Here is a 144,179-nt window from a genome sequence, read left to right as displayed (position 1 = left end):
TATGAAAATACGGTCCGTATATTACGGCCGTAATACGCTGAAAAGTCCCGAAAATAGTGGTCCGTAGCTCCTCCGTAGGCAGGGTGTGTCACCGTTTTTTGCGCATGGCATCCTCCGTATGTAATCCGTATGGCAGCAGTAATGCTGTTATGGCTGGCAATCAGGCAACACAGCGTGCAGTAATCAGCGCACATACAGAGATCTGGCAATAACCAAAAACAATAGGACAAGCTCTGAGACGTGGAATCTCTGTAGACTGCAGTACCTGATCTATCCTCACACAACTATAAGCAGCAGTGGATTGCGCCTATAACTACCTATGCAACTCGGCACTGCCTGAGGAGCTGACTAGCCTGAAGATAGAAATACAAGCCTGACTTACCTCAGAGAAATACCCCAAAGGAATAGGCAGCCCCCCACATATAATGACTGTTAGCAAGATGAAAAGACAAACGTAGGAATGAAATAGATTCAGCAAAGTGAGGCCCGATATTCTAGACAGAGCGAGGATAGCAAAGAGAACTATGCAGTCTACAAAAAACCCTAAAACGAAAACCACACAAAGGGGCAAAAAGACCCACCGTGCCGAACTAACAGCACGGCGGTGCACCCCTTTGCTTCTCAGAGCTTCCAGCAAAAGTTAATAGCAAGCTGGACAGAAAAAACAGAAAACAAACTAGAAGCACTTATCTAGCAGAGCAGCAGGCCCAAGGAAAGATGCAGTAGCTCAGATCCAACACTGGAACATTGACAAGGAGCAAGGAAGACAGACTCAGGTGGAGCTAAATAGCAAGGCAGCCAACGAGCTCACCAAAACACCTGAGGGAGGAAGCCCAGAGACTGCAATACCACTTGTGACCACAGAAGTGAACTCAGCCACAGAATTCACAACAGTACCCCCCCCTTGAGGAGGGGTCACCGAACCCTCACCAGAACCCCCAGGCCGACCAGGATGAGCCACATGAAAGGCACGAACAAGATCTGGGGCATGGACATCAGAGGCAAAAACCCAGGAATTATCTTCCTGAGCATAACCCTTCCATTTGACCAGATACTGGAGTTTCCGTCTAGAGACACGAGAATCCAAAATCTTCTCCACAATATACTCCAATTCCCCCTCCACCAAAACAGGGGCAGGAGGCTCCACAGATGGAACCATAGGTGCCACGTATCTCCTCAACAACGACCTATGGAATACATTATGTATGGAAAAGGAGTCTGGGAGGGTCAGACGAAAAGACACCGGATTGAGAATCTCAGAAATCCTATACGGACCAATAAAACGAGGTTTAAATTTAGGAGAGGAAACCTTCATAGGAATATGACGAGAAGATAACCAAACTAGATCCCCAACACGAAGTCGGGGTCCCACACGGCGTCTGCGATTAGCGAAAAGCTGAGCCTTCTCCTGGGACAAGGTCAAATTGTCCACCACCTGAGTCCAGATCTGCTGCAACCTGTCCACCACAGAATCCACACCAGGACAGTCCGAAGACTCAACCTGTCCTGAAGAGAAACGAGGATGGAACCCAGAATTGCAGAAAAATGGAGAGACCAAGGTAGCCGAGCTGGCCCGATTATTAAGGGCGAACTCAGCCAACGGCAAAAATGACACCCAATCATCCTGGTCAGCGGAAACAAAACATCTCAGATATGTTTCCAAGGTCTGATTGGTTCGTTCGGTCTGGCCATTAGTCTGAGGATGGAAGGCCGAGGAGAAAGATAGGTCAATGCCCATCCTACCACAAAAGGCTCGCCAGAACCTCGAGACAAACTGGGAACCTCTGTCAGAAACAATATTCTCAGGAATGCCATGTAAACGAACCACATGCTGGAAGAACAAAGGCACCAAATCAGAGGAGGAAGGCAATTTAACCAAGGGCACCAGATGGACCATTTTAGAAAAGCGATCACAGACCACCCAAATGACCGACATTTTTTGAGAAACGGGAAGGTCAGAAATGAAATCCATCGAAATATGTGTCCAAGGCCTCTTCGGGACCGGCAAGGGCAAAAGCAACCCACTGGCACGTGAACAGCAGGGCTTAGCCCTAGCACAAATTCCACAGGACTGCACAAAAGCACGCACATCCCGTGACAGAGATGGCCACCAGAAGGATCTAGCAACCAACTCCCTGGTACCAAAGATTCCTGGATGACCGGCCAGCACCGAACAATGAAGTTCAGAGATAACTTTACTAGTCCACCTATCAGGGACGAACAGTTTCTCGGCCGGACAACGATCAGGTTTATTAGCCTGAAATTTCTGCAACACTCTCCGCAAATCAGGGGAGATGGCAGACACAATGACTCCTTCCTTGAGGATACTCGCCGGCTCAGATAACCCCGGAGAGTCGGGCACAAAACTCCTAGACAGAGCATCCGCCTTCACATTATTAGAGCCCGGAAGGTATGAAACCACAAAATCAAAACGAGCAAAAAATAACGACCAACGGGCCTGTCTAGGATTCAAGCGCTTGGCAGACTCAAGATAAGTAAGGTTCTTATGATCAGTCAAAACCACCACGCGATGCTTAGCACCCTCAAGCCAATGACGCCACTCCTCGAATGCCCACTTCATGGCCAGCAACTCTCGGTTGCCCACATCATAATTACGCTCAGCAGCAGAAAATTTCCTGGAAAAGAAAGCACATGGTTTGAACACTGAGCAACCAGAACCTCTCTGTGACAAAACCGCCCCTGCACCAATCTCAGAAGCATCAACCTCGACCTGGAACGGAAGAGAAACATCAGGTTGACACAACACAGGGGCACAGCAAAAACGACGCTTCAACTCCTGAAAAGCTTCCACGGCAGCAGAAGACCAATTAACCAAATCAGCACCCTTCTTGGTCAAATCGGTCAATGGTCTGGCAATGCTAGAAAAATTACAGATGAAGCGACGATAAAAATTAGCAAAGCCCAGGAATTTCTGCAGACTTTTTAGAGATGTCGGCTGAGTCCAATCCTGGATGGCCTGAACCTTAACCGGATCCATCTCGATAGTAGAAGGGGAAAAGATGAACCCCAAAAATGAAACTTTCTGCACACCGAAGAGACACTTTGATCCCTTCACGAACAAGGAATTAGCACGCAGTACCTGGAAAACCATTCTGACTTGCTTCACATGAGACTCCCAATCATCAGAGAAGATCAAAATGTCATCCAAGTAAACAATCAAGAATTTATCCAGATACTCACGGAAAATGTCATGCATAAAAGACTGAAAAACAGATGGAGCATTGGCAAGTCCAAACGGCATCACCAGATACTCAAAATGACCCTCGGGTGTATTAAATGCCGTTTTCCATTCATCTCCTTGCCTGATTCTCACCAGATTATACGCACCACGAAGATCTATCTTGGTGAACCAACTAGCCCCCTTAATCCGAGCAAACAAGTCAGAAATCAATGGCAAGGGATACTGAAACTTAACAGTGATCTTATTAAGAAGGCGGTAATCAATACACGGTCTTAGCGAACCATCCTTCTTGGCTACAAAAAAGAACCCTGCTCCCAATGGTGACGACGATGGGCGAATATGTCCCTTCTCCAGGGACTCCTTCACATAACTGCGCATAGCGGTGTGTTCAGGTACGGACAAATTAAATAAACGACCCTTAGGGAATTTACTACCAGGAATCAAATCGATAGCACAATCACAATTCCTATGCGGAGGTAGGGCATCAGACTTGGACTCTTCAAATACATCCTGAAAGTCCGACAAGAACTCTGGGATGTCAGAAGGAATGGATGACGAAATAGACAAAAATGGAACATCACCATGTACTCCCTGACAACCCCAGCTGGTTACCGACATAGAGTTCCAATCCAATACTGGATTATGGGTTTGTAGCCATGGCAACCCCAACACGACCACATCATGCAAATTATGCAGTACCAGAAAGCGAATAACTTCCTGATGTGCAGGAGCCATGCACATGGTCAGCTGGGCCCAGTACTGAGGCTTATTCTTGGCCAAAGGTGTAGCATCAATTCCTCTCAACGGAATAGGACACCGCAAAGGCTCCAAGAAAAATCCACAACGTTTAGCATAATCCAAATCCATCAGATTCAGGGCAGCGCCTGAATCCACAAACGCCATGACAGAATACGATGACAAAGAGCACATTAAGGTAATGGACAAAAGGAATTTGGACTGTACAGTACCAATAACGGCAGAGCTATCGAACCGCCTAGTGCGTTTAGGACAATTAAAAATAGCATGAGTAGAATCACCACAATAGAAACACAGTCTGTTCAGACGTCTGTGTTCTTGCCGTTCTACTTTAGTCATAGTCCTGTCGCACTGCATAGGCTCAGGTTTACTCTCAGAAAATACCGCCAGATGGTGCACAGATTTACGCTCGCGCAAGCGACGACCGATCTGAATGGCCAAGGACATGGACTCATTCAAACCAGCAGGCATAGGAAATCCCACCATTACATCCTTAAGAGCTTCAGAGAGACCCTTTCTGAACAAAGCCGCTAGTGCAGATTCATTCCACAGAGTGAGTACTGACCACTTTCTAAATTTCTGACAATATACTTCTATATCATCCTGACCCTGGCATAAAGCCAGCAGATTTTTCTCAGCCTGATCCACTGAATTAGGCTCATCGTAAAGCAATCCGAGCGCCAGGAAAAACGCATCGACACTACTCAATGCAGGGTCTCCTGGCGCAAGAGAAAACGCCCAGTCCTGTGGGTCGCCGCGCAAAAAAGAAATAATAATCAAAACCTGTTGAATAGGATTACCAGAAGAATGAGGTTTCAAGGCCAAAAATAGCTTACAATTATTTCTGAAGCTCAGGAACTTAGTTCTGTCACCAAAAAACAAATCAGGAATCGGAATTCTTGGTTCTAGCATCGATTTCTGATCAATAGTATCTTGAATCTTTTGTACATTTACAACGAGATTATCCATTGAGGAGCACAGAGCCTGAATATCCATGTCCACAGCTGTGTCCTGAAGCACTCTAATGTCTAGGGGAAAAAAAAGACTGAAGACAGAGCTAAGAAAAAAAAATGATGTCAGGATTTCTTTTTTCCCTCTATTGGGAATCATTGGTTTGGCTCCTTGTACTGTTATGGCTGGCAATCAGGCAACACAGCGTGCAGTAATCAGCGCACATACAGAGATCTGGCAATAACCAAAAACAATAGGACAAGCTCTGAGACGTGGAATCTCTGTAGACTGCAGTACCTGATCTATCCTCACACAACTATAAGCAGCAGTGGATTGCGCCTATAACTACCTATGCAACTCGGCACTGCCTGAGGAGCTGACTAGCCTGAAGATAGAAATACAAGCCTGACTTACCTCAGAGAAATACCCCAAAGGAATAGGCAGCCCCCCACATATAATGACTGTTAGCAAGATGAAAAGACAAACGTAGGAATGAAATAGATTCAGCAAAGTGAGGCCCGATATTCTAGACAGAGCGAGGATAGCAAAGAGAACTATGCAGTCTACAAAAAACCCTAAAACGAAAACCACGCAAAGGGGCAAAAAGACCCACCGTGCCGAACTAACAGCACGGCGGTGCACCCCTTTGCTTCTCAGAGCTTCCAGCAAAAGTTAATAGCAAGCTGGACAGAAAAAACAGAAAACAAACTAGAAGCACTTATCTAGCAGAGCAGCAGGCCCAAGGAAAGATGCAGTAGCTCAGATCCAACACTGGAACATTGACAAGGAGCAAGGAAGACAGACTCAGGTGGAGCTAAATAGCAAGGCAGCCAACGAGCTCACCAAAACACCTGAGGGAGGAAGCCCAGAGACTGCAATACCACTTGTGACCACAGAAGTGAACTCAGCCACAGAATTCACAACAAATGCGTGTTTTTATCGCAGGCTTGCAAAACCGACATACGGCTATACAAGGGATCCATGTGTTAAAAAAACAACATATATACTGTCTATATATATATATATATATGTCAGTAGACACATATATGTATATATATTAATATTTCATCCAGCGCGATATAGCAGAAAGCCGGTAATTCAATTACCGGCTTTTGCTTTCTCCTTCCTAAAACCCGACATGATATGAGACCTGGTTTACATACAGTAAACCATCTCATATCCCCATTTTTTTGCATATTCCAAACTACTAATGTTAGTAGTGTGTATATGCAAAATTTGGCCGTTCTAGCTAGTAAATTAAGGGGTTAAATGGCGGAAAAAATTGGCGTGGGCTCCCGCATAATTTTCTCCGCCAGAGTGGTAAAGCCAGTGACTGAGGGCAGATATTAATAGCCTGGAGAGGGTCCATGGTTATTGGCCCCCCCCTGGCTAAAAACATCTGCCCCCAGCCACCCCAGAAAAGGCACATCTGGAAGATGCGCCTATTCTGGCACTTGGCCACTCTCTTCCCATTCCCGTGTAGCGGTGGGATATGGGGTAATGAAGGGTTAATGCCACCTTGCTATTGTAAGGTGACATTAAGCCAAATTAATAATGGAGAGGCGTCAATTATGACACCTATCCATTATTAATCCAATACTAGTAAAGGGTTAAAAAAACCACACACATTATTAAAAATGAATTTAAAGAAAAAAACACAAAGGTTGTTGTATTAATTTATTCTACTCTCAATCCACTCACTGAAGACCCTCGATCTGTAAATAAAAAAAAAATAATAAACCAAGAATATACATACCTTCCGAGACTCTGTAAGGTCCAACGATGTAAATTCATCTGAAGGGGTTAAAATATTTTGCAGGCAGGAGTTCTGCTAATGCAGCGCTACTCCTGCCTGCAAAACCCCAGCGAATGAAGGTAAAGTAGGTCAATGACCTATATTTAGCTTCATTTGCGGTGAGGCGCCCTCTGCTGGCTGCACAAAAAGTGACAAGTACGATCCACAATGCAGTCGAAGAAAAAGAATATATGCGGCACTCACCCAATTGTAGCTGTGTATTCGTGCACTTTATTGGAAAAATATATTGATACATCCATCAGGACATCAGGCATGCAGGAGGGTGCGGTAATGGAGTAAGGACGGCCGTTTCGCATGGTGAGTGCTTCGACGGGTCCTGGACCCGTCGAAGCACTCACCGTGCGAAACAGCCGTCGTCCTAACTCCATTGGGTGAGTGCTGCATATATTCTTTTTCTTCGACTGCATTGTGGATATTTAAAGGGACTCTGTAACCTCAATTTGGCAGGATATTAAAATGAGTTGTTACCGGTCAGATGGGCGGCGTATCCTCGTATTTCTCCACCCTGTCCGTCCCTTTTTTCCGCAATAGTTTAGTGCATAAGAGTATGCGAGCGCCATAGTTGGCGCGTGCGCCTGCAGTCTTCGGTGGCGCATGCGCAGTATGCTTTGCCCTACTGTGGGCAAAGCTGAAAACATTACTGCGCATGCGCCAGCATACTATGTCCTGGAACACAGCGAAATACTTCTGGAACATAGTGCGCGGGTGCAGTAATGCTTTTCGGCTTTGCCCGCAGTAGGGCAAAGCATACTGCGCGTGTACCACCGAAGACTGCAGGTGCACGCGCCAACTATGGCGTACGCATACTCTTATGCACTAAACTACTGCGGAAAAAGGGACGGACGGGGTGGAGAAATTACGAGGATACGCCGCCCATCTGACCGGTAACAACTTATTTTAATATCCCGCCAAATAGAGTTGACAGAGTCCCTTTAAAGGTGCAATTTTATCATTCAAGTAAATCAATCACATTTGTATTGCAAACAACAGTCACAATATGGGGGACCCATTTTCCGCTAACCCCCAACGTAGGCCTTAGGCCATGTTCACACAGTGCGTTTTTTACCGCGGAAATGCAGCGGTTTTGCCGCTGCGGTTCCGCAGCTGTTTTCCATGCAGGGTACAGTACAATGTACCCTATGGAAAACAGGACCCACTGTGCACATGATCCTGAATTTAAAAAAAAAAAACGCACTGATTAGCTGCGGTAAAAAAGAAGTACCATGTCACTTCTTTTTGTAAAACAGCAGCGGTTCTGCACCCATTGACCTCCATTGTGAGGTGAAAGCCGCAGTAAAACCCGCAGATGAAAAAAATATCTGCGGGTTTTACTGCGGTTTGTGGTGCAGAACCGCTGCAGTGTGGCTGCCCCCCCGTGCTCCGACGCCCCCCCGTGCCCCCATCCCCCCCCTTATACTTACCCGGTCCCGTTGTCCGTCCGGCCGTCTTCTCCCTGGGCGCCGCCATCTTGCAAAATGGCGGGCGCATGCGCAGTGCGCCCGCCGAATCTGCCGGCCGGCAGATTCGTTCCAAAGTGCATTTTGATCACTGAGATATAACCTATCTCAGTGATCAAAATAATAAATAAAAATAGTAAATGACCCCCCCCCCCTTTGTCACCCCCATAGGTAGGGACAATAAAAAAATAAAGAATTTTTTTTTTTTTTCCACTAAGGTTAGAATAGGGTTAGGGTTAGGGGTTGGGTTAGGGTTAGGGGTAGGGTTAGGGGTAGGGTTAGGGGTAGGGTTAGGGGTAGGGTTAGGGGTAGGGTTAGGGTATTTTCAGCCATTTTAACCCTAAAAAACTTCCTAGAAAACACACAGACTCTGGCTAGAAAACTGCATCAAAAAAACGCATAAAAAAACGCATCAAAAAAACGCATCAAAAAAAGGACCTGCGTTTTCTGCCAAGAGCTGCGGTTTCAGTCCTGAAAAAAAAAGGATGGAAATCAGGAACGTGTGAACATACCCTTAGGCAGGCTACAAGGCGTATCCTCAGACCCTTGTTCTTCTGCCACGCCAACCGAGTTTTTCTTCAGGTCTAAATGTAAACAGATTACCAATTAAGGCAACATTAGAACAGTTCCTTTAAGAGCTCTATGTAAAACCAGTAGAAAGCACCTTAAGAGGTGCAAAATATTTCCAATAAAGTTTTTGATCATGCACAGTTCATGATTCTGCAGTTCTTCTTAAAACAAATAACTGGAACCTTGTTTGGGTTAAAACGAACTTTCAAACTGGAACAACTAAGGAAAAATCCAACAGGGATAAATCAACTCTTTACAGTCATATTAAAATTTTGCAGATTTAATTCTTTTTCCACGGTAGCACCTGCGGATTTGGACGATTGCCAGGTACCACATAAAGTTCGTCAATACTTAAAATGGGAGTTTGGGTGCTCCTTGAACTTTGTTTAATTACAGTTTGGGTAGACTTTGAGCACATGGTGATGGGTGCTTTGTTAGAAGTAGGTGTAATTGTCACCTTGGCAGGTGGGGATGCTGGTGAGCAAAGCGGGGCTGCTTGTGGTGGCTCAGGGTCACGTGCTGGTGACCTGGTTGTTTTCAGAGCACATCTGTGCACATATAGGGCATACCACCCTTTGTCTCCCCAGTGTCTGGTGTAGGTGACTAGGTCACCGGGGAAGAGGTCCCTGTCTGGGTGTCCCTCTTGTAGGTGGGGTTCTGTTGTGAATTCTGTTTTCGAACTCCCTCCTGTGGTCATGAATGGTACTTCGGCGAGTTTTGTCCATGGACTCCCTCTGGTGGCTGTGAGTGGAGCTGCTGCTTCTGAGGTTCCTTCCACAGGTGACGTAGTTTATTCTTTGGCTGGCTGTTCTATTTAACTCCACTCAGATCGTTACTCCATGCCAGCTGTCAATGTTCTTGTACTGGTTCAGTTCGCTCTTGGATCTTTCTGGTGACCTGTCTACTCCAGCAGAAGCTAAGTCCCTGCTAGTTATTATTTGTTCATTGTTTCCTTGTCCAGTTGGCTATCATGATTTTGCCTTGTTAGCTGGAAGCTCTGGGATGCAGAGTGGCACCTCCGCACCGTGAGTCGGTGCGGAGGTCTTTTTGCACACTCTGCGTGGTCTTTTGTAGTTTTTTGTGCTGACCGCAAAGATACCTTTCCTATCCTCAGTCTGTTTAGTAAGTCTGGCCTCCCTTTGCTGAAACCTGTTTCATTTCTGTGTTTGTGACTTTCATCTTAACTTACAGTCAATATATGTGGGGGGCTGCCTTTTCCTTTGGGGAATTTCTCTGAGGCAAGGTAGGCTTTATTTTCTATCTTTAGGGCTAGTTAGCTCTTAGGCTGTGAAGAGGCGTCTGGGTCTTGTTGGGTATGCTCCACGGCTATTTCTAGTTGTGTGATAGGATTAGGGGTTGCGGTCGGCAGAGCTCCCACTTCCCAGAGCTTGTCCTGTGTGAGTTTAACCATCAGGTCGTTCCGGGTGCTCCTAACCACCAGGTCCATAACAGTACAGCTGGCCCAAAGTATTAATGCATCTCAATAGAGGGATAAGAGAAGTTCTCAGACCATTTTTTTTCTCTGCAGTGTTTTTTGTCTTTCTTTTCCCCTTAACATCTGGGTGGTTCAGGACACAGGTGTAGATATGGACATTCAAGGTCTGTCCTCTTGTGTGGATCATCTCACTGCAAGGGTACAAAACATTCAAGATTTTGTGGTTCAGAATCCGATGTTAGAGCCTAGAATTCCAATTCCTGATTTGTTTTCTGGGGATAGATCTAAATTCCTGAATTTCAAAAATAATTGTAAACTGTTTCTAGCTTTGAAACCCCGCTCCTCTGGTGACCCCGTTCAACAAGTAAAAATCATTATTTCTTTGTTGCGTGGTGACCCTCAAGACTGGGCATTTTCCCTTGCGCCAGGAGATCCTGCATTGCGTGATGTAGATGCGTTTTTTCTGGCGCTTGGATTGCTTTATGATGAACCAAATTCAGTGGATCAGGCAGAGAAAATCTTGCTGGCTTTGTGTCAGGGTCAAGATGAAGCGGAGGTGTACTGTCAGAAGTTTAGCAAGTGGTCTGTGCTTACTCAGTGGAATGAGTGTGCCCTGGCGGCAATTTTCAGAAAGGGTCTTTCTGAAGCCCTTAAGGATGTCATGGTGTGATTTCCCACGCCTGCTGGTATGAATGAGTCTATGTCCTTGGCCATTCAGATCGATCGGCGCTTGCGTGAGCGCAAAGCTGTGCACCATTTGGCGGTATTCTCTGAGCATAGGCCTCAGCCTATGCAATGTGATAGGACTTTGACCAGAGCTGAACAGCAAGAACACAGACGTCGGAATGGGCTGTGTTTTTACTGTGGTGATTCCACTCATGCTATCTCCGATTGTCCTAAGCGCACTAAGCGGTTCGCTAGGTCTGCCACCATTGGTACGGTACAGTCTAAATTTCTTTTGTCCGTTACTCTGATTTGCTCTCTGTCGTCCTATTCTGTTATGGCATTTGTGGATTCAGGCGCTGCCCTGAATTTGATGGACTTGGAGTTTGCCAGGCGCTGTGGTTTTTTCTTGGAGCCTTTGCAGTATCCTATTCCATTGAGAGGAATTGATGCTACGCCTTTGGCCAAGAATATGCCTCAGTACTGGACTCAATTGACCATGTGCATGGCTCCTGCACATCAGGAGGATATTCGCTTTTTGGTGTTGCATAATCTGCATGATGTGGTCGTTTTGGTGTTGCCATGGCTACAGGTCCATAATCCAGTATTGGATTGGAAATCTATGTCTGTGTCCGGCTGGGGTTGTCAAGGGGTACATGGTGATGTTCCATTGCTGTCAATTTCGCCTTCTACTCCTTCTGAAGTCCCTGAGTTTTTGTCAGATTACTGGGATGTATTTGAAGAGCCCAAATCCGGTGCCTTACCTCCTCATAGGGATTGCGATTGTGCTATTAATTTGATTCCTGGTAGTAAGTTTCCTAAGGGCCGACTGTTTAATTTATCTGTGCCAGAGCACGCCGCTATGCGGAGTTATATAAAGGAATCCTTGGAGAAAGGTCATATTCGCCCGTCGTCATCACCGTTGGGAGCAGGGTTCTTTTTTGTGGCCAAGAAGGATGGCTCTTTGAGACCTTGTATTGATTACCGCCTTCTTAATAAGATCACAGTCAAATTTCAGTACCCTTTGCCGCTGCTGTCTGATTTGTTTGCTCGGATTAAGGGGGCTAGTTGGTTCACTAAGATTGATCTTCGAGGGGCGTATAATCTTGTACGAATTAAACAGGGCGATGAATGGAAAACAGCATTTAATACGCCCGAGGGCCATTTTGAGTACCTGGTTATGCCATTCGGGCTTTCTAATGCTCCATCTCTGTTTCAGTCCTTTATGCATGACATCTTCCGAGAGTACCTGGATAGATTCATGATTGTATATTTGGATGATATTTTGGTCTTTTCGGATGATTGGGAGTCTCATGTGAAGCAGGTCAGAATGGTGTTCCAGGTCCTTCGTGCGAATTCCTTGTTTGTGAAGGGGTCGAAATGTCTCTTTGGGGTTCAGAAGGTTTCATTTTTGGGTTTCATTTTTTCCCCTTCTACTATCAAGATGGACCCTGTTAAAGTTCAGGCCATTTATGATTGGACTCAGCCAACATCTGTGAAGAGCCTGCAGAAGTTCCTGGGCTTTGCTAATTTTAACCGTCGCTTCATCGCTAATTTTTCTAGTGTTGCTAAACCGTTGACTGATTTGACCAAGAAAGGTGCTGATGTGGTCAATTGGTCCTCGGCGGCTGTAGAGGCTTTTCAGGAGTTGAAGCGTCGTTTTTCTTCTGCCCCTGTGTTGTGCCAGCCAGATGTTTCGCTCCCGTTTCAGGTTGAGGTTGATGCTTCTGAGATTGGAGCAGGGGCTGTTTTGTCGCAAAGAAGTTCTGATGGCTCGGTGATGAAACCATGTGCCTTCTTTTCTAGAAAATTCTTGCCTGCTGAGCGCAATTATGATGTTGGCAATCGAGAGTTGTTGGCCATGAAGTGGGCATTCGAGGAGTGGCGACATTGGCTTGAAGGAGCCAAGCATCGTGTGGTGGTCTTGACGGATTACAAGAATTTGACTTATCTCGAGTCTGCCAAACGGTTGAATCCTAGACAGGCTCGATGGTCGCTGTTTTTCTCCCGTTTTGATTTTGTGGTTTCGTACCTTCCGGGCTCTAAGAATGTGAAGGCTGATGCCCTGTCAAGGAGTTTTGTGCCTGACTCTCCGGGTGTTCCTGAGCCGGCGGGTATTCTCAAAGAGGGGGTAATTTTGTCTGCCATCTCCCCTGATTTGCGACGTGTGCTGCAGAAGTTTCAGGCTGATAGACCTGACCATTGTCCAGCGGAGAAACTGTTTGTCCCTGATAGATGGACTAGTAGAGTTATCTCTGAGGTTCATTGTTCGGTGTTGGCGGGTCATCCTGGAATCTTTGGTACCAGAGATTTGGTGGCTAGATCCTTTTGGTGGCCTTCTTTGTCACGGGATGTGCGTTCTTTTATGCAGTCCTGTGGGACTTGTGCTCGGGCTAAGCCCTGCTGTTCTCGTGCCAGTGGGTTGCTTTTGCCCTTGCCGGTCCCGAAGAGGCCCTGGACGCATATTTCCATGGATTTTATTTCAGATCTCTCTGTCTCTCAAAGGATGTCGGTCATTTGGGTGGTTTGTGATCGCTTCTCTAAGTTGGTTCATTTGGTACCCTTGTCTAAATTGCCTTCCTCCTCTGATTTGGTGCCATTGTTTTTCCAGCATGTGGTTCGTTTGCATGGCATTCCGGAGAACATCGTCTCGGACAGAGGTTCCCAGTTTGTTTCGAGGTTTTGGCGGTCATTTTGTGCTAAGATGGGCATTGATTTGTCTTTTTCTTCGTCTTTCCATCCTCAGACAAATGGCCAAACCGAACGAACTAATCAGACTTTGGAGACATATCTGAGATGCTTTGTTTCTGCTGATCAGGATGATTGGGTGTCCTTCTTGCCTTTGGCTGAGTTCGCCCTTAATAATCGGGCCAGCTCGGCTACTTTGGTTTCGCCTTTTTTCTGTAATTCTGGTTTCCATCCTTGTTTCTCTTCAGGGCAGGTTGAGCCTTCGGACTGTCCTGGTGTGGATACGGTGGTGGACAGGTTGCAGCAGATTTGGACTCATGTGGTGGACAATTTGACATTGTCCCAGGAGAAGGCTCAACGTTTTGCTAACCGCCGGCGCTGTGTTGGTCCCCGACTTCGTGTTGGGGATTTGGTTTGGTTGTCATCTTGTCATGTTCTATGAAGGTTTCCTCTCCTAAGTTTAAGTCTCGTTTCATTGGTCCGTATAAGCTTTCTGAGGTTCTCAATCCTGTGTCATTTCGTTTGGCCCTTCCAGCTTCTTTTGCCATCCATAATGTGTTCCATAGGTCGTTATTGCGGAGATACGTGGCGCCTATGGTTCCCTCCGTTGATCCTCCTGCCCTGGTGTTGGTCGAGGGGGAGTTGGAATATGTGGTGGAGAAGATTTTGGATTCTCGTATTTCGAGACGGAAACTCCAGTACCAGGTCAAGTGGAAGGGTTATGGTCAGGAAGATAATTCCTGGGTTTTTGCCTCTGATGTTCATGCTGCCGATCTAGTTCGTGCCTTTCATTTTGCTCATCCTGATCGGCCTGGGGGCTCTGGTGAGGGTTCGGTGACCCCTCCTCAAGGGGGGGTACTGTTGTGAATTCTGTTTTCAAACTCCCTCCTGTGGTCATGAATGGTACTTCGGCGAGTTCTGTCCATGGACTCCCTCTGGTGGCTGTGAGTGGAGCTGCTGCTTCTGAGGTTCCTTCCACAGGTGACGTAGTTTATTCTTTGGTTGGCTGTTCTATTTAACTCCACTCAGATCGTTACTCCATGCCAGCTGTCAATGTTCTTGTACTGGTTCAGTTCGCTCTTGGATCTTTCTGGTGACCTGTCTACTCCAGCAGAAGCTAAGTCCCTGCTAGTTATTATTTGTTCATTGTTTCCTTGTCCAGTTGGCTATCATGATTTTGCCTTGCTAGCTGGAAGCTCTGGGATGCAGAGTGGCACCTCCGCACCGTGAGTCGGTGCGGAGGTCTTTTTGCACACTCTGCGTGGTCTTTTGTAGTTTTTTGTGCTGACCGCAAAGATACCTTTCCTATCCTCAGTCTGTTTAGTAAGTCTGGCCTCCCTTTGCTGAAACCTGTTTCATTTCTGTGTTTGTGACTTTCATCTTAACTTACAGTCAATATATGTGGGGGGGCTGCCTTTTCCTTTGGGGAATTTCTCTGAGGCAAGGTAGGCTTTATTTTCTATCTTTAGGGCTAGTTAGCTCTCAGGCCAGGGGTCCCCAACTCCAGGCCTCGAGGGCCACCAACAGTGCAGGTTTTCAGGATTTCTTTAGTATTGCATCGGTGGTAATGTGATCATCTGGACAGGTGAAGATTCCAACCCTTGTTCAATACTAAGGAAATCCTGAAAACCTGCACTGTTGGCGGCCCTCGAGGCCTGGAGTTGGGGACCACTGTCTTAGGCTGTGAAGAGGCGTCTGAGTCTTGTTGGGTACGCTCCACGGCTATTTCTAGTTGTGTTATAGGATTAGGGGTTGCGGTCGGCAGAGCTCCCACTTCCCAGAACTTGTCCTGTGTGAGTTTAACCATCAGGTCGTTCCGGGTGCTCCTAACCACCAGGTCCATAACAGGGTTCCACATCACACCTGGTGACGAACACCTCTGGATATAGGTGGGGCTCTTTGAAGAATCCCCAGCCGGATTTAATGCGGAATGTCACTACAGTCCCATATCTCCGTGGGCCCATGTCCTCATAATTCATTCTCCTGGCCTGAGTTTTAGCCTGTAGAACATTCTCTTTTGCGGCCTTACGTCGGAGGTCCTGCTCCCTGTCCTGTTCTCGTTGGAGCGCCTGCTGCCGACAGTACGCGTCGTGGCTGCTTACTTCTAGCTGCTCTCCTTCAGCTTGGGCCTCCCCGGGGAACCCAATTAGGTCGGTGCTGGAGTGCTGTCGCCGTAAGGTCACCCGTTCCCCGTGTACGTCTGGGGCCTCCCTCGTCGGCTGTAGCGGGACGTCGGTGGATTGTAGTGTCTCCCAGGGCCGTTCCCACTCGAGAAGGCTACACACCCGGCCGGGTGGTAGTGGTGGCGGGGCATCTAGAGGCCCTAGCAGGGTGTCCTCGGCTACTGGGGCAGGGTTGTTGTTCCTACCTTCCACCGTGATGTCTCCGGTGCCGGCCTCCTCTGCTGCAGACCTGAGCTCCCGGACCTTTGCAGCTGCGCGGTACCCGGATTGCCGGAGCTGACGGTATAGCTCCTCCACTTCTGCGCTGAGAAAATCCGGGTTCATCAGTGACGGCGGAGCCTCCTCCTCGTCCAATTGGCTGGGATAGCTTCGGGCTTCTGCACCCTCCTCAGGGAGACCTCCACTCGCCATCTTGGTGTACCAGATCACAGGATAGGCAGAGTCTGGCCGGCTTGAAGGCAAGTTTGGAGTCCCCTTTTCCAGGTGGAGATTAAGAGCCTTCCTCTAGCGCGGTGGTGTTGTAGTCCCTTACTGCTTTTGGCTTCAGTGGTCCAGCTACCGGTCTCTGCGCTTTGCCAGGGAGACAGTCTGCTCGCTGCTGTCCTCCCCCTGATATCCTCGCCTGTGCTCCTCTCTCCTACACGCTCACTGCAATATATTCTGCTTTCAGTGTTGTCTCTGTCCAGGAGCTGCAGCACTCTGTCGTGGTTGCACGGCCCCTCCTGCGTTCTTCCTGCTGCTCCAGTCTGCTGTCTGGCACTAACTGACTAACTTTCCCTCCAAAACTACTATATATATGGGGAGTCACCTAGTAAATAGGATCAAAAGCTCCCCCTGCTGGCCTGGAGTGTGAACATGTTGCATGCTTGTGTTACCTATTGAAAGTTATCCTTCCTTGCCTTCAAGCTTAGCATCACTCTCCCCGTGAGGAAAGCAATGTTAGGGTATGTGCAAACGTTGCAGATTTCCTGCAGAACTGCAGCTTTTTTTGTCCGCGCAGAAATGCTGCGGATGCGCACTGTGATGTACAGTACAATGTAAATCAATGGGGTAAAAAAATAGCTGTGCAGATGGTGCGGAAAAATCAGTGCCGAATTGCTGCGGATTTCAAAAAAGTGCATGTCACTTCTTTTGTGCGGATCTGCAGCGTTTCTGCACCCCTCCATGTTAAAAATCCGCAGTGGCAAAAACCGCACAAAATCGGCACAAAATCCGCATAAAAACAGCACAAAATCCGCGACTGCGGATTCTGCCAGGAGATGCGGATTTTGTGCAGAAAATTCTGCACCTCTTTTCTTACGTGTGCACATAGCCTTACAGTACAATGTAAATCAATGGCGAAAAAAAAAATGCTGAAATCTGCTCGGAAAACGCAGCAGATTCAAAAAAGGACCATGTCAATTTTGTGCAGATCTGCTGCGTTTCTGCACCCATTCCATAATAGAAATCTGCAGGGGTAAAATAAAGAAGAAATCTGCACAAAAATCTGCAACGTGTGCACATACCAAAAAAGGCGCAGATTCTGACTTGGGTTTTCTGCCAAGAAATGCAGAATCTGCACAGAAAATTCCACAGTGAAATCTGCAATGTGTGCACATAGCCTCACTGTGTCGACCAGGACCCTGGGGCGCCACATTAGAACTTGCTCAGTGGCTCTGCACGGACACAGCAAGAGCACAGCTGCGCTCAGTGTCAGTGTGAGCGGTCATCAGAGGCTGCCGTCTGCGGACGCCGCTCATTACAGTGGTGTAGACAGGAGCCAGCGATGACAGCAAACAATGACACCCAGCTCAGCTGAGGTCAGTCACAGGTTCAAGAGCAATAGAAAAACCTCCTCCAGCTGAAAATCCAGTGCCATTAAAGGGACACTGTCACCTGAATTTGGAGGGAACAATCTTCAGCCATGGAGGCGGGGTTTTGGGGTTTTTGATTCACCCTTTCCTTACCCGCTGGCTGCATGCTGGCTGCAATATTGGATTGAAGTTCATTCTCAGTCCTCCGTAGAACACGCCTGCGCAAGGCAAGATTGCACTGTGCAGGCATGTACTACAGAGGACAGAGAATGAACTTCAATCCAATATTGCAGCCAGCATGCAGCCAGCGGGTAAGGAAAGGGTGGATCAAAAACCCAAAAACCCCGCCTCCATGGCTGAAGATTGTTCCCTCCAAATTCAGGTGACAGTGTCCCTTTAACTGCAATCCGTCACAATGCGTCGTTTTGCAGAAAAAACGCATCCTGCAAAAGTGCTTGCAAGATGCGTTTTTTCCCCATAGACTTGTATTGACGACGCATTGCGACGGATTGCCACACATTGCATCCGTTGTGCGACGGATGCGTCGTGCTTTGGCGGACCGTCGGGAGCAAAAAACGCTACATGTAACGTTTTTTGCTCCTGACGGACCGCTTTTTCCGACTGCGCATGCGTGGCTGGAACTCCACCCCCACCTCCCTGCACCTCACAATGGGGCAGCGGATGCGCCGGAGAAATGCATCCGCTGCCTCCGTTGTGCAGTGCGTTAAACGCTAGCGTCGGAATCTCTGCCCGACGCATTGGGACGGGGAGATTCCGACGCTAGTGGGAAAGTAGCCTTACAAGTAAAGTAAAAAAACATGTTTCTTTATCGCCTCTCATTGGGGGACACAGGAACCATGGGTGTATGCTGCTGCCACTAGGAGGCTGACACTATGCAAATAAAAAAGTTAGCTCCTCCTCTGCAGTGTACACCCCACCGACTGGCATTATACTCTTCAGTTTAGCTTAGTGTCAGTAGGAGGTGGACACGGGTCTTTCATTAGACCCTTATCTACCTCAATGTGCGTCGTTCCTTTTCAGGTTTCCGGAGGGATACAGGGTGAACAGTCACACCTGTACTCCCACATTATGGACTATGAGTACGGCGTGTACTGCCACCCCGTATCCTCATAGATCCCACAGCAGGACCAAGATCCTGGCACAGAAGCGTGCTCAGAAGTCCGGTCCTGGCTCCGTCCCCCACCCACTCGCCCACCAGAGCCTGTCGGTCGGAGGAGACGAGGACGTCCGTCACCACCTACACGGACGTCTAATACCTTCCACTTCTTAAGGTTAGTACCGACGGCGTGGGAAGTTAGGTGAGTATTTGTGCCCCTATCAGTTAGGGGGCCCTGTGGATCCCCTACGTTTCCTGCGCAGTTTTCCTTTTGAGCAGCGCGGTGCCTTACTGGCAGCCGCACTGCTATTTCTACGGCCGCACTTCTCCACCTGCGGCCGCACCTTTTTCCGAGACCCACCGATCTGGGTGACACTTAGGCCCCATTCCTTCCCGCAGTTTTCCACGGCGGCCGCGTTTTCACAGGCAGTCGCACTGCCTTACCTGCGGCCGCATCCTTTTAATCTTTGCGGCGCGGCCCCCTTCAGGCAGCCGCACCGTTTTCCGGTTTCTAATACAGGCCCCGGCTCTTCCCGGGCCTACTTCCGGCGCCGGCATCGGCGCTCCCCCCTTTCCTGCGGCGGCTGCCGCGCCTATCAGCCGGGCGGCGCCCGCACTGTTTTTTGCGCCGCACCGCCGATTACCATCTTTTCGGCGGTCACCGGCTTCTAATTTAGGCCCCGGCTTTCCCCGGGGCCTACTTCCGGTGACGCGCTCGCCCACTTCCGGTATCATCGGGCAGGCTTTCTCCCGCCCGACAAACTCCGCATTCTCCTCCCACCGGCGCCATCTCGTCTGGCTCCGCCCCTTCCTCCACGCCGCTGCTGGACGCTTAGGGCACGAGTCTCCTTCATTCTGCCACGCTCCTGCGCCGGGAAACTTCGCAGAGCGCTCGGTCCGGGGACGCAGCACGCCATCTGCGCCGGGGATCCACAGCATCTTCCTGCAGCTCCTGGTATCCGGGCTTTTCGTCTGCCGTGAGTAGCTCTGCACTGCAGACTGACACCCTCCTCTGCCCCACTGTCCCCTAACCTGCTGGCATTTTCTTCAGGGACCTCTTCAAAATGTCTAACTCTAAAGGGGGCCGCTCTCGTCCTCCGACTTCTTCATCTTCTGCCCTAGTCACCTACTTTGCATGTTCGTCCTGTAACAGCAAACTTCCCTCAGGTCAGTCCTCCCCGCTGTGTCAGTCCTGCAGCAACCCGATTGCTCCCACCGCCCAGGATCCCCCGGCTGTTCCGCCCGAGACTGACCCCCCCATCCCAGGCTGGGCTGCCTCTCTGTCACAATCGGTGGCGGATTTAACACGGGTATCTCAAACCCTGGTGTCCGCGCTGGATCGGTTACCCCTGCAGACCCCTGCCGTGGCCAGCGGTTCGCAGGAACCGCCGCCCGAGCCCTCCTTGATAAGCCACAAAAGGTCCAGACAGGAACGTCGGTCTGAGTCCTCTTCGCGCTCCATCTCGCCACTCGGCCCTCCCCTGCGGTCGGCATCTCCTCGACCCTCCTCCCCTGAGTCAGGCGAGGCACACTCTGATGCGCCCTCGGAGGATATTTCGGAGCTGGATTCTAACCAAATCGCCACCATGAGGGAGATGGTCCAGAATCTCATTGTGGCAGTAAACCAATCTTGTGGCATAAAGGATCCCTCTACGGAACCCGCAGATCAGGCGGTTTCGTTTAGACGGGCCAAACCACCTTCCAAGTTTTTTGCTCCTCATCCTGAATTCGAGGAAATCATGTCCAGAGAGAGAGAGAACCCCACTAGGCGTTTTCAGAGGGGAAAACGCCTGGGTGTGCTATATCCCTTTTCTCCAGAAGTTACCGCCAATTGGACGGTCTCTCCCTCGGTGGATCCACCTGTGTCCAGGCTGTCCACCAACACGGTGCTTCCTCTGTCAGGCGGAGCATCTCTGAAGGACTCTAACGATAGGGCTATAGAATCCTTTGCGAAGTCAGCTTTTGAAGCGGCTGCAGCGGCCATATGCCCAGCTTTTGCTTCCACTTGGGTTTCTAAATCCATCTCCAAATGGGCCAAAGAACTCCGTCGAGGTATCCTGGACGGGGCGCCTCCCATGCAACTAGCGGAGCTTGCCAACCAGATTTCCCACGCCGGTGAATACCTGGTCTCTGCCTCCCTGGATGTCGCGTCTTGTGCGGCTCAGGCTTCCAGCAATGCCGTTGCCATCCGCCGCACCGTTTGGCTCAAGGCCTGGCAGGCGGATTTATCTTCTAAAAAGTCCCTCACTAGTCTGCCCTTCCAGGGCTCTCGTCTCTTTGGTTCCCAGCTGGATCAAATCATTAAGGACGCCACCGGGGGTACAAGTTCTCTTCTCCCCCAGGCTAAGCCTCGTCGCCCTCCTCCTAGACGGCAGTTTCGCTCTTTTCGGCCCTTTCGTCGCTTCGCTGCGTCAAACTCCTTTTCCCAGCAGCAACAGAGGCCACAGGCACGTCAGGAGAAGAAGGCGGTGTCCTTTAGGCCCACTCCGTCCTGGCGTCCTCGCTATTCCCAGGGTAGATCCTCCAGGCCCAGGACTGGAAGATCCACCTCGGCATGACTCTCGGCAAGACCCCAGCCCACCTCCCAGGTTTGGCGGCCGTCTTCTCTTCTTCAGGGACGTCTGGATTTCCGCAGTGGAGGACGCATGGGTCAGGGAAGTTGTATCCTCGGGATACAAGATAGTGTTCGCCTCCCGACCCAGGGATCGTTTCTTCCAATCCCGTCCTCCAAGAGATCCCGCTCTAGTTCCGGGCTTCTTCGCAGCCATTGCTTCTCTGCTCAAATCCGGGGTAATCGTTCCCGTCCCAGAGAAAGAACGGTTCACGGGTTTCTACTCGAACCTTTTTGTGGTACCGAAAAAAGACGGCAAGGTTCGCCCCATTCTGGACCTCAAATTGCTGAACAGGAGAGTTCGCCTGAGACACTTCAGGATGGAATCCCTTCGTTCAGTAATTGCTTCCATGGAGGCCCAGGAATTTCTATGCTCAATAGATATCCAGGACGCCTACCTCCATGTCCCGGTATTTCCCGGACATCACCGTTTCCTGCGCTTCGCAGTACAACAGGAACACTTTCAATTCGTCGCCCTGCCGTTCGGTCTCGCAACCGCTCCAAGGGTGTTCACGAAGATCATGGCGGCGCTGATGGCAATATTGAGAGTCAGAGGCCTGGTCCTATTTCCATACCTCGACGACATTCTCATCAAGGCTCCGTCCTTTGCTCAGGCCCACGAAAGCCTGTCCATTGTTCTCGACACCTTAGCCCGTTTCGGGTGGCTGGTCAACCGGAAGAAGTCCTGCCTTATTCCTTCTCAGCGCATCATCTTTCTGGGCATGCTTTTCGACACTCGTCAGAGCAGAGTCTTCCTTCCCAAGGACAAGATCCACTCTTTGTCGGGACATACGCTTGCTCCAGGGTCCTCGGCCTCCCTCCCTCCGATCGGCCATGAAGGTTTTGGGGAGGATGGTGGCTACCTTGGAAGCGATTCCCTTCGCCCAATTTCATTCGCGACCCCTTCAGCAAGCCATTCTGTCTCAGTGGGACAGGTCTGTCTTCTCCCTGGATCGGCCGATCAGGCTCTCTTCTCGGGTCAAGCGGTCCCTCAACTGGTGGCTGATGTCACCTCTCATCTCCCAGGGCAGGTCCTTCCTTCCAGTTCACTGGCAGGTGGTGACAACGGACGCCAGCCTGATTGGCTGGGGTGCGGTTTTTCGCCACCTGACGGTTCAGGGCCGTTGGTCGTTGCAGGAGTCAACTCTGCCAATCAATGTCCTCGAGATTCGGGCCATCTTTCTGTCCCTCCGCCACTGGGAAAGGATCCTCAGGGGCCTTCCAGTCCGGATCCAGACGGACAACGCCACGGCTGTGGCGTATGTCAACCATCAGGGGGGGACCCGGAGCTCCTTGGCCCTTGCCGAGGTATCCAAGATCCTCCTTTGGGCAGAGGCAACGGTTCCGGTGATATCCGCGGTGCATATCCCCGGCGTGGACAACTGGGCCGCCGACTTCCTCAGCCGCGAGGGCCTCGCGGCAGGGGAATGGTCCTTGCATCCGGAGGTCTTCCATCAGATTTGCCTTCGATGGGGGACTCCGGATGTGGATCTCACGGCGTCTCGAATCAACAGGAAGGTTCCGCAGTTCGTCTCCAGGTCCCGCGATCCTCTCGCAGTGGACGTCGATGCTCTGGCCATTCCTTGGTCACAGTTCAAGCTGCCCTACCTGTTCCCACCCCTTCCATTACTTCCCAAGCTGTTGAAGAAAATCAAAGCGGAAGGGGTGCCGGTCATCCTGATCGCCCCGGATTGGCCCAGGAGAGCTTGGTTCGCGGAGCTCGTCAACCTTCTCGCGGACGCTCCCTGGCGCCTTCCAGACAGGCCCGATCTGCTGTCCCAGGGTCCGATCTGCCACCCGAATTCTCGGTCGCTCAGTTTAACGGCGTGGCTGTTGAGACCGCGGTTTTAAGAGCGTCCGGCCTCTCGGACCGGGTGATTCACACTATGATTCAGGCTCGGAAGCCTTCGTCTTCCAGGATCTACTACCGCACCTGGAAGGCTTACTTCCGTTGGTGCGAGTCCAACCGCGTTCCGCCTATGGTTTTTTCCCTGCCTTCTCTTTTGGCCTTCCTTCAGGCAGGACTGGATTCGGGCCTGGCGCTTAGCTCCCTGAAGGGTCAGGTCTCTGCGCTTTCCATCCTCTTTCAGAAGACCTTGGCCTCTCGGCCACAAGTTAAGACCTTCTTTCAAGGGGTAGCCCATGCTGTCCCGCCGTACAGGGCCCCTGTGGAGGCATGGGACTTAAACCTGGTACTGGACGTTCTGAGGGTTTCCCCCTTTGAACCTCTTAGGGAGATTCCTCTATCAGTTCTATCTTGGAAGGTGACCTTTCTTGTGGCCATCACGTCTATTCGCCGCGTTTTCGAGTTGGCGGCCCTGTCTTGCCGCCCTCCGTTTTTGGTCATTCACCAGGACAAGGTGGTCTTCCGGCTCCCACCTTCCTTTCTTCCTAAGGTGGCTTCCACCTTCCACCTCAACGAGGACATCGTTCTACCTTCCTTTTGTCCAGTTCTGACTCATCCTCTGGAGCGATCATTGAACAAGCTGGACCTCGTCAGGGCAGTGAGGATCTATCTGGACAGAACGTCCACTTTCCGGAAGACGGATTCCTTTTTCGTCATTCCTGATGGCACGCGCAGAGGCCAACCGGCTTCTAAAGCGACTATTGCTCGCTTGATCAGATTGGCAATTTTGGAGGCTTACCGGGTCAAGAACAGAGTGCCCCCTCCTGGGATTAAGGCTCACTCTACCCGGGCAGTCGGCGCCTCCTGGGCGGTGCACCACAGGGCTTCCGCCTTACAGCTTTGCAAAGCGGCAACTTGGTCTTCCATCCACACGTTCGCCAAATTTTACAAGGTCCATACCTACGCTTCGGCGGACGCCGGCCTAGGCAGAAGGATCTTGCAGGCGGCAGTGGTGAGTCCTCTGACCTGATGGAAGTCTGTCTTTCCCACCCGTGGGACTGCTTTGGGACGTCCCATGGTTCCTGTGTCCCCCAATGAGAGGCGATAAAGAAAACAGGATTTTTGGTTGCTTACCGTAAAATCTGTTTCTTGAAGCCTCCATTGGGGGACACAGCTCCCTCCCAATGTTTCTGTTATCTGTTTTATGACTGTTCTCACGTTTACAGTTCTCAAGTTTGTGGTTATGGTTTTTCAACCTTGTTCTTTTCTCCTACTGCTTTCTCACTAACTGAAGAGTATAATGCCAGTCGGTGGGGTGTACACTGCAGAGGAGGAGCTAACTTTTTTATTTGCATAGTGTCAGCCTCCTAGTGGCAGCAGCATACACCCATGGTTCCTGTGTCCCCCAATGGAGGCTTCAAGAAACAGATTTTACGGTAAGCAACCAAAAATCCTGTTTTTATGTTTTTAAAAATAGCAAAAAATAAAGAAAATATAAAGGTTGGAATCACCTTCCTCTCCCCCCTTTAAAATAAAGAAATAAACACACATACAGATTTCCGTAAACGCCCAATCTATCAACAGATACAATTTATTAACCCGATCTGTAAATGTAACCATGAGACAAAATCTAAAGGGCAGAGGTTATTTTTTTTTTTTAGAATTGTGGAATTCTTTCATACAAATCCCCCAAAACTGGAGGTTTGGTGTCGCTGTAATCGCAGAGACCTGGAGAATCGGTCACTGGTCAGTTTCACCAATGAACACTGTAAGGGCTTGTTTCCATTTGCGAGAAACACGTCCGAGTCTCGCATGTGAAAACCAAGCTGTGGCGCCGGCACTCCAGAGCGGAGCGTGCGGCCGCATAGCAACACATGGAGCCGCACGCTCCGCTCCCAAGTGCCGGCGCCAGAGCTTGGTTTTCACATTCGAGACACGGACGTGTTTCTCGCAAATGGAAACAAGCCCTTAGGCCATGCGCACACATCAGGATTATTTGCAGAAATTTCCCGAACAAAAAACGGACTTTTTCCACAGGAAATCTGCATGCGTTTTTTTGAGTGGTTTTTGTGCGGATTTTTGCGTTTTTTTCCGGAGCTTCAAAATGCAATAAATAGTGGGAAATCCGCAAAATTAATGAACATGCTGCGTTTTTTCCCGCGATGCGTTTTTATCGGGGAAAAAAACGCAACATGTGCACAAAAACTGCGGAATGCATTAAAAAGGATGGGATGCATAATGTATGCGTTTTTAAGCGTTTTTGCCATGTAAAACTGCCGAAAAAACGCGCAAAATCCAGAACGTGTGCACATAGCCTAAAATACTACATTGTGTTGTTCTTTTTTGTGCAATTTCACAGCACTTTGATATTTTTTTCCCTTATATTGTACAGTGAAATGACAGAGGTCACTGAAAACTACAGAAAGCAAGGCTCTCGTATGGCGAAGAGGATGGAAGAATAAATAAAGGCTATGTGCACACGTTGCGGATTTTGCTGTGGTTTTGACGTTGCGGATCTGCAGCAGATTTCCATTCATTTACAGTGCAATGTAAACCTATGGAAAACGCAATCCGCTGTGCACATGCTGCGGAAAAAAACGCATGAAAACGCTGCGGGTTACATTCCGCAGCATGTCACTTCTTTGTGCGGATTCCGCAGCGGTTTACACCTGCTCCACAAAACTGCAGGTGTAAAACCGCAGTGGAATCCGCACAAAATCCGCATACGGTAAATCTGCAGGTAAAACGCAGTGCCTTTTACCTGCGGATTTATGAAATCTGCTGCGGAAAAATCCACAGCCCTCAAAAATACGTGTGCACATAGCCTAATGTCCCAAAAGGGATCGCGTTTGCCGATCCCGCTAGCGCAGATCCCCGATCCCGCTAGCGCAGAACCCCGATCTGTGCTAGCGAAGAATGGACCGCGAATGCTACAAGCAGCATTCGCGGTCCGTCAAATGATGGCACATTGCTAGCGCACGCCCAATGTGGGCGTGCGCTAGCGATGCGTTCGCCATTACAATCAATGGCGGCGTTAACGGACTACGTTACACCGCATTATGCCGCGGTGTAATACAGTCCGTTAAACGTACCGCCACTAGGTTCAGATTACGTTAGTGCAATCCATTTAGCGCCTAGCGCTAGCGGAATGCGCTAACGCAATGTTTTGTAAAGGGGTCGCGTTAAACGTCCCCGCTCTCGCAGATCTCTGATCTGCGAGAGCGGGGAACGGACCTCGGGCGCACCTCGGACGCTGCAAGCAGCGTCCGCGGCGCGCCACAAAACACCGGCACATCGCTAGCGCGTGCCAAAAATGGCACGTGCTAGTGATGCGCATCCCCATTGCTGTTAATGGGCGCGCTAATGGACGCGTTGCACGGCGTTAATTTCGCCGTGCAACGCTGTCCGTTAGCGCGGTCCCATAAAGGCTATGTTCACACTTTGCGGATTTTGCTGCGGACCCGCAGCGGATCCGCTGCGGATCCGCAGCAGTTTCCCATGAGTTTACAGTACAATGTAAACTTATGGGAAACAAAAAACTCTGTGCACATGCTGCAGAAAAATCCGTGCGGAAACGCTGCGGATTACATTCCGCAGCATGTCACTTCTTTTCTGCGGATTTTCACCTGCTCCAATAGGAAACTGCAGATGAAAATCGGCAGAAGAAACCGCAGTAAAAACCGCGATAAATCCGCAGTAAAAACCGCAACGGGTTTTCACTGCGGATTTTGGAATTCTGCTGCGGAAAAATCCGCAGTGGAATCCGCAAAGTGTGAACATAGCCTAACGCAGTGTGACCCTGTTGGGTCTGTGTGCAGTGACCGGCGCTCCCTATAGTCCTCCTCACAGCCGCTGTGGCGGCCGTACTCCAGTAATTACTGTAGGCGCTCCTACACAGGTCACTACGGTGCATCCGAGGGATGGTGCGCAGCTGTGTTTTGTATTACGGCTACGGGCCTGCTCAGGTCACATGACTCGAGATGGCGGCTGAGATCCACTCCCGGTCTCCCCACGGCCCTGTTCTCCTCACCAAAATACCCGGGCACCGGGAACACGTGACCTCTGCTTGCCTCATCCCGCGAGAGGACGGTGTCATCACCGCTAGCGAAGATCGGTAATTATACTCGTCTCCTAGCTGAGGGGTCGGGATGGTAATAATGTAGGGTGACGGCTGTTGTCCTGCATCACCTGGTGACGTCACACTCGGAGTGCGCGGGGCTCGGCAGCTTTATGACTGTGCAGGAGGAACTAGTGCAAAGCAAACGTTGAGTTGCCCATGGCAACCAATCAGGTGCTTGCTTTCATTTTTCAATAGCATTGAGAAAAATAAGACGTGGACTGTGATAGGTCGCTGTGAGCAGCTCCACATTTCATTGATGGTTTGATAAATAATCAAGCGTACATGATACTGAAGTCACCTCTGAGCCCCCGGGGTCTGCAAGTGCCCCCCTTATACCAAGTATTTGGGGGGGGGGTATACATGATACTGAAGTAACTGACTGAGCCCCCGGGGTCCGCTAGTGCCCCCCTTATACCAAGTATTGGGGGGGGGGGTATTCAGGATACTGAAGTAACTGAGCCCTCGGGGTCCGCTAGTGCCCCCTTATACCAAGTATTGGGGGGGGGGGGTATACAGGATACTGAAGTAACTGACTGAGCCCCCGGGGTCCGCTAGTGCCCCCCTTATACCAAGTATTGGGGGGGGGGTATTCAGGATACTGAAGTAACTGACTGAGCCCTCGGGGTCCGCTAGTGCCCCCTTATACCAAGTATTGGGGGGGGGGGGGTATTCAGGATACTGAAGTAACTGACTGAGCCCTCGGGGTCCGCTAGTGCCCCCTTATACCAAGTATTGGGGGGGGGGGGGTATTCAGGATACTGAAGTAACTGACTGAGCCCTCGGGGTCCGCTAGTGCCCCCTTATACCAAGTATTGGGGGGGGGGGGTATACAGGATACTGAAGTAACTGACTGAGCCCTCGGGGTCCGCTAGTGCCCCTCTTATACCAAGTATTATAGGGGATATACAGGACACTGAAGTCACCTCTGAGCCCCCGGGGTCCGCAAGTGCCCCCCTTATACCAAGTATTAGGGAGATATGCATGATACTGAAGTCACCAGCTCAGCCCCCGGGGTCTGCAAGTGCCCCCCTTATACCAAGTATTAGGGGGGATATACAGGATACTGAAGTCACCAGTTGTGCCCCCGGGGTCCGCAAGTGCCCCCCTTATACCAAGTATTAAGGGGGATATACATGATACTGAAGTCACCAGCTGAGCCCCCGGGGTCCGTAAGTGCCCCCCTTATACCAAGTATTAGGGGGGATATACAGGATACTGAAGTCACCGGCTGAGCCCCCGGGGTCCGCAAGTGCCCCCCTTATACCAAGTATTAGGGGGGATATACATGATACTGAAGTCACCGACTGTGCCCCCCTTATACCAAGTATTAGGGGGGGGGGGGGGTATACAGGATACTGAAGTCACCAGCTCAGCCCCCGGGGTCCGCAAGTGCCCCCCTTATACCAAGTATTGGGGGGGGGGGTATACATGATACTGAAGTAACTGACTGAGCCCCCGGGGTCCGCTAGTGCCCCCCTTATACCAAGTATTGGGGGGGGGGGGTATACAGGATACTGAAGTAACTGACTGAGCCCTCGGGGTCCGCTAGTGCCCCTCTTATACCAAGTATTATGGGGGATATACAGGACACTGAAGTCACCTCTGAGCCCCCGGGGTCCGCAAGTGCTCCCCTTATACCAAGTATTAGGGGGGGGATATACAGGATACTGAAGTAACTGACTGAGCCCCCGGGGCCCGCAAGTGCCCCCCTTATACCAAGTATTAGGGGGGGGGGGGATATACAGGTTACTGAAGTCACCTCTGAGCCCCTGGGGTCTGCAAGTGCTCCCCTTATACCAAATATTGGGGGGGGGGGGGGGGATATATATGATACTGAAGTAACTGAGCCCCCGGGGTCTGCAAGTGCTCCCCTTATACCAAGTATTAGGTAAATATACATGATACTGAAGTCACCAGCTGAGCCCCCGGGGTCCGCAAGTGCCCCCCTTATACCAAGTATTAGGGGGGATATACAGGATACTGAAGTCACCTCTGAGCCCCCGGGGTCCGCAAGTGCTCCCCTTATACCAAGTATTAGGGGGGGGATATACAGGATACTGAAGTAACTGACTGAGCCCCCGGGGCCCGCAAGTGCCCCCCTTATACCAAGTATTAGGGGGGGGGGGGGATATACAGGATACTGAAGTCACCTCTGAGCCCCCGGGGTCTGCAAGTGCTCCCCTTATACCAAATATTGGGGGAGGGGGGATATATATGATACTGAAGTAACTGAGCCCCCGGGGTCTGCAAGTGCTCCCCTTATACCAAGTATTAGGGGGGATATACAGGATACTGAAGTCACCGGCTGAGCCCCCGGGGTCCGCAAGTGCCCCCCTTATACCAAGTATTAGGGGGGATATACATGATACTGAAGTCACCAGCTGAGCCCCCGGGGTCTGCAAGTGCCCCCCTTATACCAAGTATTAGGGGGGATATACAGGATACTGAAGTCACCGGCTGAGCCCCCGGGGTCCGCAAGTGCCCCCCTTATACCAAGTATTAGGGGGGATATACATGATACTGAAGTCACCAGCTGAGCCCCCGGGGTCCGTAAGTGCCCCCCTTATACCAAGTATTAGGGGGGATATACATGATACTGAAGTCACCAGCTGAGCCCCCGGGGTCCGTAAGTGCCCCCCTTATACCAAGTATTAGGGGGGATATACAGGATGCTGAAGTCACTGACTGAGCCCCCGGGGTCCGCAAGTGCCCCACTCATACCAAGTGTTAGGGGGGATGTACAGGACACTGAAGTCACTGGCTGACATCCCTGGGGTCCGCATCTGCCCCCTTTTTACAAAGTGTTAGGAGATAGTTGACAATAGAAGTACCATGTACCAACTCTGGTGCAGAAGACCTGCCAAACCACAGTTGGTGTGAACACTGACCTGCCACATGTGTCTTTTTTGTATCTTGTTTTTTGCCTTTTGAACAGAAGTTCATTTTTTAATCAACAGATCTTGGAATAATAATAATTTCCACAATTGGATGTGTTTAAATAAAATGTTCCTGTGCTGAGATAATCTTATAACTGTGCCCCTGCTGTGTGCTGTGTAATGGCCGTGTCTGACCGTGCAGGAACATGGTCTGATCATACCACAGCTCCTGGGCAGGGGGGGAGAAAAAACAGTTTTTTTTGCAGGAAGATAACGCTGGGCTGGGGGACGGAGCAGAGGAGGTGCCGGTGGTTCTCTCTGGTGTTGGGGGGCTTCATTCATTAGAATGCCCGCCACTCTTTTTTTTTTTTTTTTTGTGATTAGACACCAGAAAATCTGACCCTGATCATATTCTCCGGGGTCTCGGCTATCCCCGGTAGCCGAGACCCTGGAGATTTTGCGACTTTGGGGGGCGTTACAGTATGTGCACACGTCAGGATTTCTGGCAAAAACTGGACATTTCTGCCATGCGTTTTTTTTGCGTTTTTTCCAAATGCATAGAATAGCGGGAAAAACGCAGAAAATCCGCAAAATTAATGAACATGCCGCTTTTTTTTTACCGCGACGCGTTTTTTTTCATGTGCACAAAAGTTGCAGAATGCATTCTAAATGATAGGATGCATATGTCTGCGGTTTCTAATGTGGTTTTATCAGGTTTTTATCGCGAAAAGACCTGAACGTGTGCACATAGCCTCATAGTCTTGAATAGTCTAAGAAGGACGTAGATCTGGGGATTTATTATGATGGAATATAGGCTGAACTGGATGGACAAATGTCTTTTTTCGGCCTTACTAACTATGTTACTATGTTACTATGTAATTTACAGAAGTAATTGGTGATTTTACAGCATTTTTTTTCTCCCTGTGCAGAATACTGGGCTTTCTAAGATAAAAGGGAAGCAGTATATGTATACACAGTACTTATGGCTCCCGCTGAGCGAGCCCTGCAGATACACGTGCTGTATACTCCGGGAGCATTGTCCAGAGGATGTGCCAGATGTAGGCCTCAGACGCAGTGTGCACAGGGCTCAAATGGGATCTGTGACTTGTCATAAATAAGTAATGTTCTTCCATGGTGTAAATGTCGCCTTTCGGCTGAATCTGATGTTTTCCCCACTAATGAGATGTGGCTCCCTCCTTCCTGGGGTCCTAAAGAAGACTTCTACAGAGAAGAACTGAGCACCACGCCCACTTGGCTAAAAAATACTAGATTTACATACAAGGAAGAAGACACCATATCTGAGGAACAGATGTACAATCTGCATGGATAGGGGAGAGGACCTGCTGTGGTGTAGAATAACGCAGCCGCCATTCTCATTACTGCGTGATGGAACTGTGACCTGCAGGGGCCGCGCATGGCTCTGATGCTACTTCTACTCCTCAGATCTCCTATTTTGGGCATTTTTACCACCGGAGGCTTGTCACAATGTCTTCTCAGTGTGTTATTGATGAACTGTAGATGCCTGAGAATAAAGGGGGTGTTGTGCTACGTCCGTGGCGAACAAGGGGTTCTTGTATAATACATAACATGTGAAATGAGGAGTTCACCCCATTCATGTGATCTGTATGGCATGCTTTCTCTAATGCATGCGAAGGCTCCTGCTTCTGTTCTCGTATAACAACCATAGTGTAGTATTTACTGCAATGCTCCTTAATTCTGTCACAATTTTGGGAAAAATTATTTCGCTTTTTGTACTTTCATCAGCAGTGTGCATAGGTGTCTTAAAAAAAAAAAAGGAGATGTCTAAGAGGACTCGTGAAAGATGTAACATTTAGGCTGTGTGCACACGTTCAGGATTATTCGCGATTTCCCCCCCCCCCCCCGCTATAAAAACGCTTAACGCATACATTAGGCATCCCATCGTTTTTAATGCTTTCTGCAATTTTTGTGCACATGATGCGTTAAACGCATCGCGGTAAAAACACAGCATAATCATTAATTTTACGGATTTTTCGCCTTTAACCCTGCTATTTAATGCATTGGGAAGCGCCGGAAAATAATGCGTATAAAACGCAAAAAATAAAATGCATGCGGATTTCCTGCAGAAAAAGTCCGCTTTTGTTCAGGAAAATTCTGCAGAAAATCCTGAACGTGTGCACATAGCCTTTAAGGGGTTGTCCTACAAATAAATATTATTTACTGTTAGATCACACAATACATGAATTTTCAGTTGAATTGAAGGGGATGTCCACTACAGTTTTATTGATGGCACCAAAGAGTTGGGGTATGTGCACACGTTGCGGATTTTGCTGCGGATCCGCAGCAGTTTCCCATGAGTTTACAGTACAATGTAAACCTATGGGAAACTAAATGCGCAGTGCACATGCTGCAGAAAAAAATGCGCGGAAACACAGCGTTTTATTTTCCACAGCATGTCAATTCTTTGTGCGGAATCCTCAGCGTTTTTACACCTGCTCCAATAGAAAACTGCAGATGTAAAACCGCAGCGGAATCTGCAATAGAAAACGCGATAAATCCGCAGGAAAAACCGCAGCGGTTTTGCACTGCAGATTTATCAAATCCGCTGCGGAAAAATCCGCAGAGGAGCTTTCTACGTGTGCACATACCCTAAGAGGAAGTGTCACAAAAACCAACAAAAAATAACGTATAACCCTGGCTGGTCTGGCTGAAGAAAGGTCAGCCCCTTTCTGATTTCATGGTTCAGGCAGCAGGAATCTAATGACAGGTTCCCTATAACATAGAGAAATCATTTCTCCTGTAACTGTGTAACACTATTGGAACGTATTACTTTCCTGAAATATCTTCTGTTTTTGTACTGTAACAACGATATATAAAAGCTTCATTTGTTTCCACAGGACTCTGCGAATATGGCTGAAGAGAGACAGCGGGCAGTATTGGCCCAGCATCTATCACACCATGTCATGTAAGAGCTACATTAGTTTTTGCCCTACCTCATATCTCCCTGTGTATATAAAGAGAGTGGAGTCTGGTCTGCCATGTGGATACATTTTATCAGTATTGAAATCCCTTTAAAGGGAACCTGTCAGAAGAATTGTGCTCAGTAACCTACAGACAGTGTCAGATCGGTGCCGTTATACTGATTGCAATGAAACCTTGGTTGATGAAATCTGTCTTGTGGTTGTTGTTTAATCCTTATTTTCAGTTTAATGATATGCTCGTGCTTTGGGGCGGCCTGTGTGGGGTCTTCATGTGCTGCTCTCATTAGATATTCATAATGCAGACTGCTGACAGGTCACTGATCCCTCACTGACCTGCCCCCTATATTTCATACTGAATATAAATATATAAATAAATCACATTCAGCTGCCGGCGCCATCACTTTCTCTGCAGCATGATCACATCTATAATATGCATTACATTATTTTATTTAGTGTGTGAGGCAGCGACAGGTAGTTTATGCAAGGGTCACTATGTGTCCCCCAGGATGCGCATAGAAGCGTATTGAGGCCTCTGGAGTGTATTGTAGTCACAGGCATAGCTGTGGTTGCCATGCAGAATAAAAGTAAGTGTGGTCTTGGACAAGCTATTTGCCCAAGACCGATTTAAGAAAACCCGGCATGGGCATTTATTTTTTAAGTTAGCTACAGGAGATGGTAGTGGTGCGGTTCGCCTTCTCCAGCCTGGTCTTACAAGTGGCCCATGTTCACAGATTCCATTTAAAAACCCTGCAGTAAAGGGTTGGGAATGTCTGTGTTGGTTTGCAAACTGCAGAGGAGGTGGCTCTGCAAGGTTCAGCCTCTGTGAAGTAACACTGAGCCAAGCAAAGCCCCTCAACGTGAGACGATGGTGCAGTCGCCCACGGTAACAGATCTCAGATACGGATTGTTTTGATTCCCGAATACAATCCGGAGGATGCCATTTCTTTTCCGTTTGTGAGTATTTTGGACAGTATAGACACCTTGTTTTGGACTTTCCTGTGGTCACTGCCTGTCTGTCACACTGCACCAACCCTGCTGCACTAAGTGATATACTTTAATCTGACAAAAAAAAATTACTTCTCAAAATGGTGCCGGCCACGCCTGCGCAGTAGTATTTATTAGCAATCCTACTCCGCAGGCGCCGCCCACGCCATCTTGGAGACAAATTTTATTTTTCCTCGCAGTAGCATCTATGGGATGGTCAATATATGTCACTGAGCAGGCGCGGCCGGCGCCATTTTGAGAGAGAATTTTTTTGTCTTCTTCAGAATAAATGTATATCTTTAAACAAAATAATTTAACCCCTTAAGGACCAGGGGTATTTCCGTTTTTGCATTTCCATTTTTCGCTCCCCTCCTTCCTAGAGCCATAACTTTTTTATTTTCCTGTCAATATGGCCATGTGAGGGCTTGTTTTTGCCAGACGAGTTGTACTTTTGGAACGACACCATTTGTTTTTACCAAGTCGTGTACTAAAAAATGGGGAAAAAAATTCCAAGTGCGGAGAAATTGCAAAAAAAGTGCAATCCCACACTTGTTTTTGATTTTTTTTTTTTTTTTTTTTTTTTTTTACTAGGATCATAAAATGCTAAAACTGGCCTGCCATTATGATTCTCCAGGTCATTACGAGTTCATAGACATCAAAAATGTCTGGGTTCTTTTTTTTATCTAAGTAGTGAGAAAAAATGCAAAAAAAATTCTAAACTTTGTTAAAAAAAAACAAAAAAACAATTGCACCACTTTCCGATACCTGTAGCGTATCCATTTTTTGTGACCTCGGGTTAGGTGAGGGATTATTTTTTGCGTACCGAGCTGACGTTTTTATTGATACCTTTTTGATGTGCATATGATTTTTTGATTGCTCGTTATCGCATTTTATTGCAATGTTTCAGCAACCAAAAATATGTAATTCTGGCTGTTCGTTTTTTTTTTTTTTTTTCTCTCTACACCGTTTTACTGATTGGATTGATTCTTTTTATATATTGATCGGGCGATTATGAACACGACGATATTAAATATGTGCATGTTTGATTTTTATTTTTTACTTTAATTTTTTTAGTGGTTTTATTTTTACTTGGGTGTTAGGGGGAGATTTGAACTTTTTATGATTTTAAAAACATTTTTTTTTTTTTTTTTTACTTTTTGCATGCTTTAATAGTCTCCAAGAGAGACTAGGATCTTCCATAACCCGATCGGCTCTGCTACATAGAGGCGATGATCAGATCACCTGTATAAGCAGAATTACTCAGTTGCTGTGAGTGCCGTCTACTGGGCGGCTCTCATAGCAATCCGGCAGTGACAGCCATAGAGGTCTACAGGAGACCTCTGGTTGTCATGTCAACCCATCGGTGACCTGCGGTCATTTGACGGGGGTCACCGATGGGCAGATTTAAGTTTTGCTTAGGCCTGTCCCACACGTCCAGATAATTCCGGTACCGGAGTTATCCGTGTGCACATGTGTGGCAGCCGTGTGCCGACTGGGTACCACACGCACCGTGCAGGAGACAGCGCTACAGTTAAGCGTTGTCCCCTGCTTTGGGTGCTGAATCCAGAATTCATTCCTTCTTCCCAGTAGCGTTCGCTGGAGAGAACAGTCCCATAGGGGTGGAGCCGCATATTCATCACTGTAATAAGCGAACGCTGCTGGAGAGAAGAAATGAATGGGGCTTCAGCACCACAAGCTGGGGGGACAGCGCTTACTGTAGCGCTGTCTCCTGCACTGCACACGGACAGCATCCGTGTGCTTTACCTGTTTTACACGGACCCATTGACTTTAATGGGCCTGTGTGATCCGTGCGCTCCCACGAACACTGACATTTCTCCGTGTCTTTCAAACGGACACATGGTCCGTGAAAACACGCTGACATGTGCAGAGACACATTGATTTTAATGTGTCTACGTGAGTCAGTGTCTCCGGTATGTGAGGAAACTGTCACCTCACGTACCGGAGCCACTGACGTGTGAAACCGGCCTTACCGAAAGCACGCGTTAAACGCCTCTGTCAGTTTGACAGTGGCATTTAACATGTTAACAGCCGCGGTACATCGTGATTTCACCTGCAGCTGTCAGGTCAGATGTCATGTGCCGGAAAAGGTGTGGGCTCTGGCGATGAAACAGGGAGAGGCGTCCAATGACAGATATATCCGTCATTGGACGTTAAGGAGTTAATGCATATTATATATGCGCTGGCGCCCCTGTCTGCTAAATGTGTTTTTTTTTTTTTTTTTTTTTTTGTTTGCTTGTTTTCTCCCCAATACATATTACATTCATTATGTAAACTAGGGGACAGGCCAGTGAGGGATCAGTGACCTATGCCATACCGATGCATACGTAAGCAGAGCACCACATTAAAGCTATGTGCACACGTTCGGAATTGCCTTGGAAATTTCAGCGGCAATTCCGCAACTGTGCCGTGGGTAAAAAACATGCGGAATTGAAATGCGTTTTCCCTCTAAACACTAGCGTTTTACAAGCAATCTGTAGCATCGCTTGGAAAACTGACAAGTTGGTCACACTTGTCAAACATAGTGTTTGACAAGTGTGACCAACTTTTTACTATTGGTGCTGCCTATGCTGCATCAATAGTAAAAAGGTCTAATGTTAAAAATAATTAAAAAAAAATAAATTGTGATATTCTCACCTTCCGGCGTCCCCGGCAGTCTTCCCGTTCCCAGTAATGCATTGCGAGACTGACCTGTGATGACGTAGCATCATGCGAGACCCACGTCATCACAGGTCATTGCCGCAAAGCATCACTGGGAACGGAAGCATCGCGAGGAGCGGGGACGTGGTGGGGGACACCGGAAGGTGAGAATATCACAATTTATTATTTTAATTTTTTTTTTATTTATTTTTAACAATTTGTTTCCCAGGGCCTGGAGGAGAGTCTCCTCTCCTCCACCCTGGGTACCAACCGCACATGATCCGCTTACTTCCCGCATGGTGGGCATAGCCACAAGCGGGAAGTAAGAGGATCAATGCATTCCTATGTGTGCGGAATCCCCACGTTTCCGCACAAAGAAGGAACATGCTGTATTTTTTTCCGGAATGCGATTCTGCCACGGAAAAAAACACAACATGTGCACAAAAATTGCGGATTGCATTCTAATAATAGGATGCTTAATGTATGCGTTTTTTAAGCGGTTTTATCGCGTTTTTATAGTGAAAAACGCGAAAAAACCTGAACGTGTGCACAAAGCCTAAGACCCCCCCCACAGGCTGCCCCAAAGCACGAGCATGTCATTAGCACAAAACTGTAAATACAGATTAAAAAACCACAATATGGATTAATCACCCAGGTATCATTGTAATCAGTATAACGGCGCCGACCTAACGCTGTGTGTAGGTTACTGTGCACAATCCTGCTGACGGGTTCCCTTTTAAATGTTCACTTTTGAAGTTTTCTATTCCCTGATGGCTGAGGCCGGACGCAGTGTGGAGTCACGGTATATTTGTGCCAGTGCTGCTATCTTGCAGCTGTGTAAATACGGCTGGTTTTCCTGTGTATATTGTAGCATCCTGGAAACGCCGTGTATTAGTGTTGCTACCTGGCGATGAATGATAGCAGTATACGCTTTTTCTCCGGCGGAATATCCAAGTGTTTCCGGGGGAAATGGCAGTTATGGAATCAGGAAATGTCTGTTACAGAATATTCAAATTATAGAACATCATTTGCCCATGCTGTAAAGGGAACCTGTCACCTCCAAAATGGAAGGTGAGCTAAGCCCACCAGCATCAGGGGCTTATCTACAGCATTCTGGAATGCTGTAGATAAGCCCCCGATGTATCCTGAAAGATGAGAAAAAGAGGTTAGATTATACTCAGCCAGGGGTGGTCCAGTCCGTTGCGGTCTGGTCCGGGGGCCTCCCATCTTCTTACGATGACGTCCTCTTCTTGTAGTCACGCTCCAGCGCAGGTGTACTTTGTCTGTCCTGTTGAGGGCAGAGCAAAGTACTGCAGCGCGTAGGCATGGGCCTCTCTGACCTTTCCCGGCGCCTGCGCACTGCAGTACTTTGCTCTGCCCTCAACAGGACTGATAAAGTACGCCTGCGCTGAAGCCTCAGCGTGAAGACAAGAAGAGGACGTCATCGTGAGAAGATGGGAGAACCCGGACGGCGATGCCCATCGGGCCCGGACTGCAGCAGGACCGCCCCTAGATGAGTATAATCTAACCTCTTTTTCTCATCTTTCAGGATACATCGGGGGCTTATCTACAGCATTACAGAATGCTGTAGATAAGCCCCTGATGCTGGTGGGCTCAGCTCATCTTCGATTTTGGGGGTGACAGGTTCCCTTTAACCTGTTGAATGCTACTTTTAATCTCTGGTGGAAGGAAGGTGTATCATTCCACACCCCCATCGACTCTCCTACAATGTGATTGCGTGGCCTGATGGGTTGCCATGACAGCCCGGGGTCTGCTGAAGACCTAAGTGCTTGTCGTGACCATTTTCCTCTGAGAGCCAGCATTTAGCTGATGTTCATAGGAGACAGTGATTTTCACTATAATAAAATAAAAATACACACTTGTTATCACTGCGTTCCTAAAAGTCTGAGCTTTCAAAACCTAAAATAAATTAATCCGATTAGTAAACAGCATAACGAGAAGAAAAACTGAAATGCCAGAATTATGGTTTTTTTTTTTCAACTGCCGTAAAACAAATAAAATGCAATAAGAGGCGATCAAAACATCTTAGGCCCCTTTCACATCAGTTTTTTGCGGTCAGGCACAATCCGGCGAATTTTGAAACGGATCCTGCAAAAGTTGCCGCCGAATCCTTTTTTTTTTCTCAGACTTGTGTTGGCGCCGGATTGCTCCAGATGGCCTTATGTTTCATCCGTTTTTTTTTGCCGGATCTGTCTCAAATTAGTTTTCTGGCGGCCATAGAAAACATACACAGGAACGTTTTTTTTCTGTCCGGTGAAAAAACGCACAGCGACGGATCCGGCGAAAAACAAATGAAACGTGAGGTGAAATGATGGAATCCCGCAACCGATTCGATTCCGTTTTATTCGGACTCCCATGACAGCACTACGAGAGAGGGGATCCGCCCTTCAGGAACAGGAAACCTACAGATACAAAAGGGCGGTACCTCTCCCCATGCATCAGTTGGTTTCCTGTTCCTGGAGGGGCAGGATCCTACAGATGAATCTCGTAGAATGGATCCCAGGCCGGCCGGTCGAATCAGGTAGCGGGGGGGTCTCCTACCTCGACCGGTGCGGAAGCTCCTGGAAGACATCACGGTGGTCCTGGCTGGACTGCACGTCAGTGATGTAGACAGCAGGGAGCAGAGTCCAGAGGATTCCTGATCTACGTTAGCGCCGGCGCCGGTAAGTATATCGCTCCTTCGGTCCATGTGGTGGTGCAGCACGGTGGTGATGTAGCGGTGCCAGGAGGGGAACGCTATCCGGAACGCTGCTGCATGCTCTTCGGCGTCCTGCATCGCTCTCAGCGTTAGCTGGAGCGTTTCCGGTGCAGTGACGTCGAGGGGGCGGAGTCAGCAGGCGTTTCCGGTCTCTGGGTGACTGCGCATGCGCAGTTCATCCAAGATGGCGGCGCCCATCGATCCTGAACGCCGGTCTCCTCACACACTGCGCTGACCCCCCAGATGTAGTCTCATCAGCCAGAACCAATAGGAGTGGCGCCAGGCAGCCTGCTGACCGGTTCTGAGGGGGATTTAAGCAGGAGCTGGGAATAGAGCTCTGCCTTTGGTCACATCCACATCATGGAGAGTGATGGTGAGCGGCAGCTTCAGTTGCCGGAGGACGTGCGACAAAAGCCCACGGAGAAGGAGCATGCCAGAAGTGACCAGTCCAGCCGTAAAAGCTCGTCCAAGCAGGGATCCAGAGCATCGACTGGCAAAGAACCCCCTCGTGTTCCGGTACCTTTTTTGGCGTACACTGGTAAGAGATCTACGTGAATGCTCACTCAGTGACGCGGGCCCCTTATACTTTGTCATTTTAGGGAAAGAAAAGTGCAAAGTCGAAACATAAGGAGTGTGCCCTGTGTGAAGTCCCGTTACCAGATTCTTATATTAAAAAATTATGCGCCTCCTGTATACAACAGACGGTGAGGTCTACAGGAGTGGAGGGGTTGAGTGACATCAGGCTAGATAGATGGTATCACCCTTATTGTCCTCCCCTAGGTAGCGGAAGAATCTGCTTCTACGGCTAATCTGCGTGAGATGATCCGTACAGAAGTAAGGGAATCCCTGCGGTCTATGTCCCAGGCGGGGAGTTCAAAACAGAGAACCTCGGTGATCTCTGATTCATCAGAGGAAGATAAGGATGAAGGTTCCTATGGCTCAAATCTCTCTTCCTCGTCATCAGAAGAGGAATCTGGCCGATTCTGTCTGCCTCTGGACCGGGTAGATAAATTAGTTAAGTCGGTCAGAGGTACGATGGGCCTAGAAGAACCTAAGACTCCGCTTTCCCGTCAGCAACTAATGTTCAGTGGTTTGGAACACAAGAAGCGTAGGTCCTTCCCGGTGAATGATAAAATTCAAGACCTGATTCTCCGGGAATGGAAGAAACCGGAGAAGAAAGGCTCATTACCACCAGCCTTAAAACGCAGATATCCCTTTGAGGATACGACTGTGGATACCTGGGACAAGGCCCCTAAATTAAATGCTGCGGTAGCAAAGGCATCAAAAAAGGCCGCATTACCTTTCGAAGATATGGGATCCCTTAAAGACCCCCTTGACAGGAAGGCGGATACCTTCCTTAAAGGTACCTGGGAGATGGCAGCCGGATCGTTGAGGCCAGCGGTGGCTGCGACTTGTACAGCCAGATCCCTAATGGTCTGGCTGGAACAGTTGGAATCCCAGCTTAAGGAAGGTGCTTCCAGAAGTTCCATTCTAAGTGCGCTTCCGGTGATTCAAGATGCTGCGGCTTTCCTGTCGGACGCGTCGGTCGATTCGGTCAGGATGGCGGCCAGAGCAGCAGGACTCTCCAACGCGGCTCGTAGAGCCCTGTGGTTGAAATGTTGGTCGGGTGACATTCAATCAAGGTCCAAATTATGCGCTATCCCATGCAAAGGGGAATACCTCTTCGGACCAACCTTGGATGACCTGCTTGAAAAGGCTGGAGATGACAAGAAAAAATTCCCGAGTTTGTCATCATCTTCTTATCGGCGTCCATTCAACAGGAGGAGATTTGGTCGCGGAAGGAAGTGCGCATCCTCACCCGCTAGAGAGAATTTTAGATGGGAGGATAGACGCAGGAGAGGTACGGGTTACATGTTCCGCCGTTCCTCAAAAGAACGTAAGAAACCGGACCAATGACTAGCGATCCCTGTGGGAGGGAGATTGTCAGCCTTCTCTTCCGCATGGTCTAACATCTCAAATAGTGACTGGGTCCGAGGTATTATTTCAGAAGGTCTGAAATTAGAATTTATTCACTGGCCTCGGGATAAATTTATGTTAACCCCCTTACGTTCCTCCACTATTGAACAGACGGCTTTGGAGGCAGAAGTTGTGAGTTTATGCCTCAAAAACGTGCTGATTGAAGTTCCAGAGTCAGAAAGAGGGAGTGGATTCTACTCTCCCCTTTTTCTTATCCAGAAACCAGACAGATCATTTAGGACTATTATTAACCTTAAATCCCTGAATGAATACCTGGTTAAAGCCACATTTAAAATGGAGTCAATCAGCTCTGCAATTAAAATGTTGTTCAAACACTGCTTCATGGTAGTTGTGGACTTAAAAGATGCGTATTATCATGTTCCTATCCATGAAAACTTTCAGAGGTTTCTACGTGTGGCGGTGTCTATGGGGGGTATTGTTCGACATTTTCAATTTAGAGCCCTTCCCTTCGGCCTCTCAACGTCTCCCCGAGTATTCACTAAAGTAGTTGCGGAGGTCATGGCGCATTTACGTGAATCTGATATCCTCATAATTCCTTATCTGGATGATTTCCTGATAGTTGGGAACTCAGCAGACCATTGCCTTGCTCAGGTAAAAACAGCTATATCTAAGCTAGAGAATCTGGGCTGGATCGTGAATTATGAAAAATCCCGATTACAACCCCTAAAAAACCAGAGATTCCTAGGTCTGCTGTTAGATTCCGAGTCCCAACAATGCTGTCTTCCAACTGATAAACTGCGCCATATCCAACAACAGGTATTAAAAGCAATTAAAGAACCAACCATGACTCTTAGACAGGCTATGTCCTTGTTAGGTTTCCTAACTTCCTGTATTCCCGCCGTCCGTTGGGCCCAGTTCCACTCCAGACCTTTACAGTTTGACGTACTGAATTATGACAGAGTCTTACAGGGTTCCTTGCAGGGTCAGATGACATTGAGTCCAGAGGTTCTGACATCTCTTAGATGGTGGCTAAGGGAAGACAATCTGTCAGCAGGAGTTCCCTGGGTGACTCAAGTGACTCGGGTAGTTACGACGGACGCCAGCCCCACAGGGTGGGGGGCACACATGGGTGACGTGGTAGTCCAGGGTCTATGGGACCCCCAAACATCAGCCTCTTCTAATCAAAAGGAGTTGTTGGCGATTGAATTATCAATTAAGGAACTCCTCGTGTATCTACAGGGTCACCATGTCAAAATCCTCTCCGACAATCAGGTGGCAGTGGCCTACGTGAATCACCAAGGTGGAACACGCTCCGAGTCCCTGATGGAAATAGCGGACCGCCTGCTCCAGATAGCGGAAAACCATTTTCTATCTTTATCCGCAGTACATATAAAAGGGAAGGAAAATATAAAGGCGGACTTTCTAAGTCGAAACACCTTAAGACAAGGAGAGTGGTCTCTGAACACAAAAATCTTCAACCAGATTGTCCGCAGGTGGGGTCATCCAGAGGTGGACCTATTTGCCAACAAGGACAACAGAAAAACGAAAAAATTCTGTTCCTTGAATCCCAGGGAATATCCGCTGGTAGTGGATGCCTTCCTGATCAGATGGGATTTCCGGTTGGCTTATGCGTTTCCCCCGCTAAACCTGTTGCCTCTGGTGGTCAGAAAGATAAGGGAGGATCAAGCGAGAATCATACTGATCGCTCCGTTCTGGCCCCGAAGGGCTTGGTTCTCCTGGCTCAGGACCATGTCGGTGGAAGACCCCTGGGTACTGCCAGACATCCCGGACCTACTTCATCAAGGTCCGATCAACCATCCACAAGTGAAGGGTCTACATTTGACGGCTTGGTCTTTGAAAGGTCACTGTTAAAAAACAGAGGATTTTCTCCAAACCTCATTGATACCCTTATGAAGAGTAGAAAACTCATAACAACTAAGATCTACTCTAGAACTTGGAGGAAGTTTCTGGCCTCTTCAAATTTTAATATCGAAGAGGGTTTACCAATTAACCAGATTCTAGAATTCCTGCAGAGAGGGCTAGAGCTAAATCTATCCACGAGTACGCTAAAAGTACAAGTCTCAGCCCTAGGGGCCTTATTTTCTTGCAACATTGCTGGTAATTATTGGGTATCAAGGTTCATCAAAGCAGCTAGTAGATCCAGACCTATACACAGGAATAGGTCAATGCCCTGGGATCTTAACCTAGTCCTCTCAGCCTTGACTAAAGAACCGTTTGAGCCTTTACATTCAGCCTCACTTAAATTACTATCCCTCAAAACAGCATTTTTGGTGGCAATTACATCTGCTCGTAGGGTAGGAGACATACAGGCTCTTTCTAGGCTGTCCCCCTATACAGAGTTTCTACAGGACAGAGTAGTCCTCAGACCAGATCCAGCTTACTTACCAAAAGTGGCCTCAGAATTTCATAGATCTCAGGAGATAGTTCTACCATCATTTCTCCCTAATCCTTCTAATTCCAAAGAGGAGTTACTCCATACGTTAGATGTTAGGAGATGTCTCTTAGAATATATATCAGTCACTGATGCTTGGAAGAGAGAGGAGGCGTTGTTTCTATCTTTCCAAGGTCCCAGGAAAGGTCTTAGAGTGTCGAAGTACACGCTAGCGAAGTGGATTAGGGAGGCTATCTCTCTGGCTTATACTGCAGGTGGAGGTCCAGCTCCGCAGAATCTGAGGGCACATTCCACTCGGGCCATGGCTGCATCCTGGGCTGAGAGATCTGGAGTTTCCATCGACCAGATATGTAAGGCAGCTACGTGGTCATCCCCTTCCACCTTTTTCAAGCACTATAGGTTGGACTTGGGGTTCTCTTCTGATCTCACCTTCGGGTTAAGGGTGCTACAGGCTATAGTCCCTCCCTAAGGTAGTTTACATCTCTGTAATTCTCTCGTAGTGCTGTCATGGGAGTCCGAATAAAGCATTAAGCTACTTACTGGTAGCGGCATTTTTCGGAGGCCCATGACAGCACCCTTAGTTCCCTCCCTATTCACGTGGGGGTTGCACTTCCCATAATGTATATAATGAGATAGATAGATCTCACGTGTGGTATATAGTTCATTATGATTGATTATTTTTGGACATAAACTGTATATAATGTATGTTTGTGTGCTACTAACCGCGGTAGTCCTCTCAGGCTCTAATATACAACTGATGCATGGGGAGAGGTACCGCCCTTTTGTATCTGTAGGTTTCCTGTTCCTGAAGGGCGGATCCCCTCTCTCGTAGTGCTGTCATGGGCCTCCGAAAAATGCCGCTACCAGTAAGTAGCTTAATGCTTTTTTTTTTTTTAAAGAAATCATGCAATTTTCTCTCCCCCTCTCTCTCGCCGGAATTCCAAACTCCGTCCCCAGGTTAAAAAAAAAAAAAAAAAAAAGTCGGATCCAGCAGAAAAACAGATCCGTCGCATCAGTTTTTCTCAATTTGCCAAGGATCCGTTTTTTTCAAAGTTAGCTGGATTGTGCCTGACGGCTAAAAACTGATGCGTGAAAGAGGCCTTACCTACCCCAAAATAGTAACAGTAAAGACATCTGCTCAGGGAGCAAAAAGTAAGCCCCATATTCCAAAAATTGAAAATGCTACAGGAGTCTAAAAATGACAATGCAAATATTTATATACACATATACAGATTTCCAATTTTTTTTTTCACTGCTTGAATAAACACCCCTCCACCCTCCTCCCCAAACTACACATATTTGGTATCTGTGTAAGGCCGGCCTCACACTAGCGTGTTTTACGGACGTAAGAGAGGTGCTGAAAATACGGATTGCATACGGTACAATGCTTCTCTATGGCCAAGCTCCTATCAGCCGTATTTTACTGATCCGTATTATACGGTCTTCTACGGCCGTAGAAAATCGCAGCATGCTGTATTTGTCACCGTATTGTGCAAAAAATACGCCAATGAAAGTCTATGGGGGCCAGAAAAATACGGATTACACACGGACCAGCAGTGTGACTTGCGAGAAATACGCAGTGGTGTTCTATAGAAAAGCCGGCAATCCAGTGCGGTGTACAGTAAAATCACACTGACCGCTTACAATAGAATGGATAGAATAAATGTATACACATAGAATAGGGGTATATATATATATATATATATATATAATATAATTTTTATTTTTTTTTTTTTCATACAGCATGAGATAGCTTTAAAGCCGGTAATTCAATTGCCGGCTTTTGCTATCTCCTTCCTAAACCCAACATATGAGACATGGTTTACATACAGTAAACCATCTCATATCCCCATTTTTTTTTTTTTGCATATTCCATACTACTAATGTTAGTAGTGTGTGTGTGCAAAATTTGGGCGCTCTAGCTATTAAATTAAAGGGTTAAATGGCGGAAAAAATTGGCATGGGCTCCCGTGCAATTTTCTCCGCCAGAGTAGTAAAGCCAGTGACTGAGGGCAGATATTAATAGCCTGGAGAGGGTCCACGGTTATTGCCCCCCCCCCCTGGCTAAAAGCATCTGCCCCCAGGCACCCCAGAAAAGGCACATCTGGAAGATGCGCCTATTCTGGCACTTGGCCACTCTCTTCCACTCCCCTGTAGCGGTGGGATATGGGGTAATGAAGGGTTAATGTCACCTTGCTATTTTAAGGTGACATTAAGCCAGATTAATAATGGAGAGGCGTCCATTCTGACACCTATCCATTATTAATCCAATTATATGAAAGGGTTAAAAAACACACACACATTATTAAAAAGTATTTTAATGAAATAAACACACAGGTTGTTTTAATATTTTATTGCTCTCTTAATCCACCTGAAGACCCTCACTCTGTAACAAATTAAAAATAATAAACCAACAATATACATACCTTCCGTTGATCTGTAATGTCCCACGATGTAAATCCATCTGAAGGGATTAAAATATTTTACAGGCAGGAGCTCTGCTAATGCAGCGGTGCTCGTGGCTGCAAAACCTCGGGGAATGAAGGTAATGTAGGCCAATGACCTGTAGTTACCTTCAGTCGCGGTGATGCGCCCTCTGCTGGGTGTCCTCATATGAACTCGAGCCTGGTAACTTTTCTGAATATTTTCCCACGCTCGAGGGAGCGAGGGTCTTCAGCCAGTGGATTGAGAGAGCAATAAAATATTAAAACAACCTATGTGACATTAACCCTTCATTACCCCATATCCCACCGCTACAGGGGAGTGGGAAGAGAGTGGCCAAGTGCCAGAATGGGCGCATCTTCCAGATGTGCCTTTTCTGGGGTGGCTGGGGGCAGATGTTTTTAGCCGGGGGGGGGGGCAATAACCGTGGACCCTCTCCAGGCTATTAATATCTATCGGGAAGCTGACGGCGAGGGGACAGACACCGAAATGTAAGTATGTAATGTTTGTTTGTTTTTTACATTTACACTGGTAACCAGGGTAAACATCGGGTTACTAAGCGTGGCCCGGCGCTTAGTAACCCAATGTTTACCCTGGTTACCAGTGAAGACATCGCTGAATCTGTGTCACACACGCCGATTCAGCGATGTCTGCGGGAGATCCAGCAATGAAATAAAGTTCTGGCCTTTCTGCTCCGACCAACGATGTCACAGCAGGATCCAGATCGCTGCTGCGTGTCAAACACAACGATATCGCTATTCAGGACGCTGCAACGTCACGGATCGCTAGCGATATCGTTGTTAAGTCGCTCAGTGTGAAGATACCTTTAGGGTACCGTCACACAGTGCAATTTTGATCGCTACGACGGCACGATTCGTGACGTTCGAGCGATATAGTTACGAGATCGCAGTGTCTGACACGCTCCTGCGATCAGGGACCCCGCTGAGAATCGTACGTCGTAGCAGATCGTTTGAAACTTTCTTTCGTCGTCTAGTGTCCCGCTGTGGCGGCATGATTGCATGGTGTAACATATATCGTATACGATGTGCGCATAGTAACCAACGGCTTCTACATCGCACATACGTCATGAAATTATCGCTCCAGCGTCGTAGATTGCAAAGTGTGACAGCAGTCTACGACGCTGGAGCGATATTGTTACGACGCTGGAGCGTCACGGATCGTACCGTCGTAGCGATGAAAATTGCACTGTGTGACGGTACCCTTAGATTGCTGCTCACCAGAGGAAACCATCTATCTTCAAGTCTGACCACAGATTCTCAATTGGATTAAGGTCTGGCCTTGACGAGCCACTTCAAATATTTACATGTTTCCGCTTAAACCACTCTAGTGTTGCTTTAGCAGTATGCTTTGTGTCATTGTCTTGTTGGAAGGCGAACCTCTGTCCTAATCTCAAATCACTGACCGAGTGAAAAAATGTTTTTCTCTAGAATGTCCCTGTATTTCACACCATCTGTTTTCCCTGGGGATGGTGTTCTTGGGGGTGATGAGCCGTGTTTGGTGCCAGACATCGCGTTTACTTTGATGGCCAAAAAGTTAAATTTTGATCTCATCTGACCACAGCACCTTCCTCCATACATTTGGAGAGGCTACCACATGTCTATTGGCAAACTTACAAAAATTGCCATTTTAAGTAAAGGCTTTTTTCAGCCCACTCTTCCGTGGTCGTATGAACGGATACTCCAGTTTCTGCTTGGGAACTCTGCAGCTCCTTCAGGGTTACCTTTTGGTCTCAGTGCTGCCTCTCTGATTAATGTCCTCCATCCCGGGCTGAGAGTTTTGGTGGTGGCCCTCTCTTGGCAGGTTTGTTGTGGCACCATGTTATTTCCATTTGATGATCATGGCTTTAGTAGTGCTCCGGGGATGATCAAAGATTACGATGTTTGTTTGTTTGGTTTTTTTTTTATAACCCATCCCTCACTTGTCCTTCTTAACAACATTGTCCCTGACTTGTTTGGAGACCTCCTTGGTCTTCATGGTGGTGTTTGCTTAGTGTTGCCTCTTGCATAATGGTGTTGCAGCCTCTGTGACCTTTCAGAAAATGCATGTATATACTGTGAGGCTGTGGCCTCTGATACAGCTAGGGGGCGCTGTTTGTTCTCCCCAGAATGTGCATGCAGACGGATGAAGTCCATAGGTGTGCATGAGTCACGGATCTCCGGTCCGGGTTTTCCAGGTGGCTGAAGACCACAGGTTGGTGTGTTTAAAAACCCTGCAGTAAGGGGTATGGGTGTGTCAGGTGTGCGAGGTGCACGTCAGTGTCAGTCTGGTGTGTGCTGGTCTGCAGAGTGCATGGAGGCCAGCAGAGCCAGTACCCAGGGCAGCTGAATAGCCTGGCACCCGCAGCGTACACAGAGATGCAAGTCGTCCATGGACTGGTACTGGTCTCGGATGTGGACAGTCCTGTGCCCGGAGGTGGATGTCCTGTGCCCGTAGGAGTCGGATGTGGACAGTCCTGTGCCCGGAGGTGGATGTCCTGTACCTGAAAGAGGACTAGCATGTGCGACGATTGCAAACGGGTGGATATGGTGCCCAGCTGCTATCCGGAGGTTATCCTGAACTGTGTACAACTGTGTGAGTAAAGAGACTGTGATACAGCGATGCAGGACACCCATGAGAACTAGTCAGAGAAGGGCTGGCGTGTGTAGTGTCTGCAACATTTGAGGCTGTGTGTATGGAGACGTATAGAGACTGTGAGATGGTGTGCGGTCGCCCAGGGAAACTTGACAAGGGAAGTCTGGCCTGTTTAGGGACCGCAAATCTAAAGCCATGTGATATGTATTGCTTTGAACTGGTGTAAACTGATCACTGAAGTTATATGCATTTATGTGAATTGGACTTTAATGCTGTGAAGAAACACATTAAAAGAGACTTTTGTGTTTGAATTTGTGGGTCACTGCTTCTTCACTGCGTACGATGCTACTGCAGCTTTACAATACTGACAGACCATGTCACACATAAATTGTACACGGGTGGACATGTGACTTATGAAGGGAATTACTTGCACCAGAAAAACGGGTGAATTCATATGCACATGCCAATTTCTAGTTATTTGATCCCATAAATTTAGTTTATGCCTATGTTTTTCTCACTTCACCAACTTAGACTATTTAGTGCTGATGCATCACACACAAATCGGAATACAAAAATATTTAAACACAGGTTGTATCGTAATAAAATAGGTAAAAAACCAAGGGAGTGAACTTCTGCAAGCCTCTGTATTTCAAAACTTCTTTATACTTCTTGAAAGTAATAAAACCTTAGCTCTATAATTTCTGCATCTCTGTAATCATTAGGACGCCCAGAATAAAGTTAACATATAAATTTTACTGCTGAGAGAAAGAGAATGCTGTCAAAACTAAAACTGTGCCTCCTGGAAAGCAGAGATGACAAAAAACAAAGGGAAAAATGGCTGCAGCACCAAGAAGTTAATGAATAACTGAACTTTTTATTTTTTAAATTTTGTCCTGCATGGAACGTTATGAAACTGCAGTGGGTTTGTCTTAATTACTGTAAAAAAAAATGTAAATGGCTTCCAAACTCCCCGCTTTACCACAGTTAGTCTGGCCGCTTTCAGCTGCACCGATATTACAATGTACTCAGACAGCAGTGTTTTTTATCGTCCGGCAAGAAGGTCTGAGTTTCATCAGTTCTTTTGATCAGAGTTTGGTCATTTTTTACCTTTTGTTTTTATCAGTTTTTCTCTTATGGAAAAAAAAGTTTCTCCAGCTTCTGATATCAATCTGTGAAAAAGGGACAGCACATAGATGGCATCCGAGTGCAATATGATTTGTATTGACGAGATTTATCCGAGATTCTGTGACATCGGACATGTCTGTGATTTTGTGCGGACCAGCCAGTTGGCAAAAATACATGGACATGTGAACAGCTCCATAGACTATAATGGGTACGAGTTTTATCTGAAAAACAGTTTTTCGCATACGAGTTAAGACATCTGATTGAGCCCTAACTCTGTGGATAAGCATCTGCAGGAGATTGTTCTTTTCCATACTGAACAAAATTATAAGATATATACACTGCTCAAAAAAAAAAGGAACACTAAAATCCCACATCCTAGATATCACTGAATGAAATATTCCATTACATAGTGGAATGCGTTGAGAACAATAAAACATAAAAATGATCAATGTAAATCAAAATTAATATCACATGGAGGTCTGGATTTGGAATAATACTCAAAATCAAAGTGTAAAATTAAATTATAAGCTGATCCAACTTCAGTGGAAATGCCTCAAGACAAGGAAATGATGCTCAGTATTGTGTGTGGCCTCCACGTGCCTATATGAGCTCCCTACAACGCCTGGGCATGCTCCTGATGAGGCGGAGGATGTTCTCCAGAGGCATCTTCTCCCAGACCTGGATTACATAATCAGTCAACTTCTGGATAGTCTGTAGTTAAACGTGACATCGGTGGATGGAACGAGACATGATGTGCTCAATTGGATTCAGGTCTGGGGAACGGGCAGGCCAGTCCATAGCATCAATGTCTTCATCATGCAGGAACTGCTGACACACTCCAGCCACATGAGGCCTAGGACTGTCATGCATCAGAAGGAACCCAGGACCCACTGCACCTGAATATGGTCTCACAATGGGTCTGAGACTCTCATTCTGGTACCTAATGGCAGTCAGAATACCCCTGGCTAACACATCGAGCGCTGCGCGAACCCTCCAAAAAATTGCCTCCCCACAGCATTACTGACTCACTGCCAAACTGGTCATGCTGGAGGATTGAAAACACAAAAAAGCACAGTAAAACCAAAAACACACTGTTGCAAAAAAATCACAGTGGACAGCAAGTGCTAGTAAAAAGATGGAAAAAACAGGGTATTTGGTTGATACGTTTTTTGCAAAAAATGTATATTAAGCCGCTCTACCAAACGTCAAGGTATACCCATATCAGAGCAGTCCTAACTAATGTATGTAATCCCTATCTGATGTATATATTATATTATATGAAACCAGAACACATGAGCTGCACGCACAGTGAACAAGCCCGTAGAGACATGTTCACACCACCAAGAGACTTGAAAACACAAAAAAGCACAGTAAAACCAAAAACACACTGTTGCAAAAAAATTTTTTTGAGCTGTGCGCACAGGAGCCGTTCTGTCCAGCGTGTCCACATGGACATTCCTTTTCTGAATCCTGCTCATACAGGTATTGTACATATGACCAGGTTTTAAATACATCAGATAGGGATTACATACATTAGTTAGGACTGCTCTGATATGGGTATACCTTGACGTTTGGTAGAGCGGCTTAATATACATTTTTTGCAAAAAACGTATCAACCAAATACCCTGTTTTTTCCATCTTTTTACTAGCACTTGCTGTCCACTGTGATTTTTTTGCAACAGTGTGTTTTTGTATGGTTGTAGATGACGAGGAAAAAGCTTACATATTAAACACCTTCTTCTCCACGGTATTCACGGTGGAAAATGAAATGCTTGGTGAAATCCCAAGAAACAATGAAAACCCTATATTAAGGGTCACTAATCTAACCCAAGAAGAGGTGCGAAACCGGCTAAATAAGATTAAAATAGATCAATCTCCGGGTCCGGATGGCATACACCCACGAGTACTAAGAGAACTAAGTAATGTAATAGATAAACCATTATTTCTTATTTTTAGGGACTCTATAGCGACAGGGTCTGTTCCGCAGGACTGGCGCATAGCAAATGTGGTGCCAATATTCAAAAAGGGCTCTAAAAGTGAACCTGGAAATTATAGGCCAGTAAGTCTAACCTCTATTGTTGGTAAAATATTTGAAGGGTTTCTGAGGGATGTTATTCTGGATTATCTCAATGAGAATAACTGTTTAACTCCATATCAGCATGGGTTTATGAGAAATCGCTCCTGTCAAACCAATCTAATCAGTTTTTATGAAGAGGTAAGCTATAGGCTGGACCACGGTGAGTCATTGGACGTGGTATATCTCGATTTTTCCAAAGCGTTTGATACCGTGCCGCACAAGAGGTTGGTACACAAAATGAGAATGCTTGGTCTGGGGGAAAATGTGTGTAAATGGGTTAGTAACTGGCTTAGTGATAGAAAGCAGAGGGTGGTTATAAATGGTATAGTCTCTAACTGGGTCGCTGTGACCAGTGGGGTACCGCAGGGGTCAGTATTGGGACCTGTTCTCTTCAACATATTCATTAATGATCTGGTAGAAGGTTTACACAGTAAAATATCGATATTTGCAGATGATACAAAACTATGTAAAGCAGTTAATACAAGAGAAGATAGTATTCTGCTACAGATGGATCTGGATAAGTTGGAAACTTGGGCTGAAAGGTGGCAGATGAGGTTTAACAATGATAAATGTAAGGTTATACACATGGGAAGAAGGAATCAATATCACCATCACACACTGAATGGGAAACCACTGGGTAAATCTGACAGGGAGAAGGACTTGGGGATCCTAGTTAATGATAAACTTACCTGGAGCAGCCAGTGCCAGGCAGCAGCTGCCAAGGCAAACAGGATCATGGGGTGCATTAAAAGAGGTCTGGATACACATGATGAGAGCATTATACTGCCTCTGTACAAATCCCTAGTTAGACCGCACATGGAGTACTGTGTCCAGTTTTGGGCACCGGTGCTCAGGAAGGATATAATGCAACTAGAGAGAGTACAAAGGAGGGCAACAAAATTAATAAAGGGGATGGGAGAACTACAATACCCAGATAGATTAGCGAAATTGGGATTATTTAGTCTAGAAAAAAGACGACTGAGGGGCGATCTAATAACCATGTATAAGTATATAAGGGGACAATACAAATATCTCGCTGAGGATCTGTTTATACCAAGGAAGGTGACGGGCACAAGGGGGCATTCTTTGCGTCTGGAGGAGAGAAGGTTTTTCCACCAACATAGAAGAGGATTCTTTACTGTTAGGGCAGTGAGAATCTGGAATTGCTTGCCTGAGGAGGTGGTGATGGCGAACTCAGTCGAGGGGTTCAAGAGAGGCCTGGATGTCTTCCTGGAGCAGAACAATATTGTATCATACAATTATTAGGTTCTGTAGAAGGACGTAGATCTGGGGACTTATTATGATGGAATATAGGCTGAACTGGATGGACAAATGTCTTTTTTCGGCCTTACTAACTATGTTACTATGTTACTGTGCTTTTTGTGTTTTCAAGTCTCTTGGTGGTGTGAACCTGCTCTCATCCATGAAGAGCACAGGGCACCAATGTTGAATCTGCCAATTTTGGTGTTCTCTGGCAAATTCCAGTCACCATGCACGGTGTTGAGCTGTAAGCACAACACCCACTTGTGGACGTCAGACCTGCATGCCACCCTCATTGAGTCTTTCTGACAGTTTGAGCAGACACATGGCAGTTGGTGGCCTGCTAGAGGTCATTCTACAGGGCTGTTGCACTGCTCCTCCTGTTCCTCTTTGTACAAAGGAGGAGGTAGCGGTCCTGCTGCTGGGTTGTTGCCCTCCTACGGCCTTCTCCATGTCTCCTGGTGTACTGGCCTGTCTCATGGTATCTGCACCATGCTCTGTACTCTGCTGTAAAACACAGCTACCCTTCTTGATGTGCCATCCTGGATGAGCTGCACTACCTGAACAACTTCTGTGGGTTGCAAACAATAACCTCAGTGTGGGTTATAGACACTGCCTCATTCTACTGTACAGTACCTCTAGGGGTGAGACCAATGACAAAATGAAAAAGTGACTGAAACAGCAAAAACGGAAGAGAACAGAGAAATGGTCTGTGGTCACCACCTGCAGAACCATGCCTTTTATAGGACTTGTCTTGCTAATTGCCTAATATTTCTACTTGTCTGTTCCATTTGCACAACAGCAGGAGAAATTGATTCACAATCACTGTTGCTTCATAACTGGACAGGTTGATTTCACAGAATTGTTATGGACTTGAAGGGAGTTACACTGTGTTGCTTAAGTGTTCTTTATTTTTTTTGAGCGGTGTATATATAATGCACTGGAGATTATATATATATATATATATATATATATATATATATATATATACACACACACACACCGTATAATCTCTATCCAGTCCAGTCTATATATTATATTTAATCTGTCTATATAATTGTCTAAGGGGTACTTCCGTCTGTTTGTCTTTCTGTAACAGAAATCCTGCGTTGCTGATTGGTCGAGACCAATCGGCGATAGGCTTTGTCTGGCCGCGAATTGGCCCCTCCCTACTCTCCTCAAGTCAGTGTCTCCTCCCTACTACCCTCCAGTCCGTGCCAGTGTGTCGCCCCATCCTGGACCAACTTTTTACTATTGATGTCGCCTATGCAACATCAATAGTAAAAAGATATAATGTTACAAATAATTTAAAAAAAATAAAAATAAAAAGGTACTATTCTCGCCTTCCACCGTCCACCGATGCGCGCAATGCTGCCGCTAGCTTCCGTTCCCAGTGATGCATTGCGAAATTACCAGTCATCTGGGTAATTTCGCAATGCATCACTGGGAACGGAAGCTGGCGGCAGCATGGCGCGCATCGGGACAGCTTCTGTGGACGCCGGAGGGTGAGTATATAACTTTTTTATTTTAATTTTTTAATTAAGGGATATGGTGCCCACACTGCTATATACTGCGTGGGCTGTGCTATATATTGCGTGGGCTGTGCTATATACTGCATGGCTGTGCTAAGCGCGACGTACGTACGTACATACATACATACATATTCTAGAATACCCGATGAGCTTAGAATCGGGCCACCATGTAGTTTTTAATATTTGGTTTGTCCTTGTTTGTATCTAACTTTGTCATTTTTTATTTCAGCCCCTTGCTCAGCTCTGAGATACCACCATGAGAGTAGAATGATTTTTGTGGGACAAGATAGTGGAGCTATTGTTGTAAGTATCTGTGTAGGCCGGTTTCACTGTCCTGGTGTGAGATGTGATGCACGGACTGAGCACAGGTCTCCTGTCCTGACCCCATCTCAGCAGCCTCGTATGTGTATATATCCTATGAGGCTGTTGAGTTTGGGCCTGGAGACCAGCAGGAGGTCTGGACATTGTGTTCCATACTTGGTTATTGTGAACCATAAAATCTGAATTAGATTGCTGTTATTTTGACAAGCATGGAGACTATTCTACTTGTTTATGTATTGTTTTCATATGTAGTAAGACATTATCTAAAATCTTTCTTTACGTTTCTTGTTGGGCAGGAGTTTTTGGTCTCAGATGACTTTAACAAAATGAACTTTGTGAAGACGTACCCTGGTAGGTAGACGATTCTGCTTTACTAGATAATTCTAGTGAAGGGTATTTGGTCTAAAGCATGAGATCCCTCTATATTATTTATATTGTGTAGGTTAGGATGGAAGAGAGCAGAAGGTACTACTGGTTCTCTTCTGCAGTTTAGGTGAATGCCCCATGTACTGGTGTCTCATTGCCTTTCATAGGTCAGTTATAGCTAATTTCAGTCTCTCACGAGGTTCAGCTAATTATTGTACTTGTGATTAACCATTACAGCTCATCAGAACCGTGTGACAGAAGTCATTTTCGCTCCTGACGCTGAATGGGTTATTAGCACTGGGCAGGATAAATTCCTCACCTGGATGTGCACACAGAGCGGGTCGCTGGTGGGACGACATGCATTCACTTCCTGGGCCTCCTGCCTCCAGTATCCTTTGTACGGGTCTTTAGATTAAGCATGAATGTATAGATTGTGTCATTCTAGAGGTGACCTAACTTTAAAGTGTACCACCACTTTCAAAAGAAAACCTACCAAAATCCTGAACATTGCAGTACAATAGTTTTTTTTAGATCACTTTATTACGCAATTTTGCTATTCACCCACAGCACGGACCAGTCAAGGAGGATCAGTTTGGGTTGTAAATACTTTCAGAAGTATTTATGGCCTAGTTTATCTTGGATTTTGAGTTAATCTTTTCTATGTCTTGTAACATTTATTTTACAGTGGAGGCTCCTGTTTTTTTTTAATCTTCTACTTCCAGGATTGTATACCTCGCTGTGTCGGGGCTGGCTCTTGAGCTATATTTTCAGACTGCCAAAGCACGGTAGATGTTTTCTGCAGTTGTCGTTTATTACTAAAGTGAAATCCTTTGTGGGCAGTTTGCTACTGCCCTTGTACCACCCCGATCTCTTGTAATAAGTGAGGAGAGCAGCCTTAGGGAGCTGCTTGTTCACCCTCTTCTGTAACTCTCAATGCAAGCACGGTCACCTCACCCTTTGAGCTACTGGAGATTGTTTGCCCTTGCAACTATCAGGCATATATGACATATGCTGTAGAGACGTCCTAAATGCTTAAAGGAAAGGTACCGCGTTTGTAGATCATTAATAAATTAATGTAATGTAGCATAACATGCTGTTATAACCAAGTTTTGATTGCATTTGAAACATATTTCTTGTGTTATAGGAGTTTAAATAAGGCACTGGGAGCTGACATCTTGCTTTCACAGTAGCAGCACGACACTTTCAGTGTCATCATATGGCATCCCATGGTCATAGGAGATCGCAGACCCTATCTATTGCAATTGAACTGTCACTGCTGTGAACTGGGCATGCCTCTGTGGGCTGTACAATTCACAGTAGTGGGAGTGTTCTGCTGCCGTATTCATGGAGCCCTCGGCTGTCAACTGTGCTCAATTTTCCTCTCCTGACATTAGGATCTGCTAACATAAGCAGTACTTTTTCCAGCAGAACAGATCCTAGATTGACAGGAGTAAAATGGTAGAAAAGCTAAGGCAGAGTATCAGAGACTGCAAAGACTTCGAGGAGGAACAGTGTACAATCAGCATTTGAGATGCATGTAGTCTGGGTGAGAGAGATATATGAAGACTGATGGAAGAGAGACAGTAACTGCTGGTGATGGCAGATCACAGGGCAGTCACCTACAAAATGGCGCTGCCCGGTGATGCTACTCTTCATTCTGCCCCAGGAAAACTAGACCACCCAAAAAGGGAGGGAAATGGTGATGTCAACAGTTACTGCCCCATTTCTCCAGCTAACAGTAAAGCTGGTAAGTCTTGGGGTATGTGCACACGTTGCGGTTTTTGCTGCGGATCCGCAGCAGTTTTGACGCTGCGGATCCGCAGCAGTTTTCCATGTGGTGTACAGTACAATGTTAACCTATGGAAAACAAAAACCGCTGTGCACATGCTGCGGAAAAAAACGCGCGGAAACGCTGCAGTTTATTTTCCACAGCATGTCAATTCTTTGTGCGGAATCCGCAGCGGTTTGGCACCTGCTGCATATTAAAAATCCGCAGGTGTCTTAAAACCGCAGTAGAAACCGCACAAAAAACCGCGATAAATCCGCAGTACTTTTTGCACTGCGGACTTAATCAAATCCGCTGCGGAAAATTCCGCAACGGAATCCACAGCGTATGCACATGGCCTTACTTATAGCTGCTTGAGGTCTAAAACGGAAAATGCTCCCCCTAGTGGTAAATATATATTTGTACAAAAATATATAATATTTTTCAATAGAAATGTTTGCAAACATCGCATTAATACATTTTAATTACCATGTTCAGCTTAATTTCACAAAAAAACAAACTACAAGAAAACTGGTGGCACCTTCCCTTTAAGATGGCTATATCACTGTATTATGAATGGGCATTACCATACATATTGGCCCCCATTCATCACACTTCTGCTATATGTATGCTAGGGTGCTGAGCCCGCTTCATATAAGGTAGGAGCGGTCTTACCCCGCCATCACTTGCAATCGCCGCTCTTTAGGCATTATATACTGCCACTGTCAATCTCTGAAAGCAGCATTCAGATGGCGAGATCGTGTGCCGGGACCGTTCCAGAGCCCATTGGCCCCTCGCTTGTGATGGGTTACCATTGGCACCCAGGGGCTTACTAAAGCCCCCGGTCTCTGCCATTTTTGTGTAATTCTAAAGCCCAACCACACTCATAGGAAAAGGCATAATAGAAAAAAAGGTTTAAAGCTTAAGTAGATACCCTTCTTTAAAAAAAAAAAAAAAAAAAAAAGAACAAAACAAAAAATATACTATTGCCGCCACTGTAAAAGTCTGATTTGTCTGTAAATATAAACTTAATTAGCCCATAAGGTAATGTAATAAAGAGAAAACAGTCCAAGTGCCAGAATTGCTGTTTATTGATCTCGTTTTCTCCCCTTAAGAAAATACACTGAAAAATGATCAAAGCATTGTATGTATTTTAAAATATTTTACTGTATGTTACTCACTTATATAGCGCCATTAATTCCACAGCGCTTTACAGATATCATCAATATGAGCTCTGCAGCGAAGCACAACAAGCGCTCACCGCTCCATCAGCAGAAACGGAAAAACATGATGAATCTCACAAATGAACACAAACCAAATAAAATAAAAAATACAAAGCATGTGAACTTGGCTGGCATGGCCGGGTATGGTAGCAAAATTCATTTTTAACCCCTTTGCGCTTATGGGCGTTGCTTGCGTCCTGTGCTGGGTTGCCAGGTGTAGAGGAGGCTCAGGAGCTGAGCTCTGTCCACACATTAGATGCCGGCTGTATTAAATAGCTGGCACCTGTCTAACAACCATTCCATAGCTGAGATCTGGTTTCTGACCATTTAAATACCACTGTTAATCCATTTTTTTTTTTTTGCAGCACTTATGACGACACAGCCAATGTGCGCAGCGGCTCCCACGGGCGCCTCGTTACGTCATTGTAGGATACTGATAAGTTACAATGACAGGTGAGGGCCTCGTCACTTCCATCTTGGTCCTCCTCGGAAGCTCAGCTACGTGGTATTGCAGCAGCTTGTATAAGTGATCGAATGATCGCAGATTCAAGTCCCTCAAAGGGACTAACAAAGTATAGACAAAAAAAGTTTTTACAAATAAGAAATTAAATCATCCCTTCTCTTCCACCATTAAAAAGTTTTTTAAAAAACCGAACAAATAAATCAGATCAATTCCACAACAGTATGATCTATCGAAATCTGTAACTAATTAACCTAATTGCTAAATGCTGTGATCAGAAAAAAAAAATCTCCACACCCCTCTAAAAAGAAACAAAAAAACCAAAACAATAAAAAGCCATCAATACTCGCAATCCAAAAAACAAGCCTTCACCCAGGTCCATGTTATGGGTGTGGAAAATATGTACACAAACCAAATTAATTTTTCTTGTCACAGACTTCTCAATTTTTTTCTTTCAACGCTTACCAAAAGTGTTATAATTTTTTTTTTTTTTCTATTCTATGTATTCATCCTCACGTGGGAAATCATGCTATCAGGCCTTTTTTACTATATAATGAATGCAGCAAAACAAACCCCCCAATGGCTGAATTGCATGATTTTCACCATTTCATCGCACTTGTAATTTTTCCTTATTATTTAGTACATTACATGGTAAAATGAATGGTGCCATTCAAAATTGCAACTCGTCCCACAAAAAAGTCCTCGTACATCTGTGTGCACAGAAAAGAGTTCTGGCTCTTGGAAGAAGGGAAGGAAAACCGAAAGCGCAAAAGCGAAAAATGAAATGTTAATACCCAGATCCAATATCACCCATAGCTTTCCCCAGTGTTACACCTTCAGTGATGTGAAGGTAAGGGGAGCAAAGCGTAAGCTCGTGGGAAAGCGCAGCATAGAATCAATGTATGTAGAGTTATTTCTGTCTTCACATACATGTACAGAGGTAAGGTTTCATTTACTTTTTATGTGTTTTGTTTTTTTGGGGTTGGGGGGGATTCTTTTATCTGTGCAACCTCTGTAAGAAGCGACATGATCCCTAACAACCCCCGTACAGGTACGATGAGGAAACCAAATATGCTTTTGTGGGAGACTTCTCTGGTCAGGTCACGCTGTTGAAGCTGGACACCTGCTCCGTCATCTCCACCCTCAAAGGTCATGAAGGTAACTTCAGATGCAAATCTGTATTTTAGTAAGTGATATATATAGATTTTGCTGTAATATTCTTCTCACTATAAATGACATTAGATAATAAACTTTGTTGTATTGGAAGATGCTCAGAAAAGCATGTGGATAAAACGGCACCGCCGCGCATCATAGGAGCATTTTGCCACTCAAGTATTTCTAGTGAGTTTTGGAGTAAAATTCACTCAATAATCCAAGTAATCAATAAAACCTAGTTAGTCAGTGTGCCCATACATGTAACAGATTCAATAGAAGGCATACCCTTCCTAACCCGTGGTTTTTATTGACCCCGTTTTATGAGCGCTTTTGTCTCTTGAGCTGCACACTTCTTACAGGTCTGATGAGTGAGTGGTTGGGGTGTCAGGACCTGGACCGCGAGATATCTGAAAATAATTCTTCACATTTGACAGACACTTTAATTGCCTGTAGAGTTTTGTTAATCTTTTTATAAAGGGTTTTCCACTACTTAGACAACCCCCTCAGAATTCCTGTGGTTCCCCCAGTAAAGTAATACTGTTACTTAGCGCCATTCTAGCTGTGTCGGCACTGGCTCTGAGCTTGCGTGACATTATGTCATGCGATCCCTGCTCCCAATCAGCGCTGGCTTCACGCCTCTCCTATGGACATAGTTGACATCCAGCGTAAACGATGGCTGCGGCTGCTTTCTCACTTCCTCCGGATGTCTTGATTTGTCTGAAGGCGGGGAGAATGATGGCCGTGCTGATTGGCTGCAGGAATTGCTTAGCATAACATTGTCACATGCGCTCCAGGAGAACCAGTGTCGACATCGCTGGAACGGCAGCGGACCCAGAGGTGAATGTAGGTGTTATTGTTTTACTGTTGGGAAATAGTTCTAGGGGTTGTCCGACACTCAAACGGCCCCTTATAAATCCCTATGAGTCTACGCTGTCAAAAAATATAGTATCCAAGCCTTTCCTGTTTTTAATTTTTTGGGAGAGAGGAAGATTTCAATGTGGATTGTGCTGCAAATTTCAACCATTGCATAGATTGCAGATTTTCATCCAGGAAAGTGCGGGCAGATATTTGTCTTTCATGTGACCATAATGTCAGGTTACAGAGTAACCTTTTGTCTCCAACATTTGTGAAATGGATCTTCTGTCCATGAGACTGGAATAAAATGTCTGTTGCACTGTCTAATGATCATTTAGGCTTTAGTGCAATACTTCTTGCAACTGACAGGTGGCGCTACAAGCAAGTAGTCCGTCAGAAATGGCTGCTGCGTAAACCTGAGGATTTTGTCTATGGCTGAAAATGTTTTACCATTTATGAAAGGAGGAGGTCTCGTGGTAGCTGTCCCAGAGACCATAGCTGAATACTCATGAAATAAAGAAATCTGTAAATTTCATATCTACAAACCCAGCAATGGACGCTCAGCAGGACTATGTGTGCTACCTATGTTTTCCTTATTAGATGTAACATATAGCATGGGTGTTATATCTAATCTCCTGCTAAGGGGGGCTGTTTTAGGACCTAAGTACAGAACTGAGTCAGCAGAGACCCCGACTGTTAGATTCTATGTAGTAAAAATGGGTTTGTGACTTTATTCTAGATTCCCCACAATGTATTAATCCTGACGCCTTTAGGAGTAGGATGACTATTATTATTATTTATTATTATTTATTATTATATCGGGTCGTACCTTCCCAGCACCTCCTCATCTGTTCTGTTACATTCCCCTCGATGTGTCAGACTAGTGTGTCCTACTCCAGTCTTGCTCATAATCCCACTGGGGTAAGGTGTGGTAATTTAAAACCCCACTCCAGCGTTTTGTCATAGCCCCGTTGGAGTGAGGAAATGTAATGAATCCCCTAATAAATGTGGCACATCTTTGTAATTTTTGTGGCATGCGGTGCCCCAGGAAGTCTATCTGGCCATGTTTACCATAAAGACCCACATTTTATTAGAGCTGGGGCTGCTGTAACAACGGAAAGGGGTGCACAAAAAATGCAACTTTGATACCAAGAAAAATTGCAGTAATTGCTTTGATAAATATCCCCATAGGGCGGTTTTACCACTTCTATCAGACTGTTCTCTTCACCCGTTGATTATGAACCAGATTTATTGTTACATTTTTTTTCTCTTTTTAGGCAGCATCTCGTGTCTGTACTGGGATCCTGTCCAGCGCTATCTGTTTTCAGGTTCATCTGATCACAGCATCATCTTGTGGGATATTGGAGGGCGACAAGGACGAACACTCATCCTACAAGGACACCAGTAAGAATTTCACATTGCTTTTGTTCCAGGTTAGTGTGTGACATTGTTCGCTGTCAGATATTGGACCAACAATTCCTGGCCCCAAGCCAAGTCCGCACTTTAATTCACTTCAATGGCGACTTTGAAGATGTTGATTGACGTCCACTCACTAATACTGAAGTGCTGGTAATGTTAGAGCGGATGACTTTGGGTATGTTTCCACGTTCAGGATTGCATCAGGATTTGACGCAGGTAAAATCTGCACCTGAGGTCACTGGCAGGTCACCTGTCACCTGCGTTTTTCATGTGGATTTATGTGTGTTCTTGAAAGCTCAATAAACAAAAAAAAAAAAGAATTGTGATGTCATTTCTTGTCCAACCTCTTCATTTACATACTCCATTGAAGAATATACACACACAGATAGATAGATATGTTAGATGGATACAATAGATTTAGATAGATACAATACTTATCTATCGTATCTGTCTATCGTATCTATCTATCGTATCTGTCTATCGTATCTATCTATGGATCTATCTATGGTATTTATCGTTATATCTATCTATAAATATATCTATATATAGATCTATCCATAGATGGATAGATATATTGATAGATAATAGATGAATAGATACGATAGATAGAGACGATAGATGGATTATATATATATATATATATATATATATATATATATATATATATATAGATATATATAGATATAGATATAGATATGATAGATAGATATCTATCGCATCTATGGATATATCTATATATAGATATGTTGATGGATGGATATATCGCTGGATAATAGATAAACAGATGATTGATCGATAGATGGATCACACATGCGAGAAACTCGGACGAGTCTCGCATCTTAATACCCGGCACTGCCGCCGGCACTCGGGAGCAGAGTGTGCAACTGCACGCTCCGCTCCCGTGTGCCGGTGCCAGTGTCGTGTATTAAGATGCGAGACTCGTCCGAGTTTCTCGCATGTGTGATCCCGGCCTTAAATAAAGACACACACACACACACACACACACACACACACACACACACACACACACACACACACACACACACACACAATCTGCGTTAGGCCAGGGTCACATTCGCAAGAAACTCACACAAGTCTCTCGCTTCAATACCCAGCACTGCCACCGGCACTCGGGAGCGTAGCGTGCGGCTGCATGTATTTCTATGCAGCTGAACGCTTCGGTCCCAAGTGCCCACGGCAGTGCCGGGTTTGACGCCAGCCTTAAACGCAATATGTTTAATTTAAAAAAAAGAAGAAACAAAATGGCGTGGGCTCCCGCGCAATTTTCTGCGCCAGAGAGGGAAAGCCAGCACCTGGGGGACTGATGTTTGTAGCCTTCCCAGGCTATGAATATCAGCCCGCATCTGTCTGCGTAGCCTTTACTGGCTATAAGAATAGGGGGACCCCCCCAAAAAAAATAACGTGGGGTCCCCCTATATTTTATAGCCAGAAAGGCTACGAAGACTGCTGCGGGCTGATATTCATAGCCTAGAGAGGGGCCATGGATATTGGCCCCCCACCCGGCTACAAATACCAGCCCTCAGCCACCCCAGAAATGGCACATCTGTAAGATGCGCCAATTCAGGCACTTAGCCCCTCTCTTCCCACTCCCCTGTAGCGGTGGGATATAGGGTAATAAGGGGCAAATGTCACCTTGCTATTGTAAGGTAACATTAAGCCAGGTTAATAATGGAGAGGCGTCATTACTAATCCTATTGTAGTGAAAGTGTAACAAAAATAAAGACACAGCCAGAAAAAAGTATTTTATTATTCTTAATTTTACCATACTTGAGCGCCTGCAAAAAAAAAGTAAAAATAATAAGCAAACCGTATACTTACTTTCCGCCCTAGTCCAATTAATAACGAATGTCCCACGACGATCTCCCCGATAGAACAGTGTCACCGCTCTATAGGCCCTCCAGTGACACACTGACAGGAGACAATGGCTCCTGCAGTGTATCACTGAGGTTACCTTAGTTCAGAGTCTCACTTTATGGCAAAGCTGTATGGGAATTTTCCCACACAGCAGTGCCACAAGTGAGACTAGGGACTATTTTCTCACAGGGGCGGAGGAATACATTGTGGGGAATACATTGTGGAAGGATACCTTCCATCATTGTATTCCTGAAGCCCCTGGAAAGCGGTCACATCAGCTGATGTGGCTGCTCTCCACAGGAGATCGTCGTGGGACACTCGTTTTAATTGGATATCTGCGGATCAGGGAGTATAGTGTTTGTTTATTATTTGTTACAGGTGACAATGGCTTCAGGGATCAAGGTGATGGCGAGTATGTACTCTGTTTAATGTACTGTATGTCTATATGTATGTACTGTATGTGTTATGAATGTTGCATGTTATGAATGTTGCATGTTCTGTATGTATGTACAGTATGTTGCATGTTGTATTATTGGAAAATGATTTTTTTCCTGCAATCACACATTTCTGCACATTTGATATGGTAAGTGATGGTAAATCTTGTCTCTTCCCTGTATTCTAGTGATAAGGTACAAGGCCTGTGCTATCTGCAGCTCACTCGGCAGCTCGTCTCCTGCTCAGTCGATGGAGGAATCTGTGTTTGGAATATGGATGTTGAAAGAAAGGAGGTAACGGAACTTTTAAGTCTTGGTTTTCAGTCTTGCACATTTATGCATCTGTTGTTTCAATGTCGAAACAGGCAAAAAAATTCCATGTGGGTGAAATAATGAAAAAAAAAAAAAAATGAAATTCTGCCATCGGGTGCTTGGGTGGGTTATTTTGACTGTATTCATTGCACGTTGAAAGTGACCTGGTGATGTACTTCTCCAGGTCAGTACTATTAGTTCAATACCAAACTAGGTTTTGGGGGAGTTTTTTGTATAAAAAAAAAAAAAAAAAATTCTGAACATTTACAAGAGAATTTTTATGATAGTTTCAGAGACCCATAACTTTTCTCTGTCGGTGCCGCGCATGACCTTGTGACTATGTCCTCTTTAGATCGGGCATCTATGAAGGTGACAATACCAAGTATGGTGGGGGGGTTATTATTATTATTATTTATATAGCACCATTAATTCCATGGTGCTGTACATGAGAAAGGGGTTACATACAGGGTTATAGATATCATTTACAGTACACAAATTTACAATGACAGACTAGTACAGAGGGGAGAGGACCCTGTCCTTGTGGACTTACATTCTACATTCTCCTATGTAGCTTCATAGGAAGCTAAGGTGCCATGTGTTGGTGACTCTTTCAGGAGTCTACATTGCTGATCGTCACTTTTCATTATACGTCAGTGAGGTCCTTTCACCCTTTGTGTGATGAATCGGACACTGCATGGTGGAACCACAACTCCGATGTGAACAGAGGCTTACGTGCTCCCTGGTGGTTTGATTACAAATTGGAATATCTTTCTCCCTATTTTCTGTATTCGAGGCTCCTCAATGGTTGGAAAGCGACTCCTGTCAAAAGTGTGCCCAGCCCTTCTTTTGGAACATAAAACAGATGTGGGACACAAGGACTATGGGGTTACGCCAGGTAATAGAACGGAGAGAAGGATCCTCTCCCTTTGCCTCGTGTCAGTACTTTCTCAGTGTCTGTGTCATACTTCTTGACATGTTGAGGAGCTTTATGTTGTTCCCTTTGTCTCTGTAGCATCACTGCAGGAAATGCGGACAGGCAGTCTGTGGGAAATGCAGCTCCAAGAGGTCCAGCTACCCCATTATGGGTTTCGAGTTCCAGGTGCGGGTCTGTGACTTCTGCTATGAAAGCATAAAAGACGAGGAGTGAGTATTCTGACTGATTGCATTGTAGTTGTTCACAGTCCCATAGTTAATACAGTTGGGGGCAACCCTTAAATCTAAATCAGATGTTCTCTGGTATAAAAATGTTTGACTGGCAAGCTTATTCTAGGATCCACGGCAGACAGCTGGTGTGTCCACATAGAGCAACATGCCCCTTCACCAGATGGCTGGAAAAGATGATGGCAGTGTTAGCGGGTGTTGTCAGTTTTAATTAATACCCACTTGGGTCATTGTAGATGAAGTTGGTGACCCTTACTTTGGGTCATTGTAGATGAAGTTGGTGATCCTTACTTTGGGTCATTGTAGATGAAGTTGGTGACCCTTACTTTGGGTCACTGTAGATGAAGTTGGTGACCCTTACTTTCGCTTTACAAAATGACTGTTCAGAGCATCAGTGTAATTGTGCGTATAACCATCTACAGAGAAAAATACAGTCTGAAATCTACAGTGATAAATGGCTGCGTAATATTAGTTATTTTTCTAAAGTCTATGAGCCAGAATTCTACCGCAAAACACATTGAAATGTCACAAAATTTTCTTTTGACGTTTTTATGCCAGTTTCAGCCAGATCTGCAAATGTGGGTGGGATAAGGTGTGGTTATGCTCGAATAGCAAATTTATCAAAAGCTACGCTGGTAATGTACTCCAGTTCCTGACTGTAGTAACATTTTTTGCGATGGCGCCTGCCGGTTGTAAGATGCGCCTAGCTCATTAAAGGGAGTCTGTCGGCAGGCTTTTTCTATGTAATCTTAAGAACAGCATGATGTAGAGCAGGGGTGGGGAACCTCAGGCCCCAGGGCCATTTACGGCCCTCGATGACCTTTTATCAGGCCCCCGGCAGATTCTCCATTAACCCCTTCCCGACCTTTGACGCCACGTAGGCGTCATGAAAGTCGGTGCCATTCCGACCCATGACGCCTATGCGGCGTCATGGAAAGATCGCGTCCCTGCAGATCGGGTGAAAGGGTTAACTCCCATTTCACCCGATCTGCAGGGACAGGGGGAGTGGTAGTTTAGCCCAGGGGGGGTGGCTTCACCCCCTCGTGGCTACGATCGCTCTGATTGGCTGTTGAAAGTGAAACTGCCAATCAGAGCGATTTGTAATATTTCACCCATTATAACGGGTGAAATATTACAATCCAGCCATGGCCGATGCTGAAATATCATCGGCCATGGCTGGAAATACTAGTGTGCCCCCACCCCACCCCTCCGATCGCCCCCCCAGCCCTCCGATCTGGCCGGTACACTGCTCCGGCTCCCCTCCGTCCAGTGCTCCGCTCCCCCCCGTGCTCTTGTCCGCTCCCCCCGTGCTCCAATCACCCCCCCGTGCTCCAATCACCCCCCCTGCACTCCGTTCCACCCCCCCGTGCTCCATTCCAGCCCCCCCGTGCTCCGTTCCACGCCCCCCGTGCTCCGTTCCACCCCTCCCGCACTCCGATTCCCCCCCCCCGTGCTCCGATCCCCCCCCCGTGGTCCCCCCCCACCCCATCATACTTACCGATCCAGCCGGGGTCCCGTCCGTCTTCTCCCTGGGCGCCGCCATCTTCCAAAATGGCGGGCGCATGCGCAGTGCGCCCGCCGAATCTGCCGGCCGGCAGATTCGTTCCAAAGTGCATTTTGATCACTGAGATAGATTATATCTCAGTGATCAAAATAAAAAAAATAATAAATGACCCCCCCCCTTTGTCACCCCCATAGGTAGGGACAATAAAAAAATAAAGAAATTTTTTTTTTTCCACTAATGTTAGAATAGGGCTAGGGTTAGGGTTAGGGCTAGGGGTAGGGTTAGGGTTAGGGCTAGGGGTAGGGTTAGGGCTAGGGTTAGGGTTTCGGTATGTGCACACGTATTCTGGTCCTCTGCGGATTTTTCCGCTGCGGATTTGATAAATCCGCAGTGCTAAACCGCTGCGGATTTATGGCGGATTTACCGCGGTTTTTCTGCGCATTTCACTGCGGTTTTACAACTGCGATTTTCTATTTGAGCAGTTGTAAAACCGCTGCGGAATCCGCACAAAGAAGTGACATGCTGCGGAATGTAAACCGCTGCGTTTCCGTGCAGTTTTTCCGCAGCATGGGCACAGCGATTTTTGTTTCCCGTAGGTTTACATTGAACTGTAAACTCATGGGAAACTGCTGCGGATCCGCAGCGTTTTCCGCAGCGTGTGCACATAGCCTAATTCTAAAGGTATGTGCACACGGTGCGGATTTGGCTGCGGATTCGCAGCAGTGTTCCATCAGGTTTACAGTACCATGTAAACATATGGAAACCAAATCCGCTGTGCCCATGGTGCAGAAAATACCACGCGGAAACGCTGCGTTGTATTTTCCGCAGCAAGTCAATTCTTTGTGCGGATTCCGCAGCGTTTTACACCTGTTCCTCAATAGGAATCCGCAGGTGAAATCCGCACAAAAAACACTGGAAATCCGCGGAAAATCCGCAGGTAAAACGCAGTGCCTTTTACCCGCGGATTTTTCAAAAATGGTGTGAAAATATCTCACACGAATCCGCAACGTGGGCACATAGCCTTAGGGTTAGGGTTGGAATTAGGGTTGTGGTTAGGGTTGTGTTTAGGGTTATGGCTACAGTTGGGATTAGGGTTAGGGGTGTGTTGGGGTTAGTGTTGGAGGTAGAATTGAGGGGTTACCACTGTTTAGGCACATCAGGGGTCTCCAAACGCAACATGGCGCCACCATTGATTCCAGCCAATCTTGTATTCAAAAAGTCAAATGGTGCTCCCTCACTTCCGAGCCCTGACGTGCGCCCAAACAGTGGTTTACCCCCACATATGGGGTACCAGCATACTCAGGACAAACTGCGCAACAATTACTGGGGTCCAATTTCTCCTGTTACCCTTGTGAAAATAAAAAAATGCTTGCTAAAACATCATTTTTGAGGAAAGAAAAATGATTTTTTATTTTCACAGCTCTGCGTTGTAAACGTCTGTGAAGCACTTGGGGGTTCAAAGTGCTCACCACATATCTAGATAAGTTCCTTGGGGGGTCTAATTTCTAAAATGGGGTCACTTGTGGGGGTTTCTACTGTTTAGGCACACCAGGGGCTCTGCAAACGCAACGTGACACCCGCAGACCATTCCATCAAAGTCTGCATTTCAAAAGTCACTACTTCCCTTCTGAGCCCCGACGTGTGCCCAAACAGTGGTTTACCCCCACTCATGGGGTATCAGCGTACTCAGGAGAAACTGGACAACAACTTTTGGGGTCCAATTTCTCCTGTAACCCTTGGGAAAATAAAAAATTCTGGGCTAAATAATTATTTTTGAGGAAAGAAAACGTATTTATTATTTTCACGGCTCTGTATTATAAACTTCTATGAAGCACTTGGGGGTTCAAAGTGCTCACCACACATCTAGATAAGTTCCTTTCGGGGTCTAGTTTCCAAAATGGGGTCACTTGTGGGGGGTTTCTACTGTTTAGGCACATCAGGGGCTCTGCAAACGCAACGTGACGCCCGCAGAGCATTCCATCAAAGTCTGCATTTCAAAACGTCACTACTTCAATTCCAAGCCCCGGCATGTGCCCAAACAGTAGTTTACCCCCACATATGGGGTATCACCATACTCAGGAGAAACTGGACAACAAATATTGGGGTCAAATTTCTCCTGTTACCCTTGGGAAAATTAAAAAATTCTGGGCTAAATAATTATTTTTGAGGAAAGAAAACGTATTTATTATTTTCACGGCTCTGCATTATAAACTTCTATGAAGCACTTGGGGGTTCAAAGTGCTCACCACACATCTAGATAAGTTCCTTTGGGGGTCTAGTTTCCAAAATGGGGTCACTTGTGGGGGGTTTCTACTGTTAAGCCACATCAGGAGCTCTGCAAACGCAACGTGACGCCCACAGAGCATTCCATCAAAGTCTGCATTTCAAAACGTCACTACTTCACTTCCGAGCCCCGGCATGTGCCCAAACAGTGATTTACCCCCACATATGGGGTATCAGCGTACTCAGGAGAAACTGGACAACAACTTTTGGGGTCAAATTTCTCCTGTTACCCTTGGGAAAATAAAAAATTGCAGGCTAAAAGATCATTTTTGAGAAAATAATTTTTTTTTTTTTTTCATGGCTCTGCGTTATAAACTTCTGTGAAGCACTTGGGGGTTCAAAGTCCTCACCACACATCTAGATTAGTTCCTTTGGGGGTCTAGTTTCCAAAATGGTGTCATTTCTGGGGGATCTCCAATGTTTAGGCACACAGGGGCTCTCCAAACGTGACATGGTGTCCGCTAATGATTGGAGCTAATTTTCCATTTAAAAAGCCAAATGGCGTGCCATCCCTTCCGAGCCCTGCCGTGCGCCCAAACAGTGGTTTACCCCCACATATTGGGTATCTGCGTACTCAGGACAAACAGGACAACAATATTTGGGGTCCAATTTCTCCTATTATCCTTGGCAAAATAGGAAATTCCAGGCTAAAAAATCATTTTTGAGGAAAGAAAAATTATTTTTTATTTTCATGGCTCTGCGTTATAAACTTCTGTGAAGCACCTGGGGGTTTAAAGTGCTCAATATGCATCTAGATAAGTTCCTTGGGGGGTCTAGTTTCCAAAATGGGGTCACTTGTGGGGGAGCTCCAATGTTTAGGCACACAGGGGCTCTCCAAACGCGACATGGTGTCCGCTAACAATTGGAGCTAATTTTCCATTCAAAAAGTCAAATGGCGCGCCTTCCCTTCCGAGCCCTGCCGAGTGCCCAAACAGTGGTTTACCCCCACATATGAGGTATCGACGTACTCGGGAGAAATTGCCCAACAAATTTTATGATCCATTTTACCCTACTGCCCATGTGAAAATGAAAAAATTGAGGCGAAAAGAATTTTTTTGTGAAAAAAAAGTACTTTTTCATTTTTACAGATCAATTTGTGAAGCACCTGAGGGTTTAAAGTGCTCACTAGGCATCTAAATAAGTTCCTTGGGGGGTCTAGTTTCCAAAATGGGGTCACTTGTGGGGGAGCGCCAATGTTTAGGCACACAGGAGCTCTCCAAACGCGACATGGTGTCCGCTAACGATGGAAATAATTTTTCATTCAAAAAGTCAAATGGCGCTCCTTCCCTTCCGAGCCTTACCATGTGCCCAAACAGTGGTTTACCCCCACATGTGAGGTATTGGTGTACTCAGGAGAAATTGCCCAACACATTTTAGGATCCATTTTATCCTGTTGCCCATGTGAAAATGAAAAAATTGAGGCTAAAAGAATTTTTTTGTGAAAAAAAAGTACTTTTTCATTTTTACGGATTAATTTGTGAAGCACCTGGGGGTTCAAAGTGCTCACTATGCATCTAGATAAGTTCCTTGGGGCGTCTAGTTTCCAAAATGGGGTCACTTGTGGGGGAGCTCCAATTTTTAGGCACACGGGGGCTCTCCAAACGTGACATGGTGTCCGCTAAAGAGTGGAGCCAATTTTTGATTCAAAAAGTCAAATGGCGCTCCTTCCCTTCCAAGCCCTGCCGTGCGCCCAAACAGTGGTTTACCCCCACATATGAGGTATCAGCGTACTCAGGACAAATTGGACAACAACTTTCGTGGTTCAGTTTCTCCTTTTACCATTGGGAAAATAAAAAAATTGTTGCTAAAAGATAATTTTTGTGACTAAAAAGTTAAATGTTCATTTTTTCCTTCCATGTTGCTTCTGCTGCTGTGAAGCACCTGAAGGGTTAATAAACTTCTTGAATGTGGTTTTGAGTACCTTGAGGGGTGCAGTTTTTAGAATGGTGTCACTTTTGGGTATTTTCAGCCATATAGACCCCTCAAACTGACTTCAAATGTGAGGTGGTCCCTAAAAAAAATGGTTTTGTAAATTTTGTTGTAAAAATGACAAATCGCTGGTCAAATTTTAACCCTTATAACTTCCTAACAAAAAAAAATTTTGTTTCCAAAATTGTGCTGATGTAAAGTAAACATGTGGGAAATGTTATTTATTAACTATTTTGTGTCACATATCTCTCTGGTTTAACAGAATAAAAATTCAAAATGTGAAAATTGCGAAATTTTCAAAATTTTCGCCAAATTTCCGTTTTTATCACAAATAAATGCAGAATTTATTGACCTAAATTTACCACTAACATGAAGCCCAATATGTCACGAAAAAACAATCTCAGAACCGCTAGGATCCGTTGAAGCGTTCCTGAGTTATTACCTCATAAAGGGACACTGGTCAGAATTGCAAAAAACAGCAAGGTCTTTAAGGTCAAAATAGGCTGGGTCATGAAGGGGTTAATTTCTTCTTGCTCTGTTAGCACACACACGCACACACTGTTCACTATGACCACTGAAGGGCATGCAATGAAAGATTACGTCCTGACACCAGTGCCAGACTCAGGATGTACTTTGTGGGTGGAGTTTGTACGGCCCCCAATGGATGGTAAAAATATCCAAATGGCCCTTGGCAGAAAAAAGATTCCCACCCCTGATGTAGAGGCAGAGATCCTGATCCTGGCCATGAATTACCGGGCTGCTTGCTATAGTTTTTATTAAATCAGTGTTTTATCAGCAGGAGATCATCTCTAGAGGACCCTGCATCCACCACTGATTAGCAGCTTTCTGCCTATGCACAGTGTACACAGGAAGCTCACAATCCGTGGTGTGGGCAGGCTATACAAAGCTCAACATTCAATGAACTAGTAGATCTGCAGCAGAGAAAACTTATTTTTATTTTCAAAATTGCAGTAAGCAGCCCAGTAAGTGACACAACACTGAAATCGGGATCTCTGCCCCTACACCATGCTGCTTTCACATGGAGTAGCAAAGGAACTGGTGACAGATTCCCTATAAGTGCCATGCCTGTGTCTGATGCATCTCACTCCAGTGCTGCATTCTGTGTGACTGGTGTGGACGTCACCAGTCTTGGTGGATCAGACCCTATTGGCTTACGTTGGCTGGTATAGATGTGTTTTAAGGGAAAATAACTTCTATGTGTACACAGGGGCATCTTGGGGGTGGAGTGGGAGTGGATAATGGTTGTCAGACACATTGATACTAATAGCCTTCTTGCCTCCAATACTTCTCTGTAGCCGAGCATCGTTGGCCACGTTCCATGAGGGTAAACACAACATCTGCTTTATGACAATGGATGTCTCCCGAGGCCTTATGGTTACGTGTGGCACAGACCGACTAGTCAAGGTATCCATTTCGTTTTGTTTTTTAAATTCTTTCAAGAGCTGCTGTAGAAGATTTAGATATACGTTGACTGACAACATAGAGATGAATAAGGCAGGGAAACAGTAACAGGGAAATGCCATTTCAGTCATCGGGATGGCATCGACACTGGCTCAGTTTCTGCCCTGTGTATAGAGTGCGGCGGCTGTAACCGCACCCTCAGCAGTGACTGACAGCAGCTCAGCATTAGGGCTGGCCGGCTGTCAGTCAGTGCCGGGGGTGCACGGTTACAGCCGTACAGCACCACCCCTGTGACTGTAAGCTGAACGCTGCCTGGGCAGAATAAAGTTTCTTTTGTTAATTTCCTTTTGGCAGCGGGGCTCTTGCAGTGTCAGATCTCTATTAACGAACAAATCAACCCCATACCTGTAGGTTAATCGCGGTATTTTACATGACTAGTTCCCGGTAACTTGTCATTAGTTACATACTGTCCAAAACTACAAGCAGCGTTAAACGGATTGTCCACTACTCAGACAACCCCTTCGGAATTCCTGTGTTTCCCCTCAGTAAAATAAGAACATCTACACCCCTCCAGTGCTGTCGCTGCACCACCAGTGTCAGTACTGACTCATCTGGGGCTTGCGTGGCGTTATGTCACATGATCCCTGTGGCCAATCAGCTCTGGCTTCGCTCCCCTCTTCTGCGGACATAGACAGCCGAATGGAGTGAGCGCTGTGGCTGTTCTCACTGAAGGGAGAGGGGAGTGAAGCCAGTGCTGATGAGTGTCACGCGAGCCCTGGGGAGCCATTGCTGATACCGCTGGTAATGCACCAGCCTCTCAGGTGAGTATAAGTATTATTAAAACCTAAGGATTCAGAAAGGGGTTGTCTGACTAGTGGGAAACCCCTTTAAATACTAACTGGGTCTTTTATTGTGGGAACTATGTTTTACTCTGAAATGCTCTGTAGAAAATATTGTTTTAAAAAATGATTTGGCAAAGGGATACGTGTGCGTAGGGCGGCTTCTCCATATCCCCTTGGTTTGATAGATGGGATTCTGCATATTCATGTACAGGGAGAGACCTGTCACCAAGCGGGGTGGGGAGCAGTGGACACTTCTCCTTGTGCCTGGCTCATTTTTAATTCTACTCCTAACCTAAAATGCTGCCTTGTTTCAGAGCAAATAATAACTCTATAATGATGGACCCCATCCGGATTTAAGGCCGCCCATGGTTCAAGCAGCAGGAACCTTTGTAAAGCTAATGATTAATAAGCTTCACTAAACCTTACCATTTCCTATGTAATCAGTGCCATGCGGATAGTGCAGTCCAAGTATGCACCGATTACGTTCTTTGCTTGACCCTTGTCCGATAAACGGAAGAGACTAGTGCATTCACTTACATTAGTCTGTATACTTTCTGTTTAGTGCATGACCCTAAAATGTGATCATCTGAACAAGACCTAAGACACGTGTGCACAACTTCCATAATGTAAAACAAGCAGTTTATAATCTATAAATATAATATGCATTTGGGCCGGCGTCATTAACCACATTTAGTGTAGTCTTCTGTCTAAAAAAAAATCTAAATTTAATATTTAATTTTCTGTTCTATAGATCTGGGATATGACACCGACAGTGGGTTGCAGTTTGGCAACAGGCTTTTCTTCTCGTTGATGCAATTGACTTGGTTCTGTCCAGAAGAAAGCACCTTAAGTACAACTCTTCCCGTGTACACCAGCTCGTCCTGGGCATCACCCGTTACTTCTCCGCTTCTCCTGGACATCACCGTTACTTCTCTGCTCCTCCTGGGCATCACCATTACTTCTCCGCTCCTCCTGGGAATCACCCATTACTTCGCTCCTCCTGGGCATCGCCCGTTACTTCTCCGTTCTTGTTGTACGTATGGAAGCAAAGCAGTGCAACAGCTTTCCCAGACATGGAGGAGGTGCCTTAGTCTCCACATACCTGCGCCACCATTACCTTTTAACTATGCTTCAGCCCACACTACTGGAACTTTTACACGCTGTCTACTATCTCTAGAGGCTGGATGACTTCCAGCTGTTTATGATGGATTCACCAGCCTACAGAATTGTATGCATCGTGCAACTAAATGGAATACCTCAAAAGCCACCCTAAGATCCCCATTTTATCATTTGAATACGGTCCCACAAATCATGCAATAGACCTGACATGTAGGTTTTAAAGTGTACATACAGGCCTGTAAAGTTGGACGCCATGGGTGTAGATACCGATGTCTTCAGTGGTTACATACCGGAGCTCGTGATGTCGATTGTATCTCATTGTAGTCCATATTGTGTCAGCCATGATCCTTGGTAACAAATGTAGATTGACAATATTTGTAACCTGCTCTGTTTTGCAGAACTGTGACATTATTATGTAATGCGACTGATTATGTTTGTTTGTTTTTTAGGTGGTTTTTTTGATGTTTTGGTTAGTGTATTGTCCCAATGTGAAAAATGGAAAGGTGGTCAAACCGAAAACGTACACGTCTACTTCCTCCTTTTAGCATAAAATATACCATAAAATCATCATGGGAACCACACTATAGCACATCCAACAAAACTATAAAGTATAGATTATTAGTTATGTGTGGCCAGAAAATGTAATGTACAATACGGGGATAAATCACTAGACTTTACTATAAAAACACAAAAAGAGAACTATGATCAATAATCCCAAGAATATTTTTTAATATTACAAAAAATCTTTATTCAATATAACAAGGGTACATGAAGATGGAGGGAGGAACAAACAAGACATGCACATACGAGCTAGGGGCACACATACTGAAAGGGTGTGCAATATATTAACTCTAATCCTAAGCATAGTATGACCCTTATTCTATTGCACATTCCCAAGTGACCTAATGAAAGGTAAAAACAAGCATCTTATGTATACATGCATATAGATTGTTCATAAACAAGTGTTGTATCTGATCAGGTGTCTGGGAAAGTATCACAGTGCGCCCTCCCCGACGCGCGTTTCGGCTGGCAAAGCCTTTACCCCTTGTCAAAGGCTCTGAAAGCCGAAATGCTCGTTGGGGAGGGCGCACCCATACTTTCCCAGACATCTGATCAGATACAACACTTGTTGATGAACAATCTATATGCATGTATACATAAGATGCTTGTTTTTACCTTTCATTAGATCACTTGGGAATGTGCAATAGAATAAGGGTCATACTATGCTTATGATTAGAGTTGTTAATATATTGCACACCCTTTCAGTATGTGCGCCCCTTGCTCGTATGTGCATGTCTTGTTTGTACCTCCCTCCATCTTAATGTACCCTTGTTATATTGAATAAAGATTTTTTTTGTAATACTGAAAAACTATTCTTGGGATTATTGATCGTAGTTCTCTTTTTGTGTTGTTATATTCCTCCCTTTAGTGTTCAGGCCATGGCAAGATATGATCTTTCTTGTCTTGTCATTTTAATCATGTTCGTTTTACAAATGCCTAAAGTCTGTCAAGTCTCCTAAATAAGAATGTTCCCTAAATATAAATGTCCTCACTTATTAAGGTGGCATTCTCCAATACTCCACTTTTTTTCTATCGTCAAAATCTATAGGGTGGTAAAATGTCTTACAGGTGGAACAATATTTTGTGGCTATTGCAGTGTCTTACCCTACAGTCTTTCTGGCTGAGAAGTTGCTTGCAGCACCAGAAACCTTCCCAATAATTGCCAGGATTAAGCAAGGCGCATCCTGGTCCTTAGTCATGACCTAGCCAATAATGCTGAGGTCCAAGGACACATGAAGCTCTGTTTTTGTTTTTTTTGTTGTTTTTTTTTTTTACCTAGTTGTCACTGCATTGTTTTGGATCCTCAGGTCAAAAGAGGTGTTAAAAAATTTGGAAAAGTGGTAAGAAAGCAGATACTGATGGTCAGGCATGGCTAGTACCCAGTAACTGCATTATATTTCATGTTTTCTTCTCTTTTTGCGGTAGATATAATCTGACGATCAGAATGGGTTGCGGCAGGCCTCAAAGTACACACAGAAAAAAAGCAGCGTGTGCACAAGATTTCAGAAATCTCATTGATTTACTCTGGTTTTGTAAAGTGCTGCATATTTTACGCAACCAATACGCTACATGTGAACATTCCCTTATTCAGGTTTTCCATATTTCCTTACATATTACAACATATAAATCTGACAGGTCCTTTTTTACATGTTCATAAAGTGAAAAAAGTAGCAAAAGCGTCCAGAATTGAAAAAAAATATCTTCTTTATTACTTCATCACAACTAAACGGAAACAACAAAATTTCCACCCCGACACACACGTGGACCCTTGATGAGTAGGTTGTTATTTTTCATTATATGGCTATAGAGCGAGGCCTTGGGATTGTCCTACTTTGAGCATACCTGCATCCTGCTGTCATCCATGAAGGAGACCCCTGGGCTGATGGTGTCCCAATCGTTTTAGACCCCCTTTAATGTATCTGTCTCTTCCAAGCCGAAGAATACATTTCAGAATATATTTGCATTTCAGACTGTACTTAATCATATGATTTAGGGTACAGGTTAAAGACTGAGGCACTTTAAAATTAAAACCCTGACATTTTTAGTATTTTAAGACCATATAATTGTTTTTTTTTGTTTTTTTTTATCTCGTACACAAAAACAAAATATTTAATGAGCCCTAAGTTTATACCAGTAAAACTTTTATTTTTGTGAATTCTGTGCTTTTTTTTCTGGTCTTGTACAGTGAAAAAAAAAATAGCTGAGAACTACTTGGAACCGTTGTTATTCTTATAAATGGCTACTGGCCTTAGTTTTTCACCCGGGTGCACTCCCCTCTTTTTTTTTTTTTTTTTGTATATATTTGTATTTCATTTTTTTTCCTTTACATCATTTTGATTACTGATGTTACATTTGCTCTCATAGACGGTGAAGGAAACCTGAGACCTAGAGAAGGTAGAGTTGGTACATTGACCACACTTCTGGCCTTGTAGTATAACTTGTAGATCACACACCATCTCCATATGGAAGTACTGATGGAAGATGTGAAGAACTAATAGTTTTCCAGCAGCTCCTTACCAGTGGCTTATGGGAACTTGTACAATAGAGGTTCACCTCCGCACGGGGTTTGAGATGTTGTGAAGGGTCCAACTCTATTATAGGCTACCCTTTAATATCCATATCTTTTAAACTTTGATATGGTCTGTGGTCAGAAATCATTTGTTTTATCAAATGGAACTGAAAATAGGATTTTTAGCCCCATATACATGTAATTTAAGAAAAGAAAATTGGCCCAAAAGATGGAGAATCCCTTTCGTGATATTTTAGGCAGTCTCACTCTTCTTCTACGATCATGAACGTCCACCTCCCAGCTTCTTGCTACACCATGTCTTTACAGTGCTAGCCCGGCTGGGATATAGGCATCTCTACCCTAAAAGTGCATCTGCAGTTTAAGTTTTTTTTTTTTTTTTTCATTTCAGCACCGGAGTGGCAATAGTGATGTTTGTTCCCTGTGTGTAATAAAATACTTACTGGTCGCCGTCTTGCACACTGTTTCCGGGGCCGCTCTACACTGGCATGTGACCACAGCTCTGACTGGCCAGAAGTCCATGGTCACTGTCTCTACTAATGGACGTGTATGAAAACCTCCTCCTGAGTCTTGTACACTGACATTGAGAAGGGCCTATGCACAGCAGACACAGGCGTGATCCGGCAGGTCACCTCTCCGATCATGTGCAGAATAGAACCAGAGCAGAAGACTGCAGCCGGTAAGTATTGTAGTACACATTGGGAACATACATTACTGATACATTGTTGGAATAAACCCCCCAGTGGTACTTTAAGGTCTCTGGTCTCTTCCTAGCTGCTGTGTGTAATGGTCCTAAGCCGCTTATCCTGAGCAGGCCTCTAAGAATGGATCTGGTGGGCCATATTTCTTAGACTACCCCGCTTTCAGCACAAGTCACCTTGGAAGCTATCATATTTAGATAAACGGATCTAGGTTGCACCCACCACGGTTACTTGTCGTATACTCTCATGGCAGCCATTCTTGGCTCGGCCGGCATTTTAAGGTTATTATTCAGTGGTCTGTTTTATTCCTTGCAATAGCAGCTACGAGATCTGATAACACAATGTCTCCAGTCTAAATGCACTTGGGAAATGTCAGAGGTTTCTGTAACTGCCTTCTCCATGTACTCGCATTCACTAGAATAGTGTTTTACTTATTTAATGTGTCTTCTTCCTTTGTCATTGCCATGTTTTTCTAATAAAATGATTGTTACACTTGTCTGATGTTTCCTTCACATGCTTACCTTTTCTTTTTTTTTTTTATAAGTACGTGTAGATGGTTCAAAAAGTTTCCTTTTGTTTTACTCTCTATAGTGAAGATGACCTTCTGTAACGCCCAGTCACAGGCATGGAGGCATTAGCCGGCCCTTGGCTGTCATAGCATCCCATCGGCTCGCTGTGATTGTGCCACTGTGGGGCTGATCGGCATCAGAGCGAACGTCTGGGCTGCATCGTGCTTATATGCCACTGTCATTGATGGACGGCAACATTTAAGAGGTCAATGGCAGCGATCGGCATGTGCGCCAATTGCCGCTATTAGAGGCAGATGCCAGCTGTATAATATAGCCGGCATCTGCTCTCTGTAGAGAGGGCTCTGCTCCTGCATCTACTCCGAAGTCCTATGGTACTTATTGGAGAGTTAAGGCGTTAACTCATTCTGCAGCAAGGAATAGGGAGTGCAACACAGGCTAAATAAGGCTACTTTCACACTGGCGTTGTTTTGAATACGTCGCAATGCGTCATTTAGGGGAAAAAACGCATCCTGCAAAGTTGTTTGCAGGATGCGTTTTTGCCCCATAGAGTAACATTACCGACGCATTGCGACGTATTGACACCCGTCGCAACCGTCATGCGACGTTTGCGCCGTGTTGTGGCGGACCGCCGGGAGCAAAAAACGTTAAATGTAACGCCTCGCACCTCACAATGGGGGAGCGGATGCGCCGGAGAAATGCATGCGCTGCACCCGTTGTGCGGCGCATCAAACGCTAGCGTCGGAATCTTGGTCCGACGCACTGCAACGGGCCAAATCCGACGCTAGTGTGAAAGTAGCCTAAGGCAAACTTTTCAGTTTCAAACATTTTGCACAATTATTTTTATCCCCAAATAACATGCATTTAAGTAAAAAAAAAAAAAGTATCCAAAGGTTAACCAATCCTTTAAACTTCTATAATATGTGAACAGTGCAGTTTTTGTGTCCTGGGTCAGTAATCTGATCAATGCAGTCTCATCTTTCCAGGACTGATCTGGGCCCCTCCTGCACCATGTGCCCCTGCTATACCTGGTTGGGTCATACAGTGGATTGTTAGTTGCTTTTTCAATGCAGGTTCATTGTGATCCTCATAGGCTCGCAGAGAAAGTGACATCCGGTCCACATACAAGCCGCTGAGAGAGCCGGCTAATCCCATCTGCTGTCATGGTGCCTTAGAGGATCGGAGTGGTGCCAGAAAGTTGTGGTAATGCATGGAGTGTTCACATATTACTGCAGGCTAAAGGATGGGTTAATAAAAAAAACAAAGGGCTGGAATGTTGCAATAATATGTGCAGTAAAGATCACCTTGATGTGAGGCTCTTGAGCATCTTGTGCATTTTTGGCTATACACTCATCATGTGATCCTAAAGTCCGGTAAATGTAACGGGCTAAGTTAACAAGCTGTTTACGACCGTTTTCTGGCATAAAAATGTAGAAATGTTACAATTTTTGCTGAATCAATATTTGGCCTGTTTACACCAGTTCTAGACAACCTTTTGAGAAGTGTGTTTTCGGACAGGTGTGGATGAGGCTGATGAAGCCCAACAAATCCATTATATTTTTCACCATAAAAATGTCAAATTACAACCAAATCTGTGCCAGTCTCTGCTGTATATTTTCTGGCGGTGGCACAAAATTGCTAACATGCACTTCTGAAAAGGTGTACAGCGCAATTTACTCCAGCGCACTCTTCAAGACTGGTGTACAAAATGCCAGACTAAGATGAAAATCTTGTTACAGCTTTGGTAATGTGCAAATTATATATACACTGCTCAAAAAAAACAAAGGGAACGCTTAAACAGAATATAACTCCAAGTAAATCAAACGTCTGTGAAATCAAACTGTCCACTTAGGAAGCAACACTGTTTGACATTCAATTTCACATGCTGTTGTGCAAATGGAATAGACAACAGATGGCAATTATTGGCAATTATCAAGACATCCTCAATAAAGGAGTGGTTCTGCAGGTGGGGACCACAGACCACATCTCGGTACCAATGCTTTCTGGCTGATGTTTTGGTCACTTTTGAATGTTGGTTGTGCTTTCACACTCATGGTAGCACGAGATGGACTCTGCAACCCACGCAAGTGGGTCAAGTAGTGCAGCTCATCCAGGATGGCACATCAATGTGAGCTGTGGCAAAAAGGTTTGCTGTGTCTGTCATAGTTGTGTCCAGAGGCTGGAGGCCCTACCAGGAGATGGGCCAGTACACCAGGAGACGAGGGGGCCGTAGGAGGGTAACAACCCAGCAGCAGGACCGCTACCTCAGCCTTTGTGCAAGGAGGAACAGGAGGAGCACTGCCAAAGCCCTGCAAAATGACCTCCAGCAGTCTACAAATGTGCATGTGTCTGCACAAACTGTTAGAAACCGACTCCATGAGGATGGTCTGAGTGCCTGACGTTCACAGATGGGGGTTGTGCTCACAGCCCAACACCGTGCAGGACACTTGGCATTTGCCACAGAACACCAGGATTGGCAAATTCACCACTGGCGCCCTGTGCTCTTCACACATGAAAGCAGGTTCACACTGTCACATGTGTTCAGTCTGGAGACGCCATGGAGAGCGATCTGCTGCCTGCAACATCCTTCAGCATGGCCGGTTTGGCAGTGTGTCAGTAATGGTGTGGGGTGGCATTTCTTTGGAGGGCCTCACAGCCCTCCATGTGCTCGCCAGAGGTAGCCTGACTGCCATTCGGTACCGAGATGAGATCCTCAGACCCCTTGTGAGACCATATGCTGGTGCGGTTGGCCCTGGGTTCCTCCTAATGCAGGGCAATGCCAGACCTCATGTGGCTGGAGTGTGTCAGCAGTTCCTGCAATGTGAAGGCATTGAAGCTATGGACTGGCCCGCCCGTTCCCCAGACCTGAATCCGATTGAGCATCATTTTCTTGTCTTGAGGCATTTCCACTGAAGTTGGATCAGCCTGTAACTTCATTTTCCAGTTTGATTTTGAGCATAATTCCAACTCCAGACGTCCATGGGATATTACCGTATATACTCGAGTATAAGCCGACCCGAGTATAAGCCGACCCCCCTAATTTTGCCACAAAAAACTGGGAAAACTTATTGACTCGAGTATAAGCCTAGGGTGGAAATGCAGCATTTACCGGTGAATTTCAAAAATAAAAATAGATCATTATTTCCCCATAGCTGTGCCATATAGTGCTCTACACCATTCATATTTCCCCATAGCTGTGCCCCATATAGTGCTCTGCACCGTTCACTGTGCCCCCTAGCTGTGCCATATACAGTGCTCTGCACCGTTCACTGTGCCCCATAGCTGTGCCATATACGGTGCTCTGCACCGTTCATTGTGACCCCTAGCTGTGCCATATACAGTGCTCTGCACCGTTCACTGTGCCCCCTAGCTGTGCCTTATACGGTGCTCTGCACCGTTCACTGTGCCCCCTAGCTGTGCCTTATACGGTGCTCTGCACCGTTCATTGTGCCCCCTAGCTGTGCCTTATACGGTGCTCTGCACCGTTCACTGTGCCCCCTAGCTGTGCCTTATACGGTGCTCTGCACCGTTCATTGTGCCCCCTAGCTGTGCCTTATACGGTGCTCTGCACCGTTCATTGTGCCCCCTAGCTGTGCCTTATACGGTGCTCTGCACCGTTCATTGTGCCCCCTAGCTATGCCTTATACGGTGCTCTGCACCGTTCACTGTGCCCCATAGATGTGCCATATACGGTGCTCTGCACCGTTCACTGTGCCCCATAGATGCTCCACATTAATCTCTGCCGCCGCCGCTGCTGCAATAAAAAAAAAAAAAACACATACTCACCTCCCTTGATTGCAGCTCCCAGCGTCTCGTTCCGGCGCCTCCATCTTCCCGGCGTCTCTGCTCTGACTGATCAGGCAGAGGGCGCCGCGCACACTATATGCGTCATCGCGCCCTCTGCCTGATCAGTCAGAGAGCGCAGACGCCGGGAAGATGGAGGCGCCGGCCGGGAAGATGGATCGGCGCCCGGCGGCTGGAACGAGGACAGGTGAATATAACATACTCACCTAGTCCTGGCGATCCTCGCGCTGTCCCCTCCTGTCTTCGGCGCTGCAGCTTCTTTCTCTATCAGCGGTCACCGGCACCGCTGATTAGAGAAATGAATAAGCGGCTCCGCCCCTATGGGAGGTGGAGCCGCTTATTCATTTCTGTAATGAGCGGTCCCACGTGACCGCTGAAGAGAGGAAGAAGCTGCAGCGCCGAAGCCCGTGGGACGGCAGGGACAGCGCGAGGATCGCTGGGACTAGGTAAGTATACCTCAGCGCCCTCAGCCCCTCACCTGCCGACCCCACCGCTACCGTGACTCGAGTATAAGCCGAGGGGGGCACTTTCAGCCCTAAAATTTGGGCTGAAAATCTCGGCTTATACTCGAGTATATACGGTAGTTGTTATTTACGTTGATCACTTTTAGGTTTTATTGTTCTCAACACATTCTACTATGTAATGAACAAAGATTTACAACTGGAATATTTCATTCAGTGATATTTCAGACTAGATGGCAGCCCGATTCTAAGGAATCGGGAGTCTAGAATCCATATATACTTTATTTATTCAAATGTAAGAATAATACAATTAATAAATAATAGTAAGAAAGAACAAAAAATGGCTGCACTCACCAGCTCTTGACAATTCTTGTTATTTAAGGTACAGTTACACAGGATCCATGAACATGCTTATGAGGGGAGGGATGAAAGACATCAGACGATCACTGAGGAGTTGGAAGGTGTATCGTGGTCAGAGTTTATTAATATGGAGGTGCAAGCGTTTTTTTTGCGCCATTCACGGCGTGCACCAGCTGCATTTGGTAATGGTTTGTTTGTTGCCTTAGAAGAGTCAGGTGTGAAGCATGTCTTATAAGCAGACTTAACAGTGTGCAGGCGACGGCGTTTATCATTTGGAGTGTAAGTAGGACAGTGTTTGCGCTTACGTGCAGATTTACCAACGGTTAAAGGAGCTTCAAGCTGCACACATTCTATGAATGGAGACAAAGAAGCTGTATTGTGGGCAGAATCTATGACTGAGGACGTGGAAATATTATGTTTGCAACGTTGAGAGCGTGCAGCAGCAGCTTTATTACTTAATCGATTAGTTTTGTCCTCAAAATACTCATTAGTAATGCGTTTATTGCAAGCAGCATTAACAGTGTCCAGGCGCTTATGTCTGTCCTCTGTAGTCTCGTTAGCACGCTGTTTGTGCTTACGTGCGGCATCGGCGGCTTTTCGCTCAGCGTCATTGGTATACTTATTATCAGACCTATGTTACGTGCGCCATCAGCAGCTTTGGGCTCTGTCATTAGTATACTTAACAGTGTCCAGGCACTTGCATCTCTCCTCTGTACTCTTGTTAGCACGCTGTTTGCGCTTACGTGCGGCATCGGCGGCTTTTCGCTCTGCATCATTACCATACTTTATATCAGACCTGATCTTACGTGCGCCATCAGCAGCTTTGGACTCTGTGTCATTAGTATACTTAACAGTATCCAGGCACTTGCATCTATCCTCTGTACTCTTGTTAACACGCTGTTTGCGCTTACGTCCGGCATCGGCGGCTTTTCGCTCTGCATCATTACCATACTTTATATCAGACCTGATCTTATGTGCGCCATCATAAGCTTTGGACTCTGTGTTATTAGTATACTTAACAGTGTCCATGCGCTTACGTGCGGCATCGGCGTCTTTTTGCTCTGCATTATTAGTATACTTTCTATCAGACCTAATCCTACGTGCGCCATCAGCAGCTTTGGGCTCTGTGTCATTAGTATCCTTACTATTAGAGCTCATGTTGGCTAAGCTAAACAGCTTTAAGCGTGGTGGTGGCAAACAACAGGTTAATAAGAGGCAGTGTCAGGTAGTAGGAAAATAGCCAGTTAATAATAGGCAATAGTTCTTTGCAGGAATGCAGATATTAATAAATAGGCAGTTTATATTGCAGAGAAATTGCTGGGCAATAATGGACAATGTCCTTATGTGGCAAATAATAGAGCAATATACCCAATGTGGCAAAGAAGAGGTTAATAAACGGCAGTCTCTCAGTATAACAGTCAGTGAATAATAGGCAATATATGGAGAAAACACCAAACAAAAGTTCAAAATTGGTGTGAAAATGTCACTGAACCACTTCACAACTAAATATATATAGTTTTGGTAAATGGTATTATCATTTTTTTGACGAAATTCGGCAGGAGCTTGAAGAGCAACGTCACTGGGCCCGCCTCCACGCAGTAGAAACTTGCTGTGAGGTAAAAATTCAAAAATCACACCAAAATGGCGGGCGGAGTGTGTCACAGTACGGCACGTTTCTGATTGGTCGCTCGCAGCAGGCGGCAACCAATCAGACACTGGACACTGTTGACGTCACTTATCTCCGGACATTAGCTCCGGACATTAGCTCCGGACATTAGCTCCGGACATTAGCTCCGGACAAAGCCACGGAAGTTGGCACAAATTGCAGGAAGTAGTATTCTAGGCAATTATATATTAGATGTGGGATTTTGGTGTTCCCTTTATTTTTTTGAGTAGTGTATATTTTCAGTATATTTGGTAGCCGATTAAAAACAGGTGACATCAGGGGAAAATATTCTTGTTAAAAATGTATTTAATTAAATTTTCAGAAATTAGAACAGCACGGGGTAAACTCCTCGGACAATTTTCACAGGTCGCTGCAATTCTACTACAGGCCGCACGTTAATCATTTTCAGGAGAGACTCAAACAGCATGTAATCATCCCTCATTAAGAGTTTCTCTTCTGCCGTTGCCAGGCATCCGCTTACTAATGGGCCCTGCAATTATAACTATTACACCAAGAAGAAAGTAAAGTTACTCAGAGTGAGGTAGTGCCAGAGGCATGGGAACAGAGAAACATTCGGCTTTGCCACATAGAATAAGCACAGAAATGTATCGAGTATTTAATTTGCGCTTCCGAAAGGATATCATTTATACAGATATTAGACTGGTCGACAAAAATGTTCTCTTTTTTTCTTTTTATAAAACAAAATTAACTGGATCTAAATATTTTTTTTGTACTGAATTCAAATATGCTTTCAGATTTTTATTTTTTTCATCAGACAGGGTTTTGGAAATATAAAAAAATACTTATGTAGTGAACATTATATGAAATGCACCTTGCCTATAAAATTTTACATAATTTTTTACTGGAAAATGTTACTTTCGGGATGTCTTTTCATGGTCCAGCAACAGTCAGCCAGCATACTGGGGCTTCCCTTGACTTGGTACCTCCATTCCATCGTAGAAATTTGCTGATGAAAAAGCTCCCCATGCAGGTCACTGACAGTGCAAAGATTTTTTTTTAGATGAAGTCTAAGTTGGAGTCTAAGAAATGAAGTTTTAAGGATTTGTTGCATCCCCTAGCTTGGTATGATTTCACAAGATCACTCATGATATCACTGTAGTTGTCTGCTTTGATTTCAGAGAAAAGAGGAAGAGACATTTTGAGGGACAACCAGACTGCTTTTTGCAATGAATTTAATAGTTTTCATGGTAGGCAAGAGTCTGATATGTTGGGGTAGAGAATTCCACAGTAGAGAGGATGCACAGGAGAAATCTTGTGTGCGATAGTGAAAAGAGGGGAGTAGGGAAGGAGATCTTGTGAGGATCGGAGGTTGCGTGCTGGTAGGTATCGGGAGACTAGGTCACATGTATGGAGGAGACAGGTTGTGGATGGCTTTGTATGCCATCGTTAGGGTTTTGAACTGGAGTCTCTGAGTAATGGGGAGCCAGTGAAGGGATTGACAGAGCATAGAGGCCAGGGATTAGCGGGGGGATAGGTGGATTTAGTTGGTCAGCAGAGTTTAGGATAGATTGAAAAGGGGCAAAACTGTTGGAAGGGAGGCTACAAAGCAGGAGGTTGCAGTAGTCGAGGCAGGAGATGAGTGCATGGGCTAGGGTTTTGGCAGATTCTTGATTAAGGAATGTATAGATCCGGGAAATATTTTTGAGTTGTAATCAGCAGGAAGAGGAAAGGGCATAAATATATGTTTTGAAGAAGAGATCAGAGTCCAGGGTTACCCTGAGGCAGCGATCTTGCGTGAGAACTCATGCCACAGTGACGGAGGATGAAGCAGTAGCGGATGCGGTTGATGGGGTGGCCGGTCATTGTCGAGACCCAGTAGGCCACATTTTAGCACAGTGAGATTCCCAGACTAATGCACTTTTCTCGTGCATGTGCCGATTCATGCATGGAGTAGTCAACCTATTGGAAGTTTTGCCTGTACTAATTTTTTTTTTTTACAAAGTTGGCAGATAACAACATACGGTAAGTTGGGTCATCCTTTTTGGTCTCAAAAAAGCCACTTGATGCAGCGCTTGCCATCCACTGGAGCACATGCTCTTTCTGGCTCTCAACTACAAGGCGTACCGCTGTCCGGCTGTCAAAGAAAGGGAGTCGAGATGCCCGGCCAATAACAAAAGTTGTCCGTTGTCTTTGGATAGGACGAGCTGGTGTTTGTTCAGTAGAGCTTTCAGTAATATTACCCCTTACCCCACATACACCTGGAACACCAAGCTTATTCCCCCCTTAAACCACAACCTTACTTTTTCCCCACTCATGTTAAATGTACCTTTCCCCTCTTTTAATCAGCTGTTTCACAACCCTAGGCCCACAACCTGTCAGTCACCTGTAGTGTGGCTGAACCCCAGAATAAGCACAAAAGATTTAGATGCTAAAATGTGGCCTGGTGTCTGGACTACACAACTAGCACAAAGTATTTAGATGCTGAAATGTGGAATCCGGAATGGACAACACAATTAGGGTAAACTGTTTAGATTCTGAAATGTGGACTCCTGGCTGGACCACACTATTTACAAAAAAGGATTTGGATTCTGAAATGGGACCTGGTGTCTGGACTACAGCTTGGCAAAGAAGAATTTAGATGATGAAAAGTGGCCTGATGCCTGCACCACAGCATTACCACAAACAATTTAGATTATGAAATGTGGCCTGGTGCCTGCACCACACTCTTAGGCTACTTTCACACTTCCGTCTTCTGGGCTCCGTTGCAATCCGTCATTATGGGCAAAAAACGCATCCTGCAAATGTGCTTACAGGATGCGTTTTTTGCCCATAGACTTGTATTAGCGACGGATGGGCACACATCGCATCCGTCGTGCGACGGATCCATCGTGTTTTGGCGGACGCGACGCACAAAAAAAAGTTCAATGTAACTTTTTTTATCGGTCGTCCACGACAGCACTACGGAGAGAGGGGATCCGCCCTTCAGGAACAGGAAACCTACAGATACATAAGGGCGGCACCTCTCCCACGCATCAGTTGGTTTCCTGTTCCTGGAGGACCGGATTCCCTTCAGATATGACGACTTCGTTCACCTGTCAACACCCAGGCCGGCTGTCCGACCCAGGTAGCGAGGGGGTCTCCTACCTCGGGCAGTGCGGGTCCCTGGAAGCGCCACGGTGGGTCCGGGTAGGACTCCACGACAGTGAGCGGTGCAGCGTGAAGCTGCGTCCGGAGGAGGTCCGTCCCCAGTGGCAGCGAGGTGAGTATGTCCCCCCCGGGGTCCGTTCATCCTCCTGGGCCTCGGTCTTCCCCCACCTCTGGTCCATGTCGGTGCGGTGCAGCCTCCTGTGCGCTCCTTCCGGTTTGGGGGGGGGCAGGACCGGAGCCATACAGAGCGCTGCAGGGCTGCTTGTGTGCCCATCTGCAGATATGGATGAGCTGGAAGCTGCCGTCGGTCTGCTGGAGCAGGACAGAGCCTCGGAGAGGTCCCATGCGAACCCCCAGCCGAAGACCTGCGGATGCAGTAATCAGACCAGTCGCAGATCTAGACAGAAGGATCTGGACCGACCCCCCCCCCAGTGATCCGGTACCTACCGCTACTGCCCGGGTAAGAGATCTACGTGAACGTACCCTGATGCAGTCTTTTCCTATGTTTATTTCCATAGGGGAAAAAATGCGCTGGTAAGGTAAAAAACAAGGAGTGCGTGCTATGCGCTTGCCCTTTGCCAGACGCCTACCCTAAGAGACTTTGTCAGTCATGTGTGCGGCAGACGGTAGGAAATAAATTGATGGGAACACAGTATAGCGGTAGCACCGGGGTAAAATTACATAGCATTTTTCTCCGCTCCCATAGGTGGCAGAAGAGTCTCCTGATTTTACGTCAGACCTTAGGGAGATTATCAGGAAGGAGGTGAAAGATTCCCTGAAATCCCTGTCCTGGGGGGAGCCTTCCAAAAGAAGAAGGGAGCCTAGCGCCTCAGATTCGGATTCGTCCGCTGGCCCTAGAAAGGAGAATGATTCAGACACCTCTATTTCCTCAGCGTCCTCTTCAGAAGAGGATTCTAATCGTTTCTGTTTCCCGCTGGACCAGATGGACAAACTGATCAAATCAGTTAGATCCACCATGGGGGTGGCTGACGAAAGGCCAGAACTTTCAGCGCAGGACCTGATGTTTGGCGGTCTAGACCCCAAAAAGCGTAGGTCTTTTCCGCTTAATGACAAGGTTCAGAACCTTATCAAAAGGGAATGGAAAAAGCCAGAGAAAAAAGGCTCCTTTCCACCGGCCTTTAAACGTAGATATCCCTTTGAGGACCCCCTGGTGAACACGTGGGATAAAGCACTAAAATTGGACACAGCGGTGGCTAAAGCGTCTAAAAGATCATCTATCCCCTTTGACGACATGGCTTCCCTAAGGGATCCCCTCGATAAGAAGGCTGACTCATTTCTTAAAGGGACATGGGAGATGTCGGCGGGTGCCCTAAGACCTGCAGTAGCGGCGACATGTGCAGCCAGATCAATGATGGTCTGGCTGGATCAGCTAGGGTCCAAATTGGAAGAGGGAGTCTCCAGGGATTCTATGTTAAAATTCCTGCCAACAATTCAAAATGCCGCTGCCTTTCTCGCGGACGCATCTGCAGATTCGGCAAGGATGGCGGCCAGAGCGGCAGGATTATCAAATGCGGCACGCAGGGCCCTGTGGCTGAAATATTGGCCGGGTGACCTTCAGTCCAGATCTCGTCTGTGCTCTATCCCATGCGAAGGAGAATACCTGTTCGGTCCGGTCCTGGACGAGCTGCTGGAGAAAGCCGGAGACGAGAAGAAAAAATTTCCCAGTCTACCGACCACTTCTTACAGGCGTCCCTTCGCAGGGAAGAGATTCTTCCGAAGGAGACCAACTAGAGACCAGGGCAGATGGGACGGTAAAAGGAAGAAAGGTACTGGATTTATGTTTGGAGGTGGGGGACTTCAGGAACCATCCCGGGAAGTCCAAAAACCACCCCAATGACTAGTCGCCCCGGTGGGAGGTAGACTATCTGCCTTCTACCCGGCCTGGTCCAAAATCTCCAGTAGTGATTGGATTTTGGGAATAATAGCTACGGGTCTGCGGCTAGAGTTCTCTATCCCTCAGAATTGCTTCAGAATTACGCCACTCAGGTCCTCTCCAGCAGAACAGGCGGCCCTGGAAATGGAAGTTCATGACCTGCTCGTTAAGAATGTCCTATCGGAGGTTCCGGAAGGAGAACAGGGTAGAGGGTTCTACTCTCCTCTATTCCTGATACGTAAACCTGACGGCTCCTTTAGAACTATTATTAATCTTAGGGCTCTTAACAATTTCCTGACCATACAATCATTTAAAATGGAGACTATTAACACCGCAATAAAGCTACTGTTTAAAAACTGCTTTATGGTAGTATTGGATTTAAAGGACACCTATTACCATATCCCCATTTATGCAGGACACCAACGATTCCTGAGGGTGGCGGTGCGGTTGGATGGGGTAGTCAGACATTTCCAGTATAGGGCCCTCCCTTTTGGTATATCGGTCGCCCCTCGGGTGTTTACCAAGGTAATGGCTGAAGTTATGGCACACCTACATGAGTCTGACATCCTAATAATCCCCTACCTGGACGATCTCCTTATCGTAGGTAAAACGGCGGATCACTGTCTGGAACAATTACATAAAGTAATGTCTGCTCTGGAACGTTTGGGGTGGATGCTAAATGTTAAAAAATCACGGTTACAGCCCATGACGGTGCAGCGATTTTTAGGCCTGACCCTGGATTCTCAGGTTCAGGAATGCCGTCTGCCTCTCGAGAAAATTGATCGCCTGCACCTTCAGGTGCTGAATGCCTCTAAAAACCCCACCATGTCCCTTAGAAGAGCCATGTCTCTGTTAGGCTCTCTCTCATCCTGTATTCCAGCGGTCCGATGGGCCCAGTATCATACGAGGAGAGCCTGCTGACCCTATCCCAAGACGCTGTTGTATCCCTCGAATGGTGTCTAGACCGAGAGAACCTATCCACAGGGGTCCCCTGGGAATATAATGTAACTCGTATAGTCACCTCGGACACTAGCCCTTTTGGGTGGGGGGCTCACATGGGGGATATATTGGTCCAGGGGCTTTGGGATCAGTGTCAGATGGAAATGTCCTCCAACCTGAAGGAGTTAACGGCAGTGGAACAGGCAGTTAAAACCCTCCTTGTCTATCTACAGGGTCACCACGTGCAGGTTTTCTCGGACAATCGGGTCACCGTGGCATATATAAACCACCAAGGCGGGACCCGTTCCAAATCCCTAATGTGCGTAGCAGATCGTCTGTTCCAGCTAGCAGAGCAACATCTCCTCTCATTGACGGCTCTTCACATAAGAGGAGCAGAAAACACTATGGTGGATTTCTTAAGCCGCAACACATTAAGGCAGGGAGAGTGGTCCCTGAATGGCTTCATCTTCAACCTCATCGTGGAAAGGTGGGGTCAACCGGAGGTAGACCTGTTCGCCACAAAAGAAAACAGAAAAGTAAGTAGACGCCCTCCTCATAGACTGGGACTTCAGGCTAGCCTACGCCTTTCCTCCCCGGTCTCTAATTCCTCTGGTGGTGAGGAAAATCAGGAAGGACAGAGCCACAGTAATAGTAATTGCCCCCTTCTGGCCCAGAAGGACGTGGTTTCCATGCCTAAGGGCTATGTCGATATCCGACCCATGGGTCTTGCCAGACATCCCGGATCTTCTGTCCCAGGGCCCAGTCTACCATCCTCGGGCGGTTGGCCTTCATCTGACGGTGTGGATTTTGAGCGGGCGCTGTTAAAAGATAGGGGGTTCTCTGCGGGCCTCATTAACACTCTACTGAAGAGCAGAAAAATAATCACCACAAAAATTTATGTCAGGATCTGGAAGAGATTTCTTCAGAACTCGGGGGTAATAGCTGGTCAGTCAATATCGATAAACCAGATTTTGGAATTCTTACAGAAGGGGTTAGATATGGGGTTATCCCCAAATACTCTTAAAGTGCAGGTATCAGCCTTAGGGGCCCTCTTTGGCTGTAACATTGCTGAGAACTACTGGGTCAGCAGATTCATCAGGGCGACAAAACGGTCTAGGCCAATGGTGAAAAATAGGGTCATGCCATGGGACCTGAACCTAGTCCTTTCAGCCATGACAGAGGCCCCATTTAAGCCAATTACTTCAGCCTCTATTAAAAATTTATCTCTTAAAGAAGCCTTCCCGGTGGCCCTAACATCGGCACGTAGGATAGGCGACATCCAGGCATTATCCAGGGTTCCCCCTTACATGCCGCTTAGGGATGATAGAGATAGTGTCCAGATTCCACAGAACACAGGAAATAGTTCTTCCATCTTTTCTCCCCAATCCTACTAACGATAAGGAAAGGAAGCTACACACTTTAGATGTAAAAAGATGTATTCTGGAATATCTAGCAGTAATTGATCCCTGGAAGATAGATAACGCCCTATTCGTTTCCTATCAGGGTAGTAGGAAAGGGCATAGAGCATCGAAATCTACTTTAGCTAGATGGATCAGGGAGGCTATCTCTCTGGCATACATCTCAAAGGGCAAGCCGGCGCCTGAAGGACTTAAAGCGCATTCCACTAGAGCTATGGCGGCTTCGTGGGCGGAAAAATTGGAGGTGTCGATCGACCAAATTTGTAAGGCTGCTACTTGGTCTTCCCCAAACACATTCTATAACCACTGTAGATTGAACCTGGGTGCCTCTTCTGACCTCTCTTTTGGTATAAGGGTGCTGCAAGCTGTAGTCCCTCCTTAGTTAGTTACTCTCTGTAATTCTCTCCGTAGTGCTGTCATGGACGACCGATAAAGTCTTAGTTACTCACCGGTTAACGGTGTTTTTCGGAGTCCATGACAGCACCTGTACATACCCTCCCGTCTTCTTAAGTTCTGGGTGTACACCTCTTCCTTTGTTTATATAATTCATGGGTAGTGAATAGTTAGTTATTGTATTGTTGTTTATTATGTATGCTATTAACCTTGGTGGTCCTCTTGTGCTCTGTAAACCAACTGATGCGTGGGAGAGGTGCCGCCCTTATGTATCTGTAGGTTTCCTGTTCCTGAACGGCGGATCCCTCTCTCCGTAGTGCTGTCATGGACTCCGAAAAACACCGTTAACCGGTGAGTAACTAAGACTTTGTGCAACGTGTCTGTCATTTCCAACCGTGCATGCGCGGCCAGAGCTCCGCCCCCTCCACCCCGCTCATCACAATGGGCAGCGGATGCGTTGTAAAACTGCATCTGCTGCCCACGTTGTGCTAAATTTAGCACGTCCGTCGGGCCGACTGTTTGCGACGGCCCCGTACCGACGGACCGTCTGTAAATTTACCATTCAGAGCCTTGTAGGCTGGCAAGCATGTATATGCTATGGCCCATCCGAGGACAACTACTGTAACAGACAATGCATTCGCTTAAGGCACTAGCGAGTTTTACGGACGTATGAGCACAGAATATAATTCCAGAAAATACGCATTGCACACGGCCCAATGATTCTCTATGGCCCAGCTCCTATCTGCCGTATTTTACTGATCCGTATTATACGGTCTTGTATGGCCGTAGAAAATCGCAGCATGCTGCGTTTGTCACCGTATTGTGCAAAAAAAAAAATGCCAATGAAAGTCTATGGGGGCGAGAAAAATACAGATTACACACGGACCAGCAGTGTGACTTGCGAGAAATACGCAGTGGTGTTCTCTAGAAAAGCCTGCAATCAGTGCGGTGTACAGTAAAATCACACTGACAGAATAGAATAGGTAGAATAAATGTGTACACATAGAATAGGTGTGTGTGTGTATGTATATATATATATATACAGTGGGGAAAAAAAGTATTTAGTCAGTCAGCAATAGTGCAAGTTCCACCACTTAAAAAGATGAGAGGCGTCTGTAATTTACATCATAGGTAGACCTCAACTATGGGAGACAAACTGAGAAAAAAAAATCCAGAATATCACATTGTCTGTTTTTTTTATCATTTTATTTGCATATTATGGTGGAAAATAAGTATTTGGTCAGAAACAAAATTTCATCTCAATACTTTGTAATATATCCTTTGTTGGCAATGACAGAGGTCAAACGTTTTCTGTAAGTCTTCACAAGGTTGCCACACACTGTTGTTGGTATGTTGGCCCATTCCTCCATGCAGATCTCCTCTAGAGCAGTGATGTTTTTGGCTTTTCGCTTGGCAACACGGACTTTCAACTCCCTCCAAAGGTTTTCTATAGGGTTGAGATCTGGAGACTGGCTAGGCCACTCCAGGACCTTGAAATGCTTCTTACGAAGCCACTCCTTCGTTGCCCTGGCGGTGTGCTTTGGATCATTGTCATGTTGAAAGACCCAGCCACGTTTTATCTTCAATGCCCTTGCTGATGGAAGGAGGTTTGCACTCAAAATCTCACGATACATGGCCCCATTCATTCTTTCATGTACCCGGATCAGTCGTCCTGGCCCCTTTGCAGAGAAACAGCCCCAAAGCATGATGTTTCCACCACCATGCTTTACAGTAGGTATGGTGTTTGATGGATGCAACTCAGTATTCTTTTTCCTCCAAACACGACAAGTTGTGTTTCTACCAAACAGTTCCAGTTTGGTTTCATCAGACCATAGGACATTCTCCCAAAACTCCTCTGGATCATCCAAATGCTCTCTAGCAAACTTCAGATGGGCCCGGACATGCACTGGCTTAAGCAGTGGGACACGTCTGGCACTGTAGGATCTGAGTCCATGGTGGCGTAGTGTGTTACTTATGGTAGGCCTTGTTACATTGGTCCCAGCTCTCTGCAGTTCATTCACTAGGTCCCCCCGCGTGGTTCTGGGATTTTTGCTCACCGTTCTTGTGATCATTCTGACCCCACGGGGTGGGATTTTGCGTGGAGCCCCAGATTGAGGGAGATTATCAGTGGTCTTGTATGTCTTCCATTTTCTAATTATTGCTCCCACTGTTGATTTCTTCACTCCAAGCTGGTTGGCTATTGCAGATTCAGTCTTCCCAGCCTGGTGCAGGGCTACAATTTTGTTTCTGGTGTCCTTTGACAGCTCTTTGGTCTTCACCATAGTGGAGTTTGGAGTCAGACTGTTTGAGGGTGTGCACAGGTGTCTTTTTATACTGATAACAAGTTTAAACAGGTGCCATTACTACAGGTAATGAGTGGAGGAAAGAGGAGACTCTTAAAGAAGAAGTTACAGGTCTGTGAGAGCCAGAAATCTTGATTGTTTGTTTCTGACCAAATACTTATTTTCCACCATAAAATGCAAAAAAATGATAAAAAAAACAGACAATGTGATTTTCTGGATTTTTTTTTCTCAGTTTGTCTCCCATAGTTGAGGTCTACCTATGATGTAAATTACAGACGCCTCTCATCTTTTTAAGTGGTGGAACTTGCACTATTGCTGACTGACTAAATACTTTTTTGCCCCACTGTATATATATATCTACTATATAATTGTCTAAGGGTCACTTCCGTCTTTCTGTCTGTCTGTCCTTCTGTCTGTCACGGATATTCATTGGTCGCGGCCTCTGTCTGTCATGGAATCCAAGTCGCTGATTGGTCTCACCAGCTACCTGTCATGGCTGCCGCGACCAATCAGCGACGGCCACAGTTCGATTAGTCCCTCCCTACTCCCCTGCAATCGGCGCCCGGTCCATACTCCCTGCAGTCACCGCTCACACAGGGTTAATGCCAGCGGTACCGGACCGCATTATGCTGCGGGTAACTCACTCCGTTACCGCCGCTATTAACCCTCTGTGACCAAGTTTTTACTATTGATGCAGCGTCAATATTAAAAACATCTAATGTTCAAAATAATAAAAAAATAACAAATCATTATATACTCACCTTTCGCGATGCTCCGGTGACCTCCGGCAGGTTCCGGTGCCAAGGATGGTATGGGAGAAGGACCTGCCATGACGTCACGGTCATGTGACCGCGACATCATAACAGGCCCTGCGCGAGAAGGACCTGCCGTAACGTCACAGTCATGTGACCGCGACGTAATCACAGGGCCTGTGCGAGAACGTCCTGCCGTGACGTCACGGTCATGGGACCGCGACGTCATCACAGGTCCTGCGCGCCTGTGCGAGAAGGACCTGCCCTGACGTCACAGTCATGTGACCGAACTACAAGGGCTACCTCGGAAGGTGAGTATATGTTTATTTTTTAACCTGTGACATACGTGGCTGGGCAATATACTACGTAGCTGGGCAATATACTACGTGGCTCTGTGCTGTATACTACATCACTGGGCAATATACTACGTGGCTTGGCAATATACTACGTGGCTGGGCAATATACTACGTGGCTGGGCAATATACTACGTGGCTGGGCAATATACTACGTGGCTGGGCAATATACTATGTGGCTGGGCAATACACTACGTGGCTGGGCAATATACCACGTGAACAGGCATATTCTAGAATACCTGATGCGTTAGAATCGAGCCACCACCTAGTGTGTGTGTATGTGTGTGTGTGTATATATATATATATATATATATATATATATATATATATATATATATATATATATATATATACACACACACACACATACATATATATCCAATCCTACAAAAACCAAGGAGTTATAAAGTCCCATAAGCGAGTGTACACAATAATTTTATTAAACATGTATATCACATATAAACAAATCAGCAGCACAGGGTACAGGGATGATGCGTATACGAAAACACTAAAACTGTAGTAACACCAGAAGCATGGCAGGCGGATAACCCATAACCTGATATAGTACAACATACAATCCTAAAGTGCTAAGTGCAAAAATAAGGTGCCAAGATGCATGAGGCTATATCCCATCAGAATATAATGATCATAACATGTGATCAATCCTACATAGGGTGGTCAAGAAAAATAATAAGTAAATAGCAATATGTACTCCGCCATTCTTACCCAAATAAATGTGCCAGTGCGTGTTGCCAGCAGCCCCGACGCGCGTTTCGCGTTGGGCTTCCTCGGGGGGCTGTCATATATATATATATATATATATATATATATATATATATATATATATATATATACATACATACATACATACATACTTGTTTAAGGGGTACTTCCGTCTGTCTGTCCTTCTGTCACGGATATTCATTGGTCGTGGCCTCTGTTTATCATGGAAATCCAAGTCGCTGATTGGTCGCCGCAAAACAGCCACGACCAATCAGCGACGGGCACAGTCCGGAAGAAAATGGGCACTCCGCTCCCCGCAGTCAGTATCCCCGGCGCCCGCTCCACACTCCCCTCTGGTCACCGCTAACACAGGGTTAATGCCGGCGGTAACGGACCGCGGCATGGGTAACGCATTCCGTTACCACCGCTATTAACCCTGTGTGTCCCCAACCTTTTACTATTGATGCTGCCTATGCGGCACCAATAGTAAAAGAAAGTAATGTTAAAAATAGTAAATAAACAAAAAACCTGCTATACTCACCCTCCGTTGTCCGCTGAGCCGCTCGCGCCTGCCGCCATCTTCCTTTCCCAACGATGCTTTGCGAAATTACCCAGAAGACCTAGCGGTTGCTCGACACTCATCAGTAAACAAGACTGTTTGAAAATTAGTCGTCATGTATGTCTGGGCCCACTGCAACCGTTTCGGCTTGTGAACACTGTTCAGGGGTGGCCGAATAGTAGGTTTATGAACCAAAACAAGCCTTTGAAGGATCCTACACCTTGAGATTCGAGGGACTTCAGAGGCACCAGCAGCTTCAAATATCTGTTTGCTGGTTTGTAATGGCTTTTTAGCAACTGGTCTCTTAATCCGATGGACTTGCCTGGCAGAAACCGTCCTCATTCTGCCTTTATCAGCACAAACATGTCTGTGCTCAGATTCAGCCACAAATCTCTTAACAGTACGATGATCACACTTAAGTTTTCGGGAAATATCTCATGTTTTCATCTCTTGACCAAGGCATTGCACTAGTTGATGCTTTTCAGCAGCAGAGAGATCCTTTTTCTTTCCCATGTTACTTAAAAACTGTGGCCTGCTTAATAATGTGGAACATCATTTTTAAGTAGTTTTTCTAGTTTTTTTCTAGTTTTAATTAGAATCACCTGGAAAACTAATTATCACATGTGTTTAAGATTGATTTCAGTGATCTATTGAGCCCTGACACACAATAACGTCCACGAGTTTATTTGAAAAACAAAACAATTAAATCTTTATGAAACTTAAATCCAATTTGCATAATAATTTGGAACAATATATTTTATATATATATATATATATATATATATATATATATATATATAATCATTGTCTAAGGGGTACGTCTGTCTGTCTGTCTGTCTCCAACTTCCGTAACGGAAATCCCGCGTCGCTGATCGGTCTCGCCAGCTGCCTGTCATGGCTGCCGCGACCAATCAGCGACCGGCACAGTCCGATTAGTCCCTCCCTACTCCCCTGCAGTTAGTGCCCGGCACCCGCATGCTCTCCTCCACTCACCGCTCACACAGGGTTAATGCCAGCGGTAACGGGCCGCGGGTAACGCACTCCGTTAACGCTGCTATTAACCCTGTGTGTCCCCAACTTTTTACTATTGATGCTGCCTATGCAGCATCAATAATACAAAGATGTAATGTTAAAAATAAAAAAAAACTGCTATGCTCACCTTCCGTAGTCCGACGATGCGCTCGTGGCTGCCTCCAGCTTCCGTTCCCAGAGATGCATTGCGAAATTACCCAGAAGACTTAGCGGTCTAATTTCTAGCACTTGTTTATTTACTGTGACTTTCTTTCAACAGAGTATTTTTTTACCTCTCTGTTCGCTTTTGTGTCTTTACGTGGGCAGTTGTTGTGAATTCTGTTATCGAACTCCATCCTGTGGTCATGAATGGTACTCCGGCGAGTTCTGTCCATGGACTCCCTCTGGTGGCTGTGAGTGGAGCTGCTGCTTCTGAGGTTCCTTCCACAGGTGACTTAGTTTATTCTTTGGCTGGCTGCTCTATTTAACTCCACTCAGATCGTTACTCCATGCCAGCTGTCAATGTTCTTGTACTGGTTCAGTTCGCTCTTGGATCTTTCTGGTGACCTGTCTACTCCAGCAGAAGCTAAGTCCCTGCTAGTTAATTATTTGTTCATTGTTTTCTTGTCCAGCTTGCTATCATGAGTTTGCCTTGCTAGCTGGAAGCTCTGGAATGCAGAGTGGCACCTCCACACCGTGAGTCGGTGCGGAGGTCTTTTTGCACACTCTGCATGGTCTTTTTGTAGTTTTTTGTGCTGACCGCAAAGATACCTTTCCTATCCTCAGTCTGTTTAGTTAGTCTGGCCTCCTTTGCTGAAACCTGTTTCATTTCTGTGTTTGTGACTTTCATCTTAACTCACAGTCAATATATGTGGGGGGCTGCCTTTTCCTTTGGGGAATTTCTCTGAGGCAAGGTAGGCTTTATTTTCTATCTCTAGGGCTAGTTAGCTCTTAGGCTGTGAAGAGGCATCTAGGCAGAGTTAGGTACGCTCCACGGCTATTTCTAGTGTGTGTGATAGGATTAGGGGTTGCGGTCAGCAGAGCTCCCACTTCCCAGAGCTTGTCCTGTGTTAGTTTAACCATCAGGTCGTTCCGGGTGCTCCTAACCACCAGGTCCATAACAGGCAGTGTTATATAGCTTCGCTGGATCCCGGCGGGTGAGTATATAACTATTTTTTATTTTAATTATCTTTTTTTAACACGGATATGTGCCCACACTGCTATATACTACGTGGACAGTGTTATATAGCGCATGGGCTGCGTTATATACAGCGTGGCTGCTATATACTACGTGGGCAGTGTTATATACCGCATGGGCTGCGTTACATACTGGATGGGCTGCGTTATATACCGCATGGCTGCTATATACTACGTGGGCAGTGTTATATACCGCGTGGGCAGTGTTATATACCGCGTGGGCAGTGTTATATACCTCGTGGGCAGTGTTATATACCTCGTGGCTGCTATATACTACGTGGCCTGTGTTATATACTGCGTGGGCAGTGTTATATACCGCGTGGCTGCTATATTCTACGTAGCCAGTGTTATATACTACGTGGGCAGTGTTATATAGCTTCGCTGGATCCCGGCGAGTGAGTATATAACTATTTTTTATTTTAATTATCTTTTATTAACACGGATATGTGCCCACACTGCTATATACTACGTCGACAGTGTTATATAGCGCGTGGGCTGCGTTACATACAGCATGGCTGCTATATACTGCGTGGCAAGTGTTAGATACTATGTGGGCAGTGTTATATACCACGTGGGCAGTGTTATATACCACGTGGGCAGTGTTATATATCGCGTGGCTGCTATATAGTACGTGGCCAGTGTTAGATACTATGTGGACTGTGTTATGTACTGCATGTCCTGTGCTATATACTGCATGGCCTGTGTTATATACTACGTCGCCTGGGTTATATACTGTGTGGCTGCTATATACTGCGTGGGCTATGTTAGTTACTATTTGGGCTGTGTTATATACTGCGTGGCCACTGTTATATATTGCGTGGCCTGTATTAACGCATCGGGTATTCTGCAATATGTATGTATGTATATAGCAGCCACATAGAATATAGCACAGGCCACTCGCTAATCCCGCCCCTGCACAGTAGCTCCGCCCCCACCACATCACCACACAAAATCCCGCCCCCAACCACATCACCACACACAATCCCACCCCCCCACCACATTACCACACACAATCCCGCCCCCCACCACATTCATTACCACACACAATCCGCACCACATCACCACACACAATCCCGCCCTCCCACCACATCACCACACATAATCCCGCCCCCCACCACATCACCAGACATAATCCCGCCCCCACTACATCACCACACACAATCCCGCCCCCCACCACATCACCAGACATAATCCTGCCCCCACTACATCACCACACATAATCCCGCCCCCCACCACATCACCACACACAATCCCGCCACCCAACACCAAACATAATCCCGCCCCCCATTACCACACATAATCCCGCCCCACCACATTACCACACACAATCCTGCCCCCACACCACATCACCACACATTTCCCCCACCACATCACCACACATAATCCCGCCCCCCACCTCATCACCACACATAATCCCGCCCCCCACCCCATTACCACACATAATCCCGCCCCCCACCCCATTACCACACATAATCCTGCCCCCCCACAACATCACCACACACAATCCCGCCCCCCACCACATCACCACACAATCCCGCCCCCCACTACATCATCACACATAATCCTGCCCCCAACACATCACCACACATAATCCCGCCCCCCCACAACATCACACAATCCCGCCCCTTCACCACACATAATCCCGCCCCCCCACAACATCACACAATCCCGCCCCTTCACCACACATAATCCCGCCCCCCCACCACATCACCACACATAATCCTGCCCCCACCACATCATCACACATAATCCCGCCCCCCAACACATCATCACACATAATCCCGCCTGTTATGAACAGGTAATTCAGAACCACAATGGACATTGAAGTTCAGAGCACACAAAGTGACCTGACAAATACCAAAAACAAAGGACGAGCTCTGAGACGTGGGAACTCTGCTGACCGTAATCCCTAATCCTAACAAACCACACTAGAGGCAGCCGTGGATTGCGCCTAACGCTCCCTATGCAACTCGGCACAGCCTGAGAAACTACGGTAACTAGCCCTGAAGATAGAAAAATAAGCCTACCTTGCCTCAGAGAAATTCCCCAAAGGAAAAGGCAGCCCCCCACATATAATGACTGTGAGTAAGATGAAAACACAAACACAGAGATGAAATAGATTTAGCAAAGTGAGGCCCGACTTACTGAATAGACCGAGGATAGGAAAGATAGCTTTGCGGTCAACACAAAAACCTACAAACAACCACGCATAGGTGCAAAAAGACCCTCCGCACCGACTAACGGTATGGAGGTGCTCCCTCTGCGTCTCAGAGCTTCCAGCAAGCAAGAAAAACCAATATAGCAAGCTGGACAGAAAAAATAGCAAACAAAAATAACACAAGCAAAACTTAGCTTATGCAGGATAGACAGGCCACAGGAATGATCCAGGAGGAAGCAAGACCAATACTAGAACATTGACTGGAGGCCAGGATCAAAGCACCAGGTGGAGTTAAATAGAGCAGCACCTAACGACTTAACCTCATCACCTGAGGAAGGAAACTCAGAAGCCGCAGTACCACTCTCATCCACAGGAGGGAGCTTGGCCACAGAATTCACAACACCCGCCCCCCCAGAACATCACCACACAATCCCGCCCCTTCACCACACATAATCCCGCCCCCCACCACATTACCACACATAATTCCGCCCCCACCACATCACCACACACTATTCCGCCCCCCACCACATCACCACACATAATTCCGCCCCCACCACATCACCACACATAATCCCACCCCCCACCACATCACCACACATAATCCCACCCCCCACCACATTACCACAGATAATCCCGCCCCCCCAACATTACCACACAAAATCCCGCCCTCCCGGTGTTATATACCGCGTGGGCTGCGTTATATACCGCGTGGCTGCTATATACTACGTGGCCAGTGTTAGATACTATGTGGACTGTGTTATGTACTGCGTGGCCTGTGCTATATACTGCATGGCCTGTGTTTTATATACTACGTCGCCTGTGTTATATACTACGTGGCTGCTATATACTGCGTGGGCTGTTATATACTATTTGGGCTGTGTTATATACTGCGTGGCCACTGTTATATATTGCGTGGCCTGTATTAACGCATCGGGTATTCTACAATATGTTTGTATGTATGTATATAGCAGCCACATAGTATATAGCACAGGCCACGTAGTATTTGTCTGCTATATACTGCATGGCTCCTATATACTACGTGGCCTGTGCTATATACTATGTGGCTGCTATATACATACATACATATTCTAGAATACCCGATGCGTTAGAATCGGGCCACCATCTAGTATATAGATATATATATCTATATGTATAATCCTCATAAAAAAGGTAACGAAGTCACTCACCAGTCTTCCACAAATCAGTTCTTTATTGAAACCAACTCCAGATAAAACTCATGGCTGGGGGAGAGGGAGCCGAAGCTCGTGTGAGCAGGGGAGGACGACGGCCGTTTCGCGCTGTGCCTGCGCTTCTACGGGTTATGAGGATTATACAGATAGAAGACTTGTTTTCCAGAGGAGCACCCTAAGGCCGGGGACACACACAACGTATAAAAAAACGGTCCATATTTGATGGACGAGAATCGCACAAATGTTACAAAAACAGTGATCCGTGTGCAGTGCGAGGATGCGATTTTCTCGCATCAAATGATCCGTTTGACATCCGTGTGACATCCGTATGGCATCCGTATGGCGAGATTTTCTCGCAGGCTTGCAAAATGGACATATAACGGTTTTTCCACCTGAAAAAATTTAAATCATCAACAAGAACATTATTTAATGGCCCTAAAACAGGTACCACCCACCAATCTATGCAGTAGAGTCCCTGCTTGTGTTTGTGCACTTCGGATTGATGAGCAACATGTCTGATCTACTGACTTTTAACACCACAGAGCGTGTGCTTTACAACTGGGTACTTTCCCAACGTTTTGGCCAGCCATACCCAGTTATTGTAGATCCGAGGAGGCGGAGACGGATGTGGGTACATCCACTTCTAAAGCAACGGATCAATAAGGGCCATTTCAGCCGTCTGTATGCTGCTCTGAGGACCAATCCTGACAAGTTCTTCAACTATTGTCGGATGAGGATTCAAACCTTTGATATTTTGTTGGAGATTTTGCGACCAGGGATCATGAAGAAGGACACCAGGATGCGCAAATCTATTTCAGCAGAGGAGCGCCTTATCCTTACCTTACGGTATGTATAAATACTCTGTCCAAAATAATTTAACACTTTAATGTTGTTACCCCTTTTTCCAATTGGCCAATTAAAGGGAACCTGTCACCCCGTTTTTTGAGATTGAGCTATATATACTGTTAAATAGGGCCTGCGCTGTGTGTTCCTATAGTGTATGTAGTGTACCCCGATTCCCCATGTATGCTGAGAAATAACTTACCAAAGTCGCCGTTTTCGCCTGTCAATCAGGCTGGTCAGGTCGGGAGGGCGTGGTGACATCGCTGGTTCTTCCTCAGCTTTACGTTGGTGGCGTAGTGGTGAAGACACAGCGCGCGATCTGCGCTGTCATCCCTTTCGTCGGTGGGGGCGGCCATCTTCCTGGGGCCGCGCGTGCGCAGATCGAGTGCTCTGCTGCACGGGGCTTCAGGAAAATGGCCGCGGGATGCCGCGCGTGCGCATTAGAGATCGCGGCGGCCATTTTCCCAAAGCCGAGATGCAAACTCGGCTTTGGGAAAATGGCCGCCGCGATCTCTAATGCGCACGCGCGGCATCCCGCGGCCATTTTCCTGAAGCCCCGTGCAGCAGAGCACTCGATCTGCGCACGCGCGGCCCCAGGAAGATGGCCGCCCCCACCGACGAAAGGGATGACAGCGCAGATCGCGCGCTGTGTCTTCACCACTACGCCACTACGCCACCAACGTAAAGCTGAGGAAGAACCAGCGATGTCACCACGCCCTCCCGACCTGACCAGCCTGATTGACAGGCGAAAACGGCGACTTTGGTAAGTTATTTCTCAGCATACATGGGGAATCGGGGTACACTACATACACTATAGGAACACACAGCGCAGGCCCTATTTAACAGTATTTATAGCTCAATCTCAAAAAACGGGGTGACAGGTTCCCTTTAAATGGTTATGTAACTTCCACATCATTTGACCTTCTTTTATAATATTTAATTTTGGCAAAGATCAAAGCCATCGCATGTCCTTAATGCTTGAATAATCATGCCATCTTAGTTATATATATATATATATATATATATATATTTGGCCCATATAACACTGTTTTGTGTTCATTTTATATTTTTAAATAATACTCTGTTTTCTTTTAGCTTCCTTGCCACTGGCCTATCATATGCGGCACTGCATTTAGAGTTTTTACTGGGCAAATCTACAATTTCTGGAATTGTGCGGGCTACATGCACGGAAATCTGGAGAAGGCTCCATCAAGAGGTGATGCCTGAACCCAAAATGGCAGACTGGTTACGTATTGCACAAGGATTTCAGGACACCTGCCAGTTTCCGCACTGTATTGGGGCACTTGACGGAAAGCACATCCGTGTGCGTAAGCCGCCAGGTTCAGGGACCCAATTCTATAATTATAAACAGTTTTTCTCTGTAGTACTGTTGGCCCTAGTCGACAGCAACTACAGGTTTATAATTGTAGATATTGGGGCCTATGGGAGAACTGGAGACTCTAGAGTCTTCAGTTCTTCCATTATGGGTCGGCGGCTGCGCAACAATGAATTGGATCTCCCACCCCCAAGTCACATACCAGGGGCTAATTTGGATGCGGTGCCTTACATGATGGTAGCAGATGAGGCCCTATCCACGGAGAGGCCTGGACTACCGGCGCAGAATTTTTAATTTGCGTCATTCCCGTGCCCGCCGTCTGGTAGAGTGTTCATTCGGCATTCTCAGTGCAAAATGGCGGGTACTTCAGTCTGCAATCCAACTGAGTGAAGGCAATGTCAATGGCGTGATAAAAGCATGTGTTGTTCTTCACAACTTTACAAGATATCATGATTGGCCATCATCTGCTGCACATGAAATTGATTCTGCAAATACTGTCTTGTCAACTACACGTGTTCTTCCTTCACGTCGTCAGCCCTCAGGCCTAAAAGTTCGTGATGTTTTAACCAATTTTTTTGTGTCACCAGAGGGATCGACTGTTTGGCAAGACAATGCTGTTTTGCTGTAAAGTTTAGTTATATTGTAAGTTAATAAATACCATAATTTTCCTGTTTGAATTGTGTAGTATGTTTCTCCTTCTGAAATTAGCTAAGTGTGTAAAGTTGTCACATAATGTATGTAGTTGGACCAATACATAACACTCAGATTTGTTAACCAAATTTTACTGCTCAAAGCATATATATATTTTCAAAAAACATATTCTCAGCATATGTAATTTGAGCCATATAAACCAGAGGAAACCAGACAGATGAACATGCCAAGGTCACAAATAACTTAGCCCATACAAAAGCCTAAATGACAGGCCAAAAAAAATGTCCAAACAAATTACAGGTTCTGGTAGGTTGGGGGTGGTGATGGTGATGGCGGGTGTCCTGCATGTGCGGAACTTTGCCTAGGTGGTTGACCAACCAGACTGTCAACCTGTGGTATTGCAGATATATATGGAGGGTGTTGTGGCAAGTTTCTATCCTGTGTGTATGAGGTAACACTTGATGTTGAAGGTAGAAGGGCATCAAGACCCGGGTACTGGATTGTCCCATTTGGTCAGACCCCCCAATATGACCATGTCGAGCAGACACATGTTGGGACCAGCCTCCAAACATGTCTGTTCAAGTGGTCATATTGGGCAGTTGCAGGATAATCATAAATTGGCCTGTTCTGGGGTTGTTGGGTGCTTTGGGCAGGCTGTTGTTGTGGAGCTATACATAGTTACATAGTTACATAGTTATTAAGGTTGAAGGAAGACTTTAAGTCCATCTAGTTCAACCCATAGCCTAACCTAACTTGCCCTAACATGTTGATCCAGAGGAAGGCAAAAAAAACCCATGTGGCAAAGAGTAAGCTCCACCTTGGGGAAAAAAATTCCTTCCCGACTCCACATACGGCAATCAGACTAGTTCCCTGGATCAACGCCCTATCAAGGAATCTAGTGTATATACCCTGTAACATTATACTTTTCCAGAAATGTATCCAGTCCCCTCTTAAATTTAAGTAATGAATCACTCATTACAACATCATACGGCAGAGAGTTCCATAGTCTCACTGCTCAAACGGGGGTGGTGCTGCGACTGTTTGGGTTTGGTCCTGTGGAAGGTCTTGCACCACCAGAAGGTTGGTAGCTGACATTTGCCACCGTTCGAGGTAATTAAAAACATGAGTCGGGTTGTTTGGGGGTGTGGCCGCATCTAGAACAATTTGGATACAACCTCTGGTCTGCAGCCTGAGCGAGCGTGGAATGGGCCGTAAATAGTGGGCAAGACTGCGGAAGGACGCTTCCTCCCCATTGTCATGGGCAGCCCTGGACAAATAGTCCAACACCCCTGTATCCACTTGCCTCCTGGTGCCAACGGGGTCAATCACCAACTCAGAGTCAGATGCAGTCTCCCTTTCTGTCAGATTGGACTCTGTTCTGTATTTCACAAATGAATTTAAAAAAAAAAAATTAGATACGTATTCACGTAAGATGTGTTAAATATTTTGAGACATGCATGCACTTACGGTCTGAGCTCCATCACTGGTGCAAGAAAATTAAGCCAATCAAAATAAAGATATTTTCTTTTTTTTGTTGCTGCATCACCACTCTGCCCAGAAACTTGACGTTCACGCCGGTATTGGTCCCGGCAACTCCGCCAGCGTCTAGTGACATCATTGACTGCAAAGATCACAAATTTGTTTATTAAATATCAAGCACATAACTCAAACCGTTGCAGGGTTTGCAATCACACACGGGCCCTGGAGCCTACGGGGACCTAAAATTCCTTTGGGCCTATATTAAAGGCTACTACATTTCAGCCATATTTGTGTGTCTTGGTAATGTTTTTGCATCCTCAACCAAGAGCTTGGATCATTTACTTCACTCATAAACACACCACATATGATGTGTTCATGCTTATTTTTATCAGGAACACAATATAAAACCCCATTTTTTGTTAAAGGATGGTACTTACAAATTTCTTGCTGAACCTCTTGAGGTCGCTCATCAAAATCGGGGAACATCTGGCGACAGATTGACCTCCATACTGCGTCTTTACGTGCACAGTCCGCATAATATGCGTCGCGTTAGTCCCATAATTCTGGTCTATCATGGACCAGAGCCATCAGCATCTCCACATTTATATGCCTGGCCATGCTGCTACACAGTACACTCCGTGGAGGCGTGCTTCCTGCTTTTCAATCCAGCGTGGGCCAGAAATTAGCATGCCAAAGCTTCCTGATAATGGATGATTCAATTTCCTGTCACCTGGAGAAGTCTTCCGTATTTCTCGCAATGCACACGCATGGTCCGTATGTAATCCGATTTTTTTATCGCACCCATAGACTTGCATTGGCGATTCTCGGCCGAGATACGCTGACAATCGCAGCATGCTGCGATTTCACTCGGATCCGGAATACAGCAAAAAAAAAAAAGGATGATGGGAGTTGCACCATAGATTAACATTGGGACGAGCGCAATGCGATTTTTTTAGCGCATTGCACTCGTCCGTATTACGGTCTAGTGGGACCCCGGCCTAAGTCTCATATCAGCGATATTTGGATGAGCGACATTTAGCAACATATTCTGAATATAGCCTCGTAAAAACCGCAACACGAGGGACTGTGCCGCTATTACTTTTTTTCTTTAGTGTGGCAATATATATATGAGGCATCGTGATTACTCACTAATCCCGCCCCCTGCACAGTAGCTCCGCCCCCACCACATTACCACACAATCCCGCCCCCCACCCCATTACCAAACACAATTCCGCCCCCACCGCATCACCACACACAATCCCGCCCCCCACCCCATTACCACACACAATCCCGCCTGCCCACCACATCACCACACACAATCCCGCCCGCCCACCACACCACCACACATAATCCCGCCCCCACCACATTACCACACATAATCCCGCCCCCCACAACATCACCACACATAATCCTGCCCCCCACCACATCACCACACACAATTCCGCCCCCACCACATTACCACACACAATCCCGCCCCCCACCACATCACCACACATAATCCTGCCCCCCACCACATTACCACACACAATCCGCACCACATCACCACACACAATCCGCACCACATCACCACACACAATACCGCCCGCCCACCACATCACCACACATAATCCCGCCCCCCCACCACATAACCAGACATAATCCTGCCCCTCACCACATCAGCACACATAATCCTGCCCCCCACGTCACCACACATAATCCCGCCCCCAACACATCACACAATCCCGCCCCCCAACACCACACACAGTCCCGCCCCCATTACCACACATAATCCCGCCTCCCCACCACATCACCAGACAATCCCGTCCCCACCACATTACCACACACAATCCCGCCCCCCCACCACATCACCACACATAATCTTGCCAGCCAACGCCACACATAATCCCGCCCAACAACTCACCACACAATCCCGCCCCCCAACACCACACACAATCCCGCCCCCCATTACCACACACAATCCCCCCGCCCACCACATCACCACACATAATCTTGCCAGCCAACACCACACATAATCCCGCCCAACAACTCACCACACAATCCCGCCCCCCAACACCACACACAATCCCGCCCCCCATTACCACACACAATCCTGCCCCCCACCACATCACCACACATAATCCCGCCCCCCACCACATCACCACACATAATCCCACCCCCCCACCACATTACCACACATAATCCCACCCCCCACGCCATTACCACACACAGTCCCGCCCCCCACAACATCACCACACATAATCCCACCCCCAACACACCACACACAATCCCACCCCCCAACACCACATATAATCCCACCCCCATTACCACACAATCCCGCCCCCCACCACATTACCACACATAATCCCGCCCCCACACCACATCACCACACATTTCCCCCCACCGCATCACCACACATAATCCTGCTCCCCACCGCATCACCACACATAATCCTGCCCCCCACCACATCACCACACACAATCCAGCCCCCCACCCGATTACCACACATAATCCCGCCCCCCCAAAACATCACACATAATCTTGCCTCCCAACACATCACACACAATCCCGACCCCCACCACATCACCACACATAATCCCGCCCCCCCCACCCCATTACCACACACAATCCCACACCACATCACCACACAATCCCGCCCCCCCACAACATCACCACCACACAATACCGCCCCCCCACCACATCACCACACATAATCCTGCCCCCCACCACATCATCACATAATCCCACCCCCACATCACCACACATAATCCCACCCCTTCACCACATCACCACACATAATCCTGCCCCCCACCACATCACCACACATAATCCCGCCCCCCACCCCATTACCACACACAGTCCCGCCCCTCCACCCCATTACCACACATAATCCCGTGGCCTGTATTAACGCATCGGGTATTCTACAGTATGTATGTATATAGCAGCCACATAGTATATAGCACAGGCCATGTAGTAGTATTTGCTATATACTGCATGGCTCCTATATACTACGTGGCCTGTGCTATATACTATGTGGCTGCTATATACATACATACATATTCTAGAATACCGGATGCGTTAGAATCGGGCCACCATCTAGTGTAATATATATATATATAGCATCGTGATTACTCGCTAATCCAGCCCAATGCACAGTAGCTCCGCCCCCCACATCACCACACACAATCCCTCCCCCCACCCCATTACCACACACAATCCCGCCCCCCACCCCATTACCACACACAATCCCGGCCCCAACCAATTACCACGCACAATCCCGCCCCCACCACATTACCACGCACAATCCCGCCCGCCCACCACATCACCACACAATATTTCGCCCCCACGACATCAGCACACATAATCCCACCCCCAACCACATCACCACACATAATCCTGCCCCCCACCACATCACCACACATACCACCACATCACCACACATAATTCCACCTCCCCACCACATCACACACAATCCCGCCCCACCACGCATAATCCCGCCCCCCACCCCATTACCACACACAATCCCGCCCCCACACCATTACCACACATAATCCCACCCCCCACATCACCACACACAATCCCGCCCCCCACCACATCACCACACACAATCCCGCCCCCCACCACATCACCACACACAATCCTGCCCCCCACCACATCACCACACATAATCCCGCCCCCCACCACATCACCACACATAATCCCGCCCCCACCACATCACCCCACACAATCCCGCCCCCCACCACATTACCACAGATAATCCTGCCCCCCAACATTACCACACAAAATCCCGCCCTCCCGGTGTTATATACCTCGTGGGCAGTGTTATATACCGCGTCGGCTGCGTTATATACCGCGTGGCTGCTATATACTACGTAGCCTGTGTTATATACTGCATGGCTGCTATATACTGTGTGGGCTATGTTATATACTATTTGGGCTGTGTTATATACTGCGTGGCCACTGTTATATATTGCGTGGCGTGTATTAACGCATCGGGTATTCTACAATATGTATGTATGTATATAGCAGCCACATAGTATATAGCACAGGCCGCGTAGTAGTATTTGTCTGCTATATACTGCATGGCTCCTGTATACTACGTGGCCTGTGCTATATACTATGTGGCTGCTATATACATACATACATACATACATACATATTGTAGTATACCCGATGCGTTAGAATCGGGCCACCATCTAGTATATAGATATATATATATATCTATATGTATGAGGCATCGTGATTACTCGCTAATCCTGCCCTCTGCACAGTAGCTCCGCCCCCACCCCATTACCACACACAATCCCACCCCCCACCCCATTACCACACACAATCCCGCCCCCACCACATCACCACACATAATCCCGCCCCCACCACATCACCACACATAATCCTGCCCCCACCACATCACACACAATACCACCCCCCACAACATCACTACAGAATCCCGCCCCTTCACCACATCACCACACACAATCCGCACCACATCACCACACACAATCCCATCCGCACCACATCACCACACACAATCCCACCCGCCCACCACATCACCACACATAATCCCGCCCCCCCCACCACATCACCAGACATAATCCCGCCCCCCACCACATCACCACACACAATCCCCCCCCTCACGACATCACCACACAAACCCACCCCCATCACATCACCACACATAATCCCGCCCCCACCACACATAATCCCGCCCCCCCAACACATCACCACACACAATCCCGCCCCCCACTACCACACATAATCCCGCCCCCCACAACATCACCACACAATCCCGCCCCCCCAACACATCACCACACACAATCCTGCCCCCCACCACATCACCACACATAATCCCGCCCCCCACCCCGTTACCACACACAGTCCCGCCCCTCCACCCCATTACCACACATAATCCCGTGGCCTGTATTAACGCATCGGGTATTCTACAGTATGTATGTATATAGCAGCCACATAGTATATAGCACAGGCCATATAGTAGTATTTGCTATATACTGCATGGCTCCTATATACTACGTGGCCTGTGCTATATACTATGTGGCTGCTATATACATACATACATATTCTAGAATACCGGATGCGTTAGAATCGGGCCACCATCTAGTGTAATATATATATATATAGCATCGTGATTACTCGCTAATCCAGCCCAATGCACAGTAGCTCCGCCCCCCACATCACCACACACAATCCCTCCCCCCACCCCATTACCACACACAATCCCGCCCCCCACCCCATTACCACACACAATCCCGCCCCCACCACATTACCACGCACAATCCCGCCCGCCCACCACATCACTACACAATATTTCGCCCCCCACGACATCAGCACACATAATCCCACCCCCAACCACATCACCACACATAATCCCGTCCCCCCACCACATCACCACACATAATCCCACTCCCCCACCACATCACCACACATAATCCCGCCCCCACACCATATCACCACACAATCCCGCCCCCACACCACATCACCACACACAATCCCGCCCCCCACCACCACACATAATCCCGCCCCCCACAACATCACCACACAATCCCGCCCCCCCAACACATCACCACACACAATCCTGCCCCCCACCACATCACCACACATAATCCCGCCCCCCACCCCATTACCACACACAGTCCCGCCCCTCCACCCCATTACCACACATAATCCCGTGGCCTGTATTAACGCATCGGGTATTCTACAGTATGTATGTATATAGCAGCCACATAGTATATAGCACAGGCCATGTAGTAGTATTTGCTATATACTGCATGGCTCCTATATACTACGTGGCCTGTGCTATATACTATGTGGCTGCTATATACATACATACATACATATTCTAGAATACCGGATGCGTTAGAATCGGGCCACCATCTAGTGTAATATATATATATATATATATATATATATATATAGCATCGTGATTACTCGCTAATCCAGCCCAATGCACAGTAGCTCCGCCCCCCACATCACCACACACAATCCCTCCCCCCACCCCATTACCACACACAATCCCGCCCCCCACCCCATTACCACACACAATCCCGCCCCCACCACATTACCACGCACAATCCCGCCCGCCCACCACATCACCACACAATATTTCGCCCCCCACGACATCAGCACACATAATCCCACCCCCAACCACATCACCACACATAATCCCGTCCCCCCACCACATCACCACACATAATCCCACTCCCCCACCACATCACCACACATAATCCCACCCCCACACCATACAGTTAGGGCCAGAAATATTTGGACAGTGACACAATTTTCGCGAGTTGGGCTCTGCATGCCACCACATTGGATTTGAAATGAAACCTCTACAACAGAATTCAAGTGCAGATTGTAACGTTTAATTTGAAGGGTTGAACAAAAATATCTGATAGAAAATGTAGGAATTGTACACATTTCTTTACAAACACTCCACATTTTAGGAGGTCAAAAGTAATTGGACAAATAACCATAACCCAAACAAAATATTTTTATTTTCAATATTTTGTTGCAAATCCTTTGGAGGCAATCACTGCCTTAAGTCTGGAACCCATGGACATCACCAAACGCTGGGTTTCCTCCTTCTTAATGCTTTGCCAGGCCTTTACAGCCGCAGCCTTCAGGTCTTGCTTGTTTGTGGGTCTTTCCGTCTTAAGTCTGGATTTGAGCAAGTGAAATGCATGCTCAATTGGGTTTAGATCTGGAGATTGACTTGTCCATTGCAGAATGTTCCACTTTTTGGCACTCATGAACTCCTGGGTAGCTTTGGCTGTATGCTTGGGGTCATTGTCCATCTGTACTATGAAGCGCCGTCCAATCAACTTTGCAGCATTTGGCTGAATCTGGGCTGAAAGTATATCCCGGTACACTTCAGAATTCATCCGGCTACTCTTGTCTGCTCTTATGTCATCAATAAACACAAGTGACCCAGTGCCATTGAAAGCCATGCATGCCCATGCCATCACGTTGCCTCCACCATGTTTTACAGAGGATGTGGTGTGCCTTGGATCATGTGCCGTTCCCTTTCTTCTCCAAACTTTTTTCTTCCCATCATTCTGGTACAGGTTGATCTTTGTCTCATCTGTCCATAGAATACTTTTCCAGAATTGAGCTGGCTTCTTGAGGTGTTTTTCTGCAAATTTAACTCTGGCCTGTCTATTTTTGTTATTGAAGAATCATTTGCATCTAGATGTGAACCCTTTGTATTTACTGTCATGGAGTCTTCTCTTTACTGTTGACTTAGAGACAGATACACCTACTTCACTGAGAGTGTTCTGGACTTCAGTTGATGTTGTGAACGGGTTCTTCTTCACCAAATTAAGTATGCGGCGATCAACCACCACTGTTGTCATCCGTGGACGCCCAGGCCTTTTTGAGTTCCCAAGCTCACCAGTCAATTCCTTTTTTCTCAGAATGTACCCAACTGTTGATTTTGCTACTCCAAGCATGTCTGCTATCTCTCTGATGGATTTTTTCTTTTTTTCAGCCTCAGGATGTTCTGCTTCACCTCAATTGAGAGTTCCTTTGACCGCATGTTGTCTGCTCACAGCAACAGCTTCCAAATGCAAAACCACACACCTGGAATCCACCCCTGACCTTTTAATTACTTCATTGATTACAGGTTAACGAGGGAGACGCCTTCAGAGTTAATTGCAGCCCTTAGAGTCCATTGTCCAATTACTTTTGGTCCCTTGAAAAAGAGGACGCTATGCATTACAGAGCTATGATTCCTAAACTCTTTCTCCGATTTGGATGTGGAAACTATCATATTGCAGCTGGGAGTGTGCACTTTCAGCCCATATTATATATATAATTGTATTTCTGAACATGTTTTTGTAAACAGCTAAAATAACAAAACTTGTGTCACTGTCCAAATATTTCTGGCCCTAACTGTATCACCACACAATCCCGCCCCCACACCACATCACCACACATATTTCCCCACCACCACATCACCACACACAATCCCACCCCCCACCACATTACCACAGACAATCCCGCCCCCCAACATTACCACACATAATCCCACCCCCACCACGTTACCACACGAGGCTCCATCCCCACACATTACCACACGAGGTTCCGTCCACACACATTACCACACGAGGCTTTGTCCCCACACATTACCACACGAGGCTCCGTCCCCGCACATTACCACACGTTGCTCCATCCCCGCACATTACCACACGTTGCTCCGTCCCCCCACATTACCACACGTTGCTCCATCCCCCCACATTACCACACGAAGCTCCATCCCCCCACATTACCACACGAAGCTCCGTCCCCCCAAATTACCACACGAGGCTCCGTCCCCACACATTACCACACGAGGCTCCATCCCCACACATTACCACACGAAGCTCCGTCGCTCCACATTACCACACGAGGCTCCGTCCCCACACATTACCACACGAGGCTCCATCCCCACAACCTTGACGATTGGTGGAGCAGCTTAACATACTTTTTTTTTGTAAAAAAACGTATTAACTAAATACCCTGTATTTTTTCATTTTTTGACTTGCACTTGCTTATTTACTGTGACTTTTTTACAGCAGAGTATTTTTTGACCTCTCTGTGTGCTTTTGTGTTTTCAAGTTCTTTGGTGGTGTGAACAGGTTCCTACAGACTTGTTCGCTATGCAGGTGGCCCATGTGTTTTTAGTTTTATAATTGTTCTCTTGTTTCTACAAGACTGGGGAGTTCACCACTCCTCTGTGGGTCATTTGTATTTTAGCTGTTCCATCTCGCATGTTCAACGTGGATATTTTCTCTCTGAGCCCTGTTCATACAGGTACTATACAGATGATCAGGTTTTTAAATACATCAGATAGGGATTATATACATTAGACAGGACTGCTCTATTATGGGTATACCTTGGTGATTGGTGGAGCAGCTTAACATACTTTTTTTTGCAAAAAAACGTATTAACTAAATACCCTGTATTTTTTTCATTTTTTGACTAGCACTTGCTTATTTACTGTGACTTTTTTACAACAGAGTATTTTTTGACCTCTCTGTGCGCTTTTGTGTTTTCAAGTTCTTTGGTGGTGTGAACAGGTTCCTACAGACTTGTTCGCTATGCAGGTGGCCCATGTGTTTTTGGTTATATATATATATATATATATATATATATATATTACACACGCACTAACACGCACGCACGCACGCACACACACACACACACGCGCGCGTTGGGCACAGTGTAGCAATTTTGTATGAGACTGCTTCGTCACCCTCACTTGGTACTGCTCATATCATGCTGTACATTCCTGTACCACACTTCCATGCAGGCGCTGAATTAGTGTAGCAGGAGTAACTGTCCACTACACTTTTGAGTGGGTGGCACAGATTTGTTCTCCCTTTACCCTCCCCCCTCCCCCCCCTTTCAATACCCTTGGCTAGTGAGTGCGGGCAATAGTGCCCTCTACAATATAAACAATTAAGTGTCAATTCACATGTAAAGCGCCATGGAATAAATGGCGCTATAGCAATAAATAATAATAATAATAAAATCCTCTTCTATTGTCCAACATATATGAATGCCTTACTGTGGTGGCAGTATTTCGGTTACAAACGGACACTAAGCTGAGGTGGATATAATGTGTGCTTGCTTTTGTGTATATGTATACATCTACATTATATATATATATATATATATATATATATATATATATATATATACAGACCACAAGTTTGGAGACACCTCATCAAGAGAATGCCAAGAGTGCGCAAAGCAGTCATCAAAGCAAAAGGTGGCTACTTTGAAGAACCTAGAATATAAGACACAATTTCAGTTGCTTCACACTTTTTTGCTACGTATATAATTCCATATGCTTTAATTCATCGTTTTGATGCCTTCAGTGTGAATTTACACTTTTCATAGTCATGAAAATACAGAAAAATTTTAAAGTGAGGTGTGTACAAACTTTATATATATATATATATATATATATATATATATATATAATCTCACGACAGCTGATTTAATCAGCTGTCATATGCCTTTAACAGCCATGGGTGCATAGGAACTCCGTCCACGGCTGTTATCTCCCGCTGTCAATCTCAGCGGCATTTAACAGGCACCAGACGGAGGAGTGTCATTCTGGCCCCTTTTGTCATATGAACGTGTGCTTCCCATGGGTTGTCATGACAGCTGTGCGTCTGCTGATGATCACTGTGCCTGATATTTTGATAGTCCTGTTCATTGGAGATTGTGATTTCTGCTATACAGTCGCACTGAAGCACTCCTGTGTTCAGCATAAGCGACTGGACAATCGCAGCCTCAAGTCTCCTAAGGGGACTATTAAATAAAGTAAAAAGTGGAAATTTAAGAAAAATATGAAAAGCTAAAAAAAAAAAACGTTAAAATCACCCCCATTTGTCCCATTGACAATCAATTAAAAAGAATACACATATTTGGAATCACTGTGTTCAGAAATGTCAGATTTATCAAGATATAAAGTAAATTTGATTGTTAAACAATGTAATGAGAAAAAAATTAAACCGCCAGAATGTTTTTTTTTTGCAGCTACAATATTGCAATAAAATGCAATAAGATGCGATTAAAGCATTGCATCTACCCCAAAATGGTATCAAACGTCAGCTCGGGGATCAAAAAATAAGCCATCACACAGCTGCAGATCCTGAAAAATGGAAATTCTATGGGTCTCAGAAAATGGTGACAAACGCAAAAACTTTTTTTTATACAAATTTAGAAGACAAACTTCACCATTAAAATTATAAAGTAAACTATTCAGGTTTGGTACCTACATACTCATACTAACCTGGGGAATCGTATTGCCAGGTCAGTTTAATCATATAGTCAACATGGTAAATTAAAAAAAAATGAGGAATTGCAAATTTTGCAATTTCACTGCACTTTTTTTTTTCCATTTGCCAGTACACTTTATGGTAAAATCAGTGATACCTTTCAAAATGACAACTCATCCTGGAAAAAACAAGCCCTTAGGCTACGTTCACATTCGTGTCTTTGGACGCAGCGTCGCGGACGCAACGCACGAAAGACGCATGTAAAACGCAGGCTTTTTTGACGCATGCGTTCAACTTTTTTTATATATATAGGGTCTTTTCAGTGTCTAGACACCGTCTATACAAGAACGCATGGGTCATATAACGCACAGCAACGCAAGTAGTTGCGTCTTCTGCCTTGCCAATACACTTCAATGGGGTTTTTGACGCATCGACGACGCAAGTGCGACGCATGTGTTTTTTTAAAAATTTTGGACGCAGAAAAAATGCAACATGTTGCCTTTGCCGCGCCCTGGCAGGTGCGTCGAAACGCCCATGCGTCCCCAATGTTAAAGATAGGGACGCATGACGCATGCGTTGTTTTGCGGCGACGACGCTGCGTCCAAAGACGCGAATGTGAACGTACCCTTACACGGCTATATTGACGGAAATATGTAGATTGTAAGCCCTCGCGGGCAGGGTCCTCTCTCCTCCTGTACCAGTTGTGACTTGTATTGTTCAAGATTATTGTACTTGTTTTATTTTGTATACCCCTCCTCACATGTAAAGCGCCATGGAATAAATGGCGCTATAATAATTAATAATAAAAATATAAAAAGTTACGGCTTCTGGAAGGGGAGCGTAAAATGAAAAAAAGGAAAATGGCCATGGCTTGAAAAGGGTTAAATGAACAACTACAGTGCTGTCACTCAAAAAGGTAATACTTAAGAAGACAAAAGTGATCTTTTGTCTATATCAGGAGAATATCTACTGTATATGTGCATAACTATTGGTCAACTATTAGTGTGTAGAATTATTATGCAACTAAATGAAAAATTTATTTTTCCCATCTCTTTTCTCATAATTCAATTCAAATTTTTAAAAGAGCCATAAATAACCACTATCTAAGTGTGTATTCTTTTTTTTTTTTGGCCATCCGATATGTTAGATACTACAAATGAATACTGATCAGTAAAGAAAATCCCTTATTGGCTAAAAAGAAAATCAATATTTACCAAATATTTTATACATATTTGGTATCCACATAACTGCAACAACCTTAATAATTTTGTAGCTAGATTAAAGATGATTAATAAATAAAGCTGACAAATACAGCGTGTACTCCAACATATTGTTTTGACAAAGTACAGCATGTTCTGCAACAGAAAAAGCTACATAATGTCACGTCATAGAATTTTGTACATTTTTGTACATTTTTGTCTTACCACATTTGGGCCTGAATGTGGGAAGCCAAAAAAACTTAAAATAGTTCAGTCCTAAAAAACAAAACAGACTCAGTCCTGAAGGTGTTAAAAACATTTAATGTCAACATTAATAAACTATGAAGAAAATAGTTAATTGGGAGCAGGAGGAAACAAGTTCTCATGCTGTGCGATTGGAATATGTTTTCAGATGGAATTTTTCTACTGAGACAAAACATCAAGATTCCGCTATTACAGGGATTAAGAAGAATTTGCTCTAAGTTTTAGTACATTGTAATAAATTCAAACGAGCTAGTAAATTACTCCACACTTAACCTTGAATTATTAACTTTAGTTATATCTTCTGAAGTGTCTGAACTTCAAAAACTTGATCCAGTTGGTCTTGCCCATGTAGGTAATCCTAAAAGTACTGCCCAGTCTGGATTCTGCAAGCAAATCTGCTAAAGGCGCTGCGAACAGGCACAGGGATAATGAAGTAGGTAGTCCCGTGCAGCTGACCAGTGTCACGACGGACTGTGACATAGCCTGCGATGGCTGTCCCATGATTAGCATTTTACTGAAGTTTTATTGGAGGATGGGAACATGCACGGGGATCATGAAGAAGCTGGTCGAGTGCAGCTGACCAGTGTCACGATGGACTGTGACATGGCCGGTGGTAGCTGCCCCATGATTAGCACTGCTCATGTGGTATTAGGGGAGGCTAGGAAAGTTTTATCCACAGCCTGTCAGAATGGTGGGAAGAGTGGTGAGGGAAAAGTGCTACCCACAACTTGTCTGGGTGATGGGAAAACTGTACCCATAACTCATCAGGGTGATGGGAAAGTTATGCACAACCTGACAGGATGGTGGGCAAGTGTATCCCACAGCCTGTCAGGGTGAGGGAAAAGTGTAACCCACAGCCTTTCAGGGTGATGGCAAGGTGGTACCCTCAGACTGTCAGGGTGAGGGGAACATGCTACCCACAGCCTGTGAGGGTGATGGGAAAGTGGTACCGATAGCCTGCCAGGGTGATGGGAGAGTGTTAACCACAGCCTGCCAGGGTAATGGGAAAATGGAACCCACAGCCTGTCAGGGTGATTGGAAAATGGAACCCACAGCCTGTCAAGGTGATGGGAAGGCAGTATCCACAGCCTGTCAGGATGCTGGGAAAGTGCTGTTATACAAGTCAACAAGTTTCCTTCTGGAACCTCACCATTTTGCGGCATATCAGAACCAGTTACTGACCCAAACAGGTCCCAGAGGGTTCCTGTGAAATTGGGGCCTAAGGCTAGCTTCAGATTGCGTTAGTGCAATCCGTTTAGCGCCTAGCGCTAGTGGACTGCGGTCTTGTAAAGGGGTCGCGTTAAACGTCCCCGCTCTCGCAGATCTCCGATCTGTGAGAGCGGGGAACGGACCGCGGGCGCGCCTCGGACGTTGCAAGCAGCGTCCGCGGCGCGCCACAAAACACCGGCACATCGCTAGCGCGTGCCGAAAATGGCACGCGCTAGTGATGCGTGTCCCCATTGCTGTAAATGGGCGCGCTAACGGACGCGTTGCACGGCGTTAATTTCGCCGTGCAACGCTGTCCGTTAGCGCGGTCCCATTAACGCAATGGGAACCTAGCCTTAACGTCACTTCTGGCTACCTCTAGCCAGGAGTTACAGGCTGCTCTACTTGTAGATGCCAGTATGAGACACTGAGTGACCTCACGGAGAAGCATGTCTCTGAGTCCAACAAGGATAGTGTATTGTGGGATCCTGGGAGGTTGTACCGTGAGATGGGCTTGGGAGATGATCTTTAAATCAGTCTCCCATGCCACCACTTAAAGGAGATGTCCTACCGAAAAATTGTAGAATTCATAAAGACATTTCCAAAGAGGGGACCTATCACCCTCACATTGAACATATGGGATTAATTATAACGGCGAAGTAAGAAAAAGCTGACACTTCAACCTCCATGTAAATGGGACCTCCTGCTGTGAACAAGTAATTACAAACATGGGATCTCTGAGAACTAGTCAACAAGTCTGGGATAACTATACTCAGAAGCAGAGAAGCACAGGTGCTTCCTCTGTTTAAATGAAATATCTTCCTGTATTCTCGCTGGCGCCAGTAGTGGTGATGAATATTGGGGTGTGCATCAATCCGATAGTTATGGGATATATATTTTCAGCGCCATAGCAAATGGACGAACACAACGCATTCACTTACATCACTGTAAAGCCAGCCGAATACTTCCAACTTAATATCGTACAGATGGATGATGCTATCCTTGCCATGTCTCATAGAAAAAACCTGGAGAGGTGCACATGAAGAAGGGAGAATAAAGACAATAGGAACAATCAGCATCAGAACAGGGAAGGGAAAGAGCAACAGTTCAACAGGCAGAAGAACTGACTCCAAAGAAATAGGTCACCGGAGTGAATCCCCCAACTGAGCCATGACAATTAGCACCAGCAATTCAGGTCATAATTGGCCTCTTTTGCCTCCAACATTAGTGGATTGAATTAGTGGTGAGGAGGCAAGGGTCTTATATGTCACATATCTCGTCCCACAGCAGAATGATGGTACCTCTAACACCATCAGTTTGAGTCAGTGTTTTGAATAGAATAATCTGCCTGATCACAGATGCCTAAAAGAGGTAATTTTGGACCATTTCTTAAGCTGAAAACATTAAGTGTATCAGTGCACTGTGCACTGTTTTATTAAATATGCTGTTTTATTACATTTGATGTTAGTTACTAGCAGTTTCCATCTGTTTTTTATGCGGTCAGTTTGACATTACTAGCCATAATCTCACACATAGCATCACGAGTACTTACCGTAATTAGCATGTAAATGCACATAATTTACAAATAGATATAGAACGTGGAGTGTATATATGTTCATTTTCCCTTCATTGCACCCTCCTCCCACAGGTTTATATATTCTTGGCCTACATTCACACGTCCATGTGCATGTTTTTTCCTGCGACAGTACACTGACCCATAGAATCTCATTGAGGCATACACAAGTCTGTTTTAAAAGATGGATCCGTGTGTCCAGGCGGTGAGATTCAGAGCATGCCTTATTCTCGTCCTTTTTTTGTGGATCAGAATCGGCCATTAAAGTCTATGGGTGTCCGTCAAACACAGATGAAAAACAAGAGACATCCTTTTTACTTCTGTGTTCCATCCGCATTTCACCAATCCATTGCTAAGAACCACTGGATAAATAAAAGTTCTGATAGTCTAACAGCTTCAGTTTTTACAAACAAATGAGAAAAAAATTTACTCAAAATATAGACAATACGGATGACAAGAGAGAGAAAACTGGTCTGTTTTACTGGGATGTAAAAATAGAGATGTGTGAACGTAGTCTAAGATCTACTTTAGTTCATTATGCTGTATAAAATTGTTGTTCTCGATCACGGCTGCTTGGGGATCTTATAGAGTTTCAGAAAATTTAGAGATGAATACGATGTTATAAATAGGTCCCAAACCTGCCACTTCTGGTAAGTTATATTAAGCTTTATAATGTTAGAATATCTTCTACATCGTCGGATTATCACAAATATAAGGATGATGACATAAATCGAGAAGGACATATCCAAATAGTGAGTTCTAGCCTAACATGACATCACAATATATCACAGTCATTACTTCAAAGCTGAGCTGAGAATGTGAGAAAAATCAAACCTGCCATTAACACATCAAGCCTGTAAATGTCATCTTTTGCCTCCAGCAGCCGAAAACCTAACAGACTCCGTAACACCACATAATAGCCGGAACACAGACAAAACATTCATCATGACATTTACTGGAACCATTCCATCAGCGACTAATTCTGATGGTACTTTTTTTTTTTCAGAATACAATTTGACCAGAAAGAGAACGTTCGCAGTCATCCACAACTGCTGTTGAGCACCAGGGTGGGTTTACATGGGGGGGATTTTCATTTATGATATCAGCCCACTAACCACAAAGCAACTTCTTAAAGAGAAATTGAATAATTGCCCATTATACATCTGCAAAAATGTTTGCCATGTATTTGAAATAACATAACACGTGATTACATAACTTTAACCCACCAGTGCTTTATTCTCATTCTGGGTACCGCAGATCAGGCCTTAATACTTTGAATGGAGGATAATCTGGGGTACCCAACATCAGGCATTACATGTATCGTGCTGCAGTGTTTTGGTCCAGCTGCTGCCGGGCTGATAATAGCTGAATGTTTGGATAGTCAGGTGTTGGACATCAGTCAATCTGATATTTATCACCTATCCCAAGGATAGGCCAGCAATGTCTTCTAAAGGTACCGTTACAGTAAACGATTTACCAACGATCACGACCAGCGATACGACCTGGCCGTGATCGTTGGTAAGTCGTTGTGTGGTCGCTGGAGAGCTGTCACACAGACAGCTCTCCAGCGACCAACGATGCCGAAGTCCCCGGGTAACCAGGGTAAACATCGGGTTACAAAGCGCAGGGCCGCGCTTAGTAACCCGATGTTTACCCTGGTTACCAGTGCTAATGTACAAAAAAAACCACTACATACTCACATTCCGGTGTCTGTCACGTCCCCCGTCGTCACCTTCCCGCACTGACTGTCAGCGCCGGCCGGCCGTAAAGCAGAGCACAGCGGTGACGTCATGACGTTACCGCTGTGCTCTGCTTTACGGCTGGCCGGCGCTGACACAGTCAGTGCGGGAAGCTGACGGCGCGGGACGTGACAGACACCGGAATGTGAGTATGTTGGGTTGTTTTTTTTTTACATTTACAATGGTAACCAGGGTAAATATCGGGTTACTAAGCGCGTCACACACGCCGATCCAGCGATGACAGCGGGTGATCCAGCGACGAAATAAAGTTCTGGCCTTCTAGCTCCGACCAGCGATGTCACAGCAGGATCCTGATCGCTGCTGCGTGTCAAACACGAGATCGCTATCCAGGACGCTGCAACGTCACGCATCGCTATCGTTATCGTTCAAAAGTTGCTCAGTGTGAAGGTACCTTAAGTAGCGGAAAAACCCTTTAATAGTGTTGCACAACATATGTAAAGTACGTCTACTAGTCACCAAGGCGGTCCCCTGATCCTGGACCGGTCATACTGGATCTGCTGTAATCATGCACAAAGAGCTCTCCTTGTCCTAGTCATGTAAATGCTGGGACAAGGCATCTGCTGTGCAAGTGCAAGATATCCACCAGTTGGAGAAATGTCGGCTATCCTGCTGAAAGAGGCCACTACCTCAGGACAGTACTGTGTTAAAGCGTTCTTCACTGCTGGGTGAAACCTACTCCTTAAGCTATGGGCCTAATACTTAATAAAATGGTCCTACTGCACATGGATTGGACAGAGGCAACCATAAAGATAAGAAACAGACACAGTTTTTCACACCACAGAAAGGATTTATTGAAACTACACTTACCTAAAAGAAAAGTCACGTGGAAATGTCATAAAACAAATGTGATGCAATATTTCTATGTTTCTAGAACTGCTGCCTTATATCTTTTATTCTTGACATTAAAGTAACCAAACTTTCAAGTACATTAGGATTACCATTATTTCTGGCCATTATATGACTTGTATCCTGCATTTTCACCAGTTTCATCCTTACAGCGCAGCACACAAAGTGGGATTCCTGCTCATCATTTATTATGCTAAAACATGGAGAAAAGCAGCAGCATTGAGGAAATTACACGGCATTAGTGAGCAGTGTAGATGTGAATCCAGCTGTGGGGAAGGTAAAAGACTTGTTAGAAAGCTCAGCTGCGTCTCCCTCTGCTTGTTTCCTCACTCTGCTCATTCTTAACTCTCATTATAGTATAATTGGCTGTGTCACAGAATACTACAGTGAGCTGGCAATCCGTCTTTTCTGAGCAAGACAGAGTTGAGCTCTTGGCTGATAAGTTCACAATCACAAGGCAATGTGGAAGTGTGTCATAAGTGGGGAAGAAAGCTAATTTTTCTGATCAGATATATTCCCAAGAGTTTCTTATATTTCACTGCATGATTTATGTAAATTTTCATGAAAGTAAAGTTACATTTAAATGGTGCACAGGATAGGGTATGAATGAGTGGGTGGCTTCGTATGGGTCTTTCCCTTGGACACAGCTATCTTAGCTCATTTTTTATGACACAGACGTATGTTTATATTGTTCTCTATTGCACAGATAATTTTGATGATCTTATAAAAAATGTAACCTCCACGTGGATTCCAGGACCCAATGTTTCCTGCCCAGTACACAATGCTGCCTTCACCAGGCAATTTTCTTTTATAGCTCCATGGTCCAATTCAGAGGCTCACATGGCCATTGGATATGCTTTCAGAGGTGGACAAGGATCAGCATGGGCTCTCTGACCGGTCTGTAGCAGCACAACCCCATACACAATTAAACTGTCATGCACTGTGTGTCTTGATATCTTTGTATGATAGGATCTCTTCCACTGCAGCCCAGCTATAATATCTATTGGCCTTTTCATCATAAACAGCATTCATTTTTCTAGCAGTCTGTGTTAGCTTTCTATGGGATCTGACCAAAGGCTAGGCTTCTCTCTCTTTGGGCATCACTGACCTTGGGCACCCATGCCCCAATCTTTTCAAGGTCCATTTTTGGTAGGTCCTTTCATATAAAACCTCACAAGAAGTACCATTTTGGGGATGTTCTAAATCATGTCTTAGCCATCATATTTTGGCCCATGTCAAAATGCTTAGATAATTACATGAGTTTCTTTTCATGATTGAAAGACATGAACTTCAGGAAGGACTGTTCACTTACTGCCTAATATATCTCATCCCTTTACAGGTGCCGTGTCACGAGAAGTGTTCCCTCTATGCTGAGCGAAGGAAATAGTGAAAACAGACCTATAGGCACGTTCTTATGTAGCGTAAATGCGGTTTTCTCCGTTGTGCAGAAAATCTGCTGTGTTTAATAAATTAGAAAAAAAACTAAAAGTTTAAATCACCACACGTAAAAAGTATAAAAAAAATTAAAAATTTACAGTACTAGTAAAATATAAAAATATACGTTGAACGCAGAGATGGTAAAAAAAGGACTGGAAACATGCTGTGATACTTACAAAAGGACAGGCTACTAGGTACTAACCATGGAGGGTGCCCAAACTTTTACAGCAGCCCATGTTCCTTTTTGTAATTTTTAAAATATAAAAGATAAAAATATATAAAAAATATATATTTTTGCCTACAATACAAAGTTAATGTGTCATCTTTAACTTTAGGCCTTTTAGAAATAATTTCATCTTCCGATTGCTTAACTGTTCACAATAACAGTAATTTTGGCCAGGGGTGCCCAAACTTTTCCATGCCACAGTATGTCTTAAATCAAAATACTTTAATATTTAAAGTCATTTTCAGTTTTGGAAAACCCATCCATCAGCTGTAGTTTATTTTTTAAACAGTTCTTCAGTCACCCTCCCTGGTCCAGTGCTGAGCCTCCACCATTGTGCAACACCCCAGGTGACCGGTTGCTGCAGTGATGTTGCCTTTCCTTCAGGGGAGAGTAATGTCATGCTCAGAGGCAATGGAGTTCTCTTCACCAGGTAAGGCACCCACATGCAACACATTCTGAATCCATGCCAGGAGGGGGAGCTTCCCTAGGCCCTATGTATCCTGACCTGGAGGAGCTAGTTGAGTCTGAGAGAGACACTGAAGTAGAAGGAAGTCTGGAACTGAGTGCAGACAGAGAAGTCTGGCAGCCACGAGAGAGCTGCAGCCTCTGGAAGGACAGATAAGGCTACTTTCACACTAGCGTCGTGTGACGTACGTCGCAATGCGTCGTTTTGGAGAAAAAACGCAGGATGCGTTTTTTCTCCATAGACTTGCATTAGCGACGCATTGCGACGTATGGCCATACGTCGCATCTGTTGTACGACGGATGTGTCGTGTTTTGGCGGACCGTCGGCACAAAAAACGTTGCATGTAACTTTTTTTTGTGCGTCGTGTCCGCCATTTCCGACCGTGTGTGCGTGTCCGTAACTCCGCCCCCTCCTCCCCGGACCTTACAATGGGGCAGCGGATGCGTTGTAAAACTGCATCCGCTGCCCCCGTTGTTAATTTTTTTCACAGTTTGCGTTGGTACCGACGCTAGTGTGAAAGTAGCCTAACTTGGAAGGGTTGAATGTGGAGTAGACGGAAGGGAAGGAGCACAGGAGAGGAACAGAGCTCAGAGGGGAACTGTGACAGGGTACCTTCAGAGCTGAAGCGCAGTAGCTGGGAACCGGAGGGCACAACACTACACGTTAACTGCCCGCACCACGCCTGAGACGCAGCAGCAACTAAGGAGCCCGGGGCATGTTAGAGTCCCTGTAAAATGGCTCAAGCTGCCTGTCGTGCAGGTACCTGTCCCAGGACAGGGGGAAACAGGAGGACCCTGTAAGAAGCTTCAGGCAGCAGGGACCTCACCTTTAAGGGCACTAGTTGGAAAGGCTCAAGGACCTCTATTGGAACAAGGGAACTCTCATTGCCTCTGACCCGGGCAGACCACCATCATCCGTGCCTGGTATCCTGGACTGTGGTCAGCAACCTACAGTAAACCAAGTAAAGACTTACAACTTGTCTCCTCCATTTATTTACTGGCTATACCATCCACGCCCTACACCATAGGACCCCTGGGGACCCTGCTTCACCTGTGGGAAATGTAACATCTGTCCTGCTGTAACATCCCCCAGGGGACCCCTTTAATGCAGCATCGGTCCAACTACTGACCGAACACCACAGGTGATGTCATGACAAATGTTGAACATTTTCCCCTTGAACGTTGAGGCCCAGGCCCACACACTGGGTCGCAGCCACCGTGACATCCCCCTTGCGACCGCACCCGGTACCGAGTGCCCCACTGCCCTGCTGGGTGACTCAATTGTTCCAGGTGTGTTATTTTCTGACATCATGGCTGACGGCACTGCAGAAAATAACTGAGTTAAGCAGCTCTGCCCAAGTGGACGGCACAAGCCCCTGCGGTCACTGACTGACAATAACAGACAGCAGGAGTAGTGGCGCAGATTCAGCCTGGACTCAGGGATAGTGAGTAAAGAACAGTTTGGGGTTTTAAAACAGACTGCAACAAAGAGATGGGTTTTCCCAAACTAGAAAATGTCTTTAAAATATACCAGATCCACTATTATCATACTATAATAATTATCAGATGGACTTGTTTCTCTGAGTTATGCTTTAACTATCTTCATGTAATCTTGTGTATTTAATCTACATTTCCCAATAGCAAACACAGGTGGGTATTCCTCTAATGTTATTGTGCTATTGCGTTCTACATTCCACCGAGATACACAAAGAGACTGGAATGATAGATAAATAGCTGTGTCTATAAATCATATACCCCAAGACTTGCAATGCATCAGAGCTGGATCACCATTGATAATGGCAGACAGTGTCCCACAGTGAAGTCTCTGCTCTTTGATTTACAGTCAGACTGATCGATACGGAGCAGAGGTCAATGCGTTATGACTTGATTTTTCTCCTTTAAGGCTCCAGAATGGTTGGCAGTGTTACAGGTGATGACATCATATGCAGGTGATGACATCACAATGGGCGCCTGCAGTATAAATTGAGCCTTGGACCATAGAGCCGTCTGACCAATGTGGCCATTGATTGGCTGCAGCAGTCCCACATCGACAGCAGCACAAGATGAAAGGAATATGTGCTATTTCATGTTTTTATGGTAGAGTTGGACAATGAGTCAAATAACAGGAAGGAGTGGAAAGCCCCTTCAAATATATAGTTCTATAACTGTGATGTAGAGTTCCTACAAATCGGAATTTAGCAAAAAGAATGCTGTGCCCTGGACAAGAAGCTACGTCAGTAGTCCATGGCTGCTGAGTCAGAGCACTGTGAACTCCCGCTACAGCCCCTGCTGCGCCTCTTAGAATTAGTCGCCTGCCGTGACCTCATTACGCTGTGATGGATGATTTCAAAGTGACCTACTGCGAATGTTTTTGATCAGTTTGATGTCATATATCTAATGATTATACAAGTATAAGTTAGATATTTTGGAAATAACAAAACTCAGGTTTCAAGGTGCTTGTCCACCAGCCTTTTTACATAAGAAGATCATGATAAGTCGTATAGGGCAGCGGTACTGAATTTAGTAAAAGTCCACTTCCCTGAGTCTGCGGTCAGATGAAGCTGAATGAATGAATGAGCTGAAGACAAACAGAAAATATAGTCTTCTACTGATATTCCGCAAACTCTGTAGAGCTACTTGAATCAAAATGAAAAGTGATGTCCCTTTACGTGACTGAGGTGCAATGTTATTACAAAATGTTGAGAAACAATGCTTGTTTCTTTTGAAACAAGCAACTCAGCAATTTTACCTTTTATTAAAACTCCTCTCCATTCACCAGAAGGAAGGACTCTAGTTTACAGTTTGTTGTCCAGGTTAGCAGCCACGCTGTAGTCTTACCTTGGTAAGGAGCACACGCCACTTGCAGGCTCGCTGTTATAAAACCTGATTGCGCCACACTGAAGCTGGACAGATTGCTGGATTTCGCCAGCGCCAGTCTTCCTGTGATACTCCAATGCTTCAGAGGCAAAGCTGCCCCATAAAGCAATATTAGACCAGTCTCACACATCCAGATAATTCCGGTACCGGAAAAATCGGTACCGGAATTATTCGTGTCCGTGTGCCGGTGCGTTTCTGTGGCACATCAGTGTGGCACACGTGTGCCGCCCGTGTGCCCACTAGGTACCACACGCACCGTGCAGGAGACAGAGCAAAAGTTTATCTGGTGCTGAAGCCGCGATTCATATCTTCCCTGCAGCAGCGTTTGCTGTAGAGAAGATATGAATAATCGTGTTTAAAATAAAGATCCATGTGCCCACCCCCTGTGGGCCCCCCCCTGTGCTCATTTACAGTAATGAATATGCGGCTCCACCCCTATGGGAGGTGGAGCCACATATTCATGATTGTAATGGGCGGCCCCACGTGGCCGCTCATACAGTACAAGGTGCGGCCAGGACAGGAAGCAGCGCCAGCGAGGGAGCCGGGTGAGTATTTTAATAACAGCGGGGGGGGGGGGAGAGGCGCACAGGGGGTGGGCACATGGATCTTTATTTTAAACACGATTATTCATATCTTCTCTACAGCAAACGCTGCTGCAGGGAAGATATGAATTGCGGCTTCAGCACCAGTGGGGGGGACAGCGCTTACAGTAGCGCTGTCTCCTGCACGGCACACGGACTGCACATGGACAACGTCCGTGTGCGGTACGTGTTTTACACAGACCCATTTACTTTAATGGGTCTGTGTAATCCGTGCGCTCCCACGAACACTGACATGTCTCCGTGTTTGGCACACGGAGACACGGTCCGCAAAAAATCAATGACATCTGCACAGATGCATTGATTTCACTGTGTCTACATGTGTCAGTGGCTCCGGTACGTGAGGAAACTGTCACCTCACGTACCGGAGCCACTGACGTGTGAAACCGGCCTTAGAGAGCACACAGTTCAAACCAGCAGTGAAGCCAGGACACTTGTATGAACTGAGAATCTTCTGGAACACACTACCTCATGCACCTGAAAAGTATTATTATTATTATTATTATTATTATTAGGGAGGCAAGGGAGGGGTATGCTCCTGAAGACAGAAAATTAGAACACTCCTTTAAATGGACCAAAGACCAGACGTCCCAAATGTAAGAAGACCTTAGATCAGCCCCTTAAAATTAGATTAATCTCCCCAAATTAGTCAGAACCCATATGAAATCCACAAAATAAATTTATTGCCCAGTATATATATATATATATATATATATATATATATATATATATATATATATATATATATAAATTACACAGGGCCCTGTAGGTTTGGATTACTTTTTCCCTTAACCCCTTGATGACCAGAGGTATTTTCAGTTTTGCGTTATCGTTTTTTGCTCCCCTTCTTCCCAGAGCCATAACTTTTTTTATTTTTACATCAATATGGCTATGTGAGGGCTTGATTTTTACGGGACGAGTTGTACTTTTGAACGACTCCGTTGGTTTTAACATATTGTGTACTGGAAAATGGGAAACAAATTCCAAGTGTGGTGAAACTGCAAAAAAAAAGTGCAATCCCGCAGTTGTTTTTTGTTTTGCTTTTGTTACCATGTTCACTAAATGCTAAAGCTGACCTACCATTATGATTCTCCAGGTCATTATTAGTTCATAGACACCAAACATGTCTAGTTTCTTTTTTATTCAAAGTGGTGAAAAAAAATTCCAAACTTTGTTAAAAAAAATAAAAAAATGCATCTTTTTCCGATACCCGTAGCGTCTTTATTTTTGGTGATCTCTGGTTGGGTGAGGGCTTATTTTTTTGAGCGCCGACCTGACGTTTTTAACCCCTTTACCGTCAAGGGTGGTTTGCACGTTAATGACCGGGCCAATTTTTACAATTCTGACCACTGTCCCTTTATGAGGTTATAACTCTGGAACTCTTCAACGGATCCTGATAATTCTGACATTGTTTTCTCATGACATATTGTAATTCATGATAGTGGTAAAATTTCTTTGATATTATCTGTGCTTATTTGTGAAAAAAATGGAAATCTGGCGAAAATTTTGAAAATTTTGCAATTTTCAAAATTTGAATTTTTATACACTTAAATCACAGAGATATATCACACAAAATACTTAATAATTAACATTTTCCACATGTCTACTTTACATCAGCACAATTTTGGAACCAAAATTTTTTTTTGGGGGGGGAGTTATAAGGGTTAAATTTGATTAGCAATTTCTCATTTTTGCAACACCATTTTTTTTAGGGACCACATCACATTTGAAGTCACTTTGAGGGGTCCATATGATAGAAAATACCCAAGTGTGACACCATTCTAAAAACTGCACCCCTTAAGGTGCTCAAAACCACATTCAAGAAGTTTATTAACCCTTCAGGTGTTTTACAGGAATTTTCGGAATGTTTAAAAAAAATGAACATTTAACTTTTCTTCACAAAAAATTCAGCTCCAATTTATTTTATTTTACCAAGGGTAACAGGAGAAATTAGACACCAAAAGTTGTTGCTCAATTTGTCCTGAGTACGCTGATACCCCATATGTGGGGGTAAACCATTGTTTGGGTGCATAGCAGAGCTCGGAAGGGAAGGAGCGCCGTTTGACTTTTCAATGCAAAATTGACTGGAATTGAGATAGGACGCCATGTCGCGTTTGAAGAGCCCCTGATGTGCCTAAACATTGAAGCCCCCCACAAGTGACACCATTTTGGAAAGTATACCCCCCTAGATGTGTGGTGAGCACTTTGACCGACCAAGTGCTTCACAGACGTTTATAATGTAGAGCCGTAAAAATAAAAAATCATATTTTTTAACAAAAATGAACTTTTCGCCCCCAATTTTTTATTTTCCAAAGGGTAACATAATAATTTGGACCTCAAAAGTTGTGCAATTTGTTCTGAGTACGCTGATACCCCATATGTGGGGGTAAACCACTGTTTGGGTGCATGGCAGAGCTCAGAAGGGAAGGAGCGCCGTTTAACTTTTCAATGCAAAATTGGCTGGAATTGAGATGGGACGCCATGGAGAGCCCCTGATGTGCCTAAACAGTGGAACCTCCCCAATTCAAACTGAATCCCTAACCCAAACACACCCCTAACCCTAATCACAACCATAACCCTAACCACACCCCTAACCCGAACACGCCCCTAACCTAATCCCAACCACACCCCTAAGGCCGGGATCACACATACGCGAGATACGGCCGAGTCTCGCAGGTGAAATCCCTCCTCTGGCACCGGCACTTGGGAGCGGAGCGTGCAGCTCCATGTGTTGCTGTGTGGCTGCACGCTCCGCTCCGGAGTGCCGGCACCAGAGGAAGGATTTCACATGGCCGATTCTCGCATATCTCGCGTATGTGTGATCCCGGCCTAACCCTAATCTCAACCCTAACCACACCCCTAACTCCAACACACCCCTAACCTTAATCCCAACCATAGCCCTAACCACACCCCTAACCCTGACACACCCCTAACCCTAATCCCAACCGTAAATGTAATCCAAACCCTATCCCTAACTTTAGCCCCATCCCTAACTTTAGCCCCATGCCTAATATTCTGCCACCGATATATGTGGATGATGTATCTGAGGGATGTGATCACGAATCGCTATATAAACAATGGCAGACAGCGTTACTCACTAACTGTGCTCCTAGTCCTTATCAGTTGTGCATGGTGATCCGGAAGGATGATGCAGTAATACATTCAACAGGTTTTATTTACAGTACCTTGGTGAGAGTGAGGACTGTAGGTTAGAGCTGTTACAGAATCACCAGATAGAGATAATAGAAGCTCCAGGTTAGAGGTAACAAGAGAATCCTTTCTCCAGCTCTGCAGCACATGTGAGATCCAAGATGGCACGGAGTACAAACAGGAAAAGAAGGAAAAAGATAGGAGGAGCTAAAGACAGAAAGGTGTTGTGGGAAAGTACCATAACAAATATTACAATGTGATACAGCAATGGCCAGTAGATGGCAGCAAAGTATGACAAATACAATAAATGATAGAACTGAGTATATTACCATTATATAAATGTCCATGTATGGCTGAAAGTCTATCTGAATAAACTGAACAGCACACTCCCCATCTGAAATCCTTGGATTTCACTATACCATAAGTCTCGAATTGGGAGTGTTAACCAGAAGTGCATGGAGGGATACCTCAACCTGTAAGATAAAAACAACGCATGCAATGCAACAATAACTTATTGTATAACAAGATAGACGAATGTCTATAACAAGTTCCTGAAGTAACCCAACGGATAACCCATCTTTGGATTGGAGAAGCCGCGCTAGGCCAAACTGTCTTCCTTGAAAGAGTTCCTACTGATTGGATGGATAATCAATCCTCAACCGGTATGAGTAAGATAATCTCTGATATAGGCCTAATGAAAGATTTGGGGTCACCTTGTTAGGGCTAGCGGAACGCACCAAATAATAAGACTGATAGTGTACGGTGCGTTCGTAGCCCGGGGTCCACCGTGCAGAGATGGAACCTGCTGCTGAGTAATGACGGACTATATGGCGGTACTCATAAGTATACTCGCGTGGGTTAAACTTCACCCAACGTGAAGGAAGCGATCCTGTTGCGTCACAGGATCGCGGTACCGCACATAGAAGGCGAGCAAGCAGTCAGCGAACTTAACCCCAACTAGGATTGAAGTCCGATTAGACCACTTGCTGACACAACACCGCAACAGGGTGTGTTAGGCAACTCTTATAATTAGAGCACCGAAGTGCGAACTGTGCCGTGCTGGCAGGCACCACTAAGCACCCAGACGTGGGTCAGGAAGCGCACTACTGGCGCGTGGCGCCGCACTGGCGGTCACAGCAATAGACGCTGATACATGTGTGACACGTTGAGTGACTTGTCGGGCGCTAGATAGCAGCCATACTCCATACGTGAACAGTCATACAATAGGGTAGGGGTATTTAATGAACGACTTGCACTCACAACAAACACACGTATTCAATTGTACACTAGCGCATGGCCGTGCGGTCTTGCGCAGTTTATATAATTGCAGGACAGGAAGTGGCCACAGAAACTTTGCCCTTCCAGGGCCTGCCAAGAGGACCAATGGAATGCGCTGCATAGCCAGAGCACATGACCCTCGATCTCCAACGGGAGATCTTGCTCTGGGCATGCTCAGTGTGCGCAAACAAGGACTTAGTCCCAGGGAAGTCCGCTCGCCGCTGACCAGCACTGACTTTAATGGCAGGAGCTGAAGAAGCAGCAGTAACTCTCTGTACAGAGTGAGAGCGAGCAAGACACTGGGAGCGACGTCCCTGCTGAGCAGACTCCACTGTGGCTGGAGGAGAATGGGAGACCGCAGCGGAGACGGATCGAGGTTCCCCCTGTGCAGCAGAGGAAACTCGACTCCTAACACACCTTGCTTAGTAACTGTCACTTCTACCTTGCGTACCTTGCCATCGTCACTTGGAAAGGTTTTAGATATAAGTCCCATAGGCCATGTGTTTCTTTCCTCCTTCTGGTCTTTCATGAGGATAATATCTCCTACTTGTAAATTTGGCTTTGTTTAAACGACCACCAACTCTCAATAAACAACTTTCGTCTATTACTGGGTTTAAGTTGACAATGGGGCTGTTTTTAGGAACATCTTGTTTTTTACGTATACATTCCAGTTCCTTGTGAAAAACATTCTGCTGCACATTGCGAATCACAATGAGTTCACTCAGAGCAATGTCTTCTGCAGAGAGAGGCTTATGGCAGATATGCCAACCATGACAATCAGTGTTACTGTCCTTATTGCGGTAGCATTGTACAATGTGTACTAACCTTGCAATGGCACGAACCAGCCTCGTCCATCTTGAGAAGCGATCAAAACGCCGACAGTCCAAGCCAACCTTCTCTTTGAATTTGGTGATGAAGGTGCTGACATCAGGACGGATCTCTGGGTCGACATCTGGATCCTCAAGGATGAAGCTGTCTTCAATGGCAGTCTCTTTGCACTGTTCGTGAAGGAACTCCGGTCCTGTCAACCAAGAAGAGCTTGCGAAGGCACCAATAGACACTGGTCTAGTAGCAAGGTCCGCAGTTTTACAGTCATGGCCAAAAGTATTGACACTCCTGCAATTCTGTCAGATAATACTTAGTTTCTTCCTGAAAATGATTGCAAACACAAAATTATATGGTATTATTATCTTCATTTAATTTGTCTTAAATGAAAAAACACAAAAGAGAATGAAGCAAAAAGCAAAACATTGATCATTTCACACAAAACTCCAAAAATGGGCCAGACAAAAGTATTGGCACCCTCAGCCTAATACTTGGTTGCACAACCTTTAGCCAAAATAACTGCGACCAACCGCTTCCGGTAACCATCAATGAGTTTCTTACAATGCTCTGCTGGAATTTTAGACCATTCTTCTTTGGCAAACTGCTCCAGGTCCCTGATATTTGAAGGGTGCCTTCTCCAAACTGTCATTTTTAGATCTCTCCACATTTGTTCTATGGGATTCAGGTCTGGACTCATTGCTGGCCACCTTAGAAGTCTCCAGTGCTTTCTCTCAAACCATTTTCTAGTGCTTTTTGAAGTGTGTTTTGGGTCATTGTCCTGCTGGAAGACCCATGACCTCTGAGGGAGACCCAGCTTTCTCACACTGGGCCCTACATTATGCTACAAAATTTGTTGGTAGTCTTCAGACTTCATAATGCCATGTACACGGTCAAGCAGTCTAGTGCTAGAGGCAGCAAAGCAACCCCAAAACATCAGGGGACCTCTGCCATATTTGACTGTAGGGACAGTGTTCTTTTCTTTGAATACCTCTTTTTTTTTGCTCCTGTAAACTCTATGTTGATGCCTTTGCCCAAAAAGCTCTACTTTTGTCTCATCTGACCAGAGAACATTCTTCCAAAATGTTTTAGGCTTTTTCAGGTAAGTTTTGGCAAACTCCAGCCTGGCATTTTTATGTCTCGGGGTAAGAAGTGGGGTCTTCCTGGGTCTCCTACCACACAGTCCCTTTTCATTCAGACGCCGACGGATAGTATGGGTTGACACTGTTGTACCCTCGGACAGCAGGGCAGCTTGAACTTGTTTGGATGTTAGTCGAGGTTCTTTATCCAACATCCGCACAATCTTGCGTTGAAATCTCTTGTCAATTTTTCTTTTCCGTCCACATCTAGGGAGGTTAGCCACAGTGCCATGGGCTTTAAACTTCTTGATGACTCTGCGCACGGTAGACACAGGAACATTCAGGTCTTTGGAGATGGACTTGTAGCCTTGAGATTGCTCATGCTTCCTCACAATTTGGTTTCTCAAGTCCTCAGACAGTTCTTTGGTCTTCTTTCTTTTCTCCATGCTCGATGTGTTACACACAAGGACACAGGACAGCGGTTGAGTCAACTTTAATCCATGTCAACTGGCTGCAAGTGTGATTTAGTTATTGCCAACACCTGTTAGGTGCCACAGGTAAGTTACAGTTGCTGTTAATTACACAAATTAGAGAAGCATCACATGATTTTTCGAACAGTGCCAATACTTTTGTCCACCCCCTTTTTTATGTTTGGTGTGGAATTATATCCATTTTGGCTTTAGGATAATTCTTTTTGTGTTTTTTCATTTAAGACAAATTAAATGAAGATAATAATACCAAATAATTTGTGTTTGCAATCATTTTCAGGAAGAAAATGAGTATTATCTGACAGAATTGCAGGGGTGTCAATACTTTTGGCCATAACTGTAAGATGGGATGGGACGTGCTGCCATTGCTGGGGTTTGGAGGATTTCCTGATCCTTTCCACTCGGTTACTGACAGACGTAGAAGCGTTTCGTCTGGTTGTATATGTAGCCCAGAACTACCTTACTGTCTGTGTAGAATTTTGTCCACGTGAATCCACGTGAATAGCTAGTTCACTCTGTATGAAGTCTGCAATCTCTATGGCTAGTACAGCCGCACAGAGCTCGAGTCTGGGTATGGTGTGCTCGGGTTTAGGAGCCAGTTTAGCCTTTCCAAACAGAAATCCAACATGGACTTCATTATTAGAGTCTACAACCTTCAAGTAAGCGACAGCGGCAATAGCTTCAGTGGAGGCATCAGCGAATACATGAATCTCCTTCCTTTGACTTGTAGTTAGGGATGCCGGAGTGTAACAACATGGCATGTGGATCTTATCCAAGGCGCAAAGAGATTCTCTCCATGACTTCCACATTAGTTGTTTGTCTGCAGGGAGTGGTATATCCCAGTCCTTAATGTACTCTGAGAGTTGTCTCAGCAGGAGCTTGCCTTGTATAGTCAGGGGTGCGACAAACCCAAGTGGATCATATAGACTGTTCACCACTGACAGAACCCCACGCTTAGTAAATGGTTTTTCTGCACCACTAACCTGAAAGCTGAAGGAGTGCTTTAGCAAGTTCCACCTCAGGCCTAGAATTCTCTGTACTGGTGGATTGTCTGAGCCTAGGTTCAAGTCCCTAAATTCTGCGGCATGATCATTAGGGTGAAAGGCTTTCATGGCAACAGCACTATTGGAGGCAATTTTATGCAATCTTAAATGAGCTTTAGAAAGCATACCTTGTGTCCGTTGGAGCAGATCTATGGCTTCCTCCACTGTAGGCAGGGATTTAAGACCGTCGGCCACGTAGAAGTCCTTTTCAACGAACTGTTGGGCATCCTTCCCGAACTCCGCAGCACCATCGGAGGCGGTCTTACGTAGGCCGTATGTAGCAACTGCAGGAGAAGGACTGTTTCCGAAAACGTGCACCTTCATGCGGTATTCGATCATTTCCTTGTTGGTGTCGTTGTCTCGGTGCCATAGAAAACGGAGATAATTTCTGTGATCTTGATGCACGATGAAACAATGGAACATTTGTTCGATGTCGGCGGTAATGGCGACCGGTTCCTTTCTGAATCTCATGAGCACTCCCACCAGGTTATTAGTCAGGTTCGGACCAGTGAGGAGAACGTCATTCAGAGATACGCCGTCATGTTTGGCGCTTGAATCGAACACCACCCTGATTTGTTTCGGCTTTCTTGGATGATACACTCCAAAGGAAGGTAGATACCAGCATTCTTCATCAGCTTGCGATGGTGGAGCTGGCTCTGTGTGATCATTGCGAAATATCTTGTCCACAAAAGCTATGAAATGTTCCTTCATTTCAGGCTTTTTCCTTAATGTTCTCTGCAGTGAGATGAATCTAGATAAGGCCTGTTCTCTGTTGTTAGGAAGCCTGGTCTTTGAAGGGTAAGGGAACAACCCAGCGGTCAGATTCATTTTTGAAGAATCCACTGTCCACTTATTTTAAGAAACTCCTTGTCTTCTATGGATAAGGCGACTTTGTTGTCATCTTTTGTTGTGTGAAACACTGTTCTCCCTAAGTCATCACCGTAGGGAGTGGGAATGATGTCAGGCTCCTGGATGCAATCAAAGAACCTCTCTTTCACTTCGTAGTGATGAAGGCATGGCTTAAAGTGAGTTGCGCGACCATTTTGGAGCACATACGTTTTACAGGCGTTGACTTCGGATGCCTTGTGACTCCTATCCAGACATACATCACCCACGATTACCCAGCCTAGGTCGAGTCTTTGGGCGTATGGAGCATCATCTGGGCCATTGCATTGTTGGCGTACCTTGTGGACCTTCAGAATGTCCCTTCCGAGTAGGATCAGAATATCAGCATTCATGTCCAGAGGAGGAATTTCATTAGTCAGGTGCCTCAAGTGGCGATGATGAAGTGCGGCTTCCGGAGTGGGAATCTCCTCCCTGGTATCAGGTATCTGGTCACATTCAATTAGGGTTGGCAAGGGTATATGCATGTTTCCCTTGATTGAAGAGACTATGTACCCAGAGGCTCTCCTGCCAGAAGTCTCAATACGACCAGAGCAGGTGTTGAGGGTGTATGGAGTCGTTTGTCCCTTTATGTTGAAGATCTCAAAGAATTTGGGCCTTGCTAGAGATCGGTTACTTTGCTCATCTATTATGGCATACATTTTGGAGGCCTTGTCGGGTTGTCATTCTGGATAGACTTTAATCAGACATACCTTGGCACAGCATTTAGGATCAGTCCCTTCTCCACATACCTCAGTACATGAGGAGGAAACAGCGGTTGCAGATGGGTTAGGGACCTGTGGCTCCCCGCCATGCTTTTGAGCAGGGTTAGATGCTGCAGAAGGTTGTGAGTTGTGTGGAGCTGGCGTGGGATGCATGGCTGTGGCGTGTTTATCACTGCTGCATTCAGTGCACTTAATGGCGGCCTTACAGTCCTTAGCGAGGTGGTCTGAGGAGCTGCAACACTTATAACATATCCCAAGCTCCTTGAGGGTATCTTTACGCTCCTGCAAAGTCCTTGCTCTGAATCCACGGCATTCTTTAAGTGGGTGAGGCCTTTTGTGGATAGGGCACATACGGTTACTGTCCATGACTTTAGGAGCAACATTATTTGTCTTAGTGAAGGCAGGTGTAGTAAGTGGAACGTCAGTCTTTCTCAGATACTGTGTTCCTTGAATCTCTACGTTTGGCATTGTTATCATACCTTGTAGATGATGATGATGCTGGTGGAGTAGGCTCAGTGAAGTCGAAGCTGGGATCATTCTTCTTCCGAGCTTGGTCACTGATGAACCTGGAAAAATATGAAAAGGGGGGAAAGGACACATCATGCTGCCTTTTATACCGTGAGCCGTGGTCTGCCCATTTATCCTGCATGCCGTGTGGCAACTTGGACACTATTGGATTAACGCCATGAGCAGTATCTAGGTAGCTCAGTCCTGAGAGACGTGGGTCTAATTTTGCCAATTCTATTTCCTTTAGCAGGTCGCTCAGATCTTGAAGTTTTCTATTGTCCTTGTTAGTTATCTTTGGGAAGGTTTGCAGTCTTTTAAATAAGGCACATTCTATGGCTTCTGAGCTGCCGTAGGTTTGTTCCAGTCTCTCCCAGGCTGCAATAAGACCTGCATCTGAATAGTCCACATGAACTGCCCTTATTGTCTTTATGCGCTCTGCTGATTCAGGGCCTAACCAGTTAACAAGCAAATCCAGTTGTTCCTTGCCTGTGAGATTAAGGTCTTGGATCACTGCTTGAAAGATGGATTTCCAGGCTCTATAATTCTCAGCACGATCATCAAATTTTGAGAGACTAATGTTTATTAACTCCCGGCGAATCATGTATCTGGCGAAGTCAGACATGTCCGATCTCCCGGTCATTGTTGCAGGATGAACTTGTGGTATCCGTAGGGAATGTAAGTTCTCTGGCTTATATGACTGTGACAAACCAGGATGAAATGATGCGGCATAAGGGTTAAACTGCGGTTTACTCACCCGCCCCCGGAAGAAGCATCCTTGCGAAACGGCGCTCGTCGGGCGTCGGGAGAGCGCAGCCACATGTCCCTATATGCCTGCTTGACCCCAGGGCACTTGCCTCTATCTCCTCTACGGAACTGCACAGGTAATAACACCCACTTGATTACGTCACCTATACTTTTTCAGCAACTTATACAGTGACTATATTAGGGTTTCCCTCATCAGCTTTGTGAGTAGCTTTTAACCATATAAGCACCAGCTGTTTTGGATACAGGAATACCCCTTATTAGTACACTTTTGCTTGCTTTGTTATTGAATACCTCATGTATGATATATTATGCTAAGGTGGAAACTTATGCCTGTTGGTCTAAAAGCCATATTTTGGTAGCCACACTCATGCTCCATAGACCATTAATACCCTGTATTGGAGGGGGATTCCATGCGGCACATATACAATATTACAACATTAATTACTTATTTTGCTGGCTTCTCTCTCCCCTTACCACTTGGAGGTCCCAATTTGTGTCTTTTTTATTATGTCAGATTTTTTGTCCCCCCTGTTTTTAATAATTGTATTAATAAACAGTTATTTTAACTTTATATATTGTTCATTTCACTTCTTATCCTCTGTCTGGTATACCCCTTAGAGGATTATGGTTGCTCTATAGGTTCTGCTGGCTGTTGCCTAAATTGTGAGTTAGTGCTGGAAGTTACCTTGTCAGCAGTAGGTGGCGACATTTCTTGACTTGCGGGCGCATCCGTGTTAGAAACTGGAGGTGGTGCAGGTACAGATGTTAAATGTCTTAGCACGTAGTCTGAAGTGCGATCAGCTGAGTCCTCCATTTCTTCTGGAATAAGATAGTCCGAATTATCTTCTTGTCCTAATGCTTGTTCAAGGACCTTCAGTTTAGCAAGGGCTGTTGCTTCTTCCCTTTCTGCTTGGAGTATTTTTAATTTCTTTTGAGCTTCCATCTCATTTCTTTGAGCTTCTGGATCGCCCCCAGACACAGGGCCCTGAGTTCTTGGTAACGGGCCTCTCTGGTTCGGTTCCGAGGCTGTCACGGTGGCTAGACCCGGTCCGCGACCCTGCTAAGGGGCGTCCAATAAAGGTGGTACTGTCTGTCAGGGATTTGTGACGCCACCTGTGGTGTTCGGTCAGGGTGACCGACGCTGCTGTGGGGTCCGCTGGGGTGATGGAATGGCAGCTAGATGGTATACCTTCCCACAGGTGAAGTATGTCCCCAGGGCTTCCCAGTAAGGTGGATGGTGATGGTGTGAGGTGCAGTCAATAACGAGGACACAAGGTTGCAGTCTGTTTACCTCTTTACTGAAGACTTCAGGATCCTCAACCCAGAGCACGCTTAACAGGGCTATCTGAGACCGGCCGGTCCGATGGGCACATCCAGAATTCCCTTTGCAGGTGGAAATCGTTGCCTACCAATAGCGCCTGTGTGTTGTAGTGCTACCCTGCTGAGCATTCGGAATAGTCCTCACAACTTCTGTTCTCGTTCATTCGTTCTTTCTAATTAGTTCCAGATCTTTCTAGTTCAACATCCCCCAGGTATGTTATGCCTAGGACGCACCCGTATGACGGGAAGGCCTGGAGTTCTTCCGGGACCCTAGAGACACCCCTCTCCCACAGTTGCCCCCTATGTCTTCGTAGGTGTTTAGGTGAGACAGCCAACCTATAATTAACTGTCCTGCGGAGTTTGAAGTAAAGCGTAGAGTCAGTTACTCCCTCGGTGTTCCGGCCACCGGCTACGCGCCTCAGTAGAATGTTGCCTCGGTCTCACGGCACGACTCCTACTGGCTCTCCTTTGTACTTGATCTCGTTTCTCACTGTTCCACAATATCCTTCGCTTCGCGTCTCTTTCTTAGGATACCGCCGTGGGGTGTGCAGGCGCGGTTCCGTAACATTCTATTCTGGTCGCTAGGTGCCTGCCAGGTTCCCACGCCTGACAGGGACCCCCCTGTGTCTTCTCACTGCAACACCCCCTGCCACGGGATGTTGCCTGAATCCAACCCAGTCAGCTTCTGACTAACTTCCTATCCAACCCATAGTTTTACCTGTGTGAGGAGTGGCCCAATAAATAAAGCCTTTTGCTCCCCCTAGT

General features: G+C 46.1%; 1 protein-coding gene across 1 annotated transcript; it reads left to right on the top strand.

Moving 5' to 3' along the window:
* Positions 1 to 27,040: 27,040 nt before the first annotated feature.
* Positions 27,041 to 79,514, top strand: WDFY1 (WD repeat and FYVE domain containing 1). The gene is made up of 12 exons (XM_069727676.1): positions 27,041 to 27,202; positions 32,961 to 33,028; positions 55,014 to 55,087; positions 55,402 to 55,456; positions 55,709 to 55,859; positions 59,971 to 60,077; positions 62,207 to 62,333; positions 64,846 to 64,951; positions 65,763 to 65,864; positions 65,982 to 66,112; positions 73,163 to 73,271; positions 74,862 to 79,514. Exons 1-12 carry the CDS (start codon positions 27,069 to 27,071, stop codon positions 74,919 to 74,921), a joined length of 1,224 nt encoding a protein of 407 aa, XP_069583777.1. The 5' UTR covers positions 27,041 to 27,068; the 3' UTR covers positions 74,922 to 79,514.
* The last annotated feature ends 64,665 nt before the right edge of the window (positions 79,515 to 144,179 follow it).

The sequence above is a fragment of the Ranitomeya imitator genome, chromosome 5, assembly GCF_032444005.1.
Source record: "Ranitomeya imitator isolate aRanImi1 chromosome 5, aRanImi1.pri, whole genome shotgun sequence".
Classification (NCBI taxonomy): domain Eukaryota; kingdom Metazoa; phylum Chordata; class Amphibia; order Anura; family Dendrobatidae; genus Ranitomeya; species Ranitomeya imitator.
The sequence above is the reverse complement of the archived record's forward strand: the minus strand, read 5'-3'. Positions and strand labels throughout refer to the sequence as shown.

Bases quoted from the DNA above. Each gene is read 5' to 3' on its own strand.
- WDFY1 (XM_069727676.1), top strand. From the start codon at position 27,069: ATGGCGGCTGAGATCCACTCCCGGTCTCCCCACGGCCCTGTTCTCCTC. The intron at 62,334-64,845 runs GTAAGAATTTCA...CCTGTATTCTAG, and splicing joins CTCATCCTACAAGGACACCA to TGATAAGGTACAAGGCCTGT. The intron at 73,272-74,861 runs GTATCCATTTCG...TCTGTTCTATAG, and splicing joins GCACAGACCGACTAGTCAAG to ATCTGGGATATGACACCGAC.